At 42.1% G+C, this 144,179-nt stretch overlaps 4 protein-coding genes and 1 long non-coding RNA gene across 6 annotated transcripts in view; 3 read left to right on the top strand and 2 right to left on the bottom strand.

Annotated features, from left to right (window-relative positions):
- Window positions 1–18,569: 18,569 nt before the first annotated feature.
- On the bottom strand, window positions 18,570–21,836 carry LOC141761839 (uncharacterized). The gene is made up of 2 exons (XM_074625478.1): window positions 20,923–21,836; window positions 18,570–20,826 (listed from the first exon to the last, which is right to left on the bottom strand). Exons 1-2 carry the CDS (start codon window positions 21,834–21,836, stop codon window positions 18,570–18,572), a joined length of 3,171 nt encoding a protein of 1,056 aa, XP_074481579.1.
- A 23,947-nt stretch (window positions 21,837–45,783) lies between these two features.
- Window positions 45,784–49,622, top strand: socs4 (suppressor of cytokine signaling 4). The gene is made up of 2 exons (XM_074626192.1): window positions 45,784–45,888; window positions 48,415–49,622. Exon 2 carries the CDS (start codon window positions 48,435–48,437, stop codon window positions 49,620–49,622), a length of 1,188 nt encoding a protein of 395 aa, XP_074482293.1. The 5' UTR covers window positions 45,784–45,888; window positions 48,415–48,434.
- Window positions 49,623–61,245: 11,623 nt separating this feature from the next.
- wdhd1 (WD repeat and HMG-box DNA binding protein 1) lies at window positions 61,246–98,474 on the top strand. Of its 2 annotated transcripts, none has more exons than XM_074624177.1 (26): window positions 61,246–61,382; window positions 61,675–61,756; window positions 63,940–64,051; window positions 64,163–64,314; window positions 65,988–66,099; window positions 67,294–67,344; window positions 67,466–67,561; window positions 67,677–67,769; window positions 69,481–69,587; window positions 69,765–69,903; window positions 70,966–71,182; window positions 71,710–71,894; window positions 72,004–72,188; window positions 72,264–72,505; window positions 74,948–75,085; window positions 75,248–75,404; window positions 82,664–82,778; window positions 83,664–83,795; window positions 83,882–84,105; window positions 84,255–84,400; window positions 85,947–86,003; window positions 91,164–91,195; window positions 91,345–91,509; window positions 93,071–93,192; window positions 93,284–93,419; window positions 98,055–98,474. In XM_074624177.1, exons 2-26 carry the CDS (start codon window positions 61,680–61,682, stop codon window positions 98,244–98,246), a joined length of 3,384 nt encoding a protein of 1,127 aa, XP_074480278.1. In that variant the 5' UTR covers window positions 61,246–61,382; window positions 61,675–61,679; the 3' UTR covers window positions 98,247–98,474. The 2 variants fall into 2 exon arrangements, with proteins under 2 accessions (XP_074480278.1, XP_074480269.1); XM_074624168.1 differs by having other exon boundaries at window positions 70,963–71,182.
- Window positions 98,475–103,626: 5,152 nt separating this feature from the next.
- gch1 (GTP cyclohydrolase 1) overlaps window positions 103,627–144,179 on the top strand; it is a 44,292-nt gene continuing 3,739 nt past the window's right edge. Inside the window, exons 1-5 of the mRNA XM_074624370.1 lie at window positions 103,627–104,268; window positions 122,021–122,130; window positions 132,085–132,140; window positions 142,896–142,927; window positions 143,032–143,116. Coding sequence (XP_074480471.1) covers window positions 103,905–104,268; window positions 122,021–122,130; window positions 132,085–132,140; window positions 142,896–142,927; window positions 143,032–143,116 — 647 coding nt within the window. The 5' untranslated portion in view covers window positions 103,627–103,904. The remainder of the gene's footprint in view (window positions 104,269–122,020; window positions 122,131–132,084; window positions 132,141–142,895; window positions 142,928–143,031; window positions 143,117–144,179) is intronic.
- On the bottom strand, window positions 129,217–131,580 carry LOC141761126 (uncharacterized). Its single transcript, XR_012592534.1, has 3 exons — window positions 131,521–131,580; window positions 129,787–129,863; window positions 129,217–129,607 (listed from the first exon to the last, which is right to left on the bottom strand). It is a non-coding gene; the product is annotated as an uncharacterized LOC141761126 (long non-coding RNA).

Below are 144,179 nucleotides of genomic sequence, written 5' to 3'. Positions count from 1 at the left end.
CGGAGTGAATGGTAAGGTCCGCTCTATAAACAACACGGCCTGCTAGCTCGATAGCAGCGTCCGGGGTGTGCGAGTCCAGCCAAGTCTCTGTTATTAACATCACACAGTACTCCAGGCAGCGCGATGTAATCCGCAGTCTTAACTCGTCCATCTTGTTGCTGAGTGACCGGGTATTGGCAAGGAAGAGGCTTGGTATCGCCAGTTTGTAGGGGTTAGCCTTGAGCCTAGCTCGTAGCCACCCTCTCTTACCCCGCCTGCGTCTTGTGTGACGCTGCCGTCTCCGCAGAGTCTCCGGGGCAACGCTGGTTCCTCCTTCCGGGGGAGGACGCCGTATCTCCAGTGGAATAAAGTTCCAATTGGTGTGCGGAGTGCAAAGTTTGTCCGCCACATTAAGCAGCTCTGCTCTGCTGTATTGCAGATATCCCTCTATCACTCCAGTGAGAAGGCATACACACACAAAAAACATACATACACTGCCAAAACAAGAGCGCTGGGCCGCTGCGTCTAACCGCGCCGCCATCTTCCAGTGGAAATAGAGCATCTGATGATGATGAGACAGGCAGTACTAACGATGAACATGATGATGTATGTCCTGAAAATAGTGCATCACAAGTTGGCTTTAACAAACCAGCACAAAGAAAGGGCTCAAATGTTGGACGCTCATCTGTCATGTCTGTCAGATCATCAGTTTGTGCAAATGAAGAAGCAAAGCTAGCTGGATTAGTTGAACGTGCTGCAGCCTTACAAGAGATACAGGAGCTTGAATTATGGAATAATGGAAAGACTGATTTTAGAGGCTACTATTGCTGAGAAAAGAGCCCAAGTAAAGGTGTTGAAAGAGTATGAGAGATCAGAAGATGGCATGAACAGCTATTTCCCATCACATGTGGCAGGTGGAGCTCAAGTGAAGGAAGAGGAACGGAGACAACATCCGTTCGCTAACTTACCTGTATCTGGAGGTAAGATGTCATCCAAGTCGTTGCAATTTACACAGCCACAGAATGTGAGGTCAAGACCCACAGACAACACTGACAGACAACAGCGTGACAGAAGCAGTGATGGCATTCTTCAAGTAATGCAGAAGCAAAATATGATTACAGAGATGATGGTTACTCAACAGAAACAGGCTCAGCTGCCAGTTAAAGACGTTTCAGCGTTCAAGGGCGATACACTTACCTATAGATCATTCATCAGAGCTTTCGACAAGCCATTGAACAGAGAACTGATAGTGATCATAATAATAATAATAATAACTTGGATTTATATAGCGCCTTTCAAGAAACCCAAGGACGCTTAACAAAGACATAAATAAACACAACAATGGAACATAGCAGTAGCTAGAGGCCATAGGCCTTGGTGAAGAGGTGGGTTTTGAGGAGTCTTTTGAAGGTGTCCAGAGATGGTGCGTTGCGGAGCTCTATGGGGAGAGAGTTCCAGAGTGTGGGGGCTGTCACACTGAAAGCCCTGTCCCCAAAAGTTCGCAGTCTTGTGTGAGGGATGGAGAGCTGACCCGTGCCTGAGGATCTCAGGTTCCGGGATTGTGTTTAGGGGTGGAGGAGGTCAGATAGGTACTGAGGAGCCAGGGCATTGAGGATTTGTAGGTGAGGAGGAGGATTTTGTAGGTGATGCGGGCCTTGACCGGGAGCCAATGGAGGTGGATGAGGGTGGGGGTGATGTGCTGCCAGGGCTTGGTGCGGGTGAGAACCCTGGCAGCTGAGTTTTGCCCATACTGGAGCCTGTCCAGGGCTTGCTAGGAACCCCGGACAGAACTCCATTGCAGTAGTCCAAACGGGAGGTGACGAAAGCATGGACGAGGGTTTCTGTCACAGAGTCAGAGAGTGATTGCCGGAGACGTGAGATGTTTTTTAGGTGGAAGAAGGCGGATTTGGTGATGAACCTGATGTGAGTCTCCAAAAGTAGAATGGGAGCGAGAGCCTTCAGCTATCAAGCTCCTCTTCTCTGGAACCAGCTCCCAGTTTCAGTCTGGGAGGCAGACACCGTCTCTACATTTAAGAGTAGGCTAAAGACTTTCCTCTTTGATAACGCTTATACTTAAGCTGCTATAGGCCTAGACTGCCGGGGGACTTCCTATGACACACTGAGCTCCCCTCTCCTTCTGTTTATACTCATGTCCCATGTCCATGTTGTTACTAACTTCATTCCTTCCCGGGAGTCCTTGTGCCTCCTTGTCTCACAGTTAACCGTGGAGTGGGGTCACACCTGGAGCGAGGTCATACCTGGAGCGACGTCACACCGGGAGCGAGGTTATACCTGGAGCAGGGGTACACTTGGAGCGGGGTTTAACCTGGATCTGGATGTCTCCGGTATCGTAGCTGCATCTGCTACCGCGTCCAGGGGCTGCTTGACACCAACTGCTACCATCATTAATTAACTACGTCTGTACGAGGGACTACCAATTCTAACGAGGGATTACCAACACTTAGTGACAAAGTGGCAGCCTGGAGAATGAGACTTCTCGGTCAGTTTTTACTGGCCACAGCGCGCCTGGTGTATACTGTTGGGTCTCTAAACTATGGTGTACGGTCATAGACCTGCTCTATATATAAAGCATCTTGAGATAACTTCTGTTGTGATTTGACGCTATACAAAAATAAATTGAATTGAATTGAATTGAATGTGAGACTGGAATGATAGAGTTGGGTCCAGGATGACACCCAGGTTGCGGACTTCCGAGGATGGGGAGAAGGAACAGCCGTCAACGTCCAGGTGGAGATCTCCAACCTTCCGGAGCAGGGCTTTGGGTGCCACAACCATGAGCTCGGTTTTGTTGCTGTTGAGTTTTAGGAAGTTAAATGACATCCAGATTTGTATTGCATGCAGTTTACAAGTGACTGTGGGGGTAGCTGGGTGGATGGTTTGGTGCTAAGATATAGTTGTGTGTCGTCAGCATATGAGTGAAAGCTGAGACCGTGGTGGCGGATGATCTGACCAAGGGGCAGCATGTACATGGTGAAGAGGAGGGGTCCCAGCACAGAGCCTTGAGGTACACCATGGTTGACTGGGGCCGGGGTGGAACTGGAGTCTCTGATGGTGACAAACTGTTTTCTGTTTGTGAGGTAGGACTGAAACCAGGAGAGAGCTGAACCGGTGAGGCCAAGGTAGTCAGATAGGCGGGTGAGGAGGATGGTGTAGGAGACTGTGTCCAAGGCGGCTGAGAGGTCCAGGAGGTAAGGATGCTGATGTGACCAGAATCAGCAGCGATGAGGAGGTCATTTCGTGATTTTGATGAGGGTGGTCTCTGTGCTGTGGTGTGGTCTGAAGCCAGATTGAAAGGTTTCATAGAGCTCATGGTTGGCCATATGTTGATGGAGTTGGGCGGCCACTGCTCTTTCCAGAATTTTGCTCAGGAAAGGAAGGTTGGAGATCAGTCGGTAGTTGTTGCAGTCATCCCGGTCCAGACCTGTTTTTTTGAGGATGGGAGTGACTGAGGCCGTCTTGAGGCTGTAGGGTACCAAACCAGATGCCAAGGAGGAGTTGATGATGTTCACCATAATGGGGCACAGGGCAGGTAAACAAGCCTTGACCAAGGCTGTGGGCATGGGGTCCAGAGAACAGGTGGAGGCTTTGGCCTTAGTGACCAACTTGGCAACCTGAGGAGCACATACAGGGGAGAAGGAGGAGAGGGAGCACTGAGGCAGGTGAACAGCCATGGGAGCCACGTCCAGTGGCTGAGTTGTGTGTGGATGGAGGTGGGCAGGCGCCAAGAGCTGCTGATGTATGGACTCAACTTTATCCTGGAAAAAGTCCAGGAACTTAGTGCAGAGGTCAGGGGCACCTGAGGGAAGGGGGGGATCGAGGGGGCAAAGTAGCCGGTTGATGGTGGTGAACAGCATTCTGGGGTGGTTTTGTTGGTTGGCAATGAGGTTGGAGTAGTAGTGTGTTTTGGCCTGGGAGAGAGCTACTTTGTAGGCCCTCACATGCTCTTTATATGCCTCAAGGTGGACAGTGAGGCCAGATCTTTTGTAGAGCCTCTTCAGTTGACGGCCGGTGGTCTTTTGGGTGCGGAGTTCAGTGGTGAACCAGGGGGCGGGACGGGTTCAGGAGACAGTCCGGGTTTTGAGGGGGGCAAGTGAGTCAAGGCTGCTGGATATAGTGGCGTTGTAGTGGGCAACCAGCCCATCAGCAGAGGTGTCGTGGGGATCTGAGGCCAGATGGGTTGCTATCAGGTCATTCAGAGCTGGTGTACTCACTGTCTTGATGTTCCTGTATGTGATGGTACGAGTGGTGCGCTGCCTGGGCAGGGTGACAGGAACAGTGCAAAGAACAGCGAGATGGTCTGAAACAGCGAGGTCCAGGCACTGCAGATGGGAGGGAGTTGTGCCAGTGGAGCACACCAGATCCAGCGTGTGGCCTTTAGTGTGGGTGGGACCTTTAACATGCTGTGTGATGTTGAAGCAGTCCAACAGTGACAAGAATTCAGTGGCAAACGAGCAGCTGGTGGAGTCCACATGAATATTGAAGTCACCGAGCAGGAGTGTAGATGGAGACATGGAGCAGACAGAGGTGAGAAGCTCAGACAGCTCAGACATGAAGGTAGTAGAGGCTTTAGGGGGGCGGTAGATGAGGACAACCTGGAGCTGTGTAGATCAGGATAAGTTGTACTATCTCCAACAGTACACTGCAGGAGAACCACAAGAAATTGTGCATAGCTGTGAGCACATGCCACCGCACAGAGGATTCATGGAAGCGAGACGACTGCTTAAAAAGCATTATGGAGATGCGCTAATGATAGCCAGTGCTTACATTGATGAAGCATTGAAATGGCCGCAAATCAAGTCTGAAGACGCAAAAGCATTGAAAACTTATACTGTATTTTTGACTAGCTGCCGTAACACTATGGAAGATGTGGAGTTCATGGAGGAAATGGATAACCCTACAAACGAGAGTAGTGGTATCCAAATTGCCATTCAAAATGAGGGAAAGGTGGCGCAATGCAGCATTTGAAATTAAGGAAAGGAGAGGACACAGAGCACGGTTTGCTGACCTTGTGATCTTCATTGATTGTCATGCAAATGTGGCTATGGATCCAATCTTTGGAGAACTCAATGACAGTTGCACATCTACAGCCGGCAAAACCAAAGAAAAAGAGAAACTTTTCAAAAGTGGAATGAAAGGAAGCAGCTTCGCAACCAGCGTGTCAGTGGAGAGGAAAAGACCAGATGCAACAGTGAAGCAGGCTACAGTGGAAGAAGGTAATGTGGGATAAGGAGTAGATTAAAGATCGTAGATTGACATACATTGACATTAAAACGGTCAATATCATGCATAAACTTACCTCTGCCTGTTTCCGTTTCCCAAGGTGTTCGGGCGAAAGAGATCCCCGGGGGCTCGCGCACCTATAAATAGTTCCGGGAGGGTAAAACCAGTGGGAAGTGGGTAGAGGGGAGTTCGGCGGGACTGTTTTAAATGTATTTATTCAGGGGAAATATTATTGATATTTAGTAAAGATATTTAGATGTGTCTATATTTATTAAGAGTATTTATATTTTGGGTATTTTAGTTTTATGTACATAGATTTGTATATTTTTGTATATTTGTGTGTTGTATGTGATATGAGGAATGTGCCAATTGAATGGGCTATATAAGTCTGGTGAATTTAAGTCCGGTGAGGGAATAATAAGGTGGAGGCCAACATGTGTGTCGGGTGTGGTGAAAGAAAAATAAAATGCTTTCATGCTGAAACGCCATCCGGTTGTGGACTTCTCCTCATTGCCTCCTTGACTGCTCTGGCATTCTAACAAACACCATGTCTTTTCTGTCAAAAGAATCACACGTTGGAGTCTTGCCTCAAGAGTAAAGAACTGGCACACAGTGAGCGTGTTGAATTTCTAAAGTTAAAGGGGCTATGCTTTGGGTGTTTAACACAAGGACATCTCACTAAGAACTGCAAGAGGTGAATGGTGTGCAAACAGTGCTCACAGAGACATCCAGACCTTTTTCATATAGAGAGAGAAACCAATAAAAATATATCTGCTCTAACAAATGATGTCTTCACTCTAAAAGAAGAGGTTTCAGGAGCTCAGAAGCCTTTCAAGCAGGAAATAGTTGGCTACTCTGGGGCCGGAGAGACTGAATGTATGTTATCGATTGTGCCAGTGAAAGTGAGATCCCGTAAGAATGGACGGTCTATAGAGACATATGCTTTCATGGACCCTGGAAGTACCGCCACGTTCTATACGGAGGAGCTCTGAAAGAAACTGAACGTGAAAGGAAAACCGACTCAGATCTTATTGAGCACAATGGGCCAAGATGAACCTGGTGGACAGAAGCTGATTACCAGTTACATGCTCTCTGACCTGGAAGTGTGTGACCTAGAGGACACAAAGTACATTCAGTTACCTAAGGTCTTCACACACAGCAACATCCCTGTTCAAAGAGAAAACATCCCCAGTCAACAACAACTACAAAAGTGGCCATATCTGAGTGAAGTAATCTTACCACGCATTGAAGCTGATGTGGGCCTTCTCATAGGAGCCAACAACCCAAAGGCAATGGAGCCTTGGCACATAATCAATAGTCAAGATGACGGGCCCTACACTGTGAAGACTGCCTTGGGCTGGATGGTGTGTGGACCTGTAAAGAACGAGAACATTATTTCAAAGGATAAGACAGCTCATTACAGTGTCAACCGAATCTCAGTGGTTGAAATAGAACAGCTACTGGTCCAACAGTACAACACAGATTTTCCAGAGCGTCATTATGATGACAAGGAGGAGATGTCTCAGGAAGACAAACAGTTTATGCTGTCAGTGGAAAAGACAACAAAGTTTGTGGATGGGCATTATTGCATAGGGCTTCCACTGAGGAACGAAGCAGCTATGTGGCCAAACAACCGCTGTGTGGCAGAACAGCGAGCTGTTAGTCCCAGGAGAAAACTGAGAAAGAATGATGTGTTTCTTGAAGACTACGAAAGCTTCATGGAGAGCATACTTGATAAAGGCTACGCTGTTGAAGTTCCTCAAGAACAGCTTAACCGCGATGACAACAGGATCTGGGACGTCCCACACCACTGGGTGTACCACCCGAAGAAAAAGAAAATTTGTGTGGTCTTTGACTGCACAGCTTCATTTCAGGATGTGTCGCTGAATGGTCAGTTAATGCAGGGACCTGACCTCAACAATACGCTCATTGGTGCCTTAATGAGGTTTCGTGAAGATTCAGTTGCGATGATGGCAGACATTGAATCGGTGTTCTACCAGGTGAGATTTCCAGAAGCAGATGCCAACCTATTGCGATTTTTGTGGTGGCCGGACGGCAACTTAAACGCACCGATGAAAGAGTATCGGATGGCAGTGCACCTTTTTGGAGCGACTTCATCTCTTAGTGTTGCTTCTTATGCTTTACGGAGAACAGCAGAGGAGAGAAGAGACACTGCAGCTCCAGAAGAAGTTCTGCGAAATTTCTACGTAGACGACTGTCTAAAATCTTCGCCTACGGAAGAAGAAGCAGTTGCCTTGGTAAATAACCTTCGAGACTTGTGTGCTGAGGGTTTTAACCTCACAAAATGGGTAAGCAATAGCAGAAAGGTCTTGTCATCCATACCCACAGAGCACCAAGCCAGTGAGTTGAAAGACCTTGATCTTACACATGATGTCTTACCCACTGAACGAGCCCTTGGTGTACAGTGGTGCACAGAAAATGATACATTCGCATACAGTATCAAGCTGCAGGACAAGCCACTGACCAGAAGAGGTATCCTTTCTGTTGTAAACGCCATCTACGACCCTCTTGGCTTCCTGGCACCACTTGTACTTCCTGTGAAGCTTCTTTTGAGGGACCTATGCAAAGGAAAGCAAGGATGGGATGAAGAAAACAGTGGACGGCAAGCCGAACAATGGTGTAAGTGGCTGGAACATCTCACCCACCTCTCAGACTTCAGCATTAACAGATGTGTTAAACCTATAGGATTTGGGCGCGCAGTCGAAGCACAATTGCATAATTTTTCTGATGCAAGTGAGAACGCCTACGGCACAGCATCATACCTTGTGTTGGTGAATGAGCAAGGCAGAACCCCATTGTTCCTTCGTGATGGGGAAGTCTAGAGTGGCTCCATTAAAACAAGTCACTATTCCAAGACTTGAGTTAACCACAGCAGTCGTCGCAGTGAAAGTGGACAAGATGTTGCAAGAAGAAATGCAAGTCCCTCTTCAACAGTCCATTTTCTGGACCGACAGTACGACAGTTCTCAGGTACATCGACAGCGAGACGGCTCGCTTCAAAACATTTGTGGCAAACAGGATTACGCTCATACGTGAGCCTACCAAACCATCACAGTGGAGGTATGTCAGAACATCACAGAATCCTGCTGATCAAGCCACCAGAGGGATGAAAGTTAAGAGTCTGATGCAAGGAGAAACAAAGAGAAACGGACCACAGTTTCTGTTACAGCCAGAAAGTGAATGGCCACAGAGACCAGATAATGTGACTCAAAATCTGAAAAATGACATCACAGTGAATACCATCACATCTGAAGAAAAGTCTGACCCTGTGATCCAGATGGAATGCCACTACAATAACGTTTCTCGCTGCGGAGCCCCGTCACTTCACAAGACACGGGAAACCTCTGTTGGTCTGGAGGAGCTGCAGCAGTTATTTCTGCACAAACGTCCACTGTACATTCACTAGATATTCTCAGAGCTAAACTAACTCTTCTGCAGTGTGGAGTGTGCGCGCATGCACGTGAGAGTGAAGCAAAAGAGTGAGAACGAGTGCGGTGTGTGAGTGAAGGCAAGCAGAGGAGCAGAGGAGTAGAGTACAGCAGAGACTCCGGCCTTGGAGACCAAAGCTACGGTCTCCCCCGCGTCCTCCGACTGCGGCCAACACTGTTTAACAGACGGGCTTCACTAGATACAACCAAGAGGTTTTGGTGCTTCACTGTAGTTTGTGTTGGAGTCTGAGTCTGAACAGCGAAGCCACATGTGAGCGCGCATGGGACACCGACCCGGGTTGATTTATACATGTAAGAAGTTACAAACAGTCCCTTTAAATCTTGTGTTTACCAGAGATGTGCCCGTTAATGTTTTGGAAATAAGTCATTCAGCATGAAAAAAGCATAAAAAACTACTAATCGACCAAAGAAATCTTAGTCGACTAAGACCAAAACGACTGATTAGTCAACTAATCATCTAGGAGGGGGCAGATGAAACTTCAAAAACAAGTAAAAGTGAAAGTGAGATCTAAAAACACACCTGCAATTACTGCTTATCGCCACAGATATCCCCAAAGAGAAAGACACAGAGATCTTCAAGATTGGAACTTTAAGAAGATAGCTTGTTTTTGAGACAAGAGTTTATGGAGAAAATAACTATATTCTGTCTCTGTTGACAGCATGTAAACAAGGTGACTAGATATTTTTGTAGCTTTTGAGGTTTACAGGGTTTAAATCTGTGTCCCCATGGAGACCCAAAGTGTTCAATATTAAATGAATAAATAAGGCATTATGAAATAGATAGTTTTATGACTAAATACAGACATAACAATATAATCATGATATTGACATATAATCAAATACAAATTTCAAACAGACAGGGCAGAGCCAATCACATAGCTGGCTGTGGTTAGTCTTGTTTCACAGACTTTGTTAGTTGCATTATGAAATAAAACAACCATTTTAAAAATAAAAAATTCTGGGATGAAATTAAAGTGTCATGTCATAAACTCTGTTCCTGTAAAAAGAAGCTGGATGAAATAAGATTTCATAATATTAAGCTGGGTTTTAAAAATGTTTTAAAAATATAAGACATATTTTGTCTGTATTTTTATTTTTATTTGTATAATTATTTCATTCTCAGTGTCTTATTTATTCATTTCATTTTGAACACTTGGATTAAAAACCTGTAGTTTGTTTTAGAAAGGCCCCAAATGATATACTTTCACAGTACTTGCAGTCATTAGATTCATTGTTAATATACAATGCTAATATTTGGAGCTTTAAATGTCCAGGCAAATAAGTGATCAGTTCCAGTATAGCAAAGACTTATTTGTGACTGACACTCATCTGAAGTAAGTGCTTAGCGCCCACTGTCTGCTGTTTAGTGGATGTGAACTGAAAGGGGGAACAACCGTAGCAATCTCTAAAAACAACTCAACTGCCCACATAATTATATGTTCAGAAATGTCTAATAGAGGAACAGCAATACCTGACTTACCAGACTGTAACCCTCGCTTCAATACAGCTGCTGCTGCTGCTGCTGCCTGCTGCTGCTGCTACTGTTACTGCTGCTGCTGCTACTGCTGCTGCTGCTGCTACTGTTACTGCTACTGCTACTGCTGCTGCTGCTGCTACTGTTACTACTGCTGCTACTGTTACTGCTGCTGCTGCTGCTACTGTTACTGCTGCTGCTGCTGCTACTGTTACTGCTGCTGCTGCTGCTACTGTTCCTGCTGCTGCTACTGCTGCTGCTGCTGCTGCTGCTGCTGCTTCTGTTACTGCTGCTGCTGCTACTGTTACTGCTGCTGCTGCTACTGCTACTGCTGCTGCTACTGCTGCTGCTGCTGCTGCTACTGTTACTGCTGCTACTGTTACTGTTACTGCTGCTGCTGCTGCTACTGCTGCTGCTGCTGCTGCTACTGTTACTGCTGCTGCTGCTACTGTTACTGCTGCTGCTGCTGCTACTACTGTTACTGCTGCTGCTGCTGCTGTTACTGTTACTGCTGCTGCTGCTAATGTTACTGCTGCTGCTGCTGCTACTGCTGCTGCTGCTACTGTTACTGCTGCTGTTGCTGCTGCTACTGTTACTGCTGCTGCTGCTGCTGCTGCTACTGTTACTGCTGCTGCTGCTGCTGCTGCTACTGCTGGTGCTGCTGCTGCTGCTGTGCTGAGTGTCGAGCTTCAGTCTCCACTCACACCTTTTTGAAGTATGCAGATGAAACAGCCTTGGTAGGGTTCTTAAAGTTTGACAACTCATCCTTAGTGGTTTTGAGGAAGAGGAAGGGAACTTCATTAAATGGTGTTCTGACAATTTCCTTGAGGTCAGTAGGACTAAAACAAAAGAAATTGTCATTGATCATAGACGTAGTAGAGGAGAAGTCCCACTCACCAAGATTAATAATGTACCCATTGAAAGAGATAACAGGCTACTTAGGGATAGAGATTGATGTCCAGCTGCAGTTCAATCAAATCAAATCAAATCAAATCAATTTATTTTTGTATAGCGTCAAATCACAACAGAAGTTATCTCAAGACGCTTTATATATAGAGCAGGTCTATGACCGTACACCATAGTTTAGAGACCCAACAGGATCCACCAAGCGCACTGTGGCCAGGAAAAACTCCCCGATTACTGGGAAGAAACCTGGAGCAGAACCGGGCGCAGGGCGGTCGGCCATCTGCCGAGACCGGCTGGGGGGATAGATAGATAGATAGAGAGAGAGTGAGAGAGAGAGAGAGAGAGATAGAGAGAGAGAGATAGAGAAGCAGCCACAATAGCAGTCTAGCAGCTGTAATAGCTAATACAAGTAGGACTGATAACACAAAACCAATAGTGGTGGATGGAAAGAGTGATAATACAACTATCGGAAAGCCAGCACTGTCCAGCATCTCTCCTCAGTACGTCCATGTGTATTGGTGTGTCAATGAATGTGCCACTGCAAATGTGTAAAAACTAAAACAGCGAATGTTTTTTCTCCAGAAATTGTGCAGTTTTAATGTGGATCGCTATGTCATGCAACTGTTTTACAAGGCTGTCCTACAGAGCATACTGTCCTTTTGCCTGATTTGCGTGTTGGTAACATGCGCAACCAAGACCAAGATATGTTGCAGCACATGATCAGGATGTCGAGTGGGGTCATTGGGTGTGACTAGATGGGCTGCTCAGTTGTGTAAGGACCTCGTTCTGTGTAAGGCTGAGCGCATCCTCAATGACCTTACTCACCCTCTACACAACAGGTTCCAACTAAGATATCAGGCCAAGGGAAGGATTCTGCAAAGGAAAATAAGAACAGCCGGGTTTAGCAAGTCTTTTGTTCATTCAGCAATTAGACTGTTAAATGAGACGGACAGTACAAAAGCAGAGGATTTGATGGTATTTTGGCCAGGGCTATGTGGAATGGCTATCGTAATGCAATACTTTTATGGTGCAATATATTTATTGGTTGATTACTGCTTGAATGATGCTGTTGAGTTTGTTTCTTAGGGATCTCTATATCAGTGTATGTACCGTATGCTGGAGTGAGTGTGCTTAGAAGTGCTCTCTGTTTGGGTGCGCATTTGTGCTTGTGTGTCTGAGTGAGCGTATGTCAGAGCAAGAGTGTTTGGAAACGCTCTCCCTGTGTGAGTGTGTGCATACATATGTGGGTGTGTGTTAGGGGGATGGATGGGGGGCTTCATATTGTAAATTTATATCCGTATTTATATCTGTTTTTAAGTTTGTCTGTTCTATGTTTTGTGTACTCTGCACCACCCAAATTTCCCTATTTGGGATAATAAAGTTTACCTTGACTTGACCTTTTACTTGTACACTGCAATAAAAGATCAGAGTACTTCTTCCACCTCTGCGCAGAGTGCAGGTGGACTGGAGACTGTACAGATGTCGGCGTTTAATGTGGTCACTCTGTGATGAGCCAGCCTTGCCCCAGTGCATGATGGGAATAAGTGTGAATTCAAACTAATGAATGAATACCAGCTGACAGATTCTCCTGGCAGCTCCACGTCCTGATCTGTACTTTCATTGATTGTTAGTGACACCTCACTGATAGGTTGTTTGCCAGCAGCTCATTTTTCAGGATGAATAAATCCACTCTCAACTCACTTTGTGTTGAAGGGGCAGAATATATGATGAAACTGGTTGAAACAGCTTTGCTGTGAGGAGGTGTGAGGTTTGTTCTGTGTCTAAATATTCCCACACTGACATGTGGACTCATAAATCCTTTACATGTACATTTATTTTCCCTTTTGTTCTCAGATGTTTAATTTGATGAGTAATCATACTACCTCATCTCTGGTGCTGTCGATACATACTCTAATTGTTTTTAAATATCTGCTAATTTTGTAATGTATTTATGGTATCGTATTGTGTTGTATTGTGTTGTACTGTTGTGCTTGCTGAAGTATTGTATTGATAATATTTCTAGTTTGTAATAACCTGCCCAGGGAATACAGACGAAAATGAGATCTTTACTTAACTCTGGCACATTTACATCGAGGTAGAAACTGAAATGTTGATTATTTTGCACTGTCCCTGGTAAATAAATAAATAGTAAATGCACCAAAACTGGCAAATAGCTCTCCTGATTTGTTTAAATGTACAAATTGCCCTTCTTTTGGTTGTAAGTTGTAAATACATGAATAAGAGTAGAGCAGTTCAAAACTGTCCAAAAAATGAATGTATGAAGATTAGTTGGAAGCTGTTTTTGGAGGCGTGTTGCCTCCACAACATCTGATGCCTCCTTCAGACTCTTTCTAGCTGAGCTACATATTTAAAGCTGTTTTGTTTTGCACAGACAGAACAAACTTAGTGACTTTAAAGTAGCAGCTGCATAATGATTATTTTAATATTACCAGACTGGCCTTTTTTATTACTTATTATTATTTAAGATAAGATAAGATAAGATAAGATATTCCTTTATTAGTCCCACAGTGGGGATATTTGCAGTGTACAGCACCAAAGGGGATAGTGCAGAAACAAGAAGCATCAGTAAAAACAAAAATCAAGATACAACACAGCACAGTGAGAATTTAAGAAACATTTGTATATTTTCTCTGTAACTTTCAAGACTCCAGTATGCCAAGAGTGCAAGCACATTACACATTTTACACAGTTACATAGCTTTACAGTACATAAGTAGGTGTTTCAGGCAGTTCAGGAGCAGTGTTTCTGTGGGGGGAGGAACTCCCTTTGGTGTGGACTTTGGGCTTTGTAACTTTGCAGACCTTTTACATGCACAAAAAAACTATAGCCTATAACACACTAAAGGAAAGGGAAAAAAAGCAAAAACACATAATATGTCCCCTTTAATGTTGTTTTATTGTTTTAGTCTTTGACAGTTTAACACTGTAATGTCACATCTTTCAGTTGCTGCTTATTATTCTGACCATTATGAATTATTCGTCACTCATAACATGTTGAAAATCTCTTTATATAATGCCTCAAATGTCCTTTGATTTACAAGATTGGGGACAGGTTCCTTTAATGAGTTTTAAATTAGAATATTTAAGACTTAAAGCTTCAGCAGGCAGTATATTTTTGGCATCATTGGGCAAAAATTCCATAATAAAATTCCCTTTCATCCAGCGATTATTTAAATGTCACAAAATATATGAAAGGATTTATAATGTGGTTATTATAATGTTAAATTTGATCAAGCACATTTAAGCATGTACTCATCTTTCTGTGGCTCTGCGTTTGAGTTTGTTCATTTGCATTCATACTCACAGTTAACAAATGAAGAGAAGCAGAATTTACATTAATCCCAAAAAATAGAAATCTAAACATGATTGTAAGTCATATATACCGTATATACATGTATTCATACACACATGCACCCATACATTCTCATACATATTTACAAATAAAACCATGCACTTACATATAACTATGCACGCATTTTAAAGGTCACCTATTATGCAAAATGCACTTTTCCATGTCTTTTAAACATCAATATCTGTCCCCAGTGTGTCTACAAGTCACCATAGTATCATAAAAGACCATTCTCTCTCTTTTTCTCCTGCTCCGTTTGTCCGGAAATGGGTGTCGAAACAACGCTGCGCAGCTTTTCTTTTCTTCTGACGTCATTTGAGAATTAGCCATATAAGGGTTTCCTGGTCGAACCAGAGCAGAACCTTCAGTAGCTGACCCCGCCCCACAGCGCGTCACTGTCTCTCCTCCTCAACCGAACTTGAGCAAAGTAGCTCCTACTGTTAGTCTGCAAGAACCAGCAGAACAGGCTTCATGTACTCCCATCATCTAAATATAACATGTTCTTTCACAAAGGCTTTATGTAATTACACTATTTAAACAGATGATATTTATATATTATATATATTTGATGTCATGCATGTAGAAGAGTACAGGTAGTAAATAGTGACTTGTAAGCAACACAACACATTTCTGTTTCACAGTCAAACTTTATTTGAGTTGACAGATGACAATATTAATTATTCACAGCATTTGTAATCATCTCACCTGCAGTTAAGTTAACATGGTACAGGAGAAAGTCTTCAGCTCTGGTAAACTATGGTAAGCTAAGCTCCGGTGGTCTGTAGTCATGGTAACACAGAGACAGCTACTACTGTAAATAATATACCATTACTCTGATCTTCCATACATTTATCTTTTAGCAGAAATAATGAACTGACTACTGTTTCACATCTTCTATTTTCCACCCTGATGGTCGCTGTGTTTACACACCGTGTCATAGCGGTAGCATGTAGCTAACCCGTTAGCATGTAGCTACATGCTAACGGGTTAGCTACATGCTACCGGGTTAGCTCTGTATCTCCATGTAAACAGAGCCATCTGCTCTCAGCTGTCTGCTCTCCTCTGGGATGATTCTGTCGGTCATTTCTCACAGATGGATCTGTAAAGACAGACGTAAAACAGAGTGTATGTTTACGGTTTACAGAGTTGATGCATGAGGTAAACACTGAGTTAACTAACAGAGATATAAATAGTATTATTTACCTGAGAGAAACCGTCAGGAAAACCTGGAATCTGGACCGCAGATGTTGATCATGTGTCGCCGATTTCTGATCAGATTCCTCCGGTAACGTGCGCTGGGTGAAGTTTCTGGTTTATAAACTTTAAAGTGGTTTATAAACTTTATTCTAGCTGCTATCTCTCCACTCGTCTCTCTCGAGAGCTTCTCCGGGAGGGAGGGGGAGGGTGACGCTGTTGTTGAGGACGTTTGATTGACAGAAAACGCTGACCAATCAGAGCAGAGTGGGAGGAGACAGGCTGTGAATCAGGGGTTTTCAGACAGAGGCTGAATTAGGCTCTGAGGCAGGCAGACTCAGGCTGCAGTATGAGAAGAATAAAGGGTTTTTTGAACATTGCAGCATGTAAACATGTTCTAGTGCAACATTAAAATACATCTATGAACCTGGAAATGAGCATAATATGAGACCTACAGAGCTACAGACACAGAAATCAGCACTTTTGGAAATGGGCTGAAACAGAGGTTATAGAGACATGCTGGAATGCATGATCTGATTGTTTTTTTGAAAAAAAAACTTCAGAGACATGGTTTGGAGGTGTCTGAGACCTATAATAACTAGTTTAAATGGAGTATAATATGTGACCTTTAAAACAGCACTTCCACACTAAAAAGAAAAACAAGCAGAACAAACCCCAAGAACTGCAACCATCCATCTGTTGTTCCCTTCAGGTGTGGACTGTACAACCTGACTGATGTAGCCTGGGGTAGGGCAGGGTTGCTGCTTTCATCCTGTTTGTTCATTTGCAGTGACACAACAATCTTCAAGGCCAATAAACTAATTAAACTACAAATAATAATCAAAAACACATATGGACAGAGCTAATAATCACATATCTGACTCTGTCAACTGGTAAAACATTTGACATCATTGTTTTTTAGCTGGTTTAAGTTCCTGAGTCATGTCTGACTGCTGCCATCTGCTGTAAACTGCAGCCAAACACAGATCATTCAAACCCAGCTTGCTGCATAAAATAAGATTTATTAATAGTTGTGCAGCAGTTGCAAGAGTGCAAAACAAAATGTACACAATGCCAGAAATGTTAACAGGTTAGCATGCAATGTGTTGTGTGGAATAACATTTGAAATCTATTCAGTAATGACTAGTGAATTATAAGGTAGGTGTAGATAAACACACCAGCAGTCCATTTCTGGTAACTTTTGTTAAGGGAATGATTCAGAAACTTTTCCTGCTTCCCAGAATGCATCAGTTGTTTTCTGAGCTGATGGCAACTATTTGATTCCCTGAGACATCATTGATCATTATGGATAATTACCTCCCTTATTAAACTAAACAGTATTTTTTAAGGTTGAAACCACGTGGGGATGGTAATCATCGTCTCTTCTCTCCTATAGTTTTATAACTTCAACCTGCTGGTGACAACAGGCCTTTAGATAACAGATGGCAGATAACCACCTGCTGCTACAATACAGCATTAATAGTTTCAGTGGCGATTAACAGCTTGTGATGACTGCAGTGGGTTTCACTGGCCCTGCAGAGCTACACCATAAAACGAGAGTTACGTATGTAACTACGGTTCTATGAGTTCTGGATGACTGCCAGAGGCAGTGTTTAACACTGGATGTTATCCATCTCGCGCACGCGCAGGTCGAGTATTTAATATCAACAAAGTCACATGTGACCTGGGATGACGTAGTTTATATAAGCCCACGTCATCATCAGAGATGTCCCTCCAGAATCTTCTCGCCAAGATTCCGAGTGACAGCCAACTCTGGCAGTCATCCAGAACTCATAGAACCGTAGTTACATACGTAACTCTCGTTCTATTTCGTTCTTCCTGACTGCCAGAGGCAGTGTTTAACACTGGATGACGACTACCAACGTAGTCTCGAGGAAAACCCACCTCACCGGGAACGGCCTGTGGATTCCTGAAAGACCACCGATGCTACTGCATGGGGAGCAGCAACATTGACCCTGTAAAAACGGGCAAAGGTGCATGGAGTAGCCCAGCTGGCCGCAGCGCAGATATCACTTAGGGGGATCCCCCGTAGCGCTGCCCAGGAAGTGGAGACACTCCTGTTGGAGTGGCCTCTGATATTAAGAGGTAAAGGCAGTCCTTTTGACCTGTATGCTTCCTCAATGGCCTGAACAATCCACCTGGAAAGCCTCTGCTTGGACAGGGTGTGCCCTTTCCTATGGCCCCCATAGCAGACAAACAGACTATCAGAGCGGCGAAAGCTCGCAGTCACCTGTATATAATGCCTTAAGGCCCTCACTGGGCAGAGCAGTTCTGCTGACTTAGCATCTTCACCCTGTAGGCATGAAGGGTCATAAGCTGCCAGCTCAATGACCTGATTAGAGTGGGCCGGAGCCAACCTCTTCGGGAAAAATTATGGGTTAGGCCAAAGTGCTACCCCTGTGCCATCCGAGTTCCAGCGAATACACGTTTCACTCACTGACAAGGCGTGAAGTTCACTCACACGTTTTGCTGATGCCATCGCCAAAAGGAAAGCAACCTTTACTGAAGACCACTCCAGCCCCGACTGCTCCAGAGGCTCGAAGGGGGGGAGACAAAGGGCTTCTAGCACCAGAGGCAGTTCCCACGAGGGAACCTTGACAGCCTGCGGGGGGTTCCGCCGCTGGGCTCCTTTAAGAAATCGGGTCATCAGAGTGTGAGACCCCACGGTCTGGTTATCCACTCTGACATGCCCGGCTGAAATAGCAGCTACATAGACCTTCAAGGTAGAAGGAGAGAGTTTCTTCTCCAGCAAAGACTGCAAAAATCTCAGTATTATTGGCACAGAGGCACTCTGAGGTACCTCCTCATGAACTTTACACCACTCTGAGAATATTTTCCACCTGTTGGCATACAGTGCCCTGGTGGAGGGTGCTCTTGAGTCAGAAATGGTTTGAATTACCACCTGGTCACATACCCTTAGGATTGGGTCCGGCTCCTCAGGGGCCATACCCAAAGCTGTAGGCGATCCGGGTTCGGATGCCAGATGCGGCCCCCCAGCTGTGAGAGCAAGTCTTGCCTATTGGGCAGGCACCATGGAACTCCGTCCAGAAGCCTGTGCATCCCCGGAAACCAGGGTCTCCCCGGCCAGTTTGGGGCGACCAACAGGAGTCTGTTGTTGCCGTGCTGTATTCTGTGTAGCGTTACTGCTATCAGTGGGAATGGTGGGAAGGCATAGAGGAGGCAATCTGGCCATGGGTGTGCCAGGGCATCCTGTCCCAACGGGCTTGCTGTCTCCGTCAGGGAGAACCAAAGAGGGCAGTGCGTTGAGGCTTCTGAGGCAAACAGGTCCACCTCTGCTGCGCCATATTTGCGCCATATCTCCTCTACCACCTCTGGGTGGAGCCTCCACTCGCCCGCGGGGGGTTTCTGGCGGGAGAGAAAGTCTGCCACCACATTCTGTGGCCCTGGCAGATACATGGCCCTGAGGCTGGAAAAACAAGGGAAAGCCCATACCAGAAGTCTCCGTGCCACCTGTAGCAACCGGGTTGATCTGGTGCCCCCTTGCCGGTTTACATGGTAGACAGCTGACTTGTTGTCGGACCGTACAACAACATGCCTGCCTCTCAAATGTGGTAGGAATTTGCGAAGTGCCAAATATATAGCACGGAGCTCGAGCACATTTATGTGCTCCGCCGCTTCCTGTGCTGTCCAGAGCCCCCTTATTGCTCTGTGCTGCCATACTGCCCCCCAGCCGGAGGGCGAAGCATCGGTCACCACCACCTCGCGACGTGAGGGAATCGAACCCAATGAGATGCCCCTGGCCAGATATGCCCCGGCTCTCCATGGCCGCAATGCAAGGAGGCATCGGCTGGACACCCTGACTCTCTTGGATCTGTGGGACTTTGGATCTAATTGGAGACCATTGATCCAAATTTGGAATGGCCGTAAGTACAGGAGGCCCAGTGGCACTACTGATGTTACTGACGTCAACATACCTAACAGCCTGAGAAACAGGCTGTACCTCAACCTCCTGTTCTTCTGGAACCGGAGGAGGAGCTGGAGTATGGCGTTTACTCGTCTTGGTGTTGGGAAGGCCAGCATATGGCGGGAGTCCAGAGTTAAACCAATGAACACTACCCTTTGGCTGGGTATGAGACAACTCTTGGCATGGTTGACGGTAAGGCCCAACCTCGTCACGTGATGCAGAAGGGACGCAGTGTCCCGCTCTGCCTGTTCCCTGGTCAGAGCACAAATTAGCCAATCGTCCAGGTATGGGAGGATAAGCATACCCCTGGCTTGCATCGGGGCGAGTGCCGCCCTCATGCACCTTGTGAAGACCCGTGGGGCAAGGGAAAGACCAAATGGGAGCACCTTGAATTGGAAGGCCTTGCCTTCAAATGCGAAGCGCAGGTACTGCCTGTGAGGTAGTGCTATTGGGACGTGAAAGTATGCGTCCTTCAAATCGATGGATGTGAACCAACTGTGCCGTGTCACGTTTTGGAGCACATCTGCTGTACTCAGCATGTGGAAGAGCAACACCTTCAGAAATGTGTTCAGCCCTCGTAAGTCCAGTATAGGGCGAAACCCACCCTCTCTCTTTGGAATCAGAAAATAAACTGAGTAAAACCCACCTTGCTGTGTCTCTAGCCCCAGCTCTTCGATGGCACCCTTCCCCAGGAGGGTGGATATTTCTTGTCTGAGTGCCTGGGACTTTGTGGGATCTCTGACCGTGGTCAGTCTGATCCCACTGAAAACTGGGGGCCGGCGTCGGAATTGGAGATTGTACCCTTGGGAAAGCGTAGCCACCACCCAAGGGTCTGAAGTGCTGCTTTCCCAGCAGCTGAGTTGCTGCTGGGAGAAGCGTCCAACTGCCCTCCCCGGGGCATCAGGATCTTCCCCTCTGGCCCTTTGGGTACCTGGGGGGGCGATACCCTGACCCCCGACCCCTTCTCGCTTGAGGCACCGGCCGTGCCGGAGCCTGCGAGGTCCTCGGGTACGTATCAGGACGAGCTGGAAGCCGAGGGCGACTGGTACCACCACCCTGTGGGGGCCGCTGTCGCAATAAAGGCGTAGGTTCCCGGAAGCTAGCAAACTGCTGCCGAGTCTGGTTCGCCTGGATTCCCCGCTCCAAGGCCTGCTGTGCTGCTGGGCCAAACAGCTCCCCCGGAACCACGGGGAGAGTGCGGAGGGCTCTCCGGCCCGGCTCCGAAAGCGGAGATTGGGCCAGCCATACCTGCCGGCGAGTCAGCGTAAGGGTCGACATTAGTCTGCCAAGCTCCCTTGTGATAAGACCGAACGCCTGCAGGGATGCATCACTGAGGCTCTGGACGGAAGCATCCACGCCAGCAGCTTGCAGGGACTGGGACAGCGAGCATCAGGCCTCAAGACCTCATTGGGAGACACAATAAGGGCGGCAATAGATGGCTCCACTGCTGGCATCTTACCCAGTCCGTAAGTGTCAGCGTTCTGCATTGAAGCTAAGGCCCTGCCGTCAGTGGTGTGGTGGGAAAGCGATTTCGGGTCTGGCCAGCATTTGTGGAGCTCCTCAATGTATGGCTGGGAGGGTGGAACGGAGAAACCCGCCAGGGGCGGGGCCCACCTAAAAAATGCACTGGATGAGGTGCCCGCAGTCGGGGCCTCATCCAAGCCTAAGCGTGCCAGAGCCATACGGACCACTGGCTTAACTGTCGCTGGAGCAGACTCTGAGCCTGCCCTGGACCCACTTCCTGACTGCTGGGAACAGGTGTCAGAAGCGTGGGAGGAGGCTACTAGCTCTCCCTGTCCAGGCCGGTCCTCACAGAACTGGCTACAGGAAGCCCTCGTAGACAGGGCATCCTCATCCCATCCCGGTGGGGTAGGTGTCATAGCCTGCGGGCTGTCATTCTGGGTTGCGTTCACCCTGCCTGGCTGAAGGTTAAGGAGCAGCGCTTTAATCTCAGCAAACTCTGATGTTAGCGTGTCGACCTTAGTTGCCAAACAGTCCACTTTCCGTGCCTTTTTTGTAGGTGGTGCCCCCTCAGGTGGGGCGCGTCTCCGCCCACTCCGTGTATTTGAAGGTACACCCGATAGGGGCAACTGGCACTCGAGCTGCTCTTCTAGCTCAGCTAATCGAGCTATCTTCAGCTCCCGTGGCATAAAACTACAATTCATGCACTGACTGTCGGACAGCCCCTCCCTCAGGTGTACAACACCGAGGCATGTGGGGCATTCATCATGGCCATCAGTAGCTAGCAGTGGAGCCATGCAGGCACGGCAAACATGCTCACCTAACATGGTGCTGCTGATATTTATAATAATTCTTAGTATTAATTTTATACTCTTATATTTAATTAAATAATGTATTTATCTTACTTATATAATGTGTTTACTTAGTTATGCAAATCATTGGTTACACTGGAGTGAAAGCACTCTCTAGTAACAGAGAGAAAAAAAATTACATCAATTTGCTTAACAGCAAATTGTCTCAGTAACTAGACACTAGCTTTGAACTAGGACTGTTATTATACAAAAGACAGGGAAGATAATAACTTCCCCTTTAACAGCAGCCACAAAATAAGTTAACCCACAAGCGAAATCACTTACTGGGGAGCGGTCGCTCTATCTATCAACAAAGGAGATGTCTGCTTTAACGAGCGAAATCACTCGCTGCTGAGCAATACACACTGTAAAAGGAAATGAATTAGCCGACAACAGACCAACGGGGCTCGTTGTCCGACGGAGGCTCGCCGATACTGTAGCGCAAACACTTAGCTCGGCGGCAATAAACAATAAAGGAGACCGAAAACAGACTCCTATCAACAAACGTAACTTAAACTCTAACGACGGGAGGATATACTCACCTTGTTATCCTAGCTCACCTGTCGTTAGCCTCGCTGAATTGAACCGGCGAAAACACCGGTGTTACAGCGTCTAAAGTGTTAGAGTGTAGCCGTGATTAACTAATCGCAGCCCTTGGAGGACGAAACCGTAGCTCCAACCATGCGGTTGCAGGGCTTCCAGCGAAAAGTCAACGGCTTATCTCTTTAATCAACCTGCATTCGCGGATTACCTGCCGCGAGAAGATTCAAGGGACATCTCTGATGATGACGTGGGCTTATATAAACTACGTCATCCCAGGTCACATGTGACTTTGTTGATATTAAATACTCGACCTGCGCGTGCGCGAGATGGATAACATCCAGTGTTAAACACTGCCTCTGGCAGTCAGGAAGAACGAAATAGAACTAGTTCTCTATCTCTTATTGTCTCTAAATGTACTTGAAGCAGTTCAGCATACTTGATGAAGTTGTTGTACTTGCATTATTCAATGCACTTATTTCAGGTTGCTTCAGATAAACACGTCAACTAAATAGATGTAATGTAATGTAATGTAGTGCCAAATTATTAAAGCTGCCTATGTTTGGCCACTAGTGGGCAGAAAAACTCCAAAACAAGATGACAGACTCACAGCCCTGATATATTACTACTACCAAAATGATTAAGGCTCACATATTAGCAAACATACTAATCTACTAATAAACTTGCTCTTCCTTTAGGTCTATTTGGTCTTGACCATTTCCTGAGAAAATATCTGTCTCTTTAACTAGCTGCTAACTTTGTCTGTTGTTTGGTGATGGGCAGGTCAGTGTATGAGCTTGAGATGAGTGTATCAGAGCTTGTTTGCTGTACTTATAGGAATAATTCATCCCCAAAATGACCATTTGTATATCAATTACTCACCCTGTGTTACCTTGAATTATTGAAGAAAACTTAGTTTTTCTCTCATGCCTCCACCGTAAACGAAGTATCAAAAGACGGAGAAAAGTCTTGATGAATTGAAGTAAATGGAGCCGATCCCAGCTGACATTGGGTGAAGGCGGGGTACACCCTGGACAGGTGAAGGCGGGGTACACCCTGGACAGGTGAAGGCGGGGTTCACCCTGGACAGGTCTACAGACCATCACAGGGCTGACACATAGAGACAGACAACATTTCACACTCACATTCACACCTACGGGCTCATGCAGAACTATATTACTAATATACCTAGTAGCATAAAACATTAAAAATAAATAAATATAAACATTAAAATGCTCTTGCATGTATTCATCAGTGATAAAAATGGAATAATATAATATTCTATAATAATATAACACTGTGAAAGGAGCCATTCTGCATGATGAGTACTTACTTACTTTTTTTACTTCAAGTACATTTTGATGTGTTTTTTGACCAGGATATTTCTATTTGAAGTACTTCTTAACTGGGTTTATTAGAGCACTGAGACCTGAACCAAACAACCCAAACAATGAGTTAAAAGAGGCTAATAGCTCTTGGTGATAATTCTCTGTTTATTAGTCGGTACAAGTGAATCTTCTCACATTACACATTATACAGTAGCCATTTGATTAATTAACAGGAAAGAAAATTGATTTGGGGACTTTATGAGTGCTAAATTAACCAGATTTTAAACAGAATTTGACTTTGTCCAACAGCTTAATTTAGGCCCAACAGGAGAAACTATTCTAACCCCAGAGTAGATCCAGACCATGATTCATGGCTCTGTATGCTGATGTGGTTGTGTCACCGGGGCCCACACTTCCGCTGTAAGAGAAGCTGCGTGCACAGACACAAAGTTACTGGAATTTCTCCTCTCTCATATTGATTTTCGGTGGGGTTTTGCAAATGTTTACATGACTAGCAAGAGACATACAATGCTTTTTCAAATGATCCCCTCCCATCGCTCTCTGCTCGGTGCATTAGAGGCCAGCAGACAGGCAGGATGTGAGGCGGCCGGTAAGCTGCAGAGAGACAGAAAGGCTGTCGGGGATTCTCTGGTGGTCGGTCCGTCACTGTCTAAACTGTTGCAGCTCCTCTTTCAGTGTGTTGGACCCTGTTTGAGCATTGGTCAAATTTGGTTCAACCGAAATCACTTTGTTTCCTATCATGAAGGAGTATAGTTGGATATGAGGTCATGCTTCAAGAAAGAGCTCCCAAAAGTACACGATTATATCCTCGGTTAATCAATACTCCGCCTGCGGTTCACAACACAGCGAACCACGCAGCTGCTCTTTGGTCTGTATCTTCTAATGGTAGTCAGCTCAAGTATAATTAAGAAAGACCTCAGACAACCACTCCTCCATGAAACACAGTGTTATTATATTGAGTACTTCTACTAGAAATGTGCTGGTCAGTGTGGTGGCTGCTGACACAGATGGCTGTACTTAAGTACAATTTTAAAAACCATTTTTTAGGGCTTTTATTAGTGTAGCTTGAGATTGACAGGAAAGGAGGGAGAGAGAGGCAAAAATGTCTGAGGTACTTGTACTTTACTCGAGTTATTCCATTTTATGCTAACTAACTCTTCTGCAGTGTAGAGTGTGCGCGCATGCACGTTTGTGGAGCGAAAGAGTGAGAACGAGCGCGGTGTGTGAGTGAAGGCAGGCAGGCAGTGGAGCAGAGTACAGCAGAGACTCCGGCCCTGGAGACCAAAGCTACGGTCTCCCCCGCGTCCTCCGACTGAGGCCAAAAGAAGAAAAACAGAAAATCTGTTTATCAGCCGGGCTTCACTAAATACAACCAAGAGGTTTTGGTGCTTCCATGTAGTTTGTGTTGGAGTCTGAGTCTGAACAGCGTAGCCACACGCGAGCGTGCATGGGACACCAACCCCCAATGATATATACGTGAAAGAAGTTACAAACGGTCCCTTTAAGTATATTTTGATGCTAATACTGTTGTACGATTACAATTGCCTTCAGCTCACCACAAACTGTGACTAAACTTTTCTTGCTAATTCTGGTCTGAGTACGGTCTAAAGGCCTGAAACCAGTGGGTAACTCTGGGGTTTGAGAAGTGAAGCCAACACTGAAGAGCCTTAAACCTGCATTCTTTCCAACAGCCAGCAGGGGGTGACTCCTCTGGTTGTATAGAAGTCAATGAGAAAATGAGCCTACTTCTCACTTGATTTATTACCTCAGTAAATTAGTTTATGGTCTCAATCTCTAGTTTCAAGTCTTCTTCAATACAGCATGATGTTCATTTAGTAAATAAAGCAGGGGATGCTTTACCGTAGCGTTGTCCGATCTTGGAGTTGTCCCTGTTTTCGTCTTAGAACTTTAACCATTTCACAGTGTGTTTTCAGTTTATCAAAGTTAATTAGAACATTTTGGTCGCCTTAAAATGTCTTATTGAGCATTTGGTTGTACTTAGCTCCACCCTCTCGTGTCACTTCTGGTTGCAAAAAAACAAGATGGCGACAGCCAAAAACGGCAGTCGACAAACAAATGGGTGACGTCACGGTGACTACGTCCACTTCTTATATACAGTCTAATACCTGAAACATACCTTTCATATACATATTTCATGACACTTTCATTTATTGCATTCAAAAATGGGTGACATGAAGTGCTTCACATGAGGCAAGCATGAGCTGTACTTGTTTTTGACTGTATTGCAGCAGGCAGCACAGGGATTGTGCTTTGATTTTTTGTTGTAGTTCAGTCTTTTACAGCGTTCATTGGCAGCTCAGTTTGGTGAGACTTTTGCTGAATCACTCTCTAGAGGACTCACCTGTCTTCCGTCCAAAGGAACGTCAGTCAAGTCAAGTCAATTTTATTTATATAGCCCAATATCACGAATCATAGATTTGCCTCAGGGGGCTTTACAATCTGTACAGGATACAACACCCTCTGTCCTTAGACCCTTGATCCGGATAAGGACAAAGTAACCATACTCTGATATGCCAGTGCACAAGCTTCAGCACTGCATCCTGACCAGCTACATTATGTTTCTTGACTGACCTTGGCCTCTGACCTCTAACCACCCATGGAGGGGTGACAGGAAAAAGAACTTCCTTTCTACAATCAATACAGTGTACATTATTACTCTGTTGAATAACACAGTAACCTTCTGCACAGACCAGAATAAAAGGATTTACATTGAAGAAGGTGGTAGACCTGCTACCCTATTCTAATACTGTACCTACACCTCAGTAGTGTGTTACTGAAGATATCTGCAGGTATTGAGATGAATGTCAGCGATTAAACACAGAAAGAGTCAATCAGATATTAGATTACATCATGAGTCACACACGCATCATGAAGAGTTAGATCAGTTGTCAGATCATGACTCAGCTGAATTATTTTGCTGAAGAAATGTTGAACCCAAGTAAGTTAGGAAGGTTTTTGTTTCTCTGCAGTTTCTGTTTCAGGACTTTCAGTTTTCACATGACTAACAGTGACTTCACAAGTACAAGTCCTGCATTCAAAATCATACTTACTGTATGTAAAAATACAAAAGTATTAGCATCAAATTATACTTAAAGTACCAAATGTTCATTAGGCAGAATGGCCCATTTCAGAATAATATATGTTATATTATTGGATTATAATTATTAATGCATTAACGCCCCTTCAGACACAAAGCGACAACGGCACCACTGCCCTCTGAAACACATTTTTTTACAACGGCTTTGCGGCGAGTGCAGCTCAAACCGTGTTCTGTCTGGGGCGGCTTTTTGTAGTTGTTATCAATGAGATTGAAGCGTTTTGCATGCTTGAATTGCTTTTTGCACACTCTGCGCTTTTACGTTGCTGAGTGCCGCGTCTTTTACCGCTCCTCACGTTTTACCGCTCCGCTCCTCGCTTTTTACCGCTCCTTGCGTTTTTTTGGAAAAAGAAACCACACCCATATTTATACATAAATGATGGCAGTTGTAGTTCATTCAAAACACCAGCGTGATAAAAACAAAACAACAATTCATTTGATAAAGTACATAAAAACAGTAATACAAAAGCCATACTTCTAAAGGACCTCAAGTGGGAGCTAAACATCAGCTCCCTCATCAGCAAGGCCCAGCAGAGGATGTACTTCCTGCGGCAGCTGAAGAAATTCAACCTGCTACAGACCATGATGGTGCACTTCTACTCGGCCATCATCGAGTCCATCCTCACTTCCTCCATCACCGTCTGGTTCGCCGCTGCCACCGCCAGGGACAAGGCCAGGCTGCAGCGGGTCATCCGTGCTGCAGAGAAGGCGATCGGCTGCAACCTTCCCTCCCTCCAGGAGCTGTACACTTCGAGGACCGTGAGGAGGGCAGGGAAGATGTGGCCGACCCCTCCCAACCCGGACACCATCTTTTCCAGACTCTGCCATCTGGCACCTCACGCCATAAAAACAGTTCCTTCCCCATGGCAGTGTTAGTGTTAGGGTTAAGTTAATGTCATGTTCTGGTTTAACAAAGCGTGGACTCAAAAGCAGACACACAACGATAGTCTTTAAAGGTGTAACAAAAGATAATTTATTATAAATATTAAAGGTACGGAGGACAGGGCTGGGGGGTCCTGGAAGTACAACATGGCAGTAGTAATGTTTTATAAGGGGATCAAGGAGTCGATGGGCAGGGGGAAGGGGCGTCTAGGGATCCTCCAGATGGTAAGTCGAATCCACTTGTGATCCGAGAGGTGGAATGGTGTCGGAGAGTGAGCAGGCAGGTAAGTAACTAAGGGAATGGATCTGGGGCGAGGAGGAACGGCGTGGAAGAATGAGCAGGCAGGTAAGTAGCAGGAAGCGGAGACAGATGGCAGGTGAACAGAGCAAAGCAATGTGAGTCAAAAATCCCAAAACGAGCATAGACAAAGTCAAAAATTCACAACTAGGTAAGTGAGCCTGAATACGTCTAGTACCACTGAAGGCGAAGGAACGATCTGGCAATGACTGGCAGGAAGACCGGAGTTGATATACTGCAGGTGAGTGTCATGGTAGGATAATTGATGTCAGCTGCTCCAGCAGCGCCTGCCCAGGAGGAGGAGGAGGAGGAGCAAGACCACACCTCCCAACACACCGACAGACTAGACAGACAGGGGAAAAACACACAGGAGACAAAAGGGCATGGAAACAGAGGAAACACTGGGAAAACTAGACTGCCAGGTGATATCATGACAGTTAGTTAGTGTTGGGTTAGTTAGTGTTAGGGTTAGTTAGCGTTAGTGTTAGTTAGTGTTAAAGTTAGTTAGTGTTAGGGTTAGTTAGTGTTGGAGTTAGTTAGTGTTAGTGTTACTTAGTGTTAAAGTTAGTTAGTGTTAGGGTTAGTTAGTGTTGGAGTTAGTTAGTGTTAGGGTTAGTTAGTGTTAGTGTTAGTTAGTGTTAAAGTTAGTTAGTGTTAGGATTAGTTAGTGTTAGTGTTAGTTAGTGTTAAAGTTAGTTAGTGTTAGGGTTAGTTAGTGTTAGTGTTAGTTAGTGTTAGTGTTAGTTAGTGTTAAAGTTAGTTAGTGTTAGGGTTAGTTAGTGTTAGTGTTAGTTAGTGTTGGGTTAGTTAGTGTTAAGGTTAGTTAGTGTTGGGTTAGTTAGTGTTAGGGTTAGTTAGTGTTAAGGTTAGTTAGTGCTAGGGTTAGTTAGTGTTAGGGTTAGTCAGTGTTAAGGCTAGTTAGTGCTGGGGTTAGTTAGTGTTGAGGTTAGTTAGTGTTAGTGTTAGTGTTAGTGTTAGTGTTAGTGTTAGTGTTAGTGTTAGTGTTAGTTAGTGTACGGGTTAGTTAGTGCTAGGGTTAGTTAGTGTAAGGGTTAGTTAGTGTACGGGTTAGTTAGTGCTAGGGTTAGTTAGTGTAAGGGTTAGTTAGTGTTAGGGTTAGTTAGTGTTAGGGTTAGTTAGTTAGTGTTAGGGCTAGTTAGGGTTAGGGTTAGTTAGGGTTAGGGTTAGTTAGTGTTAGTGTTAGGGTTAGTTAGGGTCAGGGTTAGTTAGTGTTAGGGTTAGTAAGTGTTAGGGATAGTTAGTGTTAGGGTTAGTTAGGGTTAATTAGGGTTAGGGTTAGTAAGTGTTAGGGTTAGTTAGTGTTAGTCAGTGTTAGGGTTAGTTAGTGTTAGTGTTAGTGTAAGGGTTAGTTAGTGTTAGGGTTAGTTAGTGTTAGGGCTAGTTAGGGTTAGGGTTAGTTAGGGTTAGGGTTAGTTAGTGTTAGTGTTAGTTAGTGTTAGGGTTAGTTAGGGTCAGGGTTAGTTAGTGTTAGGGTTAGTAAGTGTTAGGGATAGTTAGTGTTAGGGTTAGTTAGTGTTAGTGTTAGTTAGGGTTAATTAGGGTTAGGGTTAGTAAGTGTTAGGGTTAGTTAGTGTTAGTGTTAGGGTTAGTTAGGGTTAGTGTTAGTTAGTGTTAGGGTTAGTTAGGGTTAGTGTTAGTTAGTGTTAGGGTTAGGGTTAGGGTTAGTTAGTGTTAGGGTTAGTTAGGGTTAGGGTTAGTTAGTGGGGCTCTCCAACAGCCTCTGCCCCTGTGACTGTCTCTCCCTCACACACACACACACAACACACCACTGCCCCCCCGACACTGACTCTCCCCCTCTATCATACACACACAATACTAACCCCCACTGTCTCCCTCTCTCTCTCCCTCTCTCTCTCCCTCTCTCTCTCTCTCTCTGGTACCTGATTGTTTCACCAATGTACAAATCCATGACTCCTCAGGTTTAGCCTCAGCAGTCTATCTACACCTGAAGGACAAGGGACACTCTTTTGAGGACAATAATGTGCACATTTTGGACAGGGTCCAGGGTTCAGCCAGAACTGAAGAAGCTTCTTGGATGAGAAGTGAAACGTCTTCAAGAATCTAAACCAAGTCCAGTTGCTGCTGATTTAACCATTACTCTGATACCATGACCTGGAGGACTGAGAATCTTCACAAACACTATGACATGATGAGACATGATTTCTGATATCATAAATCTAAATATCAAACATGTTATTTATTAAGAGTATGTCATATTCATCATCACATTTATCAGAAATTCCATCACCTACATTCAAAAATATTACATTATATTGAGGTAAAGGACAAAGGGAAGAAGAAATACTGAATACATGTACAATAATTGGGTTTTAAAACACCCTTCTAAATAAGTTATCTATACTGGAAAAACAAAGTTCGGAAACTTGTGTTTGGTGGATTATTTCTCTGTTGTATCAATGCTAATGGTCATTGTATTTTACATCGTTGGAAAGCCTGTTTATTTACCTTCGCAATGATGTCCAACTTGTAAGGATCATGCATTTGTGGGATGAGCAGCACAGCTGATTATGTGGGTAGCGCCCAAGAAACATTTGCCAAAATGCTCTGCCAATGGTAAGCATTGTAACAACAGAGAAATAATCAACCAAACACAAGTTTCCAAACTTTGTTTTTCCAGTTTATATTAAATCCCAATATGGAAAAATGACACATCTGTTGTATAACATTTTTTCAAATATGTGTCTCAGAAAATTTTACTTTAACTGTATATATAGGAAGAGCCATCATACTACAACACCATTATATTTGTTTAAGAGATTGATTCAGACCTCTAGGTGAGTGAAAGTATAGTAGCTTTCTCTTTGGAGTAAGAGGGTATTTAAATCACCTCCTCTTCTTGGAAATCAGCGAAAACAAGCACATTTATTGGACGTACAGTACATTGACGGTGAGATATTATTACAATGTAGCTTGTTTAGTGGCTGCCATCTGCAGTGCTCTCACTCAATATTGGACCAATTTCAAAAATTGTTGTCTCCATTAGGCACAAAAACATCAGAAAATAGGGTCCAGGTTGAAAAATACCTAAGTTACCCTTTAAGAGGTCAAGTCAACATTAAAAAGCATGCTTCATAAGGTGTAAAATAAAGTGTGGGAGTTGTAAGGCGAGGCTGTGTATTGAATATGAAGGGAGTGTGATGCTGACGAGGTGAAACTAGATTTCTGCCTTCTTGTGGGCTTGTGATTCAGTGACATGCGGCAGCAATAAGAAGTAATTATGTTATCTTGTTGGAGTTCCATCCTCTTAATATTGATTCCTGCTGTGATGTCCTGTCAGGGCGTCTCTACGTGACGGGCTGATGGATTGTAAAACAGTGTCGACTTGTCCTGCCGTCTTGAAACAGCAGTGAAAGGAAAATCAAGATGCTGCTGTTTCAGTCTCAGTTTATCATATCACAGAGACAAACAGCACAACAAGGCCATGTGAGGTGTAATTACAGCACTGTGCATCCGTCTGTTGTTTCCATGAGGATTATCTCGCAGTATGAAACTAAATGTTTTCTTTTATCATCAGTTAATGTTCACAGAATTGTGTTTCCCCTATAATAATCTGCCACTGCAAGACAATGCATTCACATATAGGGGATGCACGTGGATAAGTATATCGATATATATACCACTGTGTATGTGTGTGTTTGTGTGTTGAGTCCAGAGTCCAGTGACCCGCCGGGCTTCGGTTACGCTCTGTCTAACATGACGGAGAGGAGAAACCTCTCTGGATGCACCTTGCTTGCGGGAAGCAGAGCGGCTGCAGGCATAAATAAATCTCCCCTGAGGAAAGTCGATACAGGAGCTCACATGTCCAGCAGATGAATATCCAACCCATCTGCATCTTAATGGCTACAAAACAACGTGTACACACGTAGGCAAAATTGTTGGTACCCTTCCGTTAAAGAAAGAAAAACCCACAATGGTCACTGAAATAACTTGAAACTGACAAAAGTAATAATAAATAAAAATGTACTGAAAATTAACTAATGAAAATCAGACATTGTTTTTGAATTTTGGTTCAACAGAATCATTTTAAAAAACAAACTAATGAAACTGGCCTGGACAAAAATGATGGTACCCCTAGAAAAGATGCAAAATAATTTGACCATAGGGACATGTTAAACTAAGGTGTGTCCTGTAAATAGCATCACAGGTATCTTCAAACTTGTAATCAGTCAGTCTGCCTATTTAAAGGGTGAAAAGTAGTCACTGTGCTGTTTGGTATCATGGTGTGTACCACACTGAACATGGACCACAGAAAGCTAAGGAGAGAGTTGTCTCAGGAGATTAGAAAGAACATTATAGACAAGCATGTTAAAGGTAAAGGCTATAAGACCATCTCCAAGCAGCTTGATGTTCCTGTGACTACAGTTGCACATATTATTCAGAAGTTTAAGGTCCACGGGACTGTAGCCAACCTCCCTGGACGTGGTCGCAAGAGGAAAATTGATGACAAATTGAAGAGACGGATAATACGAATGGTAACCAAAGAGCCCAGAACAACTTCCAAAGAGATTAGAGGTGAACTCCAAGGTCAAGGTACATCAGTGTCAGATCGCACCATCCATCACTGTTTGAGCCAAAGTGGACTTAATGGAAGACGACCCAGGAGGACACCAAATCATAAAAAAGCGAGACTGGAATTTGCCAAAATGCATATTGACAAGCCACAAAGCTTCTGGGAGAATGTCCTTTGGACAGATGAGACAAAACTGGAGCTTTTTGGCAAGTCACATCAGCTCTATGTCCACAGACGCAAAAATGAAGCATACAAAGAAAAGAACACTGTACCTAATGTGAAACATGGAGGAGGCTCGGTTATGTTATGGGGCTGCTTTGCTGCATCTGGCACAGGGGGTCTTGAATCTGTGCAGGGTACAATGAAATCTCAAGACTATCAAGGCATTCTGGAGCGAAATGTGCTGCCCAGTGTCAGAAAGCTTGGTCTCAGTTGCAGGTCATGGGTCCTCCAACAGGATAATGACCCAAAACACAGCTAAAAACACCCAAGAATGGCTAGGAACAAAACATTGGACTATTCTGAAGTGGCCTTCTATGAGCCCTGATCTAAATCCTATTGAACATCTGTGGAAGGAGCTGAAACATGCAGTCTGGAGAAGGCACCCTTCAAACCTGAGACAGCTGGAGCAGTTTGCTCAAGAGGAGTGGGCCAAAATACCTGTCGACAGGTGCAGAAGTCTCATTGAGAGTTACAGAAATCGCTTGATTGCAGTGATTGCCTCAAAAGGTTGTGCAACAAAATATTAAGTTACGGGTACCATCATTTTTGTCCAGGCCAGTTTCATTAGTTTGTTTTTTAAAATGATTCTGCTGAACCATAATTCAAAAACAATAGCTGATTTTCATTAGTTAATTTTCAGTAAAGTTTTATTTATTATTACTTTTGTCAGTTTCAAATTATTTCAGTGACCATTGTGGGTTTTTCTTTCTTTAACGGAAGGGTACCAACAATTGCCTACGTGTGTATATGATACACCCAAAAGAAGTACTCAAAGCCTTAAGTACCCTAAGTAAAAGTAGCAGTACCACAGAGAAAAGGTACTTCATTCCGCGGTCTTGCAAACAAACTTTACTGTTAAAGAGCATGTCCATTATTTTAGGTTTTTATATCATTCTGCAGCTTCCCAGTGGTGTTTTTTATGTATTCAAATCCAAACATTCAGCGCCAAACGCTATTTTCCGTTCAAGCCCTTCTAAAAACGTTTTCCCACGTGACCTGACGTAGGGTTCTGCATGATGACTCTGCAGTATACATACTGTACATCCTTATCCTCTTTAACGGAAAAGAATGCAGAGGGACTCGCCCTTTAAGTAAAGAGTAAGCATCTATAGTAAAAGTACTCATTGGAGAAAAAGAAAAGACATGATAAAGGGCAGAAAGAAGGAAGAAAAGTATAATAACATAAGAATGGAGCAGAACAAAGAAAAAGAAGAAAAGGTGAAAAGAAAGAAAGATAACAAAAACAAAGAGGTCTCACAAAATTGGAATGCTCAACTAAAGCGCCAGTACCTCAACAGAGTACATCTATTTTTGTTACACCCCCATCTCTGGTGTTGCCACTGCAATAAAGGAGGGATGATTGTCATAAGAGTATATAAGCATCCTTTTACTTTTACTGTTTACTGTAAATTATATTATTCAAATACTCACACATTATGTATCTAGGTTTGCAGATTGTCATTCATTTCATTTAAAGGAACAGTGTATAGCATTTAGGAGGATCTATAGGCAGAAATGGAGTATTATAGTAATAACATTGTTTTCATTAGTCTATAATCACCTGAAACTAAGAATGATTGCGTTTTTGTTAGCTTAGAATGAGCCGTTTGTATCTACATAGGGAGCGGGTCTTCTTCATTGAGAGGGTCGTACTGTAAAGCAGGGGTTCTCAACCTTTTGCAACTGAAGGCCCACTTGTGATTGTCAAAACATTTCCGAGGACCACCTTCCCAAATAAATGAGTAAAAAACCTAACATGTTTATACAACAAATAATAAACTGGGCTGTAGATATGTGTTATGCCACTGTCAGCTGTAATGACCAAAATACATATTCTGCTTACCCTCAGTGAGACACTTGGGCTTGCCTCTGGGAAATAATGAGATCAAGTCGTGGTGGGATGGGTGAGAGGCTGACACGCAGAGTAGCATTCAAAACTGCTTTCAGTTTGTTCCTTGCCTTTGATTTTGTGACAGTCACAATGGAAAACCCTGACTCACATAAATAGGTGGTGGTGAAAGGCAACAGAAATTTGATTGCCCGTTTTGACAGAGAGGGATAATGACTGGCAGCCAGTATCCAGAATGAAGCAAGGTCTACTTGTGTGAGCTGAAGCTTCAGGCTGCTGTCTGCTGATAGTTCCATCAGTTCATTTTCCAACACAGTGGAGAGAGCTATGTCTTCTGAAGCAGGATCCACAGAGAAAGGGTCCAAAATCCAAAGGTTTCCATCTCGTGCATCTTCTGGGAAGTAGTCTGCAAACTTTCCTGACAACTGAGTCAAATGCTGGGTTATAACACTGGATATGTTGACATGAGGAGTGGCTTCCAAAGTTTCACTGAGGAGTGAAAACACATAAAATCGTCCCTCCTTGACTCTTCTGTTCCACAGAATAAGTTTTTTCTTGAAGCCCTCAATTTTTGTCTGAAACCAAAAACACTGTGCTGTTTCTGCCTTGCATTGATATATTGAGCTGATTTAACTGGTCAAATATATCTGATAAGTAGGCTAGTTTTGCACAAAAGTTACCATCAGTGTAATGCTCAGCAAGAGGGGAGTGCTGCTCTTCCAGAAATGTGTGCACTTCTTCTCTCAGTTCAAAAAGGCGATAAGCACATGTCCCCTTGAAAGCCACCTTACTTCACGAATCCAAACTTAATGTATTCAGGGTCATATTTCCTCACCACACGCTTCAGAGCTTTTACTGGCGCAGGGTTGTCTCCCACATCACTTTTTCGCTTTAAAAAACGATCCATTTTGTCTCACTGCATCCGAGAACGTTAACTAGCTAACAGTGGCAAACACGTTTGTCTCTACCTGATGATGTTTGGTGTTTTTACACAAGGCCTATTGAAGGAGGTTGGGTCACACTTAATCAACGCGCCTTCGGGGTACCGCACATGCGCAGTAATATCTGCTCTGCACTCGCCGAAATTGAGCCGATCGCAACGCACGACCGCAGCTCCAGTTACACTGCGCATGTGTTATACCCAATACAAGACCCGTGTCCGGCCGTGTCTCAGCCTCCTTCAATAGGCTTTGGTTTTACGGCAGCTGGCATCTTACCTCCTTTAGGTTTTACCTGTTCACTTTGCTAAATAATAATAAAAAAATAATCTAGTACCACGCCTACCACTACCACTACCACTGCACACTAGATGGCGCTCTGCGGCCCACTGGTTGAGAATGGCTGCTGTAAAGGACAGAGGGTGTCGCATCCTGTACAGATTGTAAAGCCCCCCGAGGCAATGTGTGATTTGTGATTTTGGGCTATGCAAATAAAATTGACTTGACTTGACTGCACGGAGTCCGCCATGTTTCAGCAGTAGCCCAGAACGATAAAACCAAACACTGGCTCTAGAGAGGGACATTCTTAATGACATTAAAGGTACAGTGCGAGCGCACTGTACCTTTAAAGTCATTAAGGTAAGAGGCTTAGAAATAGAAAATATAATTGCAATTTTTGTATTCCTAAGACAGGTGCATCAGAAGAGAACAAGATATCAAGAGTAAGGACTGGCATTTAAAATAAACCATTAGGGAGGAGCAGGAAATAGAATAATCCAGTCATAAGGTGAGAGAAACATTCATACAAAAATAAGAGAGCAAATTAGAGCATCAACACACATTCTTTCTATTTTATTATCATATTCTACCAAAATGGCCTGTGTTGAACAATAAAATATTATAAATATAATAAGTGTTTTTAATCCAAAAATGGCGGCAGCGGCTGTTGTCAAAAAAACATTGGAGTTTGCAGCGCGGCGGCCGTGAGCTAGCCAGTGGGGCACGCTCACATGCACAAACATGCACTTAAAGCACGTGTGGCCAGCCTGCCGATGTCAACAAAACACAGAGAAGCTCAGATTACAACACACAGAGGGAGAGAGACTTCATTCTCTGCTCAGGTAGATAGTACTCCTCTTTATCTTTACATAGACAGTAGTTGTTTGCTGCTATATTAATGCTCTGGATATCATATAGAGAACCTTTAAGAATAAAAATGCACAAAGACCTCTAAAAAATTGGAGCAAACAAACTCAACAGAAGGACATTTTCAAGTCTTATTAACATCTACCTTGCTTTGAGGCAAATGTCCGACAGCTCAGGTTGCCTCACGTACAAACAAAAGGTGGAATATGTCTTTAAGTGAGATGTAATGAGACCCTGTGGTATCTAAAGTGAGAGGTGCAGCACTGCTGTTGGTCAGACGAGTCTTCTGATACAGATCAATGGAAACAACTGAGACCAGTGGAGCCAGAGACTCCCTGCTGATTCAATTTACCATCTCTGTAATTCACATGATCGTACAGCACTGCCTCTCAGCCAGCACACACACACACACACACACACACACACACACGCACACACACACACACACACACGCAATGGTGGGATGTCTCAATGACAAATGCACACACAAAAATGGTTAACAAAGGCAGCATTTTTGTCTTTTAGATCACTTAAACAGTTGTCAAATACAATTAAACCAGAATATAATCATTAATAAATATATAAATAAATATATTAAAAAAACTAAGGTGGACTTTGACTTGGACTGAGATTCAATCAGGATGCAGACAGGTGAGCCTGGAAACAAGGGGTGTGTCCCATTTCCCTATAAATCTCTTCTCCTTTCTTTTACTTCTTCCCTTCCTTTAACTCCAGCGCTGCCATCATGACAGATAAAACTATCACCAGACAAGAACGTTAATATTAGATGATTCTGCAAAACCCTGATTATGTTCAGCGACAATGTTTAAGAAAACATTGTGGTTTTGGCAAACAAGTTATGGTTAGTGTATAAGGTCAGGGTTAGGCAACTAAAAGGCTTGATTAGGATAGAGAGAGATCATTGTTAAAGTGGTCCACCACACTACACACAAACAACAGTACTTATAAATGCAGCCATTGGACTTCAATTGTGAGATGTGGAATCGTCCCATATGGATGTAATTCCTATGCTGTGTCTTATTTTGTGTTCTTCTGTACTTACGCTTGGTATTTTGAGTGCACAAGTGCATTCACATCATAGATGTAAATATGGACGACCCGCCTTCACTTCCTCCCACTGTAAGTAAGACTAAATATCCCGGATACGGGAGCTGACATCTTGAGATTTTGACGTCATCGGATAGTGATCGGGTGTTGGAGCCGTGGTATCGTGATCCCCGCCCAAACCAAACGTCTCACCCCCTTTTTATAGCATCAAATAACTAATTAAAACTAAACTTCTCAGAAAAATGAATACTTGAACAAACATCAGCGTGATAAGAACTACCTAAAATGACAGAAACCATCTTTGAGAAAAGATTTATTTGACGTGTACTTTAACTTTAAAGTAAAACGTTTGGCTCATCCGCTGCAGTACTGCAGCCAGACACCAGGGGGCGATCCAGATTCCACATCTCGCAATTCAAGTCCAATGGCTGCATTTATAAGTCCTGTTCTTTGTGTGTAGAAGAGCAGAAAGTGAGTGGTGGACCACTTTAACCATGATCTCCCTCTAACCTAATCTGGCTTCACTTTTGGGGAATTGTCATTTTGACCACCTTCTATGGTTCACACTGAGAATGATGGCAAAATGCAGTGCACTATGGGAGATGGTATAGGCTACTCATAACTGTCCAAAAATTGAGTGTGAAACGCTGGACACTTCTTACCCTCAAAGGTTGCCTACTTGGCTACGTAGCGGAAGAGGAGGGACCACCAAACTTGTGAAAATGGCGCCATATTTTCCACCTTGTGTGAAACGTATCACATTAACTTTTATTCAGTTTTAATACAATTGTCAAGTGAGCAAATAAGACAGCAGATATTTTCGCGGGCGACAATCATGGTCAAATGTCAGCAGTAATGACCATCTGGTTGCAATTTGCCAATAAAAAGAAGAAGAAGAAACGGTCAAATGTTGTGATCATCCTTTACTATAAGTGCACAACAGCCATGTCAAAATTCATGCACTACGCAAATAAGGACATGGTGTACAGAGGAGTGTACTATTTGAAGTATCCGAATTGAGACACAGCTGACGTGATACTGGGATGTGTCAGCTGTCCAATAATGTAAGAAAGTATTATGGTCTCCTTCTCCTCCTTCTAGGAGGCTCTAGGAGTCCAGCATCAACTCTCCTTTCAGCTCTGGTTCTCCATCACCCCCTGAGGTAAAATATCTGCCTCTTTAGCTGCTAAATGCTCCACTATGTTCACCTGCTAGTTGCCAACTGCGCCTGCTGTTCGGCACTGGGCAGGTAGTGTATGGTGGGCTTTTAGAGCTTTCATCACAGCTACTTGCCGTGGCAAAAAACGACGCTGATGAGAGCAGTGACAGTGGACCAAAATACTAATGTAGCAGGCTGAAGAACGAAAATAATGATCTGAAAGATGTTAAAATACTGTGAGGGGAACTATATTCACTAATCAAAGTCATTTAATCCATTGTTAATATAAAGAATATTGATTAGAGCAGCTTTAGGTGTGTGATATGGCCACTTCATCCATTAAAGATGCAGGTTTGTAATGGCATGTACTGTTCACTGTCAGTGAGCCAGCCCATTCGCACAAAAAGGCAATGAATGCCACGATAAAGCGCAAGGCATTTAGCATGTAATTAGAACACCTTTCTTGCGTTTGGCATGTCATGTGTACGCCATGTAGTCTGTACTGACTACAATGTAAACGCTCTCTACATAAATCTGCTATGCTCAGAGCTAGTGATGCAGAATAAAAAGTGAGAAAGACTGCTTATGGCAGGTGGGGGGGTGTGGATGGGTCACACAAACATTTTCTTTGTTTTTTAAGTTACTTTAGTTACAATTGTCACATGTTTTTTAGTGACGTGTGTGACATTGTTTCTGTACGTATTTTACTTAAATGATGTACTTATTTTAAGCCCAACCATGATGGTTTTCCTAAACCTGACTAAGGGGTTTTGTTGCCTAAACCTAACTGCCGACGTTACCGTAGTTTGTTGCGAGGTGCACAAATGACATGCAAAAAGCCTAAAATGCGTCCTCATGACACGCGGAATGTCCGTGTAATGTAGTGATATTTATACGCCTCCCTGTGAGACCAGGTTGAGCAAGCAGTTTAATACAAAATATAAACTAACCAAAAACAGAACATGTGCATCCAATGCTGAGTGCAAACAAACAGTAACACGTGCATTTTGTAGTTTCACTGACTGCTTAAATGTCAATAAAGAACTGTAATAGCCATCATATAAAAATACAAGCAGAGTAGAGTCTCTTCAATCAGAGCAGCATCAATTATTCATGGCTGCTGCTGTCGGCCGTGCTGCTCCTGGGATCGATGCCTCTGTAATGTGGACTGATACGAGCCCCTGGTCGAGTCCTGGCTGCAGCAGGTTAATGGGCCGACTGGATTTCACCCACTGCAGGACGCACTTCCTGGATAAAACTCTGCACCACACCCCACCATCTCACACACTTCATAAGATCACAGTGAGTTGGTGCATCAGGCTTCATGTGTTTATACTGTACACATAATATCTGTAAGGTCCAAGCTTGGAGCTGAGCTCTGTTTCTGTTAGCGGAGCCAGACGATACGATGTTCAGTAAGGACTTTGGGGTTCAACTGGCACCAGGAAGTGACAACCACTATGGCTGGTTGTGATAGGCTGAAGCTACTGTTAATCAAGTGAATCAAATGTCTCATTATGCATAAAGGGTTTCTTCCTAATGAAACAATATTTCAGAAATTTACCATCAAGATTAACTTAATATGAAATTAATTTAGTCAATTAGATCACAATGTCTTGTGAAAAAACATTACTGACTTTGTATGTCCAGCGAGAAATTTGGAAGTTTTCTCAGCCACTTCAATTCAGATCATAGACTGTATATAAGAAGTGGACGTAGTCACCGTGACGTCACCCATTGGTTTGTTGACTACGGCTTTAAAGCCACAAGTTTGGCATTTTGGCCGTCGCCATTTTGTTTTGTGGAACCAGAAGTAACATGAGAGGGTGGAGCTAAGAACAACTGAACACTGAATAAGACATTTTTAGGTGACTAAAATGTTATAATTAACTTTGATGAACTGAAAAAAACACTGTGAAAGGGTTAAAATTCTAAGATGAAAACTCAAACAACTCACAGATCTCCGTGGTAGCGACCTGTCAATCACAAGGTAGCCCCGCCCTAAAGCAACCCCTGCTTTATGGTCTATCTGACTCTAAATGGGACCATCATTTACTAAATGAACATCATGCTGAATTGAAGAAGACTTGAAAACTAGAGATTGAGACTATAAACTCTTGTTTACAATGTTTACTGAGGTAATAAATCAAGAGAGAAGTAGGCTCATTCTCTCATAGACTTCTATACAACCAGAGGAGTCGCCCCCTGCTGGCTGTTAGAAAGAATGCAGGTTTAAGGCACGTTAAAGACCTGGAGGTTTCCCACTGATTCAGACAGCGTTTGCAAATAGTGGCCGTAAGAGAAACTGCATCTCAAGGCACTTACTCTTCCTACCTGGACGCGATGCAAATAAAGGAGTGAACCTCAAATTGTTTCAGTTTTTTCCTAATGAAGATGTTCTAATCTGCTCCATGCGTCAGAGAACAGGCTGAGCGACGTCTCGCATGTTTGAAAAAACGCTCGCCCCGGCTTTATTTACATGAAGTTTCGCGCACCTCCAACCTATTTCCAATGGTCAAAATCTACGTTGACTTTAAAGCTGAAGTAGGCCAGATGGGAGCAAATATGATTCAAAAAAGTTATTTTTATAAAACGGTCGCTATACCATGACAGTAGTACATGAGACAGGTAACCTGAAAAAAATCATGTGCCTCTGTGTCCTCCGGTGCTCCTAACGGCATCTGCAAGATTTCACAGACTGGAGGAAAACAAGCAGTAAGACCTGATCTGAGGTCTGCTGTCCATCTGCTGTCTATGAGAACCGCGAACTTTGACCAAACGGTCAAACTAGGCAGCGCTGTTCAAATATGAATCAATATTCTGTTACTGTAATGCCTATTTCTCTCCTCAGATGTTCTCAGAATCATCTTGTAGTGCACGGGTTAGCTGGAAAATGAGAACGTTTGTGACGCAGCCGCCATTGTGAAATCTGTTGAAGGAACGCCAAGTTCTGGTCACATGACCAGAGCACAGCCAATAAGAACGCTCTCTCAATGAAATGACTTGTGATTGGTCAAAGTCTCCCGTCACGGGCTAGATGTTCTAAAGCCTGAAAACAGAGCCATGAGGAGGAGCAGAAGTCTAGTTTTCTCTCAGAACACTTGAATTACAATATGCTGAAAGGTTATTATGGGATTTTTTCCCAATGATGCCAAAAATATACTGCCTACTGAAGCTTTAACTGACAGTTAATCAATGTCGCTCTCTATGTAATAGACAGTGACATCAGTCGTAGTATATCTGGACAATTTTTAGCGCTCCATTTGCCCGAGTTTGCTCCGTTGCTGTCTGTTGGGAAGAGGTGTAACACTTAAATGTCCATATACAGATGTATGTATACATATATTGCTGTTGTACACTAATATTAAGTCCTCTCCATTCAAAATTATTTTTATTTTTACTTCACTTGGATGTTTGAGATTCATTGTGCAGAATGGTGTATTATGCACAGTTTGACACTAGAAGGCTGTTTTCACATTCATCTGCTGAAGGAGGAAAGTTTTCGATGCTCACTTTAAATCTGAGTTTAACATGTGGACAAACGAGCAGGATTTGGTCACATCACAAAGTCTGGAAGCCAATCATTGGTCAAATATTCAACTTTAATAAGTGAGAAACTTGACATCTCCAGACCCAAGAACAAATGGACTTTTCAGTGAAGTAGGAGGCATCTTGTGTCCAGTAGGAGAAAGTGAAATGAACAATATTTGCATATATAATTTGAGGAATCTTTCACTAGTTAATCAACCTTTTTATGGAAAGATCATATCAGACACAAATTTTTATTCCAAGTATTTTCTCATCTCTGCATGGAGGAAATACTTAATGATTTCTTTTCTTTCTTTTTACTTTTTCCAATTATTGTATTTCCTTCTTTTCCACAGCCTCTAGATTTGAAGACTGCATACTAAAGATCACCGAGGTTAAAAAATAGTTTGCATCAAAATAACACTGACACAATATCAAATTAAACACAACTCGAACACAAGACTGGGTCTCTAATTAAGAATAGAATAGAAAGATAGAATTTATTGCACTTTATTCATGAGTAAAGTGCAACAGATTCTAGTACTGATTAGAGACTCTTGCTTTGTAAACATGCTGATACTGTCAGCTATTTTCCTTTTTGGAAAAACAAATATTTAAATGAAATCAACTCAACTTAAAACTCAACTTTACTTAATGGGTGGTTTGTTGTATTGTTGCTTATTTGGATTGATGTAATTAAGGCATAACATACATAAAATGAAACCAGAACACAAGGTTGTGAAAACACAAAGATGGGTTCATATTTCTTTTTCTATTTTAAAAATCATTTCTTTAACTTTTTGTTTCATCTGGTAAATTAAGTCTTCCACTTCAGATCACATCTTTTCTCTCTGTGGTTCACCTAACGCTGTGTTTCTGTGTGTGTGTGTGTGTGTGTGTGTGTGTGTGTGTGTGTGTGTGTGTGTGTGTGTGTGTGTGTGTGTTTGTACTCTACATCCATTACTCCACCAAATCAATTTATGCTGTTGTTCAATGAAGAAGCTGAATGTTTCATGGAGAGTGCGGTAAATGGAGAGTTTCTGAGAATCTGTGAATGACATGAGAAAAGTGTTGCCTAGTAACAGTAATGCTCCTTTGATGAATCAGATTACATTAAATGAGTGCAGATGATGATGCAGCAGATGGCTTTCGCAAGATATGACAATAAAACCCCCTAAATTTTTCAGAGCTTTTGTTTTCGAATTCAGTTTTTTGTGGAATTTAAAAGAATTAAAAAGAAACCCCAACAGGGCGATGCTGTCTCTCAACACCCTGAAGGGGATTCTTTCACAACAGTGACCCGCTAGCTGAACATTATCTCGCTTATTACAAAGCTACTTACTTAAGAAATCAATAATTTGACACAAAAATGGTCCTCCAGAGACCGACATCAGAACTGTGCCAATAGCAACGGTCTGCTATACATAGCAGCGGTCTGCTATACATAGCAGCGGTCTGCTATACATAGCAACGGTCTGCTATAAAGAAATACCAGACAGACCGTACCAACAGACCGTAGAACACAGTGATTGACCAATCAGAATCGAGTATTCAACACAGCCGTTTAACAATTTGAGGTAATCCAATCTTCTTTTTTATTTTGTATTTACATCAATATTTCCTGTTTTATTGGTGTTGTATTTAATGTTTTATTGTTTTGTTAGCAAACATTTTACTTATTGTTATTCTTTATTTTCCTTTTTGTTTTTGGACTAACCTGTGTTTTATCCGTTTTGTAAAGCTTATTTGGGCTGCAACTTTGCATAAAAGTTGCTATACAAATTACATTTTTATCATTATCATTAATATTATTTATATCTGCTAAACATCAGCATGCAAGCATTGTCACTGTGAGCATGTTAGCATGCTGATGTTGTTAGCATTTAGCACAAACATTACATTTTAGACATTGGGGACCAATCATTTTAGTTTATTTATATAAAAAGACAGTAAAATACAATTCACTTGAAAGGAGTGTAAAGGATGTAGTAGAAACCTATAATGGCTTATATAAAAAACACACCCAAAGAAAATATATGACCATAAAAAAACAACCAGTACATTTTAAATATTAGTGTTCAAAAATTTCACATATAAAAATAAGTGTAGGAATAAATAAATTAAAAAACTGTCATTTTAATCAGGAGACATTAAAATGACAGAAAGAGGTCAGTTTTATAACTCCAACCACTAATAAAGGAGCCAAAGTATGGAGAGAGTGGTTCAGAAATGAGACAATGGCTTTAATTTGCATTTATCTGACCTAATTATTTTGTGTTTCCTTGGTCTGTCGAGTCCTTTCAGCCAAAGTTCAGTCAGTTTAGTTTCAGTTTCTTTACTACTTCTTCTGGAGTCTGATAAATTGATCTGGTTGTTTGCCAGAACAGAACACGGGGCGTTATCATCCTAGTGGCTGTGTGATAATGTGAAGAGCATTAAATATTCAGTTGAGAGGAAGTTGAGTGTCACTACATTATCTGAGATGTCAGGGATTTATTGATAAATATCCTTTATCTGTTAGAGCTGAGAGGTCACACACACACACACACACACACACACACACACACTGAACCACTGGGAGTAATATTATTTGTCTGATAGATGTAGTCTATTTGTTTCATGAATTATAGATCTCCCAAAATGTCATCCACGCAGTGTGTATGACATCACCTTGACAGATAGGTCCTCTCAGCAGCACTCGCTGGAAGTTTGAACTGGGAAATTCAAAGGTTGTTCAATCAATAAGTGAAGCTTTTTAAAACGCTTGGTTGTGTCCTACTAATTAGACGAGTCTATGCTGAAGAGGTATAGTGAGTACAGGCTGTTTGTATAGTTTGGCATCCTGCGCAGACAGACTTAAACTGATTTAAAGCGTCCCATGAAATGTGCTGTGATGCTTTAAGTTAAGCTACGGGCCTCTGATGAAATTAACTCAAGCAACAGAATTACAGGCAGAAATAACTCACTTTGTGAATGAAAAAGCACTCTGCTCTGCTTCTCTTTGCTCTCTCTTTTTTGGAGATTCGTCAATGAATGTGTAAAGGAGATGTAAGAGAGAAAGAGAGAGGAGGATGTCTCACTGCCATTAACCTGAAACAAACCTCCCCTTGCATCCCTCCCTCCCCAGCTCCACCTCCCTCCCTTCCTCCCTTCATTCATTCATTCATTCATTCAGACTCAGAGAAGAAGAGAGGAAGCTGCTGCCCCCTCGGGGATTTGGCATCATAATTATATAGGAAGCAGAACAGCCTGCCGTCAGTTCGAGCTGGAGCTGGCTGCAGGCTGGTCACACATGTGCAGTGAACAACTGGTCATAACATGAATGTGGATGTCTGACACTGTTTGGAAGGTAAGATAATCTCCTGCATTCATCTTCAAAGAGTGAGTAACAGCAGAGAGTGATGTTAAACCTCCTATTCAGTTTGATTAGATAGTTATTTTGTGTTGTCAGAGATCATCTCTACAAACTGCTGCCATGTAGAAATACAACTAGGACAGACTAAAGTGCTAAAACAAGAGCTTTGTAGTCGGTTTAACAACTTGTGAACCATCTCTGGATGAAGCATGAAATGTCTGTTGCCTGGTTTGATGTTAAATAGGGGTGTAAGATACACGTGAGTATCGTGATATTATGTTTTGCGATACTGTATCGATTCTCCAAAACACTGAATCGATTTTTAATTAACCTCTTAAAAATCCAACTATTCGATCTTTCAGAGGTTGTAGCGGGCTCAGTTTTAAAGCTGGAGTGAAGATACTGGCAACATATGAAACTAGAACACCTAAGGAATGTCATACTAGCTTGTCAAGAAGGAGGCTAAATAACGCTCCAAAGTTACGGAGCAGTTATGGTAAATATGTTAAGCCATAATTACGCTAAATTTTGATGAGGAAAAACTGGCATGGCCATTTTCAAAGGAGTCCCTTAGCCTCTGACCACCAGATCAGTGAATTTAAATGGGTTCTATGGGTACCCACGAGTCTTCCCTTTACAGACATGTCCACTTTATGATAATCACATGCAGTTGGGGGCAAAAACATGCAGTTCTTTGCATGCAGTATAAATGTGTTATTTTTGCCTATTCTAAAATGGTTTATTTCTGTTGTGTTCTTTGTACTATGACAGTTTTCCTAAAATTAAATTTGAAAAATTGCAATATATCGCCTTGCTTACAGTATCGCAATATATCGCAATATATTGAATCGTAACCCCTGTATCATGATATGTATCTTATCGCCAGATAGCAGGCTGTTTCTGAACTCGGCCGTCTTAATTTGATTTCTTGTTGCCACTGGAGATGATCAGAAAAAATCCCCACATCAGCCTATTAGTCTTGTACCAAATGACTAGATAGCAGTCCTGCACACACAGATTAAAGAAAGTTCTTGAAGGGTTCTTTTTTGGTCAGGGGTGTAACCAAAATGGATCCCATAAATACATTTAAAAATCTGTTAAACATAAGAGCAAAGAAGTCAAGTCAAACTTTATTTAAATTTTTTAAAAAACGCAGTAGACTAAAGTGCTGAGCATGAACATGTACATAATAAAAGTGAATTCAAAGCAAGCAACTATAAGAACAGAGAAAAAACAATAAACATAATGTGCATATAATAGCAGTAAAGGAGTTGCAGCACAACAGAAGATAATCTTAATCAAACACCAGTGAGAAGAGGTGAGTCCTCAGTATCCACTTCAATGATTCTGTGTTTTTAAAATGAAGAGGTAAGCTGTTACAAAGATTAGGGGCGGCCACCGCAAAGGTTCGGTCGCCTTTTTGTTTTTGAGTCTAGGAGCATCTGACTGGTCGACCTCAGTGCTCTAAGTATGAAGGTGCAATAGTTCTGTTAGACACTGTAAGGTGGTGCCAGCCCATTTAAAACCTTAAAAACAAGCAATAAAATCTTAAAATCAATCCGGAAACGAACAGGAAGCCAGTGGAGGGAGGCCAGAACTGGTGACATGTGATCATGTTTTCTTTTTCCGGTCAGAAGGCGAGCAGCTGCAATCTGTACTAACTGCAGCCGGCGAAGAGACAACTGTTCTAAACCCACATACAAAGAATTACAGTAGTCTAACTGAGAGGTAATAAAAGCATCAAGATCCCTGGGAGACGGATAGACCTTAATCTCAGCTAATAGTCTTAACTGGAAAATCTGGTTTTGACAAAAAGAGATATAGATATATAAAGATATATATAGAAATGTCAAATATGGAATATAATGCAGGAGAACTGCCATACTGGCTGAAAATCAACATAGCCTATTGAAACTCTGTGGTATTGAAACTTTAAACAGGGGACATGTGACATATCAAATTGCACCAATCGAAAATGAGACAGAACCATGAAAGTCATTATGCGCATGGTCTGTGATGATGCCTCCCAAAGGACAAACTGATATCTCAAAGTTTTTCTACTAAGAATTTTTTTTGAGGTAAGAAAGTAATTAATTGTTTAATGGATATTAAATTGTTTTAAATATATGTATATTCTTGGTAGTTTATTGTGGTCCATGGTGTTTATATGAAGGTATTACTTGTTTCAATTGCACCCGTATGCTGTTACAATCGCCCCTGCACGTTGGGCAGATGTAACATTTGACTTGTAGTGTTTCAATCAATATTGTGACTCTAACATTGCTGTTAAAAACATTTAATGACTGTTAACAAGTAGAACACAAATACAAGTTACGTATATAGAAATTGTATCCATATAGCTCAAGAGGTTTTTGAGTAATGACATCAAAACCAATTTTTTTTACAATTGCCCCGGTCTCCCCTACACAACTTTTTGATAATAGAATACATTTTAAATATGATATGAGTCATGGTTCTATAATCCTGTTATAACTCAGACTGTTTTTGAATGTGCCACAGAGTAAGAAGAGGGAGCAGCCATGTCAGAGAAGAAGCCACGAGGCTCGGACACGCGTCCCAAATGTGGCCTCCGCAGCTGGAGTGCAGACAGTTATGTCTGGCGGGGGAAGAAACGTTCCCGGAGCTCTCGCAATGGGTCGAGTCCCGGAGGGCTGGAGGCGGAGGGGACGGAGGAGCCATGCGTGCGATCAACATCCTGTCCGAGGCGGCGCAGAGAGAGAAAGTGTAGCTGCAGCATTCTCGGGGACGCACTGACGTCTGCAGACATCGATGTAGTGTGTCGGAAGGCCTTGTCCCGCCGCTCTCTGCGGCAGAAGTTTCAGGATGCGGTGGGCCAGTGTTTTCCTCTGCGCTCTCACCATCACCACCACCATCATCACCACCACCCATCGGGCTCCTCGCGACCCTTCTCTGTGCTCTTCTGGTCCAAACGCAAGATCCATGTCTCAGAGCTCATGCAGGACAAGTGTCCCTTCTCGCCCAAATCTGAACTGGCCCGATGTTGGCACCTTATAAAAAGTAACGCCACCCACCCAAGTGCCCTGAAGGATATGGAGGCTCCCCTAAAACCCAATGTCTCATCCTCCTCTACCTCCCCACCACAGACCCCTCTCTCCTGGGAGGACATCTGCTGCTCTCCTGGTCCTGGAGGCACCAGTCTGGAGGACTGGGACCCTTCTTATCCTCATGGGGGAGCAGAGGGCAGCTGTGGCCACACTGACTACATCCTTGTCCCGGATCTCCTCCAGATCAACAACAGCTCCTGTTACTGGGGTGTGTTGAATCGCTTCGAGGCGGAGGAGCTGCTGGAGGGCAAACCAGAGGGGACGTTTCTACTCCGAGACTCTGCCCAAGACGAGTTCCTCTTCTCGGTTAGCTTCCGACGCTACAGCCGCTCCCTGCATGCACGCATCGAGCAAAACGACAAGCGTTTCAGCTTTGATGTGCGCGACCCATGCATGTACCGGGATCCCAGTGTGACAGGACTGCTGAGGCACTACAGTGACCCGGCCACCTGCCTCTTCTTCGAGCCCCTCCTTTCCCGGCCGCTGCCGAGGACCTTCCCTTTCACCCTCCAGCACCTGTGCAGGGCTGTGATCTGTAGCCACACCACCTACCAGGGCATAGACAGCCTGCTGCTGCCTCCTCAGCTCAGGGACTACCTCCGACAGTACCACATTAAGTGTGACGGGGCCTGCGCTATGTGACAGTCCAAAGCAGACCTCAAACCATGAAAGGCAAAGATGAGACAAGCAAAGGCAGGTTCTCTTGACAAAGAAGCAAGAATACTGCCATTGAATTAGTAGCTTTGCTGTTGCAGATCTTTGTGGTCTAAAAGGTGCTGAACTGGAGAGTTCTTCAGGATGTTTGTTGATAACCAAACCTACAATGCCTTCTCTACAGATCTGAATCCATATACTGTAGGAACACATGGACGTAATCTGTCTTTCTTCAGTACTAAGGGACAGTTTGAAGCCTTGGATTTAGGCTTTCTGCTTCTGGCCATCTTGACAGCTACTGGAACTAATGTCAAGATACACTGAGACACTGTAATTAAGCAAATATGCCCCAAAACACTTGCCTTAATATCCTTAATGGATTCACACCAAGACATTCATCTTTAACCCTCACTTTTTGTGGAATATTGACTCTTGAAGTTGGAGCATTTTCCCTTTTGACTTCAATTCAATCAGAGTTGTCTTGTGGCAACCCTGTCTCCTACAAAATGACGTTCCCATACAACTAAACTACATTCTCAATTACATTCAGAAGGAAACCCTTATAAAAAAGAAGTATACTTCAAATTTATTTTATGAAGTAAACTTAAGTATAGTTCAAATATTTTCCCAAGTATACTTTATGTAATTAGTATACTAATAGCAATGTACTTGTAGTATACTTGTGCACTACTTCAATACTTCTTGTGACTAAATTGGCCAACTTTTTAGTTTATAAAAGCATTCTTTTAAGTAAATGTAAGAGTAGTAGTCTTTGAGTACACAACTAGTTTACATCCAAGTTGTATTTTGTACTGCAACTATAATATGAATTATACTACAAGTGACCTTATGGGTATACTGTTAGTTATATACTTGTTACCCCCTTTTTAGTTTACACTTTAAAGTATACTCTCAGTAAACTACTAGTCTAATACTTTTTACTACAAGTATACTTGAACATTTTCTTTAGGTTAACTTATAGTACTTAGCCAAATATACTTATACTTTTCTGTATACTTTTCAGTAAAAGCCAAGTATACTTGGACTTTTCTGTATACTTGCCAAGTACACATAGGCCCTGTTCAGACCTGGTATTAACATGCTTCCTCAGTGATCGGATCACAAGTGGACAGCTTTAAGTACAGGTGTGAACACACTCAAGACACATTGAGGACACATAGAGATCGGATCTTTCAGACCACATTCAGAGGTGGTCTGGGCCACATATGACCACATTCTTTTAGCAGTGTGTAGTGAATGAGTCCTGACCACAATAAGGACCGCCTACTCTACTGACATCCCGCTGGGATCCGCAGGTCTCTGCGCTCTTCATGTGAATAGACAGGCAGACTGTCTGCATCGCAGCATGGAAACAGCCTCTGTGCTCTACTGTAATCTGTCGGTACAACTGTATTTTATTAAAATATATCATATTTATAGGCTACATAATCTACAGACTATCAGACTAGGCACGCAAAGTGCATTATTATCGTACTATCGGAGATGTGTCGCTGTTTTTGTTCTGATGCTTTGCACGGAGCTGACACCCGACCGCCCGCTCGCTCTCTCTCCTCCCGGCTCTCTGGAGCTCTGTACCCCGCTGTTGTCTGGCAAAGGCAGCGGTGCCAGTGGCGTGGAGGTCCCCGGGGACCGCCGGTACAATAACCTTTTATTGTGATGTTAATAAAATGTACCCGAATTCACGAATATGTAGGATATTACTACTGACTTTCCTGTAATATTACGTCACAAAGGCTGCTGTAGTAGTGGACACTCAAGACGCATGTTGAGAAGCATTCTAAAGCCAGGTGTGAACAGACGTACTTAGAGCTGTCCACTTGTGATCCGATCACTGTGGACTCATGTTAATACCAGGTCTGAACAGGGCCTTAGACTTTTCTGTATACTTGATGGTATAAGCCAAGTATACTTAAGTATAATTTTAATAACTGTATGTAAGAAGCATAATAATTAATAAATTAATATTTTTTTGTTAAGTATATCTCTGATAAGTACATAACAAGTAATCTGAAAGCATACTGTCTTATTTGAAGTATTTTGTCGTGTATTACGGTCCCAGTTTTAAACAGTTTTAAAAATGTAGTCAACACTACACGAAACAAAAAAGCAACAAAACTACTTGGTTAGGTTTATTAGGCTACAAAAACATTATGGTATGGCTTAAGAAGACTATGTAAGGGAACGTTGACTTTTAGTTTAACACAGGACCGAAACAGCGATCTCCTGGGGGAAAGTCCATTGTTTGTTTGAACCATCTGCCCCCCCCTCCACCCTTAGTCCACTTTCTCTCTTGTTATACTCGTTATTATACCACGTAACTTTCAATAACATTATTATTCCACGTAACTTTCAATAACATTATTAATCCATGTTACTTTCATTAACAGTCGCTCGTTTTACTCCGTCACTTGCTGCGGCCATCTGTGGACTATTTGTGATACGTCAAAGACAAACCGCCTAAACATAATTGAGAATGCAGTTTAGTTGTATGGGAACATAAGTTTTAGGAGGCAGAGCTGCTTGTGTTGGCATCTAGTATACTGTATATATAGTGGCCACTAGAGGAACTGCACCTTTCATGGTTTCCTGGCTGAGACCAAACTTCCTTTAATGTTCCTTAATATCATAAATATGTGATGCTTTATTATGGCCTGATCCTGCACACAACTGGTGCTGTCAAAGGTTCGAGGTACAGAGACTCAAACTGCATCTAGTAATATCCAAACATTATTAATTCTTCATTACCTTTCAAACAAAACATTTTTAGACCTCTTCCCTTGTAAGGGTGAAATGGCGCAGAGCAATCTGCTCCAATATCGCCACATAAACACTGCTTAAGTCTAACTAATCACAAAATTCAAACCACATCTCCCTCCAAAGACTTTGTGAGGTTATGAACAACATTTACCTCCTTGTGGCAAACTGAAGACAAGTGGACTGATTTCATCTGCTACACAAAATGGATTCAAGCTCTGTTATGGGTGTCACCTCTATATGCCTTTCAACAGCTCTTCTTAACAAACAGAAACGTGAGCTTCAATAGGACTGTATTCTTCTCTGCAGCCACAAGATGGCGGTACAACTGCACTGATGGGAAGACATCATCTGCTTCACTTGTCTGTCTCCTCTCACCACTCAGTTGCCTCTTTATCATTCAGTCTCAGCTGAAAGCTCCTCTGTAAATGAATATTTAACATCAGTTGTGCCTCAACAACTTTCACAAGTATTGTTTTTGGTAAAACTGTTTACATGTTGGAGTTATGGTGTCCCTGAGAGCTCAACACACTGCAACTTAAAGGGGACAGATCATGCTCATTTTCTGGTTCATACTTGTATTTTGGATTTCTACTAGAACATGTTTACATTCTTTAATGTTCAAAAGACACATTATTTTTCTCATACTGTCTGTCTGAATATACCTGTATTTATGCCTGTCTCTTTAAGACCCCCTCCTGAAAAAAGCCCAGTCTGCTCTGATTGGCTTGTGAGGAAAATATGGTGCAAAGGTAGTTCTCAAGCTGTGGGTGATATATTCTAATGAGACATGATATCGTAAGGGGAGCCAAATCTGATTGGCTTGTTGAATCACATCTTTTCTGATAGGCAGCCCACAAAAAAACTGACTGGGTTGTCTTATTTCAGTTTGTGGGTTGATAGGCACCCCAGATACCCAAATATATGTGAACAAGCACTGAAAAGGTGAATTTTTCATGATATTTCCCCTTTAAGAAAACACATGCAAATGGAAAAACATCGTCACCAATTTGACAGCATATGTGCAGCATTTACAGCTTGGACACACTGGGAAAATGAGCAGCGTATGGCGGCTACCTCGCTGAATTGCTGCGTCTCTCACGTGTGTGGTGTCCACACCAGAATTTCTGCTGCTGCCACCCGTTTCTTTCTACATAAAGTTTGCCTTTCATGATGGCGATTTCATTTCATTAAAAATGTCATATTTATTTTAGACAGAAAAAAGTTAAGAAGCGTGTGTTTATTTGTAATAATCCACAATTAAATGCCGGTACTAGTAATTTATGGAGCCCTGCAAGTCACTGCATTTTCCACAACACTGTTCTGCAAATATTTCAGAATAAAAGCCTTGTGTAGCCATCACGCACTGCTCAAGCAGCTTTTGTGGCCCAGCTGTTAGAAAAAGAAAACACTGCAAGGTGAGGAAACACAAACCAAATGTTGCAAGTGGCACAGAACACAACAGAATATTTTTTCAGAATTTCAGATATTTGTTGTTCATCTACCATTGACATTTTGATGATTACTAGCTTTCCACTTCAAATCTGAATCATGCAAACTTTAAAAAAGTACAACATTAGTTTGCTTCCATTAAGGGAATACAACTGTTTTCTTCACTTGGTTCTGCTGTGTGTATTTGGTTGTTTTTTCTGTTTGGTGGAGTTTTTTTCCTAAATGCTGCACACACGTTGTCAAATTGATGAAGACATTTTCTTCATTTGCTCATGTTTTGTCTCTTTGCATGTGTTTTCTTAAAGGGACTGTTTGTAACTTCTTACACGTATAAATCTACCGGGTCGGTTTCCCATGTGCGCTCGCATATGCGCGCTCGAGTGTGGCTACGCTGTTCAGACAAGACTCCAACACAAACTACACGGAAGCACCGAAACTGCAAAGTAATATCTAGTGAAGACCGTCTTGCAAAACAGTGTCAACTCTTCCTGCTCCAGCCCCCCCGACCACGCCCAGAAGACACAGGGGAGACCGTAGCTTTGGTCTCCAGGGCCGGAGTCTCTGCTCCTCTGCTCCGCTGCCTGCTTTCACTCACACACCGCGCGTGTTCTCGCACTCCACTCTCACGTGCATGCGCACACACTCCACACTGCAGAAGAGTTAGTTTAGCTCTGAGAATATCTAGTGAATGTTCAGTGGACGTTTGTGCAGAAATAACTGCTGCAGCTCCTCCAGACCAACAGAGGTTTCCCGTGTCTTCTGAACCGACGGGTAACTAAGAATCGGCATGTTTTCGTTAGCTTAGAATGAGCAGTATATATCTACATAGGGAGCGGTCCTCTTCAGTTGGTTGCAAAATGCAACCTCACCACTAGAAGCCGCTAAATCCACCACACTGTCCCTTTAATCTGCAGTGCTCTGAGCTCTCAGGGCCACCGTAGAGTGGAGGACAGTCCACAATAGGACCAAGCAGTATTCTCAAATACTTAAATCCCTGTGTTTACCCCCTCGAGGCACATATTGTATTCACCACACTGATACACAAACCAATAAATGCCCTTTACACCGCCTCTGTGGTATGACTGTGTCTCAGGTTTTTTGTCATGTCTGGACTGATTTAATGGTGCAGCTCCAGTCATGCTTATTCATCCATACATGTTCATGCTGCAGCTGTGGACTTGTGTCACAGTCAGACAGGCTAATGGGACGGAAAAAGCTGCTTTTGAAGTATCGCTTTGAAAACAATTCATCCCACTCTCTGCAAAGGACACCTCTAAATGCCAGCGCTTCAGCAGAGCACATGGAGAGATAAGGACATGAAAAAGACTATTTCTTCCTCATAACTGGGGTGAAATTCAGATTTCTTTCAATTGATTCATGTCATTCATGTCATCTCCAACTAGCAGTGTGAGGAAATCTGCCCTGAGGGGACTTGTATGAATACAAAACAGTGATTGAAATATTCATCATACAGCCATTAGGATTTCAGGCATAAAAAGTTAGTTTTTTTGTCAGAACTTGTAATACAGATTTTACTTCTACATGCTCGAGTAAATTGGCTGTTCCATTTTGTGTTTTCCTATTCATCAAAGTTTTCTATTTCATTATTACTGTTTCAGTTTATTCATTCATTAATTCATTATCTGTAACCCCTTATCCTATTCAGGGTCAGGGGGGGGGGGCTGGAGCCGATCCAAGCTGACATTAGGTGAAGGCGGGGTACACCCTGGACAGGTCTCCAGACTATCACAGGGCTGACACACAGAGACAGACAACAATTAAAACTCACTTTCACACTTACGGGACATTTAGAGTCAACAATGAACCTGCATGTCTTTGGACTGTGGGAGGAAACCTGAGCACCCAGAGAGAACCCAGGCTAACACGGGGAGAACATGCAAACTCCACACAGAAGGACCTCAAGCCGGGTTTGAACCTGTGACCCCCTTGCTGTCGGGTGACAGTGCTAACCACTGCACCATCATGCAGCCCTGTTTCAGTTTAGATATACGGAATTAACTTCTGGTTCTTTAATGCGATATGCACAACTATTATAATTCTTAGTTGTCAGGCTTCCTCTAACTGCAGCTACTTATACCAATATGTGTAAAAGAAAGAAAATCACTAAATTAGAATATAAGACATAAAGATATACGATAGTGCAGAAGTTAAAGGGACTGTTTGTAACTTTTTACATGTATAAATCTACCGGGTCGGGATCCCATGCGCGCTCGCATATTTGCGCGAGTGCGCTCGCATATGCACGGTTACGCTGTTCAGACCGCTCCGCTGCTTGCCTTCACTCACACAGCGCGCGCGTTCTCGCTCCACCTCACGTTCTCGCTCCACCTCACGTTCTCGCTCCACCTCACGTTCATGTGCGCACACTCCACACTCCAGAAGAGTTAGTGTAGCTCTGAGAATATCTAGTGAATGTACAGTGGACGTTTGTGTAGAAATAACTGCTGCAGCTCCTCCAGACCAACAGAGGTTTCCCGTGTCTTCTGAACCGACGGGGCTCCGCAGCGAGAAACGTTATCGTCTACGACTGGGTGCCGGTGTCTCCCCTGTTCACTCCGGGCGCAGTCGGGAGACGATAACATTACTCGCTGCGGGGCTGAGGCAGGAAAAGCCAACACTAGGATCAGCATTGATTCATGGAGAGACCTTCGTCTGGTCAGCTAACATTACTGCCAAGCAGCTGAAATATAGAGTGATATTGTGCTTTTAGCTGACGTGTGTCGCCTCTATGTTTTAAGCGATGCTCGTTCATGTCTATTTAGAGCGAGCAAGCACGAGCCCGATGCTGACTTTCATCGACTTAACGGCCACAGGTGTCGCTGTTAACAAGCATTTCTGAAAATTACAAATAGTATCTTTAAAATATAGGAATAAAATATAATATAATTCTGTAGACAGGTGTACAGTTATAGTAAAATCTATACATGTAAACAGCCAAACAGGTTGTGCAGTGAGTATTAAATGTATATACGCAATGAGAACAGGTTGTAGGCAGGTTAGGTATGCATATAGCCTACTGTGGATAATGGTGCAGTGGTTACTACTGTCGCCTCCCAGTAGGAAGGTTCGTTACACATGTGGAGTATTTCTGTGTTATGTTCTCCCTCTGTTGCGTGGGTTTCCTACGGGGTCAAAGAAATAGAAATAGTACAGATAAATAGAGAAAGTAAAAGAAAGTAATACTAAAAAAAGTAAAATAAGAATAAAAATTAAAATAGAAAAACTATACAAGAGCATATTGAGACAAAAATGGCATGGTAAAGTGATAGACACCAGACTAATATATGATTAAGTAAGGGGAAAGGGGAGGGTCTTTACTTTACTTTATTTATGATCCCCATTAGTTATTACTGCTGTAACAATCCACAATATCAACAAAACCAAATTAAATAAAAATAAGAGACAGTAAGTAGATATTTCACATTCATAATGTGACCTCACACTGATTCAATCAAATAATAGATATAGTAAAATAGGTATTTAAAATGATATATAACTGCACAATAGTGTACAGTAAAGCATTACCTAAGTTAGCACAACAAATATAATCAACCTAAAGAAAAGATGCTGTTACTGCATTATGGCAAATTGAGGATTCTACACCTTTTGAACAGGTCTCATACTGTGGACTATAAGTCGGGGTATTTCAGCCTCTGATGCTTCAATTTTGACCAATTTTTAAAAAAAGGTCTTTCTTGAGTTCCTCAACTTTATTGAAGAGCAATATTAAATCACTGGAGGTAGACAACTTTGTACAATTGATGAACCTTTGTCAGATTGAAGCCACAGACAAAGTCTGTCTTTGTGTTTGATCCCTTTGACTGTATGTCTACATGTCAAAGCTCAGCAAATGGACAGAGTTCATGAGCCACATTTATTGATTTTCCTGAACCACATGCATGAAATATTAATGTTGTCTTGTATGATCCAGTTAGCCAGCATAATTTTTCAGCAGCTCCAAAGCCAACATCTAGTGTTACATTAGAGTCATCATACATTTGATATCCAAATCTGGGAAATGAAGCACTGTTTTTATGTTTCAGTTTCATCAGGACTGTTTCACACAGTCATGAGTAAACACACACATTTCAGGCCTGTTGCACATGTTCACTCTCTGCTTCTTACATACTGTTATATGTCAGTGACACCAGCTGTCCGCCAACAGAGCTTCCTGAGACTTCCTGTTGCACTAATCAAATTCTCCCCTGAGACGCCGCTCAAACAGGCAAGTGGAGAGTCAGTCAGGTTGTCTTTGGCAGCCAAGACATACATATACTGTATATGTGAACTAATAAAACATTAAAAGTATCAGTATGAGTGAGTGAATACTTGTTTCTGTCTCATTAAGGTGATTTTGCAGTGTGAAAAAGTGGTCTGAAATACACAATGTGATGCTGAATCTTTCCTACATTAGGAGTGATAATGAATAAATTCCCCACAGAAATTAAATCTTGAATAGCTGCTTTCAATACAAATAGATTAAGAGTCTAAGTTTTTATATAATTTTTTTATTACATATTTAAAATAAAGATAATCGTGGGAGCAATGTATTTGTTTTAAGTATTTAGTTGTTGTTTTCCTAATAATAATTAGTATTGTTTGAATGATTATTCTAGATGTTTGCTTTATATTACATTTTCATAGTTTTCTTTTACTAGTTATTTGTTTAGTTTAATCATGATTCTTGTTTAGTTTATTTAGTTTTTGCGTAATTAGTGTTTTGTTCTGTTTTGTTTGTGAATTGGGTAACACTGTGGGCACCTCAGGTTATGTATGTAGGTGGCAGTTATAGGACCAGCATGCACCTGGGTGAGCCTCTGTGCGCAAAAGAGGCAGCGACAGCCATGATTTTGTTGTTGTTTCATTTGCTTGCTTGTTTGTGGAGAAATAAATCATAAGAAACACAGAAACTTTGCATGGACAATAGACTCTTTTGCCTGTGTATATACCCATGTTGCGTCAGTGTCCCTTTGATTTAAGTTAGATTTTTCTGACTAATGGCCACTACAATGATTAAAACATGTATAAACACAATAACTATTTCTTCTTTGCCAGACAGAAATGTAAGATGATCCAGTTTTTGAATTAACTCTAAAATAGATCTTTACTTGGGATATTTTGAGTGGAAGCCTTTTCTGTGGCACATGTACAGTATGTGTATGTTGTAGCCTATTGTGTAAATATGAAGTTAAGTTAAAGGGACTGTTTGATTGATTTGATTCTTTCAGAATGTCTTGTTAACAGCGACACCTGTGGCCGTTAAGTCGATGAAAGTCAGCGTCGGGCTCGCGCTCTAAATAGACATGAACGAGCATCGCTTAAAACAGAGAGGCGACACACGTCAGCTAAAAGCACAATATAACTCTATATTTCAGCTGCTTGGCAGTAATGTTAGCTGACCAGACGAAGGTCTCTCCATGAATCAATGCTGATCCTAGTGTTGGCTTTTCCTGCTTCAGCCTCCGGGGCTGAAGCAGGAAGAGAACGTTATCGTCTCTGACCGCAGTGGGAGGGAGACACCACCACCCGGTCGGAGACGATAACGTTTCTTGCTGCGAAGCCCCGTCACTTCACAAGACACGGGAAACCTCTGTTGGTCTGGAGGAGCTGCAGCAGTTATTTCTGCACAAACGTCCACTGAACATTCACTAGATATTCTCAGAGCTACTAACTCTTCTGCAGTGTGGAGTGAGCGCGCATGAACGTGAGGTGGAGTGAGAATGCGCGCGTTGTGTGAGTGAAGGCAAGCAGGCAGAGGAGCAGAGGAGCAGAGGAGCAGAGGAGCAGAAGAGCGGTCTGAACAGCGTAGCCACACGCGAGCGCGCGTATGCGAGCACGCATGGGAAACCGACCCAGTAGATTTATACGTGTAAAAAATTACAAACAGTCCCTTTAAGGTTTTTTTTGTGGGTGTCTTAAATGCATGTCGGCTTATGGCACTTGTATGTGCATGACACAAATAAACAATAGCACCGACATAATCACAATTAAAAGCATACACAGCACTTAGTTCTGGTAAAGAGGCAAAATCATAAGAGGAGGCTTCAAACTTTGAGAGATGTAAAAATAATCTTGTTGAGAGATCAGAAGCTGAACTGTAGGCCCTATTTCGTTCAAACAACATTTAAACAACATTGAATCAAATTGTATTTAATAGTGCTGTGTGATGTGTGATGTGATGGAAATTGTGGATTTAAGGCTTACATGCATGTAATCGGAATAAAATGTCCTCTGTATGAAATGTAATCTTAATCTGTTTGAAATGTAATCTGTTTGAAATGTAATCGTATGGTTTTGTAATTTTAAGAAACACATGTTGTAAGCATTTATGATACTGCAGAGCATGGGAAAAGAGCTTCTGTTAGATTTCACTACTGTGTTAGTTTTTCCTTTTGTTTCGATCCCCTGCTGTGGAGGATGTTGACACCAGCACGGAGACATGTTCCATGGTTGTCTGTACTTCTTTATAAGGCTGTATGTAATTCATTACAGGGCGCTCACATTCACTAGGACTGATGCCATGTGGGCACACATTACTTTAGAATTGATAGACATATATTGTGTTTTGTGCATTTAGTTGTCTCTGTCTCATCACTCTCTAGACAGCAACACATTTTAGGTTGCCATGACAGTGCCTGGTTTAATCGTAACATATTTGTGCAGAAACATCACAGATCCCAGTTGTGAAATGTAATTTACTCAAGTATACACTGAAGCCTACTTAAATACAATTTTGCCATTCTTGTAGTTACGTATCTCTATTTTTATGCTAATTTCTACTTTGTGTCCATTTTGGAGGCAAATATTAGCCCATACTTTTTACTCCACTATGATTTATAGATTATTAATACAAAATATAAATTAACTAATACATCCAAATTTTAAGTCTTAATCATTGGTTTTCATACCGCTTTTTATCCCTTGTGTTTATTTATTCGAAGCACTTTGGGCTGCATGATTGTATGAAAAGTGCTATATAAATATAGTTGAGTTGAGTAGTAAATCATATTTATTAGGCTATATATATAATCAACTAATAAATTATGATGTAATATTCCAGCAGTATATAAAGTAGTTAAAATTAGCTCCACCTTTACCAGCTGCAACGTTAATCTAATTTACACATTAGTGCATCAATAATTAGCCTATAATTCAGTAATATAATATAAATTATTCTGAAATGGACCATTCTGCATAATGAGTCCTTATAGCCTACTTTTGGTACTTTAAGTATATTTAATACCTTTATACTTTTACTAACAACGTATTTTGACACTGCAGTATTTCTATCTTTACTTCATTAAAAGGTGGGCGTACTTCTAACCACTGACACAACTATTTCAAAACACTCCTGCTGCGTGGCTCCAACCTAGGAGGGGTTACGACTGTTGCGTCATGACGTAGGTGGCGGGAGTCGTGACGCTGCGGTTCGTTGTTTTTAACGCAGCGCGGGAGATTCAGGAGAAGAGGATCGAGTCTGTGGAGACAGTCAGGGAAGCTGTAAGTTGTAACACGAACTCTCCTCTCGAGTCAGAACTAGTAAGAGAACCTCGTTAAATGTGTCGTCCCGTAAACACCGATCCGACCGTTGACTTTGACGTGTGTAACGGAAGTTAGCTAACGGAACGTCCTTTGGCTGTTAGCGTTAGCTCAACCCTTCAGCTAGCTCAGAGAACCAGAGGCTAATCATGACAGGGCAGGATTGGGGTGTGTGACAGATGTGTAATGTTCCCGTGTTAAAGTCCTACCTTCACCTATTGGTTACTGTTGCTGTTTATGTCTGCTGGTTTAGTGAAGATGCCTTGTGAGAGGAAGCCGATGCGCTACGGCCACTCGGAGGGACACACCGAGGTGTGCTTCGATGAATCTGGGAGGTGAGTCCTTGTTAAAGGTACTTCTTCACTGTCTGGGACTGCTAATGTTGACATCAATGTGATCTGACTGCTCATTCATAACAGTCTTTTTTAGTTTGACACTATCATTGTACACAGTGCTTGAAGTGGATCCAAATCAGATCCACTACTCCCCTTATTCACGTGTATCCTCTATAGTAGGCTTATAATATTACAATTATATTCCAACTGAAACATTATAGGGTTATTGTGGTGTGTTTGTATATTTACCCATAGTGTTAATATACAAACAAAGTGCTTCCCTGTGTTTTTGTAGCCTATAGTATCTCTCTATAATATGTTATAGGATGCCTAGCCTATAGGCTTGAATCAACACCAGAGAGGCAGGTATACATGCAGAGCTGAGGTGTGTGAGCACTGAGCAGGGCTGAAAATTAGCACCAGCCAAAAACTGGTAAAATATGCAAGTGGCTGCCAGATTTGCTTCACTCAACAGCCAAACAAACAATGGTAATCTATTGAGTGGCTGGTAACATTTGAATATTCATTTGCCATTTGGAGGTGGACGAAAAAGTTCAAAAGAGGGAGAGAGTCAGTATTTACCTTAAGAGTTTAAATATGTACGTTATGAAATAAAACAGCCTATTGCTTGAATTTTGTAGATCTTGGTATTTTTCACATGTGGTTCACACTGTCACTGTAAGTGGCTAGTGAAAACAATTGAGTGGTTGATAGATTTTGGAATCACCAGCCACAGGTGAACAAAAGAGTTCATTTATAACCCTGTGAGCTTCATTCAGGTTTTAGGCGCAGAGTCCCAGTCAGGGTGCTCCATATTATATAGCAGGATAAAGAGACACATTCTGAATTACAACAGTGAATAAAAGATACTAGGAGATATCTGGTGTTGGAGTCCTTCCACAAGAATATTTGAAGGTTTTTGAATTAAAACTATGCAATTTTACATCATTTGGATCATTATTATTACTATAGATAACTCCTCAAAAGACGAAACTTGCTATAGTTAAATCATTATTTTATTATGAACACATATCACAGTCTTTGTCAGAACATTTACTTCTTCTGGAAATGTTTGCCCTGTAAAATCATATTCCGTAAATCAAAAGATCTCATTCAGAAAACTTTTAAATAATGTTTCATTAATTATATTTGTTCACAAAAAATAAAAGTAATGACAAACAGTTCACACATTTTTACAGAAAGGAAGTGAACATGTATCAATAAATTACAGCACCCTCATTCTCACCCCCTGTGCCATATACGATTATGAATCGTCCAGAGAACCTGATATGGAGAGGGCATAAAAGAATAATCGGTAGCTTGTGTGTGCCGGTGTACAAGAAAAAATTGTGATATGCCAAGGAGTAAAATGTAAGAGTGCCGGTAAAGCCACTTTGAGCACTGATTGTACACTTAAAGGGACTGTTTGTAAGAATCAGAAAATGCTTGTTAACAGCGACACCTGTGGTCGTTAAGTCAACGAAAGTCAGCGTCGGGCTCGAGCTTGTGCTCGCTCTACATAGACATGAACGAGCATCGCTCAAAACAGTGAGGCGACACACGTCAGCTAAAACCACAATAGCACTCAATCACAACTCGCCCCCGCGTGTCTGTATGCAGACCCGACAACGTCTGGGCATGCTCCTGATGAGTTGGTGGATGGTGTCCTGGGGGATCTCCTCCCAGACGTCCTGTAGGTGCTCGATTGGATTTAGGTCAGGGGAACCGTGTGCGTGTGCGTGTGTGTGTGGTTACAATGCTAATGGTCATTGTATTTTACATGGTTGGAAAGCCTGTTTATTTATCTTCGCAATGATGTCTAACTTGTAAGGATCATGCATTTGTGGGATGAGCAGCACAGCTGATTATGTGGGTAGCGCCCAAGAAAAATGTGCCAAAAGGCTCTGCCAATGGTAAACAGTGTATTCTCATAAGGCTACCAGGAAGCCTGCAATGACTGCCCTTCACCGTCAGGCCCGTTACAAGAAATCTTGCAGCAAAAACAGTATTTCTTTTGTGTGTAGCACACTGAATTGAAATAGCTCTCAATCATGTTGCACAGTAACAAACTGATTTAAAAACAACCTTTCTTTCTGAAAAGATGAATTAATCAGTTTGACACTTTGTTATTTTTCCTTCTGCTTCACAATATGCATATCTGACCATGATAAAATCCTCCTCAGGTTCATTGTAACCTGCGGGAATGATGGAGATGTTCGGATATGGGATGGTCTGGATGACGACGATCCAAAGTTCATCACCGTCGGGGAAAAGGCGTACTCTCTCGCCCTCAAGGTTGGTCATCGGTCGTCTGGTCTTTGATGATGTGTGATTGATTTTCCACTGAGACCTTCTGTAATGAATCAGCTGTCAGTGAAGCATTGATATGTGTTCCTCCCTCTACAGAACGGCAAGCTGGTGACAGCGAGCTCCAACAACACCGTGCAGATCCACACGTTTCCTGACGGCGATCCATATGGCATCCTGACCCGGTTCACTACCAATGCCACGCATGTCACCTTTAACAGCAGTGGCTCCAGAGTCGCTGCCGGATCCAGGTACTTATGATCACTTTTGAAAAACATAACTGTCCAAAGTGGTGAAATTTGCCTGTTGGCACCCCTAAAGCTCACCACAAAGTTCTGGTTTTGTTTGATCCATACAAAACCAGAAATTAGTGGTTTTATGCAGAGTTACAGGCTATAGCTATTTCCTGGTTTTATTATTTTATTTATTTATTATATTATTTCCAAAACATAGGTACAGTACATTCTACTTTTATTTCTGTTTTTGTACGGTGCTGGTAGGTTGCACACTTGTCACCTTTCAGCGAAAATCAACATTTTGAATCCAAAATAAGTAATTTGTGTGATTTGTGTAGATTCAATGAGTTTTTGATTAAGGTCTGTATTGTTCGGTGCCCCCGTTGGTCTCTGGCCCCTTGGACCTCGGCCGTGCTTCCTCCTGTCACTCTGTTCCTTGTGCTTCCTGTGGGGTTTCACCGAGGCACAGGTGCAGGCCTTGTCGCTTGCCCATGTCTGGACAGGTTGGGGCTGCCCCTGTGCTGCGGCCGCCGCGTTTCAATCAACCACCATTGTCTGGGCCTTGGACTGACCAGACATGAACTGATGTCCCCTTTACATGACCTTTTTAGCAGTAAGATTACATTCAACAATCAACTATAAATCCACCCTAGGGGGTTCACTTCTTTGTCACCTTTTCACCCCTGATGAGTTTGCATCCTTAATTAATAGATTATCTATTCTGAATATCTGTACCAACTGATGCTCTGGACACCTCATTTACTGGTTTCTATTTTGAAATCAGATGTATATCTGTCCAATATATTAAAAAAACAGTGCAGTCTGTCAAAAAGGTTAAACTATTGGAGCTTTTGCTGACGCTGCAGGTTAAAGTCGTCGCTGACAGACTTTATCAAACCGCTTCAAAACGTCTAATCACACAGCTTGGTTGGTTTAAACACAGACTCCACCCATGTTGACCATTATCCTTGAAAAATGATATTGCATTTTACAGATGTATTCAGCTATGAGGACGTCCGGCTGACTAAACGGTTCATCCTGAGGTTTCTCTCACCAGTGATCCCAGAGAGGAACCAGAGCTGAAAGATGAGCGAATGTCACTTTTACTTTGTCAAGCGATGCACAATCGCTCTGCTCCGGCTTCTCCTGTGGCGGCGGGTGAAGCTGTCGTGCGTAACTTGTCTGTTGTGTTCAGTACGCTATGACTAAACCAGATCTCATTAGGTTCAGTGTTGTTGTTTCAATACACAGACAGCAGTGTACCTGAATGATGTTTCCACCTCACAGACAGAGCAGCCTCATGATTAGTCCTGATTGGAGATAAACGTCTGTTTGCTACCAGCATTGATTTACCTTGAACGGGTTTATCACAGCAATGAAAGCACACAGCATGATGCCGTATTGATGCTGCTATTTTCACACTGGTAATTTCTATTGTGGTATTGATTGTAAAAATTCAGCCATCGGAGGCGGTTAGGGCGAATTTGGTGTCTGCATTCTGGCGGACGTCGGAGGAAATCAGGATTATTCTGCTTGTCTCGTTCATCGATTTGACAATTTGCACTCGTGCTGGTTCACAGCTGATGTCCCTACGGTCTGTCGCTGTCGGTCACGTGTGAACACAGATTACCTGCACATGCCAGTTTGCACATATTTAATCTTATTTATGTCTCTGTGTTTTTCTTCAGTGACTTCATGGTTAAGGTGGTGGAGGTATCGGACAGCAGCCAGCAGAAAACACTGCGGGGCCACGAAGCGCCTGTCCTCAGTGTTGCCTTTGACCCAAAAGATGACTTCCTGGTCGGTAAACCTTTTCCTCTGGATGTTAGAAATGCAGCGCTGAGGTTGTTGGCTGTTTGTCTGCTGATGATTCTGAAAACTTTTGTCTGAAATTAGCATCCACGGGAACCCCCAAATTAAGTTAAAACTCTGAAGAACAAACATGCAGATCCTGGAAGGGTTCCCTTTAGCAAAATACCTAAAAGGGGAAATTCTGTTCCCATCGATCAGCGATCATTTTGTCAATGAAAATTGAGGATAAGTGTTCGTTGATTTTATTTAATGACTAAATTGTAACGACAACACAAAAATTCCAGTGAAATCTCTGTTCATTATGCCCTGATGAGTGAAGACGAGTTGGCCCTAAGTTAGATCACAGCAGCCATCTCGAAGCATTGGTTGCCAGCTTACAGTAAACATCTACCCCTTCTAAAGGATGATTTATGATTTCTTACTACTCATAAACAGACACCAACTTATTTTGCGAACATTTAACATGATTTGGTATTCATTTTAGAAGATAAACGTGATGTTTCCCAGATAATGCTCATCTGCCTTAACGCAGTTTATACATTTTTATAGTCAAACTTCAAGTCAAGTCAACTTTATTTATATAGCACATTTAAAGAAAACAACATAGTTGACCAAAGTGCTGAACAGGCTCAAAATACAAATGAATACTAAGCAAACAACAATAAGAGCAGAGGAAAACATTAAACATAATTTGCACATAATAGTAGTAAAAGAATTGCAGCACAAAAGAGGACGAGAAGAGGAAACGCCAACGAAAAGTGGTGGGTCTTCAGCAGCGATTTAAATGTTTCTGTAGTCTGAGCAGTTTTTATATGAAAAGGTGGCTGTTCCAGAGATTAGGGACGGCCACCACAAAGGCTCGGTCGCCTCCGTTTTCATGCCTCCGTTTTCATGCCTCTGTGCCAGCAATAGCCGTGGCCGGAGGCATTGTGTTCCGTCTGTCCGTACGTATGCCCTCACAAAACGCGCTTTGGACCATACCTTTTGGGGTGATGCCTTGTTTAAGTTTTAAATTACAATACTGTTCAACGTCAAAACAAAACTGTTGTTGAAGAAATCTCTCATATCATCAGATTTGTTTCATGTTTGGGTAGATAATATTTGACTTGATTAACTTGGATGTCGAACTGTTTTGACTTAAAAACAACAAATACTAAACTTCCTGTGCTCTCTCTCTGTCAGGCGTCTGCCAGCTGTGACGGCTCCGTCGTGGTGTGGAATATCGAGAAGCAGGTACATCAGTGTTTCAGCACCTCACACCCAAAGATTCTAATAAGCATACAACCTTTTTTATTTTGATGTGCACTTCATGGGTCCAGTCTTTCAGATGCTGATCTGCTTTGTGTCCGTTCAGTCTCAGCTGATCAGTTGGCCTCTGCTGCAGAAGACCAATGACGTCAGTAATGCAAAGTCTCTGTGTCGGCTGGCCTGGCAGCCCGGGACGGCGAAGGTCAGTGACACACTTCTGAAGCCGGGTGTCTACCGTTAACATCTGCATCTCTCCAGCACTTCCTCAGCGCAAGCCTCATCAGTGATTAATAAATGATTATTGTGTGCTCGTCCAGTTTTTAGCGGTTCCTGTAGAGGCGACTGTGCACCTTTACGAGCGAGGGTCCTGGGATCATGTGAGCACCCTGTCGGATGAGCTGCTGACACAGGTAGGTGCGCTTCAAGCGCTCCTTTGTACCAACTGCCGTGATGACCTCAGTCTGAGCCAACTCAGTGGTCTCCGACAGCGTCTGTTTTTGCACTGTTTTTGTTTGTCTTGTTCATGTGGATATCTATGTTTGCACTACTGCTACTGTTCATTCTGTTGTGTAATATGCTGATGCATACCAGTGCACATAACTTATAATGCACATTTATTTTTTATAACATACAACTTTTACCAGTCTTCTTATCGTTTGGGTATTTTTTACTCATATTTATTGTATGCCCTGTCTTTTTTAAAGTTATTATTTTTTGGGGGCATTTTTTAAGCATTTATTGATAGGACAGTGGATAGAGTCTTGGAAAGGGGGGAGAGAGAGAGATGACATGCGGAAAGGTCCACAGGCCGGATTCGAACCCAGGTCCACCGCGGCTAGGACTGAGCCTTTGCCAGATATGGGTGCCCGCTCTACCAACCGAGCTAACCAGGCGCCCGCCCTGTCTTTTTTAATGCTCTTATTTATATTTCTGTTAGAATCTGTGCTGCTGTGCAACTGCGATTTCCCCACGGGGATGAATAAAGTCCTGTCCTGGCTCTACATTCAATTCAATTCAATTTATTTTTGTATAGTGTCAAATCACAACAGAAGTTATCTCAAGACGCTTTATATATAGAGCAGGTCTTAGACCGTACACCATAGTTTAGAGACCCAACAAGATCCACCAAGTGCGCTGTGGCCACGAAAAACTCCCCGATTACTGTGCTTTCAAGCGGAGCTTCCAGCTATCTCAGTCCTCCATACATCTGGCTAGCTCACCAGCACTGTCCAGCATCTCTCCTCAGTACGTCCATGAATGTTGGTGTGGGACGTCCCTGTGATCGATGCCCGTGCGTTGGTTCCCGCAGCATCAGCATGCGTGCTGGGAGCTCTTGATGACTTTGGCAGTGACCGAGAAGTCTCATTCTCCATTGTAGACACACATAGTTGAGAATCGTGGTGAAATCTTTGGTCGTCAGTCCAAGATCACACTGTGAGACGTACTATAATGTGATTGATGCTTTGACCCACGTATACAAACCAACCAATCACAATACAGCATAAAAAGGTGCAGATTACACTGGTGAGCTAGTATAATGCTACTGCTAAAAGCTAAAAACTCACTCAGGCAATCAGGTCCTCCATCTTGTCCTCTTTTGAGGTTTTTCGATGCACAGAAGTGCCATCTCTGTGACCAAAGAGCTTTTTTTTAGTTTAAGCTACATTTGCATGGTAGAGTCAAGGGTGTAGGTTTCATTTCAACATTGGGAGTGACATATATGAAACCAGGAAATTGTGAGCATCAAACACAATTTAATTAAACTTAATTACCTGCATTCTGGTAAATCTTCATGCACCAATTTGTGCTTTTCTGCATCAATTTATGGTGGAAAATGTCTTTATTTTTGTCAAAATAAATGTCCTCTGCTACTTTCATGTTTTTATGCACATGTTCTAAATATTGAAGGGGACATGCTCTGCAGCCCTTCGTCTGCTGAAGCGTACCATCAAGTTTTAGACCAAATATGGGATCTTTATACAACCTGAAGGCACCGAAATGACGACTTCTTCAAAGACTGTAGTTGAAATCATCAGTAGGACTGAAGGTCCAGTCTGCCTGTGCTCTGATTGTGTTTTCTCCTCATTTTTCAATTCTTTTTCCTCTCTGTTGTCTCTGCAGCTCGTCAATGTGGTGGCCTGGTCTCCATGTGGGCGGTTCCTAGCGGCGGGCAGCGTGGGGGGTTCACTGACGGTGTGGGACGTGAACAGCAAGCTGTGTCTGGAAAGGTATAACAGATTGGCAAACTTTGAAAGTTGATAACTGATGCATCTCTGGTGACATTTGAATGCAAATGAGCTGTACAACGCATCCTGTGACTAATTGTCTGCGTTGGTGAAGCCATCAGGAGAAACAGTAGACGTTCAGGATCACTAACAGCTGACATTTTCTCGTCTCGGCTGCAGGCAGAAGCATGAGAAGGGCTTCACAGTGTGTGGTCTGGCCTGGCATCCGTCAGGCAGCCAGATCACCTACACAGACACAGAGGGCAGCCTGGGCCTGCTGGACGGACTCAGCACCTCCACAGACAACAACACCACCAAGGTACGGCGCTGATAACACACTCAATGTTTACTCTAGCTCAATATGGTGATAGGCACTGGTGGAATGTAACTAAGTCATCTTACTCAAGGACTGTACTTCAGTATACATTTTAGGTTCTTGTACTTTACTTAAGTGTTTTCTTTTCATGACACTTTCTACTTGTATTTCACTACATCTGGGGAGAATATTGTACTTTTTACTCTTCTACAATTATTTGACAGCTTTAGTTACTTTACAAATTCTGATTTTTGCACACAAAACGTATGGAAAATGTAAAAGGAGCGCTGAAACGATTAATCAACAGAAAATTAATTGGCAACTATTTCGATAATCGTCATTTTTAATGCAAAGATGCAAAATATTTCATGGTTCCAGCTTTCTGCCACTTTTTCTTTTAATAATTTGCTAAGTTCCCGCCCCTTGAACGCAGACTGGCCAATCATCGTAGCATCGGCCAGTTCTGATAAGGATCCTCTCTGCTACGCCAGCTACTGAAGGTATCCTGAATGTATACACATGCTGCTTTTGCTTTTTAATGATGGTGAATTGTTAATGGTGAACGGTGAATAAAGACCTACCTGGCTTCATAGGAACAGTGTTGTTCCTTAATTTCATTATCGGTCTCAATCACCAGGTGATGGTGGTTCACTTTCAGGTTGGCTTTACGCAGTGAAACTTTCACGCAACTAAAGGCGGAATCAGTTTGTTTTATATTAGATAATGAAAAGCTATAGGGAGTCATAACTAAACATTAACTTAGCTTAAAATAAAGCAATATATTGACTTACAATACTGTGTGCAAGAACATTGTTGTTCTTGTAAATGTTTGTCCTTCATGTGAGTTGTCAAGACATTGATACTTGAATTGGGACAGGTGAGCTTTTCCCTCTTCATTCACAAATGATATTGTGAATTTAGCTCTCAAATGCATATTGTAATCCTAAAACTGTAATTATCACTCTTCTCACAACTCACAACATCATCTGTTTATTTTTATGGCAAACACACAAATTCAAATTTTCAATGTTTGTTTTCATGTTGATGCTAAATAACTTTCAGCAGGCACCAGCAAAAAAGCCAGCTAAAGAGTACAACGACCTGTTTGATGATGATGATGATGATGACAGACTCATGGATGAAGGGCTGAGTGACATCAACTCGCCAGTTAAGAAACCCATCGCCGGGGACGACGACGACGATGATGATGATGATTTCCTCATGCCTGCAACCGGTCGGGTGAGGAACAGAGGGGCGATCCTGGATGATGAGAACTCACTGGGTGAGTGAAAGACAGAGTCAGAGAGAGGGAGGATGCAGATTAGATTAGAGACAGATTAAAGTAAAACCATTCGGTACCAAATTGACCCCTCACCATGAACTATGCATTTATAAGGGTTGACAAAAGTTGTCTGTTTCCACTTTAAGTCAGAAAATAGTGAAATGTGCCTATCACAACCTAAAACCTGAAGATCCAATTTACAATAACATAGAATAGAGAAAAGCAGCAGTACTTCACATTTGAGAACTGAAACCTATAATAGAATATTATCTATTTTTGCCTGATAAATTTGTAAATAAACAGATAATCAAAGTTGAAAATTAATTTTCTGTTGATTGATTCATCGTTTCAGCTCTACTTTAGTTGATATAGGTAATGTCAATAGAAGGAAATCTGTCTGCTGGTTACTTCTGTCCTGTTTATCTTCTGCTCACTTGTTAAGTGTGTTCCAGTCGGAGTGCGTGGCTCAGGTGAATGGAGAATAAGTGGATTTAACATCTATCTCTGCATGTATGTCTTTTCTTCAGACACCGGCTCGCTGAAGCTCGGTCAGGACAAATTTGGGGACGATGACGACACGGGCAGCGCCGTAGTTCCTGCAGCGGCCCCGCTGGTGCCCCTGCGTCCCATCTATGAGGGACCCCTGCCAACACCTCCCCAGAAGGCCTTTCAGCCAAGCTCCACCCCGGCACACCTCACACACCGCTTCATGGTAGACTCGAACACATGCCTCCCTAGACTCCCTAAAATAAAACTTCATCTTGCGGTAATATGAAATGGTTTCCAGTCTCACGTGTATTAAAAGCCAATTTGTGCCTCAGATGTGGAACTCGGTGGGAATAGTCCGAGGCTACAACGATGAGCAGGACAACGCCATCGACGTGGAGTTTCACGACACGGCCGTGCACCACGCCATGCACCTCACCAACTCGCTGGGTCACACCATGGCTGATCTTTCCCAGGAGGCCGTGCTGCTAGCCTGCCCCAGCACGGACGAGCTCGCCAGGTAAACCTCCTTCTGTCTTGTTTTGTTTCAATTATTTACAGTAAACCCTTCAACCCGCTCCTCCTCTCTTCCCAGTAAGCTTCAGTGCCTCCACTTCTCGTCGTGGGACACCAATAAGGAGTGGATGGTGGACCTGCCGCAGGGCGAGGATGTGAGGGCGCTGTGTCTGGGTCAGGGCTGGGCGGCGGTCGCCACCAGCGCGCTGTTGCTCAGACTCTTCTCCATCGGCGGAGTCCAGAGAGAGATCTTCAGCCTGCCGGGGAACGTGGTCTGCATGGTCGCACACGGAGAGCAGATGCTCATAGTCTACCACCGGGGTTAGACACACACACACACACACACACACACACACACACACACACACACACACACACACACACACACCACTGTGATATATTCTCTGTACAATTGCTGTTGAGGTGTTTTTTGTTGTCTCTGTGTGGAAAGTACAAAATAAACTTTCCCTATTTGAGAAAAAAGTCCCTGAATGAACAGCAGAGGAGACACATCTGTGAAGGCACTCCTTCCGATCCGCACCAACTCCAGCCTCCGTTCCGTCAAATTCAAACACTGACTGGACGAGATGTAAATGCTTTTTTGGAACAATAGGCAATTTATCAATTAGTCGTTGGACAGAAAAATATACAGAGCAGATTTTGATCGATGAAGACATACTTGCTTCTTTTCTTTGTCTTATTTGATAGTAAACTGAATAGTTTTAGGTTTTGTTTGTGGAAAATCTGCATGTTTCACAATCACTTTGGGCACTAGGAAATTGATCTATACTTAAATTGATCTCTAATATTTTCTGATATTTTATAGACTAAAGAATTTTATAGACTAGATAAGGGGTGGGTGATATATCGAATATAGTCGATGTATCGCGGCTTGTCCCACGCGTGGTATATAAAATGACTATCGCGAACATCGACTACAAATTGTCATGTAATGTTTTTAAGCCACCCCGCCGGCATGAGACTCGCTTTGGCATTTCCTTCTCTCCTCCGGCTCCCTCTAACAGACACAGATACACACGTCACAGACTCCGCCCTCATCCAGACTCTCTCCTGGGCGAGGGTGATGTATTCGACCGGCGTGTTTTTGTTTATGGAGGGACGCAGCGGAGAGAGAATGAGTCTGGAGAAAGTGAAAGAACCGAAGCGGCAAAGCGAGTACGGTAGCGAGAACATGACCAAAGCAACCAGAACCAGACCAGAGGCAAATTACTCTGGCTTCCTCGCTTTCCAAAGCAATCCCATATGACAAAAAAAGTGCAAAATGCAAAGAAATCACGGCCGCTGTAAACACCTACATCACAACATTAGCGTAGTTGAAAAGCCCAGATTCAAAAGACTCATTAAGACACTTGATCCAAAATATGAACGTCCAGCTAACACAACCAAAGCTGTCAGCCTGAATTAGTGGACAAGCATGCAGTTTTGGCCATACAGTAGGCTACACCTCGCGGTTGGTGAGTCTTTCTACACTGCTGGGAAAATTATATTTTGTATTATCAGCAACATTATAACAGCTTACTGGTTAATATAACAATAAGTTACTATACACTAATTACACACCATTAATGTGTGTGTGTGTGTGTGTAAATATATAAAGCATGTATTGCCAGATAACTATTTGGTTAAAGTGAATACTGTTGGATAATGTTTTGTTGAATTTAACTTGTGATTTCCCCCTTTTTGCATGCCAGATTAAAATAGTTCCAACAGAAACCACTAATGAATATAAACAAGGTTTTAATGCAGACATACAGTGTGCTGCAGGGACTACAAGAATCATCATATTGGTGTGATTGTATGCATCAAAGGGTTAAATCGAGCATTTATGAAGTGCTTAGAGGATATTTGAAAATATCGTGATATATATCGTGATATATATCGTGTATCGCGATATTGCCTAAAAATATCGCGATATTATTTTTAGGCCATATCGCCCAGCCCTAGACTAGATCAGTCATTTAAGAAATAATCATTGACTGCAGCCCTGCTTCTGTTTTTTGAAAGTAGCATTTAAAGCCTAGTAGGGAATAATGGGAAGGTGTTCTTTATTCTTGCTACAGTACTTTTTAAACAAATATTTAAATTTGTATTCCGTTAAAATAGTTTATTCAACTGATTAACATTTGGTCTATGTTACGGAGACTCCCTTGAAAAAGAGATTTTAAATCTCAATGGGAATATCCTGTTAAAATACATTTCAAATCAGGAGGCTACATGGGGAGTTTATAGGAGGAAAGTGGGGGTTGGATATATTTTGTATATACAGTATTAATTTTTCCCAGTGGAGATTTACATGCTTGTAGTTTAACTAAACAATTACTGTAGATGAAGTTCACAACATACAAGTCTGAGATTTTTGTGTTTTGACTTGGACCATAAATACATGGTTGCATATTATTAGAGTTGGTGCGGAGCGACATTTGTGGAAGATGGAAGCTTCTCTGTTCTGAGAGGTGGACTACTAAAACACTCCAGAGAATGTTGTCATTGGGTGATTAAAGTTTTTGTTGTTTATTGTTTTTTCTAAAAAGCACTGAATGGGCTTTTCAAAGGGTAGAAAGAACCTTAAAAGAATAAATTCTATATACGCAACATTACAGCAGACCATTTTTCCAAGGCTTACCATAGTATTTTATATTTGTTTTTTAAATGTGGGTCCCAATCATGTAAGGACTCTCTAACTCTTCCGTTGTTATCTTCAAGCTTTGACAAGGCCTTATGTATGTTAATTTCCGTCATCAGCTCCAGGTTTTGATGGTGACCAGGCTCTGGGTGTTCAGCTGCTGCAGTTCGGTCGAAGGAAGAAGCAGCTCATCAACGGCGAACCCCTCCCACTATCTCACAAGTCCTACCTGTCCTGGCTCGGATTCACTGCAGAGGGTCAGTTTGTAGAAGAAATATATATGTTTTTATTCTCCTGGAAACATTTCTTTGACTCTGTTTATATGTATTAAATTAATAATTTTAAACAGAAGCAGCATTTTCCTCTGACTCATTTTAGGATTTGTAAGATGACAGCCTGGTTACGTTGTGGTTTTTCAGGTACCCCGTGCTATGTGGATTCGGATGGGGTTGTGCGGATGCTGAACCGCTCCCTGGGCAACACATGGACACCAGTGTGTAACACCAGAGAGACCTGCAAAAGCAAATCAGACCACTACTGGGTGGTTGGAGTACACGAGAACCCCCAACAGCTCAGGTGAACTCTCTCTCTCCTCCACCATCATGTTTCTGACTTCCTGTCAGCTGAGACGTTGGTCATGTGTTGTCCTCTCTTTGGTATATTTGGGTTTTGATGGAGGCACGAAGGAGACGCAGACAAATGTTTAGAGTCTGACTGAATCATCTCAGTGAAAGACTGCACATAAACTAAAACATTGCCATCACTGAAACAGCTTTTGGCTTGTTTAAAAATAATGTTCCTTATGATAATTATTACTAGGGCTGTCAATCGATTCAAATATTTAATCGCGATTAATCACATTTTATTTATCTGTTCAAAATGTACCTTAAAGGGAGATTTGTCAAGTATTTAATCCTCTTATCAACATGGGAGTGGACAAATATGCTGCTTTATGCAAAGGTATATATATATTTATTATTGGAAATCAATGAACAACACAAAACAATGACAGATATTGTCCAGAAACCCTCACAGGTACTGCATTTAGCATAAAACAATATGCTCCAATCATAACATGTCAAACTGCAGCCCAACAGGCAACAACAGCTGTCAGTGTGCTGACTTGACTATGACTTGCCCCAAACTGCATGTGATTATCATAAAGTGGGCATGTCTGTAAAGGGGAGACTCGTGGGTACCCATAGAACCCATTTACATTCACATATCTTTGAAAATGGTCATGACAGTTTTTCCTCACCAAAATTTTGCATAACTTCGTAGCATTATTTAGCCTCCTCGACAAGCTAGTATGACATGGTTGGCACCGATGGATTCCTTAGCTATCTTCACTCTAGCTTTAAAACTGAGCCCCCTATAACCTCCGGAAGATCGATTGCGTTAATGCTTTAAAGAAATTTGTGGTTAATGTGTTGATGATACACTTCCTAGCTTACAGGCAGTGGAACAAAAGTCTAACTAAGGCAAATAGGTATGGTTATATAAACACATAATAATACACTCTATTAATGATCCTTAAACAAAATCCAAACTATGTTTTAGTAGAGATCACAGTCCACAGTGAGATTAAAGTTTGTGCCAGCTAGTCTCTGTACTGGGGGTGACTTGCTCTTACATGTGATTTATGATGGCCAATAGTTTATTTAAATGATACGAGCAGCTCACACTGGAGAGTGAATTGGTTTGTCCATCTTGCTGCCTCTTGGAGATCTTGAAGGGTCAAAGGTGGTTTAGGTCAGTGGTATGATTTAGTAGCCACGTAAAAGAAAAAGGATCTTCTCATCTTGATCGTTGCTGTTTGCAGGTTGTAAATCCATGATGTCTTGTTGGCCAGCATTCCTGGGCTTTGAAGGAAGAGCTGGTCTTGTTTCTCGAAGGTTGTCCTGTCTGTATTCGAAACACGCAGGGACTTTTCCTATAAAACCAATGTCAGAAGACACAAAAAAGAAAAAACTTGTGGGAAAAAAATTAGAATTTGGTGTTTTTTGCATTTGTAAAGTTGCTGTTCAGCAGCTGACAGCACCAGCAAGGAAGCGGTCAATACAAAACTGTCTCTATTCTCAGATGGATTATCACATGATGGTAGCAGAACATTGATAAACACAAATAGCAGCTAAACTTTCACTGTGATGGACCAAATCTAAAAACTTACAGTATGCTTTGAAAAGTTGTCAGCAGGACAATAAATGCAATCTGTAGTTATCAGGATATGATCTACAAAATGACAGTGTGATGGTATAGATTTCCTGACCATAGGGCTGGCTGATATGGACCAAAAATCATATCTCAGTATTTTTAGGCTGAATGGTGATACACAATATATACTGGAAAAACAAAGTTTGGAAACTTGTGTTTGGTGGATTATTTCTCTGTTGTTACAATGCTAATGGTCATTGTATTTTACATGGTTGGAAAGCCTGTTTATTTACCTTCGCAATGATGTACCACTTGTAAGGATCATGCATTTGTGGGATGAGCAGCACAGCTGATTATGTGGGTAGCGCCCAAGAAAGATTTGCCAAAATGCTCCGTCAATGGTAAACAGTGTATTCTCCTGTTGGTATTGACTCTTGTTTTGAGTTGTTTGGTGGATTGGATGATTGAACTCTCTTTCAGTAACAAGGAACAAACAAGACATATTGTCTATTTTACACTTTATTCATTTAATACACCATCAGGAGCCTCAGTAGCGGGTGAAAGATCCATACGCAGCCAAAACAGCCTGGCACCTCCTCCTCATGCTGGTCACCAACCGGGTCACACGTTGCTGTGGGATGGCGTTCCATTCCTCAACCAGGATTCGTTGCAGGTCAGCCAACGAGGTTGTGTTGGTCACTCTAACATGTACAGCACGCCCAAGCTGATCCTACAAGTGTTGAATTGGGTTGAGGTCTGGACTCTTGGCAGGCTGTTACATTCTCTCTACTCCCACATTGTGGAGGTAGTCTGTGATAACCCTGGCTCTGTGGGGGCGAGCGTTGTCGTCTTGGAGGATGAAGTTAGGTGCCAGATTGTGGAGATATGGGATCGCCACTGGCTGCAGAATCTCGTCCCGATATCTCACTGCATTGAGATGGCCTTCAATGATGACAAGCCTTGTTTTGCCAGTGAGGAAGATGCCGCCCCACACCATGACACAGCCCCCACCAAAAGCTGTTACTCCATCGGTGCTACAATCAGCATAGCGTTCTCCACGTCGTCTCCATACTTTGACCCTGCCGTCCAACTTTCGCAGACAGAACCTGGACTCATAACTGAACATGACATTCCCCCACATGTTCAGGTTCCATTGTCTGTGTTGTCGACACCAGCGCAAACGGGCCTGACGGTGAAGGGTAGTCATTGCAGGCTTCCTGGTAGCCTTATGAGAATACACTGTTTAGAGCATTTTGGCAAATTTTTCTTGGGCGCTACCCACATAATCAGCTGTGCTGCTCATCCCACAAATGCATGATCCTTACAAGTTGGACATCATTGCGAAGGTAAAGAAACAGGCTTTCCAACGATGTAAAATACAATGACCATTAGCATTGTAACAACAGAGAAATAATCGACCAAACACAAGTTTCCAAACTTTGTTTTTCCAGTTTATATCTCTATTTTCTACAAAGTGGGCTAAATGTTAATTTTTAAGTCAACGCCACATGTAAGATGTCACAGCACTTTAATTGAAACAGATATCATATGACATGGTTAAGCTACGTCTGAGACAAACATTGAGGACTGCTTTATTTCAATAAAGTCATCAATATAATCATGCTACTTGTAACATCATTACACAATGACGCTTTGGATGAGTAATCCAGAACAACAAATTGTTGTTTTGTTAAACAGGTTACATCCCATGACCAAAGCTTCAGATGTTGGTCTTGAGGAGCTGTAGTGTTTATTCATTTACAAACTGGAACCTACACTGTACGTTTACGGTCACTTGACAACTTTACTGCTAATTTCTCTGCTCCGATCGCCAACACCTGTCTGCTCTGAGCGCATCCACCTCTCTCTGTCGCTCCACCACACAGCTACGCCCACGCTACACTTATAACACGCATCAAACTGTGTCAACACCTACATTTACAAGATTTGACCACGTTTGAAACACAAATACAGAAAAATATACATTTTATAAGCCTATGAGAAAAAACAACATCCGTCTATGATTTGAGGAAGTGGATCAGCTGATTGATTGCAGAGGCGACGTTACCGTTAGAAACACTGTCGGGCATGTTCATTTTGAGAGAGCAATGGTGTAACTTCATCACTCAACAACTTTATCACTGTCAGTCTCAGGGACATACTTTCATGTTTATAATGCTGGTCCCCACTTTGCTGCGGTCCAGCCAAAAAGAGCGAGAGACAAGGGTTGTGCGGATAGTGTGAGAGAGTTGACATTTTTACACTGGCACAGGTTTACGGATGAAATGGTTTATGTAACGCAACATTAAACTATAACCAGGGCTCCAAACTAACTTTTTACATTGGTTGCACTGCGGCGCCTAACTTTTTCATTTAGGTGCACCAGCACATAATTTAGGTGCACCCAAATTTTTTCACCGTGCCTTTTGGCGCCACATTAATACATTTTAAACGTTTTGTTACTTCCCTGTCACAATGTCACAATACCAGAAATTTTGTAGTCGATACCAATACCAGTGAAATTCCATGATTCTCAATACCAATTCGATACCACGGTAAAAAAAAACAAGATTAAAACAATAAATCCCATGTACTTAAACATACACTCCTTTTATTAATGTTTGCATACTGGTTTTTGTTAGGAAGTTAAACAGGTCATAACTCCCTCTCTATTATCTATTTTATATTGTTGTGAAAACATCTTCTTCAAACAACTGGATTTATTCAAGTTTCTCCCCAAAAACTAAATTTTACAAAATTACATTTGAACACATCATAGATAACGTTAGAATTTACCTTCCAATACTCACCCTTACTGATTAGAGCTTAAAGTCATCAAAATGTCCACCTCCCTTTTAAAATCTCGTCCTGCCAATTTCAACACAAATTTGTTGTTCACAATGTAGGACTGTCCATAACGAACACCATGTTCGAACATAAGGATGCTCATTAGTGTACATGGTTACCAGAGTATCCTCGGCCGAAGGTCGATGATCGATTTTTTGATCGTATCGTCTGATCTGAGGCCCAATGTTTTGGACACTCGGGTGAAGAGGGGTGGAGTTGTCAACCGATCACAATCTGGTGGTGAGTTGGGTCAGAGGGTGGGGGAAGACTCTGGACAGACCTGGTTAGCCCAAACGGGTAGTGCGGGTGAACTGGGAACGTCTGGAGGAGCCCCTGTCTGAGAGATCTTCAACTCACACCTCCGGCGGAGCTTTTCTGGCATCCCTGTGGAGGTTTGGGGCATTGAACCCGAGTTGGCGATGTTCAAAGCTTCCATTGCTGAAGCTGTGGCGGTGAGCTGTGGTCTAAAGGTCTTGGGTGCCTCAAGTGGCGGCAACCCTCGAACACCGTGGTAGACACCGGTGGTCAGGGAAGCCGTCGGACTGAAGAAGGAGGCCTTCCGGGATATGTTATCTCGGAGGACTCTGGAGGAAGTTGTAAGGTACCGACAGGCCCGAAGGGCAGCAGCCACTGCCGTGAAGGAGGCAAAGCAGCGGGTGTTGGAGGAGTTCGGAGCAGCCATGGAGAAGGACTTTCGGTCGGTGCTTCTGGAAAACCGTCCGGCACCTCAGGAGGAGGAAACAGGGAACCATCCAAGCTGTGTACAGTAAGGATGGGACACTGTTGACCTCAACTGAGGAGGTAATCGTGCGGTGGAAGAAGCACTTTGAGGAACTCCTGAATCCAACTAATACGCCCTATATTGTAGAGGCAGTGCTGGAAGCTGATGGGGATCATCATCAATTTCCCTGGTGGAAGTCACTGAGGTAGTCAAACAACTCCACAGTGGCAAAGTCCCGGGGAATGATGAGATCCGTCCAATTACAGGGGTATCACACTACTCAGCCTCCCTGGTAAAGTCTACTCCAAGGTGCTGGAAATGAGGGTTCGGCCGATAGTCGAACCTCGGGTCGAAGAGGAACAATGCGGATTCCGTCCTGGCTGTGGAACAACGGACCAGCTCTTCACTCTCGCAAGGATCCTATAGGAAGCCTGGGAGTATGCCTATCCAGTCTACATGTGTTTTGTGGACTGGAGAAGGCATACTGTATGACCGGGTCCCCCGGGAGATACTGTGGGGGGTGCTGCGGGAGTATGGGGTGAGGGGGTCACTTCTCGGGGCCATCCAATCTCTGTACGCCCAAAGCAAGAGCTGTGTTCGGGTTCTCTGCGGTAAAACGGACTCGTTTCCGGTGGTGGTTGGCCTCCGCCATGTCTGCGCTTTGTCACCAATTCTGTTCGTGATATTCATGGACAGGATATCGAGGCGTAGTCGGGGGGAGGTGGGTTTGCAGTTCGGTGTGCTGAGGATCTCATCGCTGCTTTTTGCAGATGATGCGGTCCAGTTGGCATCATCGGTCTGTGACTTTGCAGCACTCGCTGGATCGGTTCGCAGCCGAGTTTATAGTGGCTGGCATGAGGATCAGCACCTCTAAATCGGAGGCCATGTTTCGGTACCGGTCAGTCTTTGTTCCTACTCTCACCTATGGTCATGAGGGCTGGGTCATGACCGAAAGAACTGGATCACGGGCACAAGCGGCTGAAATGGGTTTCCTCAGGAGGGTGGCTGGTGTCTCCCTTAGAGATAGGGTGAGAAGCTCAGTCATCCTTGAGGGACTCAGGGTAGAGCCGCTACTCCTTTGTGTTGAAAGGAGCCAGCTGAGGTGGTTCGGGCATCTAGTAAGGATGCCCGAACCACAGGTGTTCCAGGCACGACCAGCTGGGAGGAGGCCACGGGGAAGACCCAGGACTAGGTGGAGAGATTATATCTCCACACTGGCCTGGGAACGCCTCGGGATCCCCCAGTCAGAGCTGGTTAATGTGGCCCGCGAAAGGGAAGTTTGGGGTCCCCTACTGGAGCTGTGGCCCCCGCGACCCGACCCCGGATAAGATGTTGAAGATGAGTGAGAGTGATAATGTAGCATTATCAATATTAAGTTAACTGCGTCCCAAATCAGTCTACCTACGGTACCGTCAGGTATCCGCATGTTTACATATTACGTTGGTATAAGAGTAGCTTAATGTGTGCGTAGCAGGTGAGGGGTAGAGTGACAGACAGAGAGAGAGAGAGATGCGCTATGAAGAGGTCAGTTTGGCGATTATCAGAGCAGCAAAGAAATTGGAGGTACGGTTGCCTCGTGTTATTAAATGTACAGTGTCCGACGCCGTGTTCAGGATTAGGCATTTTACCGGGGACCAGGGAGACAGGTGGGTTCGCAGTTACCTCTGCCGATGATTATGGTCTTGAAACAGGTGTAACGGGAACGGCAGCATTTTTCTTGATGTAAAAACAATAAGTAGTTCTCTTCATTTCGTATTACTGGTATGTTGTATGGTAGTGATGTCGAAGACGAGTACAGGGTGCGGTTTCACACATAAACACGCAGAGACAGATCTGTTAAATGTGAGGTACACCAGTGTGACCAATGAAAAATGTTGATTCACACTTGCCAGATTATTTGGCCAAAAATAGTTGCGCTCCGGAGCCCTGATATCGATACACTATAAACAATATTGTCTCATCCTATATCTTGTTTGAAAATATATCGATATACCTTAAAAAGCCGTTACACCGCCCAGCCCTACCTGACCCTGATCTCTGATGTAATCCTGTTCTCGCTGGTTAATCATTATGTTTCTCTAAATCCCCTCTGTTTCCCTCTTGTTCCTGTCAGGTGTATTCCATGTAAAGGCTCCAGGTATCCTCCCACCCTGCCCAGACCTGCTGTTGCCATCCTGCCTTTCAAGCTGCCTCTGTGTCAGACCTCCACAGAGAAAGGACAGCTGGAGGTAAACACACCGAACACACCTGATACTAACACGCAGCAACAGGGTTTCCCTGTTTGCCCTATTGCTGCTGTAAAATGAGAGGTTTTCTAAAGGGACTCTGGTGCTCTGAAACACTACTGCTTTTGTCCACAGGCATAACACAAAATGAAAGTTTTGAAAGAATAACATTTCTCGTAGTAACTTTTAGTAGTTTTAATGTTGCAACCTGATTTAGTAAATCATAGAACTTAGGAAGGACTTAATGTTCAAATTTATAGTTACTAATTATTAGGGCTGTAACGTGAAACGCGATAACGTGTTAACACAAATTTGTTTAATGACACTAATTTCTTTAACACATTAACGTGTCGCAAAGGAGGTTAAATAACACTCCAAACTTACACTAAATGTTAGCGAGGAAAAACTGGCATAGCCATTTTTAAAGGGGCCCCTTGACCTCTGACCTCCAGATCAGTGAATGAAAATGGGTTCTATGGGTACCCACGAGTCTCCCCTTTACTGACATGCCCACTTTATGATAATCACATGCAGTTTGATAAGAGTATTAAATACTTGACAATCTCCCTTTAAGTTACATTTTGAACAGATAAAAATGTGTGATTAATTTATGATTAATCGCGATTAAATATTTGAATCGATTGACAGCCCTAGTTCAAACTTGTAGTTAATTCAATTAGTAATGGGTTTATGAATAGCAGGTGCGACCTAATTCAGATGTGCCACAACATCTTCAGGCTTTCTAATATAGTTATTGTTAATATTGAGTCTTTTAGATGACATAAAGTAATCCAATCCTCTGTCAGACCAACATGATAAATGGGTGAATTCTTCTCTGTAATGTAAATTGGAAGTACACAGCCTGTGTCCTCTTCTGTTGTCCTCCAGGAGCAGTTCTGGCGTTCAGTCCTCTTCCACAACCACTTCAGTTTCCTGTCGTCCAGCGGCTACGAGATAGACGAGGACGGGCAGAGTCAGTCTCAGAAGGAGCAGCAGGAGCTGCTCATGAAGATGTTTGCAGTGAGTCTGAAAACTTAGTTTATATTACGATCACTGATTTGTTTTCTGTAGCTGCTGTTGTGTTCAGAGTCAACGTTTTCTTCCAGCTGTCCTGTAAGCTGGAGAGAGAGTTTCGCTGTGTGGAGCTGGCAGAGCTCATGACCCAGAACGTGGTGACTCTGGCCATTCGGTATGCGTCCCGATCCAGACTCATGGCCCTCGCCCAGCGGCTCAGTGAGATCGCCCTGGAGAAAGCCAATCAGATCCAGGAAGAAGAGCCAGAGGAACAGGAAGAAGAGCCAGAATACTCCAGCGTCAGACGGCCCTCTGGGTAATGCCAAAATGCATTTAATCCTTTTGACAACCATTCATGTTTTACACAAGACTCACCAGTAGTTACAGGACTGGACCCCCTTTGTATTTTTGTTGAAGCTACTGTGCACCAGTAGTGTGAAATTCACAAGTTTATTTTTTGGACAGGTACGGCCAGAGTGAGGTCACGGGAGAGCATTGCAGTAACAGACGTAATCAGGAGGAAGAAGAGGAGCAAGAAGAAGAGCTCAGGGAGGAAGAGGAGAAGGATGGAGAAGAGATGGAGACGGAGGAGGTAGCAGAAAGCAGAAAACGTCAGTTCCACCTCTTTCTTTAACTCTCTTTATACATGTGTAGGGGTTCTACTTAAGTAGGTTTTGGTTATTAGCAAATTAATTAATAAGTAATAATAGAATTATTAATATTAATAAAGATAAAGATTAATAAAGATAAACATCAATAATAAACGGGGCACCACCCTGGAATCAGGGACCAATGACCAAAACGTTAATATAGTCTCATTATATATGCTAAACTATCAATTTGGAACGTTGATTAATAATTAAATTAATAACTATAACCAAAATAGATAGTAAAGGTTGAAGGATATCGGAGTTCTTGACATAGCAGAGGTTGGCATTATTCACTCTTGTGCAACATTAAAGAGACCAGCATGTATATTCCACAAACATTTATTTACAAGATAATAAAGGTTCAAAACACAATATTAATCTAACTAAATAACTAAACTAAACAAACCAAACACTGTGTGGGTGTGTGTGTGTGTGAGAGAGAGAAAGGGGGGGGAAACAAGATGGGTTCTTGTCTCAAAATGTCTGTATGGCCTACAAACAAAATGGCGGGCACTGTAAAACTACAAAGATGGCGGAATCAAAGATGGCCATCAGCATGTCACCACATGACCTCTTTGTTCTTCTGAGAAGAAGGACAGAGAGGGGGGGGGGTGATGTGGGGTTAAGATTATCTGAAGCTGTATGTTTATGTTTAACTAATTCACAGTTTCTGTATGTGATCTTTATGTGTGTTAGATATGCAGTGGGTTAGAAAAGATGGTTAGTTGCATGCAAGACCTTGTCTATGTGAAGCATAAACTAAACACATCAGATGTGGCGAAGCCAGTTACCCAAAAATCAAATACAGATAAATCACCACAGTCAAACTCAATGAATAACATTAAACCAAATCAATACAAGTACTTTCTAGAAATCTTGCTCAGCCCTGTGCGATTGCTAATGCTAAGGCCCAGTACGTTACCAATCCATGGAAGAACCGGTTTTGTGATTCCATGTGTTGAAGTTGTGGTTCCAAGTCAAAGAGGTCGTCTTTGCTGTTAGTTTGGTGCTAACTTCTTTGCTTGATAGCTTGAAGTTAGCTGGTGAAAAGGGCAGAGCACTCGCGTCGTCTGCCGTTTGGTTCCTTGGTTGCAATGGCTGTTTCCTAACAGGCCATTGATCAGAACCAGAACTGTTTTGCAAGTTCTGGACTTGAGAGCCGTTCACCTCAACCAGGTCAGCCTGGGTTGAGGAGATGAAGAGCAGAGAGAGCGCAGCAGCTCACCTCTCACACGTCAGGAGAGATGAGCAGATGAGAAGAAAGAGAAGGAACAAAGGACATTCCTCTGGTTTTGTTCTGTGTGATTTTCACACCTCTGGGTGAAATGTTACTGTAGCCAATGAGGACTGAGCTGAGTCCTGTGGTCAAGGAGAGCATACCTCCAGGATTCTGGGAGACAGTTCACTGTGTCTGCCACCCGAAATGGCAGGTCCCTACACATGTATGTTCTCAGCACAAGATGTCAATAATGTCAGTGTCTAATGCACGACGTGTCTCCTACTGCAGGTGTGAATCCGTTTGCTAAAGAAGCTGGTTCACCCATGAAGCTGTCTCTGACACCAAGTGAGTGAACACTTCCACCAATACATATATTTAAATTAGGGCTGTCAATCGATTCAAATATTTAATCACAATTAATTGCATGATTGTCCAAAGTTAATCTTGATTAATCGCAAAAAAATCGCACATTTTTTATGTTTAAAATGTACTTTAAAGGGAGATTTGTCATGTATTTAATACTCTTATCAACATGGGAGTGGACAAATATGTTTGCTTTGTGCGAACATATGTATATATTCATTATTGGAAATCAATTAACAACACAAAACAATGACAAATATTTTCCAGAAACCCTCACAGGTACTGCATTTAGCATAAAACAATATGCTCAAATCATAACATGGCAAACTGCAGCCCAACAGACAACAGCTGTCAGTGTGTCAGTGTGCTGACTTGACTATGACTTGCCCCAAACTGCATGTGATTATCATAAAGTGGGCATGTCTGTAAAGGGGAGACTCGTGGGTACCCATAGAACCCATTTACATTCACATATCTGGAGGTCAGAGGTCAAGGGACCCCTTTGAAAATGGACATGACAGTTTTTCCTCACCAAAGTTTTGCGTAACTTCGTAGCATTATGTAACCTCTTTCACGACAAGCTAGTATGACATGGTTGGTACCGGTGGATTCCTTAGATTTTCTATCTATCTTCACTCTAGCTTTAAAACTGAGCCCGCTACAACCTCCGGAAGATCGATTGTGTTGGCGTTAGCGTTGACAGCCCTATTTCTAATTTATGGAAAGACATTTCTTTTACTCTTGTTTTTTTCTAACATTTTTAACTATTCTATTATTATTTTTACTGCTTATGTGCACCAACAAACCAACGCAAATTCCCAGTGTATATCTGCTATACCTGGCAATAAACAAGATTCTGATTCATTCTGATTTGGATAATGCATATGGCATACATAGTTTTCTTTTGGATTTTGGAAGTTCAACCTCAGCTCTTATAATAAGTCTATCATAAACTGTAGGCAGAATACAGTCAGACCCTAAAGGACAGAAATGTTACCATTGAAACTAGGGATGTGACAGTGAGGAAAATTTCCCACTGATTAATAAAGTTGTGACATCACCGGTGTTACCTATTACACCGGAGATTTTACAAGAAAAGATGACGCTCAATATCTGTAGCGCACTTACGTTGATCTTTACCGTTGGATGGCTGCTCTCCGGTCGAGCTGTCGCTGCGGGGCCGCAGATTTCCACCCACCGCTGCTACGCCGCGCACAACGGCTTTTATCGCTCCGTCCTCCTCACGGTGATTACATCATTAACATTATGGTTCCCTTATAGCATTGGGTTTAAATCTGAAATATTGTCAAATAGGCACTTTTGCTTTAAGCTTTGACACCAAATCCTTCGCCATCATCTTGTACGTCAACTCTCTCTCGTCCCGTTTGTGTGAAATCTGACTCCTGCTACTCTGAGCTGAGACTCTGAGCAGACACTTTCACTTTCAGATTGTAGCATCCGTCATCTGACTATGTATTGATAACACAGCGCTGATGCGCAAAATGAACTAAATGGGTTTTATTTATATATAAAAAAGTAAAGTGACGGTTGGTACATAATGTAATTGGTGTGTGCCCGAACACCGGTAACACCAACTATCGCGACAAGCCTAATTGAAACCCATTAAAACCACAATGTTTGATCCCACAGCCATTAAATCATGTATTCTATTATATCAGGCTTTCGTTCTAGAGCCCTGGCTTCAAAACTGTAGTTTTTACTATTTTTCCATGTTTACTCTGTGGAGCAACTACATGCTACTTTCCTGGTTTCCTGCACAAAAAAATTAAAATGCACTAAAATCAATGTTGTTGTTAATTATTATATATAAATATCTCAGACTGTGAACAAAAAAAAAATTCACCTAGGATTTAGTATACAGAATTGTACTGTATATATACTGGGGGAAAAAAGTTGTTAAACTTGTGTTTGGTGGATTATTTCTCTGTTGTTCCAATGCTAATTGTCATTGTATTTTACATGGTTGGAAGGCCTGTTTATTTACCTTCACAATGATGTCCAACTTGTAAGGATCATGCATTTGTGCGATGAGCAGCACAGCTGATTATGTGGTTAGTGCCCAAGAAAAATGTTCCAAAATGCTCTGCCAATGGTAAACAGTGTATTCTCATAAGGCTACCAGGAAGCCTGCAATGACTGCCCTTCACCGTCAGGCCCGTTGGCGCTGGTGTCGACAACACAGACAATGGAACCTGAACATGTGGGGGAATGTCATGTTCAGTGATGAGTCCAGGTTCTGTCTGCCAAAGTTGGATGGCAGGGTCAAAGTATGGAGACGACGTGGAGAACGCTATGCTGATTGTTGCACCGATGGAGTAACAGCTTTTGGTGGGGGCAGTGTCATGGTGTGTGGGGGCATCTCCCTCACTGGCAAAACAAGGTTTGTCATCATTGAAGGCCATCTCAATGCAGGGAGATATCGGGATGAGATTCTGCAGCCAGTGTTGATCCCATATCTCCACAATCTGGGACCTAACTTCATCCTCCCAGATGACAACGCTCGCCCCCACAGAGCCAGGGTTATCACAGACTACCTCCACAATGTGGGAGTAGAGAGAATGGAAGGGCCTGCCAAGAGTCCAGACCTCAACCCAATTCAACACTTGTGGGATCATCTTGGGCGTGCTGTACGTGTTAGAGTGACCAACACAACCACGCTGGCTGACCTGCAACCAATCCTGGTTGAGGAATGGAACGCCATCCCACAGCAACGTGCGACCAGGTTGGTGACCAGCATGAGGAGGAGGTGCCAGGCTGTTGTGGCTGCGTATGGATCTTCCACCGCTACTGAGGCTCCTGACGGTGTATTAAATTAATAAAGGGTAAAATAGACAATATGTCTTGTTTGTTCCTTGTTACTGATAGAGAGTTCAATCATCCAATCCACCAAACAACTCAAAACAAGAGTCAACACCAACAGGAGAATACACTGTTTACCATTGACGGCGCATTTTGGCAAATCTTTCTTGGGCACAACCAACATGATCAGCTGTGCTGCTCATCCCACAAATGCATGATCCTTACAAGTTGGACATCATTGTGAAGGTAAATAAACAGGCTTTCCAACCATGTAAAATACAATGACCATTAGCATTGTAACAACAGAGAAATAATCCACCAAACACAAGTTTCCGAACTTTGTTTTTCCAGTATGTGTATATATATATATATATATACAGACAGACAGACAGACAGACAGACGTGGACAAAATTGTTGGTACCCTTCCGTTAAAGAAAGAAAAACCCACAATGGTCACTGAAATAACTTGAAACTGACAAAAGTAATAATAAATAAAAATTTACTGAAAATTAACTAATGAAAATCAGACATTGCTTTTGAATTGTGGTTCAACAGAATCATTTTAAAAAACAAACTAATGGAACTGGCCTAGACAAAAATTATGGTACCCTTAACCTAATATTCAGTTGCACAACCTTTTGAGGCAATCACTGCAATCGAGCGATTTCTGTAACTCTCAATGAGACTTCTGCACTTGTCGACAGGTATTTTGGCCCACTCCTCTTGAGCAAACTGCTCCAGCTGTCTCAGGTTTGAAGGGTGCCTTCTCCAGACTGCATGTTTCAGCTCCTTCCACAGATGTTCAATAGGATTTAGATCAGTGCTCATAGAAGACCACTTCAGAATAGTCCAATGTTTTGTTCTTAGTCATTCTTGGGTGTTTTTAGCTGTGTGTTTCTGGTCATTATCCTGTTTGAGGACCCCATGACCTGCAACTGAGACCAAGCTTTCTGACACTGGGCAGCACATTTCGCTCCAGAATGCCTTGATAGTCTTGAGATTTCATTGTACCCTGCACAGATTCAAGACACCCTGTGCCAGATGCAGCAAAGCAGCCCCATAACATAACCGAGCCTCCTCCATGTTTCACATTAGGTACAGTGTTCTTTTCTTTGTATGCTTCATTTTTGCGTCTGTGAACATAGAGCTGATGTGACTTGCCGAAAAGCTCCAGTTTTGTGTCATCTGTCCAAAGGACATTCTCCCAGAAGCTTTGTGGCTTGTCAATATGCATTTTGGCAAATTCCAGTCTCGCTTTTTTATGATTTGCGTCCTCCTCGGTTGTCTTCCATTAAGTCCACTTTGGCTCAAACAGCGACCGATGGTGCAATCTGACACTGATGTACCTTGACCTTGGAGTTCACCTCTAATCTCTTTGGAAGTTGTTCTGGGCTCTTTGGTTACCATTCGTATTATCCGTCTCTTCGATTTGTCATCAATTTTCCTCTTGCGGCCACGTCCAGGGAGGTTGGCTACAGTCCCATGGACCTTAAACTTCTGAATAATATGAGCAGCTGTAGTCACAGGAACATCAAGCTGCTTGGAGATGGTCTTATAGCCTTTACCTTTAACATGCTTGTCTATAATGTTCTTTCTAATCTCCTGAGACAACTCTCCTCAGTTTTCTGTGGTCCATGTTCAGTGTGGTACACACCATGATACCAAACAGCACAGTGACTACTTTTCACCCTTTAAATAGGCAGACTGACTGATTACAAGTTTGAAGATACCTGTGATGCTAATTACAGGACACACCTTAGTTTAACATGTCCCTATGGTCAAATTATTTTACATCTTTTCTAGGGGTACCATAATTTTTGTCCAGGCCAGTTTCACTAGTTTGTTTTTTAAAATGATTCTGTTGAACCATAATTCAAAAGCAATATCTGATTTTCATTAGTTAATTTTCAGTAAATATTTATTTATTATTACTTTTGTCAGTTTCAAGTTATTTCAGTGACCATTGTGGGTTATTCTTTCTTTAACGGAAGGGTACCAACAATTTTGTCCGTGTGTGTGTGTGTATATATATATATATATATATATATATATATATTTTCATAAACTACAGTGACAAAACAGACAAACTGGCATTTAAAGGGTTATAATGAAAATAATATTAATATATAATATTTTTATGGCAGATTTTTGACGCAGACATTTTTGCCCTCTGAGGATATCAGAGCAACTTTTTTAAAATGAGGCACGAGGGTTAAAGTAATTCATGTTGACGCCACCCATCCCATCAGATCCACCATATGGGCGAAATTTAAATATGTTTTATCTTGAACTGGCATCTGATGACTTTTTTTATTTTGCAGTTGGTAAAGTAGGACGTGCAAATCCCTTTAAGGTAAGAACTAAAAATATTTTGACGGCAGCATGTTTTATCTCTCTAATTATTTAGAAGTGAATTTGCAGAAAGAGTTGAAGATTGTGAGTTGAAGAGAGAGGAACGTGTTTAGTGGAAGAATGATGAAGGTTTTGTTGGGATACATGCAGGTGCTCGCCTCAGGGAAGCCCTCGTCTTCGTCGGGCCAGCCTCGAGTTACAAACATCCTGGACAACATGACGTCCAGCAGGAAGTTGTCTCCACTCACCGGATCTGCAGGGAAACCAAACAAAGGCCCCATCCTCAAACCGCTGGCCCCCCGGCCCAAAACAAAGGTATCCGCATTACCAAACTTTCCTACATGTCTCATCTTTCTTTTGCTTTCTAGTTTTGGGTATTTTATTTACATTTTAATTTTATATTGCTGTAATTGTCTGATTTTATTTGATCGCAATCCTGAAATGTTATTTTTTCCCATTTCATCCATGTAAAGCACTTTGTAAGTTTGTTTTGAAAAGTGCTGTATAAATAATGTCTAGTATTTATTTTTTATAACTGCTCTTAAATCAAACAAACTTACAACATAGCAATAAATGTTTCTTCTTAAGGGTTTTCACAATCTTATTACCTCCATTTAGATATTATAAATATTATTTATTAGTGACTTGACATCAGCAGTAAGGTATACATCAGACCGGCAACACGTCATCCAGAGTAGCCTCTCATGACCACGCCCCTTTTGGGGGAAACCAATCCAGTGTCCCTCATAGACGGTAACAGAGTAAACAGAAGAAGTTGAAACATGTCTCCAAACTTCTACTTTAAACAAACCAATAATAGTAATAACGCTATGCTGAAGAGTTGCTGTGTAGCTGGTTGCACCAACAATTAATTAAAAACGCTGATGTCTGATTTGTTCCCCTGCCATGTCCTAAAAAAGATCTAATGGAGGGTCTTTATGGCTCCAAGCTATAGACCAGACCAGCATGTCTTTATGGCTCCAAGCTATAGACCAGACCAGCATGGCTTTATGGCTCCAAGCTATAGACCAGATCAGCATGGCTTTATGGCTCCAATCTATAGACCAGACCAGCATGGCTTTATGGCTCCAATCTATAGACCAGATCAGCATGTCTTTATGGCTCCAAGCTATAGACCAGACCAGCATGGCTTTATGGCTCCAATCTATAGACCAAACCAGCATGTCTTTATGGCTCCAAGTTATAGACCAGACCAGCATGGCATCCTCTCTGAGTCTGCGCTCCCTTTTGGGGGATAGAAACTGGCTGTCACAGGAGAGAAAATGATGAAAAGCTGTTGTGTAGCGAGTTAACGAGGCTTTCACACTGACATTGTATAGGCTCATACGATACGTGAAGTCTCACTGTCAGTGTGGCAAATGGCTAAATGGTGCTGGTGACAGTGACTAGCATGGCTAGCTAACGTTAGCTAACGTCGTCTCCAACTAAATCTCAGCGTATAGATCAAACAGTTGGCTGTTTACAGGTTGGGTATTTACAGACAACACATAGCCTTACGGGATTCAGTCAGATATGTAGAGACGTCTGGATCAGTAATATCCGCCCACTGTGTTGGACGGGGGAAGACTGAAGGGGACACAGCGGCGATCAACCTTCATTTATTAATGTATCGCAAACACTCAGGTTAAGTCTATGGGATCTTCGGCTTTCTTTCCCCCAAAAGGGGGCACGGCCTTGACCTTTTGCAAACTACCCGTCTGTGCCGGGCTGATGTATAGCAATGTGGTGACCTCAAGATGATAACAGATATGAAAATGCATCTGTATTTAAATGAATCAAATGGTAGATGCTTATCATGCATCCTTGTTGCCAGACTCAAGTATAAAACTGGAGATATTTCCTCTCTCCTCTCCAGACTCAGTCCACTCTGCTGCAGATGACGGGCACAAAGAAGAAGACACAGCCGACTGCAGATCAGCAGAAACAACCAGACGTCCCGCCTCCAGCTTCACCTGCAGATAACACCGAAAATAAGAGGTAAAAGATGGAACCATATAACCCTGTGAAATGACTTAATTGGAAGCTACAAGGTAGATTGACTTGGTTGTGTTGTTGATCGTCTGTTCAGGCCGAAGACGGGTTTCCAGTTCTGGCTGGAGGAGAACAGGAAGAGTATCACTGCTGACCACCCAGACCTGGAGGAGACCGAGATCATCAAAGAGGCCATGGGACGCTTCAGGACGCTGTCAGCAGAGGAGCGACTGGTAAGAAACACAGAGGGGTTCAAAGAGGACGGTTTGGGTCACATTGCACATTGCAAAATTGCAAATTTGAGCAAAATAATCTGTAATCTACGGAGTAATGTTGGGAAAGTTTGATGATACTGGCATTTATTGGCTGGTGACAAATGGAGATAGTGAACCTTGTGTCAGCCTTCTGCTTCAGTATTTCCTATAAGCTATAATTAAGCGTTTTGGATGTTTTATATTGAATCCAGGGACGCTGGTGGTCGGTCAGAGTTGGGGTTAATTTATATTTAACATGTATTAACAATAATAGCATAGTAACAATAAGCAGCTACACAGGCAAGAGCAAACTTTAGAGCGATCTCTAACCTAATCACTAATAAAATGCAGCCTTTTGTACAAAATGGCCTGTTAGTGATCAGTGCATCGCAGCAGTGATATAAAAAACAGTACCATGTTACGTTACCTTACGTGGATAGCAGTACTCCAAAGCTGCTACAGGGTTTCTGCAGGGTTCACCAAGTTCAATTTAAGACCTTTTTAACATCACAAAGAATGCACTTTAACAGCTGTTTCACAATCATACCAAATTAAGAAAGTAAAATGGATAACCTAGAATTATTTATTATGATATCACATTTTTCAGTACTGCACATCAATAAATTACATTAACTTCTATTGATATGAAACATCACTGAATTAAATTAACCTGGACGGCATAAAATGTCTGGCTGGATTAACTAATTAAAGATTATGAATTAATTTAAGTTAATTCAACTTTTTGCCCATAAACCAGACCAGCACATGAGGGTACTTTGCAACAACAAAAAACCGTACAGGAACAGAAAACCAAAGATCCTATAGATGTCAATGCAATTTGACATGTGTTTGGATTATAATTTTTTGCATTTAAAGGGACTATTTGTAACTTTCAGAAATGTCTTGTTAACAGCGACACCTGTGGCCGTTAAGTCAACTAAAGTCAGCGTCGGGCTCGCGCTTCCTCGCTCTACATAGACATGAACGAGCATTGCTCAAAACAGTGAGGAGACACACGTCAACTAAAACCACAATATCACTCTATATTTCAGCTGCTTGGCAGTAATGTTAGCTGACCAGACGAAGGTCTCTCCATGAATCAATGCTGATCCTAGTGTTGGCTTTTCCTGCTTCAGCCCTGCTGCTTCAGCCTCCGTGGCTGAGGCAGCGGGGGTCCGCAGCAAGTAACGTTATCGTCTCCCGACTGCGCCCGCAGTGAACAGGGGAGACACCGGCACCCGGTCGGAGAAGATAACGTTTCTCTCTGCGGAGCTCCGTCATTTCACAAGACACGGGAAACCTCTGTTGGTCTGGAGGAGCTGCAGCAGTTATTTCTGCACAAACGTCCACTGAACATTCACTAGATATTCTCAGAGCTAAACTAACTCTTCTGCAGTGTGGAGTGAGCGCGCATGCACGTGAGGTGGAGCGAGAACGCGCGCGTTGTGTGAGTGAAGGCAAGCAGTGGAGCATTCTGAGCAGCGTAGCCACAAGCGAGCGTGCATATGCGAGCGCACATGGGATCCCGACCTGCTAGATTTAAACGTGTAAAAAGTTACAAACAGTCCCTTTAATTCTTGTTAAACAAATGTCAGTTTTTTAAACATAACTAATAATTATTTTGCAACCTTGTCTGAATCTGAGTGTTGGTGATACCTTAATACAGTAAATGGTTGATAGCTGACATGTCCCTTCAGTCCTCCTCTGTCCAAGTGGATCAGGGACCCAACACAGTGTATCAGCCTCCCACTCAAGCTAACGTTAGCTAGCCATGCTAGTCACCGTCACTAGCATCATTTAGCCATTTAGCACACTGACAGTGAATATTCATATATCGTATGTGCCTCAAATCTCAGTGTGAAAGCCTGATTATGTTCTGTATTTGGCATAATTTAAATCATACGCAATGGCCTTGGCTAGCAGTAGTGACTGGTTACTACAGGTCTGATGGAGCTGACTGAAACTCAAAAAACAAAGATTGAGCAGCCTTCTGTTGTGCCTTTAAAATATCTTTTCTGCCACAAACACTGATGCTCTACACTTAAACAGGCCTGTAAAATAGGGGAAAAATCACCATCCAAATTCAAACATGTGTACAATAGACTGTTTTGACTCTGCCTGATTGGTAAGAGGTGCTGCAGCAGTGTCCTGTAGTGTCACATCAGTTTTGGTTTTCACTGAAAGATATCCAGATTTAAAAAACAATTTTCACTTTCAGCTGTGGTCAGTCGATGGGTGAATAAATATGGGCGGGTGTGTCACCTCATCCTTTCATCCACAGGAGTGCTAATAGACGTCAATCTGTGCGTTGGTATAGTAGCCTGTTCCTGACCCTGCATACATCAAGACTCTCAGCACAGAGCTGGATGACACTCGACAGAAAGAAGGAAAAGAGGAAGTGGATGTGAATGGGGGGGGGGGGGGGGCGCGGGGGGCGCCTGTTGCCTGGGAACCCTGTCGAGGGCACAAAGCATTGATCTTATGATAATACCGTGTGAGAGACAGTGAGCCGTCAATCTGCAGGAAAAACACGTGTGATGATGCAGGTTTCAGGTTATTTTACTGGATGTGTGTTCTTTATAAAAGTCTCTGCAAAAGTCGCAATCAGACAATAAATTGAACTCCTAAAACAAAAATAATTGATGAATATTAAGACATTTCCTGAACATGGTTTTCCACACACCCTAGAAATCTTTAAATCAGAGTCACAAGGTTTTTAATGTTCAACAAAATGACATTCAGGTTGGATGTGTATTTTGTTCCAGTGGCCAGGCAACATCTGGTAGCTATAATAATAATAATATAATAATAATAGCTATAATAAGTGTTCTGCTCAGTGACGAGGAGAAGATCAAATCTGACAGCAGAGTTTTCTTGTAGACAAACCTAAGGTAAGTTTATATTAGGGCTGTAAAAGTTAATGCGATTTTAAATTGTGGCGGAAACACAGCTGACAACCTGCTAAACTAAACTAAATGCGTGGTGGAGACTTTTACTGGGAAAGTGGCTGCATGTCAGCGACACTACATGCAGCATCGTAGCTGCTAAATTAACGCTCCCGGGCGGTGAACTGGAGATTCCCGTTAACCAATACCTGTTGTGTTCCTGCTGCTGGTACACCGCTGTATGCGAGGCACAAATCTTGTCGGTTAACGAGGGTCGGTTATCGGTTAAGAACATTTTTCAAAATTGCCATCCCTAATTGGTGCCAACCATGTCATACTAACTTGTCATGAAGGAGGTTAAATAACACTCCAAACCTGGCTTACATTTTGGTGAGGAAAATCTGGCACGTCCATTTTCAAAGGGGTCCCTTGACCTCTGACCTCCAGATCAGTGAATGTAAATGGGTTCTATGGGTACCCACGAGTCTCCCCTTTACAGACATGCCCACTTTATGATAATCATATGCAGTTTGGGGCAAGTCATAGTCAAGTCAGCACACTGACACACTGACAGCTGTTGTTGCCTGTTGGGCTGCAGTTTGCCATGTTATGATCTGAGCATATTGTTTTATGCTAAATGCAGTACCTGTGAGGGTTTCTAGACAATATCTGTCATTGTTTTGTGTTGTTAATTGATTTACAATAATAAATATATACATACATTTGCATAAAGCAGCATATTTGTCCACTCCCAAAATCTCCCTTTAAGGTACATTTAGAACAGATAAAAAAAGTGACAGCGATTCATTTTATTTGATTAATCGCGATTTATTATGGACAATCATGCGATTAACCGCGATTAAATATTTGAATCGATTGACAGTCCTACTTTTAATGAATTTCAATTCTTTTGTTTTAGTTTTTTTCCTTTTTTCCGTCATTTAAAAAAAATAATATTTGATTTATATATGTTGCTTCCGTTATGGTATGTTCTTGTCTTGTTCTATTTATATTGTATAACAAAATTAGTTTGTATCATGGAGAACAAAGTGCATAAAAACAGAATAGTAAATAGAAAGTCATTTTAAAAATGAAATTCAGTAGCAGCTGAGGCTTTGACTTTTCAGTTTGGGTTTTAAAGAAACTGGAAAATGATCGTGCGGGGGGCTGAAACCTTGTTAATGTCCGACCCTGGGGTTGTGTGGGCGTCCTAATTACATTATTCTGTCCAAATACATTAAAATGGCAATTGAATAGCGGGACGTCACAGCTTGTAGCATCTACCAGCTCTGTAATGGAGGTGTTTGTGTGTTTGAATATGCATGGGGTTAATGGGCAGTGCTTCATCGGGCGCTGGAGGTGAAGAGTGTGTGTTTGTTTGTGTGTTTGTGTGTGAGTGTGGCCTGTAATGCTGCCAGTCCACTCACCAGAGGCCTGATGACTCATCCGGGCTCCATTACGTCCAGGAAAGCGCTTCCTTTTGTCTCAGCTCGGGGAGAAAGAGGGAGAGAAAAAATAAAAGCAGGAGGAGGGAAAAGAGGCAGCAGCCTGTCAGTAGTGATTATACATGACAGGATGCAATTTCAAACTGCACGCCTGAGTGTGTGTTTAGTCATCGTCATGTAGGTGTTCACAGCCTGGATTGAAACAGAAGAACAATACCATTTAGTTTTGTCCTGTTCAGTAATTAATGTGTTCATTTCATGTCCTCTTTTCTCATCTCGTTCAGTCGTGGACAGAAAGAGCAAAAGGCCAAACTGGAGACGCAGCAGATCTGAAGAAGAGGAAGAGAGCCGAAGGAGGAGGAGGAGGGGCGGAGAATGAAAATGGACAGGCTGAAGCAGATGAAAATAGTGCGAAGAAGAAGAAATCGTTAGATCCCTCCTCCAAGCTTTCAGCGTTTGCTTTTAACAAAAACTAAACACTTGAATCTTCTGTTTTGTTCAGATTTCTGTGTGAAAACTGTTAAACCTGTTGAGGAATACGTTCTCTGTTCTTTGAGGCACTTAATCTGAACATTAAAGCCTTTCAGAGTTCGTGATGGATCAGATGGACATTAATCAATAATGGAGCCTCCTTTGTTTTGTTTTTAAATTTAGAACATTTCTGTATTTTAACAATTGAATAAATGTAAATGTTTGTTAGTTCACATTTTTTGTCTTTGGTTTCCTCTTTTCTGCCATCGACTATTCACAAAAAGCAGTGAAAATGTCAACAAATCCAAAGACCAAAACCAACAGTGTGTTAGTCCGACTTCCTGTCTGTGGCTCTCAGCTCTAAGCTCATTGATTCCTCCTGAACACATCAAATACACAAATGTATAGTTTCATGTTCAAACATGGCTCAGTCATTTCCTAAAATATCTGGTCACTCTAGTTTTTATCAAACAAACAGGAGGAAATAATGCATTTGTCACTGACTATTTTCACCGGCGGATTAATCCACATTTGGTACTGGTTCCCAACCTCCTATAGGGGTCGTCAAAGCTTCACGGGGGGTCGCGAGGCCTTCTTGATTTTAAGGGGTGTAACACAACGTTTTATATTTTGACAGTTGGCCTATATCTCAACATTTCATTCATTTCTGTGAAGAAAACTAAATGAAATAGTTATTTTTAAAGTTTGAATTCTTATTTAAGATATAAACAGGATAGGAGCTTGATGAAGTTCTATTCACAGAGGCTTCCCTCTGCTAAACAGCCTGGTCCTGCATTAGAAAGGTTTAAACAACCAGAGAGCTGATGGAACAATGGCCTAGCGTCTGGGAGAAGAAAACTATTAACTTGGTATGATTGCTAAAAATGAAAAAATCATACAGTGAATTGTATTAAAAGTTCCTAAAAATAACAGGAAAACTCATCTCTGATGCAATATTCACAGGAAATCATATAATCTGCTTAAATTCATCCAAATCACTCATTTTACAACCTTGTAGTTATAGCGTTCACTATTCGGGTTAATTGTACAGTTCATCAGTTCTTATGGTGTACGGTCTAAGACCTGCTCTATATATAAAGCGTCTTGAGATAACTTCTGTCGTGATTTGACGCTATATAAAAATGAATTGAATTGAATTGTTCTGTTCTGTTATTGTTATCCACTGAAAACAAATATCCATAAAATATGTCACTTAGGGGTCAAGGGTCGTCCATTTTACTCAATGATAGAAAAGGGGTCCCTTAAAGAAGTATGTGTGGCAGCAGGATTGTGCCACTCCAGTGTGAACATGTCACCCAGTGACACAGTGAGGCTCACTGATGTGTTTTAATGGAGCTCACAGGAAGAACAGATATCAGACTGATACACACACAATACTTGTTAGAAGATACATTCACTGTTGGTTTTCATGGGGTTAACTGACAAGAATCAATCATCTTTTAATATTAGCCACTAAAGATGTTCTTGTGATATAAAAAATATCATCTCAGTAGAATTTGTGACAGAGATTTAATTTCTTTTTTTAAATCAAGTTGCAGCCGAGGCTGAAATATTTGAACTTTTAGTTTCTAGTATGGGTCAAGCTCCAGAAATCCTGGATCCTACACTTCCCATAATGCAACTTTCAATCTCCACACCCTCATTTTGTCCTTAAAGTATCGTGTTCCTAAAAGAAGTGAAAAATGCCATTGCTGTGAGAATATTTCTATTTTATTCTGTGTAAATCCATTTGTCAAAAGTATTTTCAAAAATCAGGTTTAATTTGTCTTTATTCGGCGACCTGCCCTCTATTGAGGTACTTGTACTTTACTCAAGTACATGTATTTTCATTTTGAAACCTTCACTGCACTTAAGAGGTAAATATTGTACTTTTTTACTCCACTACATTTATCTGATGTTACATCACAGACAAGATGTTACACACTAAACATAATGTCATTTAATATGATGCATTGCTGTAGATTAAACCACCCAAAAACCTATAAAGTGGTTCAAATTTACTCCACCAGCTACAAGATTAACACGGATCACTCTTCAAGTTCTTTTACTTTGCTTGCTTAAGTACATTTTGCCGCCAATACTTCCATACTGAAGTAACATTTTGAATTACTTTTCTTGTAACTTTATCATTTTACGTTGTGTTTCACGTCTTGATGCTAAGTTGTTTCCCAAAATAGGAAAAATACCCAAAGTGTTTCTTTAAGGTGACTTTATTTTGTGGTATTTCATTACTTTTGTGCCAGTGTAGTATTTCTAGAGGACATGTACGTTTTATTTACAAGTTGTGTTGTTATCTTAATCTTAATTGTTTCCTTTTTTCTTTCTACAGCTACAGAACTACTCTGCCGGCATTAAAAACAGGACTGGAGTGAAAACTATGACTCTTCATCCTCAGCTCCTCATCCTCTGGGTCTTTGTGTGAGTGAAAGAGTGTGCATACTTTACTTGAGTATTTCCATTTTACGTGACTTAGTGCTTCTACTCTGCTACATTTCAGAGGGAAATATTGTACTTTTTACTCCACTACATTTATTGGACACATGGACAAAATTGTTGGTACCCTTCCGTTAAAGAAAGAAAAACCCACAATGGTCACTGAAATAACTTGAAACTGACAAAAGTAATAATAAATAAAAATGTACTGAAAATTAACTAATGAAAATCAGACATTGCTTTTGAATTATGGTTCAACAGAATCATTTTAAAAAACAAACTAATGAAACTGGCCTGGACAAAAATGATGGTACCCCTAGAAAAGATGGAAAATAATTTGACCATAGGGACATATTAAACTAAGGTGTGTCCTGTAAATAGCATCACAGGTGTCTTCAAACTTGTAATCAGTCAGTCTGCCTATTTAAAGGGTGAAAAGTAGTCACTGTGCTGTTTGGTATCATGGTGTGTACCACACTGAACATGGACCACAGAAAGCTGAGGAGAGAGTTGTCTCAGGAGATCAGAAAGAACATTATAGACCTTCATGTTAAAGGTAAAGGCTATAAGACCATCTCCAAGCAGCCTGATGTTCCTGTGACTATAGTTGCACATATTATTCAGAAGTTTAAGGTCCATGGGACTGTAGCCAACCTCCCTGGACGTGGTCGCAAGAGGAACATTGATGACAAATTGAAGAGACGGATAATACGAATGGTAACCAAAGAGCCCAGAACAACTTCCAAAGAGATTAGAGGTGAACTCCAAGGTCAAGGTACATCAGTGTCAGATCGCACCATCGGTTGCTGTTTGAGCCAAAGTAGACGTAATGGAAGACGACCCAGGAGGACACCAAAACATAAAAAAGCGAGACTGGAATTTGCCAAAATGCATATTGACAAGCCACAAAGCTTCTGGGAGAATGTCCTTTGGACAGATGAGACAAAACTGGAGCTTTTTGGCAAGTCACATCAGCTCTATGTTCACAGACGCAAAAATGAAGCATACAAAGAAAAGAACACTGTACCTAATGTGAAACATGGAGGAGGCTCGGTTATGTTCTGGGGCTGCTTTGCTGCATCTGGCACAGGGTGTCTTGAATCTGTGCAGGGTGCAATGAAATCTCAAGACTATCAAGGCATTCTGGAGCGAAATGTGCTGCCCAGTGTCAGAAAGCTTGGTCTCAGTTGCAGGTCATGGGGTCCTCAAACAGGATAATGACCAGAAACACAGCTAAAAACACCCAAGAATGGCTAAGAACAAAACATTGGACTATTCTGAAGTGGCCTTCTATGAGCCCTGATCTAAATCCTATTGAACATCTGTGGAAGGAGCTGAAACATGCAGTCTGGAGAAGGCACCCTTCAAACCTAAGACAGCTGGAGCAGTTTGCTCAAGAGGAGTGGGCCAAAATACCTGTCGACAGGTGCAGAAGTCTCATTGAGAGTTACAGAAATCGCTCGATTGCAGTGATTGCCTCAAAAGGTTGTGCAACTAAATATTAGGTTAAGGGTACCATCATTTTTGTCCAGGCCAGTTTCATTAGTTTGTTTTTTAAATTATTCTGTTGAACCACAATTCAAAAGCAATGTCTGATTTTCATTAGTTAATTTTCAGTACATTTTTATTTATTATTACTTTTGTCAGTTTCAAGTTATTTCAGTGACCATTGGGGGTTTTTCTTCCTTTAACGGAAGGGTACCAACAATTTTGTCCACATCTGTAGTTACTAGTAGTAGTTTATAAAATACAATTTGTTAAAAATTAAACCAGTGGCGGCTCTAGTTTGGCCCCCCAAATTTGTTCTAATGGTTTCATTTATATAACTGTTTGAATCCCAAAGAGATCAAATTCTCCAACATTTCACTAAAAAACAAAGATTAGTGAGAAGTCCAAAATACTAATAGAAATTTGTGTAACAGAACTGTTTTTTCTTTTCTACCCAATCAATCATCTCATGACCCCTCTGATCTATTTTGTGACCCTGTGTAGTTGGCTGTTGCCATAGAATAAGAGGTGCTACAAGCTCCGAACATGTTTCTGATTGACTACATCTGTTAAAGAATGTATATGTAAAAAGTATTTGGTATATTGTGATTGTGATTATTTTGTGATTATTTTTTGTGAAATGTATTTATTCATGAATATGTAAATTTAGCCTTTGGCCATAATGTAACCTGAACATTCATGCCAATAAAGCTTATTTGAATTTGAATTTGAATTTAGTCTGACCCCAGAGTTGGGAACCACTGAACTAAACTACTGATATATAATATAATATAATATAATATAATATAATGTAATATAATGTAATATAACTGCTATAATATAATAAGTAATTTTACTTTTGATACTTTAAGTACATTTTGATTAGTACATTGTGGTATTGGTACTTTTACTTAAGTAAAAGATCCGAGTACTTCTTCCACCACTGATCAATAATTATAATCCAATAATATATTGTTCTGAAATGGGTCATTCTGCATAATGAGTACTTTTTTGGTACTTTATGTATATTTTGATGCTAATATTTTTGTACTTTTACTTAAGTAACATTTTAAATGAATTACTTTTACTTGTAATGGAGTACTTATACATCGTGGTATTGGTACTTTTATTTAAGTAAAAGATCTGAGTACTTTTTCAACCACTGATCAATAATTATAATAAGTTATATAATAAAAGTAATGAAAACTTTTTCTTTACTACAAGTATATTTTGCTGCTAATACTTTTGTACTTTTACCTAATACTTTTGTATTACTTGTAACAGAGTATTTCTATACTGCAGTATTCGGTAGTATTGCTACTTTCACTTATCTGTGAGTACTTCTTCCACCACTAGTGGATGAGATGTTGGCCCCGCCCATTGGAGCCGTCCAGCCAATAGGAGCGCTCCCTGGATTATCCCTCTCTTATAAAGTCTGGGATGCGCAAATAACAACACAAGAGAGCTGCCAAAGAGGAGCAGAAAGAGACTCAACTACAACAGAAGAGAGCTGCCAAAGAGAAGCAGAAAGAGACTCAACTACAACACAAGAGAGCTGCCAAAGAGAAGCAGAAAGAGACTCAACTACAACACAAGAGAGCTGCCAAAGAGAAGCAGAAAGAGACTCAACTACAACACAAGAGAGCTGCCGAAGAGAAGCACAAAGTGACTCAACTAGTGCTCAGCAGAGAGGAAGCGGACGGTAGAGACAAGAAGAAGTGATGGAGCACTCCGAACAGACTCAGTATAGCTCCAACGAGAAGAAAGACGGCGGCTCCGTGCTGAACGGACACTTTGACGGGATGGTGAAGCGGCCAGCCGGCGGCACCGGACGCCCCGCCGCCGCTGCCCAACCTCCGGGCGCAGAGTCCGCCTCTCACCGGCCCGTGATGGAAAGCTGGCGGGAGGAGCGGACCAGGAGCGTGGAGGACAACGAGATGAGCCTTCCGTCCCTGGCCGCGGCTTACTCCACCATCCTGCGGGGGCTCGGGGAGGACCCGCAGCGGCAGGGGCTCCTCAAAACCCCCTGGAGGGCAGCCACCGCCATGCAGTTCTTCACCAAGGGCTACCAGGAGAAAATCATCGGTGAGTTCCTAAATCCACAAAGCCGCTCAGAGGCGGCTGGGATTTATTATCCTGCGGTCAACAGGTGGCAGGGAAAGGAGAGTCCACACCTCCAAAACGCACTTTCTAGTCTATAGGCTACCCTTTCTAGTCTATAGGCTGCCCTTTTTAGTCTATAGGCTACCTTTTCTAGTCTATAGGCTACCCTTTCTAGTCTATAGGCTACCCTTTCTAGTCTATAGGCTACCCTTTCTAGTCTATAGGCTGCCCTTTTTAGTCTATAGGCTACCTTTTCTAGTCTATAGGCTGCCCTTTTTAGTCTATAGGCTCTATAGGCTACCCTTTCTAGTCTATAGGCTGCCCTTTCTAGTCTATAGGCTCTATAGGCTACCCTTTCTAGTCTATAGGCTACCCTTTCTAGTCTATAGGCTACCCTTTCTAGTCTATAGGCTACCCTTTCTAGTCTATAGGCTACCCTTTCTAGTCTATAGGCTGCCCTTTTTAGTCTATAGGCTCTATAGGCTACCCTTTCTAGTCTATAGGCTACCCTTTTTAGTCTATAGGCTGCCCTTTCCAGTCTATAGGCTGCCCTTTCTAGTCTATAGGCTGCCCTTTTTAATCTATAGGCTCTAGAGGCTACCCATTCTAGTCTATAGGCTCTATAGGCTACCCTTTTTAGTCTATAGGCTGCCCTTTTTAGTCTATAGGCTGCCCTTTCTAGTCTATAGGCTACCCTTTCTAGTCTATAGGCTGCCCTTTTTAGTCTATAGGCTGCCCTTTCTAGTCTATAGGCTGCCCTTTCTAGTCTATAGGCTACCCTTTCTAGTCTATAGGCTGCCCTTTTTAGTCTAGGCTGCCCTTTCTAGTCTATAGGCTGCCCTTTTTAGTCTATAGGCTGCCCTTTCTAGTCTATAGGCTGCCCTTTCTAGTCTATAGGCTACCCTTTCTAGTCTATAGGCTGCCCTTTTTAGTCTATAGGCTGCCCTTTCTAGTCTATAGGCTGCCCTTTCTAGTCTATAGGCTGCCCTTTTTAGTCTATAGGCTCTATAGGCTACCCTTTCTAGTCTATAGGCTACTCTTTCTAGTCTATAGGCTGCCCTTTCTAGTCTATAGGCTACCCTTTCTAGTCTATAGGCTGCCCTTTTTAGTCTATAGGCTGCCCTTTCTAGTCTATAGGCTGCCCTTTCTAGTCTATAGGCTACCCTTTCTAGTCTATAGGCTGCCCTTTTTAGTCTATAGGCTCTATAGGCTACCCTTTCTAGTCTATAGGCTACTCTTTCTAGTCTATAGGCTGCCCTTTCTAGTCTATAGGCTGCCCCCCATCATCATGGGAGTGGACAAATATGCTGCTTTATATAAATGTATGTATATATTTATTATTGGAAATCAATTAACAACACAAAACAATGAGAGATATTGTCCAGAAACCCTCACATTTAGCATAACATTTTTTTTGTGGCCAGGGACCCCTTACAGGGGAGTAAATGATTGAGGATATGATACTACATGCCATTGGAAATATTTGTATTCTAAAACATTTCAACCTAAATATTTCAGACCTGTTTCAGAGTGATAAACAATTAAAGTTTTCAATGTTATTGAATGTTAATATCACTTACAGGGTGACTTTATTCAAATTGCATTTGGACTCAACATGACAGCATGTATAGTCTACATTTCAAGTCATTTATTTTATAACCTTGTTGAACGAACAGTAGCACGACTGGCACAGTCCTAATAAATCAAGATATTTAAAGTTACCAGTCTAAAGCTGACTTTCAGTGCTTCAACTTAAAAATACTGATCTTATTGCTGTGTGTCACAATCATATCAGAGTTTCAATTGGCCCAAAGCTAACGTGGGTGGGAGTACTGGACACAATATGCTTGTTTTAGTGGTCCAAATGGTTCCTATCTGTAGATTTGCACTTTTTAACGATACAGCACAATTTTATAATTCATAGCAAATGATTCCGCGGGGGGCCCTGGTCCCCACTTTGAGAATCACTGGATTCTATTACCCAACAACATATAAAGCAGGTCAAATTATTTGACATCTATCTTTGTCTTTACTTGTTACATTTAGTTTAACAAAGTTGAGAAAGCAATTTTTAAGTCAAGCCTGGTGTTTCCACACAGCTTACTGCGTGGAAACACCAGGCTTGACTTAAACATTGCTTTCTCAACTTTGTTAAACTAAATGTAAATTTGTAAATGCAGGATTTAGTATTTTTATTTAAGTTTCATATTTTAGTATTGTTACTTTTATTTAATTTACAAAAAATCTTTCATCACTGTCAGAGGAGTTCCAGGTCGACCTGCTGCTCATCGGTAATCATGACACATCTGATGAAACAGTGAATTAAAACCAGGCTGAGATGGTTCCTCCTGATGCAGCCTGAGATTGTTATGCTGTGTTTCAGAGGTTGTAGCGGCTCAGTTTTAAAGCTAGAGTGAAGATACTGGTCTCATATCAAACTAAAAAAACTAAGAAATCCATTGTTACCAACCATGTAACATAAATAACGCTACAAAGTTACGCTAAATTTTGGCGAGGAAAAACTGTCTTGGCCATTTTCAAAGGGGTCCGTTGACCTCTGACCTCCAGATGTGTGAATGTAAATGGATTCTATGGGTACCCACGAGTCTCCCCTTTACAGACATGCCCACTTTATGATAATCACATGCACTTCTTTTCATGCAGTATAAATGTGTTATTGTCTCCTATTCTAAAATGGTGTATCCTAATATTTCTGCATACTGGGGTCCCTAAACAGTGTTAAATTCCATAAATTGTATTCATGTGTGATGATGTTAGTCCCCATAATAGTAATTTCATATTTCATTCTTTTTTTTTTATTTGACCTCACTGTATAAAATGACCTGTGGTGACCTCTAAGATAATGACAGCCTCATGAAACTTTTGGCTTTTTCAGCCTGTCTTTTTCTCTGGTGTTCCTTCAAGGTCTTGGTGTCTTAATGTGGTATTTTGGAGGGATTCTTGATCATTTTTAATAACTCTCGAATGGTTAAAAATGGTTAAATTTAGCAACAAATCTGTGTAACGAATGGTATCAACCCAAAAATTGCTGCAACAACTTCTGAGACTTAATAGAGCATGGGGATGACCATCATAGATCATATATCATATATATCATCATGTTCTGAGCCCTTATACACTTTCACAATTTATTGTAATAAATGATTAAATTAATTTTTATTTCTTATTTATGACTAGAACAACATGTCACACAGTGCTGAGCTGTACCTCAAACTTTCAGATGATGTACACCACTTCTATGTGACATCTACTGCTGACTTTTTACCTACAGCTGAATCTCCCGTCCCCCACCCCTTCCCCTCTAATGTAATGTATCCGGGCTGGTTGTTGCTGTCAAAATGAGTTGCAAACAAGCTTTTTTTATGGTGAATGTCACTGAAATGAAGATTGATGTGTACAACAAAAACCTGACAAAACCTGCCCTTCAACTCCTCAAAACTATCTGTAAGATTGACCTGCCTCGCCGTCGTTCCTCGGGCTCATGTTCTAGCCAGAAAGAGTTTTTGCTGAGTCACGTGCAGGTGTGGAGGGGGCTCATACGCGGCGTCATAAAGTCCACATGGGCCGGCTTCTCTCCGCTACGGCTCTTTGGAGTGTCTGAAGTCGGGGATCTGCCCCTCTCTTCTCCGTCGCAGCCTCCTTCAGATCTCCATCTGGAGGTAGTTTGTTCTGCTCGGGGGTTGTTTTCTGTGTGTTGTATTGTTAAAGGAAGGAATGCAGTGAAAGGAGACAGAAATGTGAAGAGCACCCAGTGAAAAGAGGTGATGGTTATTTATGACATGACGACCCGCATCTTGTTCTTACCTCTGTTGAGATAGATAGATAGATAGATGTTGATGATATACATGTGTGTTGTTCTGCAGGCCGTGGCGTTGCTTTGTCTGTCTGCTGATTGGCTACTGTAGGAGACTCCCCTTTGACTTGTTGGAAAGCCGAGAACACAAAAAAACACATTTCAGAGCTGGATGTTCTGTAGAGAGTTATAGCATTTCCTAGTGAGCGTCACACTGTTTTGTGTGTGTGCGTGTGTGTGTGTGTGTGTGTGTGTATGTGTGTGTGTGTGTGCAGGTCATGAGTTCAACATGAGCCTAAAATCCTGTTGTTGTCGAGCACATGACCAACACAACTGTAATGAGGAAAAGTTATACAAAGATTAAACAGGAATTCTGAGCCTTATTACAGATTACAATGTTTGGTTTAGTGCACACCTTTTGCTTTGAAATAGAATGATCTGAAATAGGGCTTCAGCTAATCTAAGCAATGTACTTCTGTGGACGCCACGTTAGTTTGGATCTGGAAGTCACACAATAACACAAACAAGGTCAAATGACTGTTTGTGAATGGAGTCTGGTCTGGTGCCTATGCCTATTCCTGACTGAAGACAAGCTAAGTGCTCACGCACATTCATATGGAGCATGTGGGGCTGATACCGGCACGTTTCTTTGTCATCATGTTCAGTGGTCGTAAAATGTACACGCATAGCGAATCGCAACTTGTTAATCAAAACTATTTTATTAGAATGAATGAATCTAATTAATATAATAAAGTAACTCGGCTGTTTGGCTGGCAGCCGCCCAGAGATTTAAAGGATAATTGCCATAAAAGTTCATGCAGACATTTGTGTCTCCCTCAGGATGAATTGTAATGACTTTTTTTGGTGATTGGTTTATGACAAAATACAGTGGAGGAAATAAGTATTTGATCCCTTGCCAATTTTGTAAGTTTGCGCACTTACAAAGAAAAGAACGGTCTATAATTTTAATGGTAGGTATATTTTAACAGTGAGAGACAGAATATTAAAAAAAAAATCCAGAAAATCAATTCATATAAAAGTTATAAATTGATTTGTATTTTATTGTGGGAAATAAGTATTTGATCCCCTAGCAACCAGCAAGAATTCTGGCCCCCACAGACCGGTTAGATTAGTCCTCTCGCTTTAAGAATGTACTCAGAATCTCAACTCGTGACCTGTATAAAAGACAACTGTCTCAACCCATTACCTGTATAAAAGACACCTGTCCACAATCAGATTCCAACCTCTCCACCATGGGCAAGACCAAAGGGCTGTCTAAGGATGTCAGGGACAAGATTGTAGACCTGCACAAGACTGGAATGGGCTACAAGACCATTGGCAAGCAGCTTTGTGAGAAGGAGACAACTGTTGGTGCCATTATTCGGAAATGGAAGAAACACAAAATGACCATCAATCGCCCTCGGTCTGGGGCTCCACGCAAGATCTCGTCTCGTGGGGTATCGATGATCATGAGAAAGGTGAGGGATCAGCCCAGAAATACACGGGATGAGCTTCTTAATGATCGCAAGACAGCTAGGACCACAATCACCGAGAAAACCATTGGTAACACACTACGCCGTAATGGTTTAAAATCCTGCAGCGCCCGCAAGGTCCCCCTGCTCAAGAAGGAACATGTACAGGCCCGTCTGTTTGCCAATGAACACCTGAATGATTCAGAAAAGGCTCGGGAGAAGGTGATGTGGTCAGATGACACCAAAATCAAGCTCTTTGGCATCAACTTGACTCGCCGTGTTTGGAGGAAGAGAAATGCTGACTATAACCCCAAGAACACCATCCCCACCGTAAAGCATGGAGGTGGAAACATTATGTTTTGGGGGTGTTTCTCTGCTAAGAGGACAGGACGACTTCACCACATCGAAGGGAGGATGGACGGGGCCATGTACCGTGAAATGTTGGGCGACAACCTCCTTCCCTCAGCCAGGACACTGAAAATGGGACGTGGATGGGTCTTCCAGCACGACAATGACCCAAAACATACGGCCAAGGCAACAAAGGAGTGGCTCAAGAAGAAGCACATTAAGGTCATGGGGTGACCTAGCCAGTCTCCGGACCTTAATTTCATAGAAAATCTGTGGAGGGAGCTGAAGCTTCGAGTTGCCAAGCGACAGCCTCGAAACCTTAAGGATTTGGAGATGATCTGCAAAGAGGAGTGGACCAAAATCTCTCCTGAGATGTGCGCAAACCTGGTGACCATCTACAAGAAACGTCTGACCTCTGTGCTTGCCAACAACGTTTCTCCACCAAGTCATGTTTTGCTAGGGGATCAAATACTTATTTCCCACAATCAAATGCAATTCAATTTATAACTTTTATATGATGTGATTTTCTGGAATTTTTTTTTTATATTCTGTCTCTCACTGTTAAAATAAACCTACCATTAAAATTATAGACCGTTCTTTTCTTTGTAAGTGGGCAAACTTACAAAATTGGCAAGGGATCAAATACTTATTTCCTCCACTGTACCTACAAAACTAATTACATTCCCATCAGCCTCAGCAGCACATTGTGTTTAATGCTAATAAGCAAATGTTAACATGCAAACTAGGGCTGTGTATTGGCAAGAATCTGGCGATACCATAAGTATCATGATACAGGGGTTACCATTCAGTATATTATGATATATTGTGATACTGTAAGTAAGGCGATATATTGCAAATTTTTAATCTAATTTTAGGAAAACTCTCATAGTATAAAGAACACACCACCACATGCATCAAATCTGACTAAAAAGTTCACTTTTGAATGCAGTCAGAACAGTGGGATCTGCATCTGCATTTATCAAAGTCCCTGTAACAATCAATATTAGAACTCTACCTTGAGAGGGCTCATACTCTGAGAGGGAGCATCTCTTTGCAAATGAAGTATTGACTGAGTTAATCTTTGAATGTAAACTACTAATTCAAAATCAATATTGTTTTTGAGAATCAATACAGTATCACAAAACATAATATCGCGATATACGATTTTTTTGATATTTTCTTACACCCCTAGTGCAAACATAAGCTGGTGAACCTGCTAAACATTTACATGATAGCATTGTCATTGTTAGCAGTTAGCATGCTCACATTAGCCTCAGTTCGTCTGAAACCTGTTTGATCGCCTGACGGCACGTTTTTATCGACCCGTCTGTCTTCATTTCAGCGAAGTCACGTGTTCCCAGAACTCAGCAATTAATTAACGCACAAACCAGTTTCCACAAATCACGCTAACTTGGCATTAGCTGCTGCACCTGTTTTCAAACAGCTGATCATCAACTGATTATGTGGTTGCCTAGCAACAAACAACCACAAAGCCTCCAACCAAAAGGGCAGCTCAGAGCACCTTCAGATTCAGTCAATAAATGTCTTTTTAAATAGACAGAAAAAAGACAATTTCCTGAAACTCAACAGATCTGAAAACAGTGTGAATATTATGGGATGTTAAACTGGGAAATAAACAAATAGTTATAAATGTTGATCAAACACAAACTGTATGTTTAGTATTTAAAGGCAGGGATGTACTGGGGTGACTCATGAATACAGCCCAGGGATAAGACTATGTAAAGGAAATATGCGTGTGGGTGTATGATACCGCGGTGAGTGTGTACTGTCTCACACACACACACACGCACACACACTTCTGAACAATAAATGAATAACATTGTTTATTTAGTCATTCACTCCACCGTTTCCTGCTTCATTCAGAACATGTCAACATGTGGCCTCTTCACTCTGTGTCTGTGTTTGTGTGTGTGTGTGTGTGTGTGTGGTATTCATTCACGTGTGCACACACACACACACACACACACACACACACACAGGAGGCAGCACTATTGAATGTAGAGCTGATGATGAGTGACACTGTCATTACCTGATAACCGCCTCGTCGTTCTGTCACCCAGGGCGTCTGAACCGGCAGTCCTCACCAGCTGCCCTTTATTTAGTTACGGTTGACTTAATGTTACTAATGTTACCTCAGGGTGTGTGTGTGTGTGTGTGTGTGTGTGTGTGTGTGTGTGAGTGAGTGTGTGAGAGATGCAACTTTAACTGGTGTATGAAGCTGTAATGAGAGGGGGTATAATTCCTCTTTATTACAACAACTTGTTTGTGTAGTTCTGGACATCATTTCAGTAGTAATGACGCAGGGTCATTGAACTGTTTACTGTGGTAATTGGACTAGTACAAAAGAAAATGGTGATTGTTGTTAGTTCTTGTGTTGACAACTGAACCACGTCAGTGGGTCCGTAATGTAAGTAATGTAGCCCTATGATTTCCGTGATGACGAACACACAGATGAATTTGTTGATAAAAATGGAATAAGCTGTAAAACGCGGAATAGCGTGGAATTTGTCAAAATATGGATGCAATTTATGAAAATCAGGGTTTTCCTCCGCCGTTAGAAGCGTTTTTTTCACAGCACCTAGGCCGACTGAACAGAAAAAAAATGTAATGTAAATGTGTGACCTGTCGGGGAGCTTTATAGTGACTTTCAGCTCATTGTTTTGGTTTCCCGGCACTCAACTTTACTCTTCTGATTCATTCTCACCGCTCTCATAGTGTTGTTTTCAGAGAAAAAGCTGTAAAAACCTGCTGAAGACTACCTGCTGCAGCAGTAAACAGCAGACAGACACAGCTGCAGAGACTAATCTCTACATAATGGAGCATTTGGATAGATAGATGGATAGATGGATAGATGGATAGATGGATAGATGGATGGATAGATGGATAGTAACTTAATTGATCCCGAGGGAAATTCAAGATAATTTAGCAGCTAAAGAGACATATTTCCCTCGGGAGTTGGTGAAGACCAAAATCAGAGCTAAGAGAAAAGGAATATTTGACTTCTAATGAATAATACTGTTGCTCCATAACTGCTGGATGTGTAAGTAAGCAACTTTTTGCTAACAAATTCACTGTATCAACTTAAAAGGTAATGATATGTAAATGTTGTGTTGACAATATTAGTTACCAACACTCAAAGATATTCACTTTATTATCCCATACGATGAAGAAAAGCAGCAAATCTTCAGTCGAGAAGCTGGAATTCAAAAACGTTTGGGATTTTTATTTGGAAAATAACTTTACAGATTTTCTGTTGGTCATCTAATCAATTAATAACTAAGCAGCTAAAAAAGACAGATATTTCAGGAGTTGGTGGAGACCAAAAACAGAGTTAAAAGAGAGAGACTATTAGACGTACATTCATCAGGTGGTTATGTTGCTCCATAACTGTTGGATGTGTATAAAAGCAGCTGTTTGCTAACAAATTAAATTTACACAATCTAAATGTTGTTACCAACAGTCCAAAACCCAAAGATATTCAGTTTATTATCCCATAAGGTGAGGAAAAGCAGCAAATCTTAACTGAGAAGCTGGAATTGGAGAAGGTTTGGCATTTTTACTTGGAAAATAACTTTACAGATTTTCTGTTGGTCATCTAATCAATTAATAACTAATGATAACTAATCGTTTCAGCTGTGGTAGAGATCTGGGAACACAATGACAACTTTACAACAAAGTCCTGCATGACAAAAACAAGAGCAGTCAGAAGATCAGGTTTTAAACAAACCTCCATGTTACTGAGAAGCCAAAGGGGTCAAAATGACAGATAATATTAACATTTCAGGTGTCTGATTTTCTGACTGCTTGTGTTTTGTTGCTCTGTCTGAGTTTGTCCCAGCGTGTGTTTTTTCTTTCACTTTAACTTTGTTCATGATTACAAAACTTTCCAAACAGGATTAGCACTTTATTATGGTGTCGACCCAAAGGCAAACAGCATCCACAATCAGTTCTTCTTGTTTGTGGGTCAGTAAGGTTTAAAGAGTGTCCAGGAGTTAGACTCTAACAATTCCAACAATTCCAACAATTACAGTTGATTGAAATTCAGATAAATGCAGTTCTGCCTTCCAATAGCAGTATAAAAAAAAGACACTGTGGCAAACAGTAAAACCCTCCTTTAGCTCTAAGGCTGCATTCACACCAAATCAGGCGATGCGGCAGAAACGCCAGTCCTCCCATTCATTTGAATGTGGGTAGTGAGTTTAGGGGATGCCTGCAGTGAAAAGGTGAAACAGAATCAGTTTTTGGAGGTTAGGTGATTAGCGGTGGCTAATCACATTACCGGCAATCAGACGCCCATAAGAAGAAGAGCAGCATGAATGACCAAAATACAACGTTATGTATATACAATGTAACGTTATGTTTCATTTGTAGTTACTCAATTTGGCCGTGTGCATCAGTTTAAACCCCACCATGTTGATAGGCGTCGCATCCTGGTTAGTTATTGAGAGTAAATGTGTTTTTTTATTCTGTCGATGCGGACAGTCCATCACTCGTAAGACCCATCATACTCGCAGCATGGCGGCACACAAATGGGCCGTTTAAGTGACACTCCCACACTGCTGCACATAGTTTCATAACAACACATAACACATAGCTTCATAACAACATGTAACAACAGTTTCATAACAACACATAACAGCACATAGTTTCATAACACATAGCTTCATAACAACATGTAACAACAGTTTCATAACACATAACAGCACATAGTTTCAAAACAACACATAGCTTCATAACAACACATAACAGCACATAGTTTCATAACAACACAAAACAACACAGCTTCATAACACATAACAGCACATAGCTTCATAACAACAGTTTCATAACAACACATAACAGCGCATAGTTCCATAACACATAGCTTCATAACACGTAACAGTTTCATAACACATAACAGCACATAGTTTCATAACAACACATGACAGTACATAGCTTCATAACAACACATAACAGCACATAGTTTCATAACACACAGCTTCATAACAACACAGTTTCATAACAACACATAACAACACACAGCTTCATAACAACCACTAACAACACAGTTTCATAACAACACATAACGGTACATAGCTTCATAACAACAAATAAGACAGTTTCATAACATCATATAGCTTCATAACAATGCATAACAGTACATAGCTTCATAACAACATACAACATCATGTAGCTTCATTTTTTTATTTATTTATTTGACCTTTATTTAACCAGGTAAAATCAATTGAGAATCAATTCTCATTTACAATGATGACCTGGCCAAGAGGCAGTAGCACAGTCCACACAAGTGACACAAACAGCACAGATACAATACAGTATGACAAACACATGAGAAAATGGCTAAAAACAGCATAGGTAAATTAATAAACACTATGTACAAAAAAAGGCGGATTACTGGATGTTCTTTGTAAAAATGGAAGAGAGAGAGAGAAGTGAGGGCTGGTCAGCAAGTACAGCAGTCAACTATGACTTGTTGCAGCTTTTGTTTGAACATGTTGAGAGAGGTGAGAGCTGTTAGTTTGAGCGTGTTTTGTAGTGAGTTCCAGTCATTTGCAGCGGCAAAATGAAAGGAGTTATGACCAAACACAGTACGGACTTTTGGAATGATGAGCCTAATGAAGTCACTGGATCTTAAACGGCGATTGCTGTCGGAAATGTGCAGAAGATTGGAGAGGTAGCGAGGGGTCATTCCCAAAATGGATTTGTAGACCAAGAGCAGCCAGTGTTGTAGCCGCCTGGTGTGAAGGGAGGGCCAATCCACCAATCTGTAAAGATCACAGTGGTGGGTGGTGAAGGGTGCACATGTGGCAAAACGGATTGCTGAGTGGTGGAGTGTGTCCAGTTTTCTGAGGGTGGTCTTTGATGCCATTTTATAAATTATATCGCCGTAGTCAAATAGAGGAAGGATGGTCATTTGGTGAATTTGGCAGAGTGTGTGAAGGAGGCCTTGTTTCGATACAGGAAACCCAGTCTAGCTTTGACTTTAGCCAGAAGGTTATTGATGTGTGTGTTAAATGAGAGATGAGTCCAACCAGAAGCCAAGGTATTTGTAGGAGCTGACAAACTCCAGCTCCGAGCCATCAGCACTGTAGATCTTGGGAGGGCTGGGGATGATGAGGTTTTTCCAGTCAAACAGCATACATTTGGTCTTTTTGGAGTTGAGGAGCAGGTGGAGGTTGTGGAAAGACTGTGAGGTGAGGCTTTGTTGAAGAGTGGACACAGCAGAGTGGAGTGAGGGACCAGCTGAATATATGATGGTGTCATCAGCATACAGATGAATCCAGGAATTTCCAGCAGCTTTGGCTACATCATTAATATAAATGGAGAACAAAATAGGGCCTAAGATGGAGCCTTGAGGCACACCTTTAGAGATGGTAAGAGGTTCAGACATGATGTTTTCGGTCTTCACCCGCTGGACACGATCAGCCAGGTAGCTAGCAAACCAGTTGCAACATCTACTGGACAAGCCAATGCTGGTAAGTCTTTGCAGGAGAATGTTATGGTTGACCGAGTCAAAAGCCTTGGCTAGGTCTATAAAGGTAGCTACACAAGTCTGTTTGTTGTCCATGGCGGTGATGACGTCATCAAGGACCTTCAGTGTAGCGGTGGTACATCCGTGGCCTTTCCTAAACCCAGACTGCAGGTCAGACAAAATATGATTTAAGTCAATGAAGTGAATTAGTTGTTTATGTACCAGTTTCTCTATGACTTTGGCCAGACAGGGCAAAATGGAAATCGGCCTGTAGCAGTTCGGGTCAGAGCCAGAGCCTCCTTTTAAGAGGGGGAGAATCGTAGCCGATTTCCAGTCAAGGGGGAAAACAGACAGATGAAATGACAGGTTAAACAGGCTTGTAATAGGGGAAGCAATAATATGAGCGGCTGATTTTAAAAACACAGGGTCAAGCCCATCAGATCCAGCTGACTTGTTTGAATCTAACTTAATGAGTTCATCCAGGACTTCCGAAACCTTAACAGGTTGAAGGGAGAAGCTGTTAACGCTGGGTGATGAAGTAGGAGTGTTAGATGAATCCGTTTCAGTGGCAGCTGCACCAAAGAAATTAGATGATTTCACGAAATGTTGGTTGAAGTGTGTGGCCATGCGTTGTTTATCAGTAACAACAATGTCATCAAAAATCAAAGAAGTGGGTAGATGCGGAGAAGCAAGTTTGTTTTCCATGGATTTGACTGTTTTCCAAAAATTCTTGGCGTCAGAGCCACTGGCTGAGAATTCTTCTTTGAAATAACTGATTTTAGCTTTCCTGATCGCCTGTGTTGTTTTGTTCCTGCATTGTCTGAAGGCCAGCCAGTCGGCAGCAGACTGAGAAGACCTCGCTCTCCGCCATGAGGTGTTTTTTAGGCGGATCAGAGCCGCCAAATCGTGACTGAACCAGGGGCTGTAGCGATTCTTCGTCCGGAATCGTTTCAATGGGGCGTGTTTCTCAATGATTAGGCTAAAGGTGTATTTGAAATAAGACCAGACATCTTCCACTGAGGGGATAAGATTGATTCTTTCCCAGTTCACAGCTGCAACATCTTGCAGGAAGGCCTGATTGTTAAAGTTTTTCAGTGAGCACTTGGTCACAATCACCGGTGGACGTTTGACAGAGAGGCCGGAACGAACGCATGCAATGGCACAGTGGTCACTCAAGTCTTGACTGAAGACTCCAGATCGGTAGTTTGATGGAGTGTTGGTGAGAATAATATTGATCAGTGTGGCAGATGAGGGTGATTTCAAATTATGTCTGGTTGGCTCAGATACAATTTGAAAGAGGTTTAAAGCATCAAATTGCTGTGTAACTAAATCAGGGGGGTTGATCATATTCCAGTTTAGGTCACCCAGAAGGACAAACTCAGAGGAAATGTGAGGGGCCAACAGTTCACCGAGAGCTCTTAATGTGCATGCTGGAGCAGAGGGTGGTCTATAGCAAACAGCAACAGACAGAGTGAAATTTGTTGACAGTTTAAGTTTTAACAGTAACAGTTCAAATTGCTTGGGGACTGATTTAGACAGCGTAACAGAACATTGCAAATGATCTTTTACAAATATAGCCACGCCGCCACCCTTGGTGGATCTATCCTGACGAAAGACATTGTAACCCGGTATTCGAATTTCTAGATCCGAGACACCTTTCTTAAGCCATGATTCAGAGACAGCCAGAACATCAGGGTTTGCAGTGTGCACCCAGGCTTTTAAATAGTCATGTTTTGGCAACAAACTACAGATATTGACATGTAGAAAGCCCAATGATTTACGATCACAAAAATCATTAAACAACAGATTAGAGACAGTGGGACCATGAATAGCGGGCCCTGGGTTTGGGTGAACATTTCCAGAGATGAACAACATGAGAATGATTAACACACGTCTGAGGACAGTGCTAAAACGTTCATATGTTTATCTTTCATTGACGGTTTGTTCAAAATTAAAGAGGAGGAGTCGTGGAACTGCTGCAATAACATGTAAGAGTACAAAGGAATAAGATTTGTTACACACCAAGTAGAAAGTCCAAAAGTCTTTGTAATCCAGAAGGATGAAATGTCCCTGGTTGATAAACTGAAGTCCAATGTACCAACACCGTTAGAAATGATGGCAGTCTCCTGTGTGTACCTGCTAGAAAGGCAGGTTGTATGAGCTGATGTGATCCAGAAAATAGAAATGATTGTGAGACAAAAAGGCCAGGAAGGTTTTAGTGGATGAAACATGTCCAAACCAATAACCAATAGGTCAGGCTGTAGCAGGTTGAAGAGGGCCAGGCTATAGCTAGCAGAGGAAGCCAGGCTGTAGCAGGTTGAAGAGGCCCAGGCTTCAGCTAGCAGAGGAGGCTAGGCTGTAGCAGGTTGAAGAGGCCCAGGCTATAGCTAGCAGAGGAAGCCAGGCTGTAGCAGGTTGAAGAGGCCCAAGCTGTAGCAGGTTGAAGCAAGTTGAAGAGGCCCGGGCTACAGCTAGCAGAGGAAGCTAGGTTGTAGCCAGCAAAGGGGGTCAGGCTGTAGCCGGTTGAAGAGGCCCAGGCTGTAGCAGGTTAAAGAGGCCCAGGCTGTAGCAGGTTGAAGAGGCCCAGGCTACAGCCAGCAGAGGAGGCTAGGCTGCAGCAGGTTGAATTGGCCCAGGCTGTAGCAGGTTGAATTGGCCCAGGCTGTAGCAGGTTGAAGAGGGCCAGGCTACAGCTAGCAGAGGAGGACAGGATGTAGCAGGTTGAATTGGCCCAGGCTGTAGCAGGTTGAAGAGGGCCAGGCTACAGCTAGCAGAGGAGGACAGGCTGTACCAGGTTGAAGAAGCCCAGGCTACAGCTAGCAGAGGAGTCCAGGCTGTAGCAGGTTGAAGAGGGCCAGGCTGTAGCAGGTTGAAGAGACCCAGGCTGTAGCAGGTTGAAGAGACCCAGGCTGTAGCAGGTTGAATTGGCCCAGGCTGTAGCAGGTTGAAGAGGGCCAGGCTACAGCTAGCAGAGGAGGACAGGCTGTACCAGGTTGAAGAAGCCCAGGCTACAGCTAGCAGAGGAGGACAGGCCGTAGCAGGTTGAAGAGGCCCAGGCTACATCTAGCAGAGGAGACTAGACTGTAGCAGGTTGAACAGGCCCAGGCTACATCTAGCAGAGGAGGCTAGACTGTAGCAGGTTGAACAGGCCCAGGCTACATCTAGCAGAGGAGACTAGGCTGTAGCAGGTTGAAAAGGCCCAGGCTACAGCTAGCAGAGGAGACTAGGCTGTAGCAGGTTGAAGAGGCCCAGGCTGTAGCAGGTTGAAGAGGCCCAGGCTACAGCTAGCAGAGGAGACTAGGCTGTAGCAGGTTGAAAAGGCCCAGGCTACAGCTAGCAGAGGAGACTAGGCTGTAGCAGGTTGAAGAGGCCCAGGCTGTAGCAGGTTGAAGAGGCCCAGGCTACAGCTAGCAGAGGAGACTAGGCTGTAGCAGGTTGAAAAGGCCCAGGCTACAGCTAGCAGAGGAGACTAGGCTGTAGCAGGTTGAAGAGGTCCAGGCTGCAGCTAGCAGAGGAGACTAGGCTGTAGCAGGTTGAAAAGGCCCAGGCTATAGCTAGCAGAGGAAGCTAGGCTGTAATTTATGGATTTTGTAAGAAACCAATAAATAGGCACTATGCTCTCAGTCCAGTACAAGCTGAAGACACTTTACACGTTACAACAGCCAGATCAACAGATAAAATAAAACATAAATAAAACATAAATTCAGAGCTCACATGCAGACACACAAACACAGGACTGGTCTGGCGGCCATCTTGGAATTCGCATCTAGTGGTGTGGTTGCAGATTGCAATTCATAACAACACATAGCCTCAAACAGCACACAATTTATACAACACAAAGGATACACACCCTCTGACAGTAAGAGCTGATCTGAGGTCTGCTGTCTATCAGAGCCGGCTGTCAATCACCCGCGAACTCCGACCAAACGGTCAAACTAGGCAGCGCTGTTCAAATATGAATCAATATTCTGTTACTGACTGTATTTAACATATAATTACATTTAAAGAACCAGGTTGAATGTGCACTAATTACAGGTTTATATCATAATTCAAAGCATGTCAAATGTGCTGCAGTTAGGATGTGCAAGATAACAGCTAACGTCATAACACAGTGTGAGTGTTGAGCTGCACGGCGGCCAGGAGCAGCTACTATCAGAACAATCAGTTGAAAGATTTATCACATTAAATGGACCAAGAAAGAATACAAAATACTTTTGGTTTATTGTGCCAGAAGAGAAGCTAGTTGTCCCAAAGCAGAACGCCTCATCTTCAGAGAAAAAGCTGTCAAAAGTCCCAAATAAGATCAATAGACACCATAAGACAAAAAAACTGTGGTGGTGAGAGAGATCTTCATGATAAAGGGTGCCATGGCATCGTGACTCATACTGCGTCATAATCAGACAAACAAAAATGGTAAAACAAAAGAGACTTAAAAGAGCGTCTGAGTGTGTTAAACAACCTGCTGCACTGTTTACACAGCCAGCTTCATACAATAAGCAGCAGAGACTGAAGCAACAAGTCCGCTCTCTGTTGTTTCTGTGACCTCGCCCCCCTCCATCATTCCCTCCAACAGATAGCCAGTCAGGAAATTAAAAAATGCTGCGGTGAGAGCGAGAGGCGTCTGCGTCGTCACAAACAGATAAAGCGGTTTATTGAACCCCCGGCAACTGAAAAATGCAATAAAGCAACAACAGGAAGGAGTGTATGGAAGCACAGCTATAATTAGAAGGCGTTGTTTGCCAGAGAGAAACACCAAAGTCTGCAATGAAAAGTAGTGGAGGTGAACCGGGCGTCCCTGGTGGTCTCCATCTGTCCGTTCTCGAGGGGACGGACAGTGAAGCAGGACGATTTTTGTACACATTTAAAAACTCCAGAGATAAATATTTGCAAAAGACATAAAATAAGGCACAAATATAGCACATAAACTAATAGTAAAATAGCTTTATAGTAAATAAACAACCTCCTAATTAATATGTAAAAAAAATCTAAATGGATTTAAAATTGATAATCATTAAATTAAATACAGTAATTGGTCAATATATTGATGAAAATAAATGCAAAATTCATTAAAAAAAAACAAATTCTTAAAGAAATAGATTTATCAAATTAGAGCTGCAACAATTAATTGATCAGTTGTCAACTATTAAATTAATTGCCAACTATTTTGATAATTGATTTGAGAAAAGTCGAAATTCTCTGATTCCAGCTTCTTAAATGTAAATATTTTCTGGTTTCTTTACTCCTCTATGACAGTAACCTGAATATCTTTGACTTGTGGACAAAACAAGACATTTGAGGACGTCAACTTGGGCTTTGGGAAACACTGATCAACATTTTTCACAATTTTCTGACATTTTATAGACCAAACAACTAATCGATTAATCGAGAACATTATCAAAAGATTAATGGCCAATGAAAATAATTGTTAGATGCAGCCCTAGATCAATGAATGAATAAATAAACTAATAGTGAAGTTAATGACTGAAAGAGAGGTAGCCAAGTATGTACATTTAAAAAAAAAAAAATATGTTAAGAAAGCGAACTTGTTTGGTCGTTACGGGAGATTCTTCTTTCGTTTCATCTCTCCTTCATTTTTTTTCTCCGCAGACGTGCTAAACGACGCCATCTTCGACGAGGACCATGACGAGATGGTGATCGTCAAAGACATCGACATGTTCTCCATGTGTGAACATCACCTGGTGCCCATCTTCGGCAGGGTGAGCACAGACAGGTCTTCCTCCTCTGGTTGAAGAAGCTGCTAGTTCTTCATTAGAATTCATAATTTAATCTATTCATTCATAGATAATATCACATTAGTCTGAGGACGCTCACACTGTATCAGTCCGTCTGTCCAGCACATTTGTCTGACAACTACACGTCCGATTGTTCTGACATTTGATGTGAATATTCGTGGCCCCCAGAGGATGAATCCTGATAAGTTTAGTGACCCTCTGACCTTTACTCTACCGTCACCATCGTTCCGAAAGTTTGACTTTGACACAAAATGTAAAGGTAATGCGCCTGGGTTAGCTCAGTTGGTAGAGCGGGCGTCCATGTATTAAGGCTTGGTCCTGACCGCGGCGGCCCGGGTTCGAATCCGGCCTGTGGCCCTTTCCGCATCCACTCTCTCTCTCTCCCCCCTTTCAAGACTCTATCCACTGTCCTGTCATAAAAATGGAAAATGCCCCCAAAAAAATAACTTTAAAAAAAAAAAATGTAAAGGTAACGAAATCCACCTGTAAAGCTCACTAATGAACATGTTCTCCATGGAGGGGAGAACTATATCTCCCTTTTTTATCTAAAATCAAGATTAAAAGTTAGAAAGAAGTGCTTTCGATCAACAGTATTCTGTTTAAAGTTTCTGGTGTGTGTTAGCTAGTAGCTAGGCCCCGTCTTCCCTGAATAAATAGAAGATAATGGCTGGAAAAAGGTATGAGAATGGCCTCCGCGCAAGCAATAGCCTTGGCCAGAGGCATCATGATTTCGGGTTGTGAACGAATTTCTTTAAAATTAAATTAAATAAATAAATAAATCTATTAGAACAAGTTTAAACCAAAACTCAAACGCATTAACACAACTTGCGATTTCTAGGTTGTGGCGGGGTCAGTTTTAAAGCAAAAGTGAAGATAAATCATACATCATATGAAACTAGAAAACCTAAGGAATCCATCGGTACCGACATGTCATACTAGCTGGTCATGAAGGAGGTTAAATAACGCTCCAAACTTATGCTAAATCTTGGCGAGGAAAAACTGTCATGGCCATTTTCAAAGGGGTCCCTTGATCTCTGACCTCCAGATCAGTGAATGTAAATGGGTTCTATGGGTACCCACGAGTCTCCCCTTTACAGACATGCCCACTTTATGATAATAACATGCAGTTTGGGGCAAGTCATAGTCAAGTCAGTACACTGACACACTGACAGCTGTTGTTACCTGTTGGGCTGCAGTTTGCCATGTTATGATTGGAGCATATTGTTTTATGCTAAATGCAGTACCTGTGAGGGTTTCTGGACAATATCTGCCATTGTTTTTTGTTGTTAATTTATTTCCAATAAAAATATATACATACATTTGCATAAAGCAGCATATTTGCCCACTGATATGATAAGAGAATACTTGGCAAATCTCTTTAAGGTATATTTTACACAGAGAAAATGTGCAATTAATTTGCGATTAATTGCGATTAACTATGGACTATCATGTGATTAATCATGATTAAATATTTTAAATGATTGACAGCCCTAATTATTATACATATATTGTAATTAAAAATAAGCAAAAACACAAACTGCATACAGGCCCGCACACCGATACATCTACTAACATATGATAAAAAAAAGGTTGACAGATATATAATTGTTAATGCATGTCTACATATGCTGTATCTGTATCTCCAGTGTTCACAGCCACCGTGGCAGAAATGTCCAACTGAACACCAAGCGCATAAATTACTACTAAAAACGACTTTGCTGCAGCCAAGTTTCTTTGCTTTCTGATAGAATCAATAAAGTGGACTTTTTTTGTTTCTTAGAGGAAGCTGCAACTATTCCTAATCTAATACAAAAAGATTGTCACAAACATGGTAAGAGATGTGTGTCTTAAAAACCATCTTATCTGGAGGCTGCTGGTCTGAACAACAGAGAACATGAGAAACAATCAGATTAGCTCAGATCTGTTTATCCTGCGTTTGTTTTAGCCTCCTCATCCTCCTCCTCCTCCTCCTCTCCTCCTCCTCCTCCTCCTCCTCCTCCTCCTCCTCCTCCCTGCTGCAGCTTTCACATCAGTCTCCACTGAGAAACCTGATTGGCCTCTTCCCTCTTTCTGATTCTGCGTCCTTCATCCCTCCACCTTCGCCCGCAGGTGCATGTCGTTTAAGACAATAGGGGCTGGCAGCTCGTTCTTTTCCACCGGTGTAAATGGGCTCTGATGACAGCAGTGAATCACACAAACACTTACAACACCTACTGTGTTAGGGTGTGTGTGTAGTGGCCATCAGGTGGCTGTTCATGTCCCTAAACCTGCTCCCTCCCCTCGTCATTGTCAGCAGCGTCGCCTCTTATCCAGCCTCTCTCATCTGTCCGTCTGTTTGTCTGTTGTGTCTCAGTGACTCACCACACAGAGAGATCGTCTCCTCCACCTCCTCCTCCTCCTCCTTCATCCTCCTCTATTGTTGGTCAGACGGCCTACAGGTAGCAACTGGCTGCTGATAAACTGTTTCAATGTCTGCAGCACAAGAGCAGTTTATTACAGACTGTTATTAACTTTACGATCAGCAGAGCCGCTGTCTGTCTCAACCTCTGAGGAATAAATATATACAAATAAGTAAAAAAACTCATTTGGTCTCATATTCAGCCTTTAAAAGTCCCATAAAATGTTATCAGTACTTCTTAATGTGATGTATTTTTCAGGCTATTGAGGGGTCATTTTTAAGTGTAAACCGAAGAGCTACTAGTTATGGAGAGAAAGGCAGTTTTAGAGGTTTGGCACACTTTACGGTGTCTAGTTTGGGTCCATCCGCGGATCTTTGTTTCGTGTTGTCCTCTATCTCTTTTCGGTAATTTCCTGCTTCAAATGATATACAAAAAAACATATATGTATAAAAAAGAAAGGTGGAAAAGAAATACACTTTTCTAGGAAGTTAAAATGCCCGTTCTTTCTTTGTAGACATTTTGTGAGACGAAACTTAAAGGTCCAGTGTGTAGTATCTGGCAGTATCTAGCGTTGAGGTGAGAAGATTGCAACCAACTGAAGCCTCTCCTGTGTGCCAAGCGTGTTGAAGAGCTCCGGTGGCCGACATGAAAATGCAAATGTCCCTCTCTAGAGCCATCTGGAGCAGAGCCAGTGCTCAGAGTATGTGTATGAGGGAAGTGAGTGGTGAAGCAAGAGAGAGAGAGCGACGGCGACGGGAGCGAGTAACGTTATCGACTTCAGTCCAAGCAGGAAAAGTTAACAGAGTTTGGTTTGTCCGTTCTGGGCTACTGTAGAAACATGGACGACTCAGTGGAGAGGACCCTCTCCCTATGGAGATATAAACGGCTTATTCTAAGGTAACGAAAACACAATGATTCTTATTATCAGGTGATTATACACTAAAGGAAACATACTTATTAATATTATATTCCATTTCTGCCAATAGATCCCCCTAATTGTTACACACTGGTCCTTTAAACCCACAAAACTGTTGAAAGCTGCAGTTGGTAACTTAAATAAAAATTAATTTTAGTCATATTTGCTCAAACTGTTACTATACCCTGACAGTAGTACATGAGCCAGATAATCTGTGTCAAAATCAAGTTCCTCTGCCTCCTTTTAGCACTCCTGATGGCATTTGAAAGATTCCACTGCACCCAACCAATCAGAGCCGAGGTTTCTCTGACGCAGCTGTCAGTCAGTCAGTCAAAATCCGATCAAATGGTCTAACTAGGCAGCGCTGATCAAATCAAATCAAATCAATTTATTTTTGTATAGCGTCAAATCACAACAGAAGTTATCTCAAGACGCTTTATATATAGAGCAGGTCTATGACCGTACACCATAGTTTAGAGACCCAACAGGATCCACCAAGCGCACTGTGGCCAGGAAAAACTCCCCGATTACTGGGAAGAAACCTGGAGCAGAACCGGGCGCAGGGCGGGCGGCCATCTGATCAAATATGAATCAATATTCTGTTACTGTAATGCCTATTTCTCTCCTCAAATGTTTTCAGAAACATCTTGTAGTGCACGGTTTAGCTGTAAAATGAGAAAGTTTATGACCCGGCAGCCTTGTTGAAAACAGTCGAGCCAAAACCAAGTAGCGCCCACCGAGAGGGTCACAAACTTTCTCATTTTACAGCTAAATAGTAACTAATGCAGTCTAATACAACAGCTATGCAATAAATCTTACTTTCTTCTACCTTTTTGTTGTAGAGAGGCAAAATAATAGAACCTTCGTGATTTATTACATTACTTTTAAATAGGTGTACCTAATAAACTGGCAACTGTAAGTGTGTTGAAACAAGCATTATTATTATATACATATACATATTTAACATTGTCATAAATATTTTCCCCCTAAACACATAGCCCAGACTTATTATCACTTTATAAAGTTATTATGATTAACATGTTAGCAAACAGTTGTCCAAAAGACACGGAGCAATATTAGCATTCATTTGGAGCATATTCACTCTCCTTTTAGCTCCGTTTTGGCCTCCACCAACTCTTATCTGTCTACCGTTTGGTACTGGACAGGTAGTGTTGTGGGTTCATCTGAGCTTAGTTTGCTGGAAACGAACTGTAAATGTGACGTAAACCAAAACTATCAACTAAAAGTGACTAAACTTAAATAAACATGTTTTTTTTACCTCGCCCCATCGTCACACCCAGCATGTGCCAGTAAATATGAATATTGTGTGCAGATAAGGGAAAAAGCGTCCGTCACAGTCGCTCTGCTTCATGTCAATATGTCAGGCTGCTCCAGCAGAGAGGGAGGAAACTGGAAGAAAAAGAGATCTTTGCACGCTTGTTGCCGCTGCCCTTTCTCTCATCTTGTCAACAAATTGCGTCTGACATTTGAGTGGAGCGTGTGTGTGTGTGTGTGTGTGTGTGCGTGTGTGTGTGCGTGCGTGCGTGCATGCGTGTGTGTGTGTGTGTGTGTGTGTAAAGAGAATTAGAGCCTCCAGACATCCACAACAGTGATTCTCCAGCTGATGACTCCGTCTCTTCCTCCTCTCGTCTGTTGTTCATCCACCTGCTCTGCTCTCGTCTTCGTCTTGTGTTTCCGTCTTTTTCTGTCTGTTTCTGTCATATTGGTCATATTGAAACTAATGTGTGTGGTAAACTCTCATTTACTCGACCTCAGCGATTCTTTTACACCACAGGAGCTACTAACTTAAAGTACGCTTGAGGGAAAACCATTAATTGACTATTTCAGTGGAATTGCCCTTAAAGTAAAAAGCAGGTGGAGGTGCTAGTGTACTGTGTTACAGTTAAAGCATTTTAACTCACCAGACTAACTCAAAATTTGGGTTTGAAGAGGAAAACCTGATGGAGCTATCATGTTGATGTTAAGATGTGAATTGGACATAAATTAAAGCTAAGGCATTTTGCATTCTGCAGCTCTCTTCGACTTTACAGAGCTTCATAGTGAGTTTCAGCTCATCGTTTATCTGTTCGGCCCAGAACTTCCGACACTAAAGGAACAGTGTGTAGCATTTCGGGGGATCTATTGGCAGAAATATAATATAATATCAATAAGTATGTTTTCTTTAGTGTATAATCACCTGAAACTAAGGGTGCTTTCACATTAGGGACCCGGGCCTGGATCCGAGTACCCTTGTCCCCAAAGTCCAGTTCGATTGATTGGTGTGAACGCTCTGTACCGTACACGGGCACGGTTCGTCGATCGGTACTCCAGTCCACTTGAAAAGGTGGTCTGGAGTACGGTTCATGTGTACCCGGGTACGGTTCGCATCAGGTGTGAAAGCCAACCGTACCAAAACACGGAAGTGGACCGCTATTTAACGTGAGTAACTTTAGCAGTCAGCAAATAGTATATATCTGTAAATGCTCACAGCATGCGCCGATCTCATTCTCTGAACTGCACGGCCATGGATGATAAAGCAGGAAAGGAGACGAGAGGTTCATTAAAATATAAACAATAGTAGGCGATGGGTTTGGGCGATGTTTGTTATTTTATTTAGCTAGTTTAATGGTCTACCGCTGAAGAACGAGAGACACTCAGCTGCTCAGTGGGCAGAGAGAGCGACAGCGGAGGGAGAGAACGTGTAGAGCGGCATATTTTCACATCAAACTCTGTGAAATAAGAGTTTATTTCGACCAAACCAGAGTTGGTGATTGTTGGAGACTAACGACGACAGTTTTGGTGAGTTTTATTTTGTTTCTGTTGAGTTGAAGTGTTTTACGATGCTTTACGACGGAACAACTTTACTAATGTGAAAGCTGATCAGAGAGGGGGGGCAATCGTACTCGGGCACGGTACGGATCAATCGTACCTAATGTGAAAACGCCCTGAGAATTGTTGTGTGTTCGTTAGCTTAGAATGATCCGTTTATATCTACATATGGAGCGGGTCCTCTTCACAGAGCCGGCCGCCATGTTTCTACAGTAGCGCAGAACGGACAAATCAAATACTGGCTCTAGAGACGGACATTCGCGTTTTCATTTCGGCCACCGTAGTTCTACTACACACTTAGCACATGGGAAAAGTTTTAATAATTAGTTCAGTCACAATTGTTTTGACTTGGGACTTGCCTGTCTTGACTTTGGTCTTGACTGTCTTGACTTTGGTCTTGACTTTGGACTTGCCTGTCTTGACTTGGGACTTGACTTGGGACTTGCCTGTCTTGACTTAGGACTTAACTTGGGACTTGCCTGTCTTGACTTAGGACTTGACTTAGGACTTGCCTGTGTTGACTTGGGACTTGCCTGTCTTGTCTTTGGACTTGCCTATCTTGACTTGGGACTTGCCTGTCTTGACTTGGGACTTGACTTAGGACTTGCCTATCTTGACTTGGGACTTGCCTTTCTTGACTTGGCCCTTGACTTGGCCCTTGACTTGGGACTTGCCTGTCTTGACTTGGGTGTTTGGACTTGACTGTCTTGACTTGGGACTTGCCCGTCTTGACTTTGGACTTGCCTGTCTTGACTTGGGTCTTGACTTGGCATTTGACTTGGGACTTGCCTGTCTTGACTTGGGACTTGCCCGTCTTGTCTTTGGACTTGCCTGTCTTGACTTGGGTCTTGACTTGGCATTTGACTTCGGTCTTAACTTAAGACTTGCCTGTCTTGACTTGGGACTTGACCTGGGATTTGCCTGTCTTGACTCAGGACTTGCCTGTTTTGACTTGAGGTGTGACTTAGCACTTGCCTGTCTTGACTCAGGATTTGCCAGTCTTCACTTGGGACTTGAGCGCAAATACTTGAGACTTACTTGTGACTTGCAAAACAATGTTAAAATGGCATTACATTTTGTGAAGAGCACATTATGAATTGTTTAGGACTCGAAACTCAAAGTTTAAGACTTGGGACTTGCCTGTCTTGACTTGGGACTTGCCTTTCTTGACTTGGCCCTTGACTTGGGACTTGCCTGTCTTGACTTGGGTGTTTGGACTTGACTGTCTTGACTTGGGTCTTGACTTGGGACTTGCCCGTCTTGACTTTGGACTTGCCTGTCTTGACTTGGGTCTTGACTTAGGACTTGCCCGTATTTACTTGGGACTTGCCTGTCTTGACTTGGGTCTTAACTTGAGACTTGCCTGTCTTGACTGGGGACTTGCCTTTCTTGACTTGGCCCTTGACTTGGGACTTGCCTGTCTTGACTTGGGAGTTTGGACTTGACTGTCTTGACTTGGGACTTGCCCGTCTTGACTTTGGACTTGCCTGTCTTGACTTGGGTCTTGACTTGGCATTTGACTTGGGATTTGACTTGGGACTTGCCTGTCTTGACTTGGGACTTGCCCATCTTGACTTTGGACTTGCCTGTCTTGACTTGGGTCTTAACTTAAGACTTGCCTGTCATGACTTGGGACTTGACCTGGGATTTGCCTGTCTTGACTCAGAACTTGCCTGTCTTGATTCGGGACTTGGGACTTGCCTGTCTTGACTTGGGGTGTGACTTAGCACTTGCCTGTCTTGACTCAGGATTTGCCAGTCTTCACTTGGGACTTGAGTGCAAATACTTGAGACTTACTTGAGACTTACTTGTGAAGAGCACATTATGAATTGTTTAGGACTCGAAACTCAAAGTTTAAGACTTGGAACTTGCCTGTCTTGACTTGGGACTTGTCTTTGCATTTGCCTGTCTCGACTTGGGACTTTACTTCGAACTTGCCTGTCTTGACTTGGGTCTTGCCTGTCTTGACTTTGGACTTGCCTGTCTTGACTTGGGTCTTGACTTGAAACTTGCCTGTCTTGACTTGGGACTTAACTTTGGACTTGAGTGCAAAGACTTACTTATGACTTACAAGCCAATGAATTGTTACCACCTCATGTTAGATGATGGATTTTTCCCCCCCTTGTCACAAGCCATTTTTCCCATGCAGGAAAGAATGAACATTATGAGTACCACAGAGCTCAATCTAAAATGCTGTGTAATGCTGCCACTTCTTCTATCCTTTAGTGAAAACAGGATTAACTAGTATCTATCTGGTAGAACAAATCTGATCTTGAATTTTCTCAGTGTGCAGGTTTGTCTTTAACGCCAATGACTCGTGGCTTCTCTTAGACTTGAGTCTTTTGACTTGAAAATATATTTTTTATAATTAAGTTCAGTCACACTTGTTTTAACAAATAAATACAAATTTTAAAACGCATTCATGATGTTTGTAAATGTAATATATTATTACTCTGTTGTTAAAATGGCATCACATTTGGTGAAGAGCACATTTATGACTTGAAACTCAAAGTTTAGGACTTGGGACTTGACTCTGGACATGCCTGTCTCTACTCAGGACTTGCCTGTTTTGACCTAGGATTTGACTTGAGACTTGCCTGTCTTGACTTGAGACTTGCCTGTTACGATTTGGGACTTACCTGTCTTGACTCTGGACTTGCCTGTCTTGACTTGGGGTGTGACTTAAGACTTGCCTGTCTTGACCTGTCTTGACTTAAGAGCGTATTATCAATTGTTTAGGACTCAAAACTCAAAGTTTAGGACTTGGGACTTGCCTGTCTTGACTTGGGACTTGACTTTGCATTTGGCTGTCTTGACTTGGGACTTGATGTGGAACTTGCCTGTCTTGATTTGGGACTTTACCCAGGACTTGCCTGTTTTGACCTAGGACTTGACTTGAGCCTTGCCTGTCTTGACTCGGGACTTGCCTCTCTTGTCTTGGGACTTGCTTGTCTTGACTTGGGGTGTGACTTGGGACTTGACTCAGGACCTCCCTGTCTTGACTCAGGTTTTGCATGTCTTGACTTGTGATTTGACTTTGGACTTGAGTGCAAAGACTTGTGAGTTACTTGTGACTTGCAAAACAATGTTAAAATGGCATTACATTTTGTGAAGATTGCATTTGAATTGTTTAGGACTTGGGACTTGCCTGTCTCTACTTGGGACTTGACTTTGCATTTGCCTGTCTTGACTTGGGACTTGACGTGGAACTTGCCTGTCTTGACTTGGGACTTGACTCGGGACTTGCCTGTCTTGACTTGGGACTTGCTTGTCTTGAGACTTGCCTGTCTTGACTTGGGATTTGACTCTGGACTTGCCTGTCTTGACTTTGGACTTGACTTGGAACTTGAATCTGGACTTGCCTGTCTTGAGGTCACCAAATCAGTGGGAGTCATCCCCTGAGACCATGACTGTCACAGATCATTTGATGGAAATCTACCCAGCAGTTATTGACACTAAAGTGTTAGTCAAGAGGAAAACTTTCACCTGAATAAATGTCTGAGTAGCCAAAAGCATTAGGAATCATCCTCTGGGGACCACGAATGTCAGGATATTTTACTGCAGATTGAGTTTCCCCTAAAATGATGTTACTTTAGCTACAAAAATCACTTTCATTTACATGAACTACTGTGCAACCTGTCTCGCCTCCACATACATTTCATCTGAGCTTTGAACACAATAAGTCCTCGATCATTTAGTGAAAACAGGATTAACTAGTATCTATCTGCTAGTAATATATGATTTGATGATGATGAATTTTCTCACTGTGTGCAGGTTCACATTGGTTACCTCCCCAACAAGAGAGTCCTGGGCCTCAGCAAGCTGGCCAGGTGAGTGAATTTACTCTAATTATGTGTGTGTGAGAGCGAGAGCGAGAGTGAGAGCTAGTGTGTATTTAAGCTGATTATTAAAAGTGTGTGTGTGTGTGTGTGCGTGCCTGTGTGCGCGTTTGTGTGTGTGTGTACTAGCGTAGAATCTGATCCCACTGACCCTAATACCTTCAGGCTTATCGCACTAACACCCTTTACTAACCAAGTACTGGACACATACATTTATCATTCATTATAAACATGATAATGATCATTAAATTAAAGGAACAGTGTGTAGCATATGGGATCTATTGCCAGAAATACAATATAATATAATATTAACAAGTATGTTTTCTTTAGTATATAATCAATGGGCACCTCCGGGGTCTGTAAAGTGAAGCCAAAGCGGAAGTGCCTTAAACCTACATTCTTTCTAACAGCCAGCAGGGGGCGACTCCTCTGGTTGTATAGAAGTCTATGAGAAAATGAGCCTACTTCTCTCTTGATTTATTACCTCATTAAACATTGTAAACATGAATTTATGGTCTCAATCACTAGTTTCAAGTCTTCTTCAATACAGCATGATGTTCATTTAGTAAATGATGGTCCCATTTAGAGTCACATAGACCATAAAGCAGGGGATGCTTTAGGGCGGGGCTACGTTGTGATTGACAGGTCGCTAACACAGTGTTGTCCGGTCTGGAAGTTGTCTGTGTTTTCATCTTACAACTTTAACCCTTTCACAGTGTGTTTTCAGCTCATGAAAGTTAATTGTAACATTTTGGTCGCCTAAAAATGTTCGGTTGCACTTAGCAACACCCTCTTGTGTCACTTCTGGTTGCAAAAAAACAAGATGGTGGCGGCCAAAATGCCGAACCCAAGGCTTCAAAACTGCAGTCCACAAACTTTGGTTGACTTCACGGTGACTACGTCCACTTCTTATATACAGCATATGTGTATAATCACCTTAAACTAAGAATCATTATGTTTCGTAGGGAGCGGGTCCTCTTCATGGAGCCGGCCACCATGTTTCTACAGTAGCCCAGAACACTGGCTCTAAATAAGACATTTCCCCCACAATTTAGTGGTATTTTCTTTTAATTTATAAGGGACATGTGATTTTTTATACTTCTGGTGAATATAATCCAATCAATCTTATTTCCATAGATGTATTTTGTATATACAGTTCCCTTTGTTAACACCTTATTTTGAAAACCAGTTGTAGACACACGTGTCTACTTCCTCTAACTTGTCCAAGGTGGTCTCTAGCTCTCCCGTCAGCTCCGTTCTCTTTATCCATCCATGGTCAGCTCCATCAGGGCCGTTTGAATGCATTTAAAGGGACTGTTTGTAACTTCTTACACGTATAAATCGATCCGGGTCAGTGTCCCATGCGCGCTCGCGAATGGCTACGCTGTTCAGACTCAGACTCCAACACAAACTACACAGAAGCACCATAACCTCTTGGTTGTATCTAGTGAAGCCCGTCTGTTAAACAGTATTGGCCGCGGTCGGAGGACGCGGGGGAGACCGTAGCTTTGGTCTCCAGGACCGGAGTCTCTGCTGTACTCTGCTCCTCTGCATGCCTTCACTCACACACCACGCTCGTTCTCGCTCTTTCGCTCCACTCACGTGCATGTGCGCACACTCCACACTGCAGAAGAGTCAGTTAAGCTCTGAGAATATCTAGTGAATGTACAGTGGACGTTTGTGCAAAATAAATGCTGCAGCTCCTCCAGACTAACAAAGGTTTCCCGTGTTTCACAAGACACAGGAAACCTTCGTCTGGTCAGCTAAAATTACTGCCAAGCAGCTGAAATATAGAGTGATATTGTGCTTTTAGCTGACGTGTGTCGCCTCATTGTTTTAGATCGTTCATGTCTATGTAGAGCGAGCACAAGCGCCAGCAACAGGACGCTGACTTTCGTTGACTAAACGGCCACAGGTGAAGCTGTTAACAAGACATTTCTGATTCTTACAAACAGTTCCTTTAACAGAAATTTTACAATGGCGGTGGCGTCACAAACTTTCTCATTTTACAGCTAAACCGTGCACTACAAGATGATTCTGAAAACATCTGAGGAGAGAAATAGACATTAATATAACAGAATATTGATTCATATTTGATCAGAGCTGCCATATTTGGCCGTTTGGTCGGATTTGGGCGAGTGATTGAAAGCCTGCTCTCATAGACAGCAGATGGACAGCAGACCTCAGATCAGCTCTTACTGCTTGTTTTCCTCCGGTCTGTGAAATCTTGCAGATGCACCGGAGGACACAGAGGAACATGATTTTTTTCAGGTTACGTGAATAGTGACCGTTTTATAAAAATAACTTTTTTTAATCATATTTGCTCATATCTCGCCTACTGCTGCTTTAATGTATACCTAACGGTGAAAGAAAACCCAAATTCTCATCATGTTGCATTATAACCTCATATGTATCTACCGTCAGCAACTGCTCTGGTCTTTTTCCCCAGCTGGTGTCACTTCCCACTGATATTATTTTAGTTTCAACGTTGCAAGCTAATAAAAGTTACATCGTCAACATACTGTACCATAGATCGTTGGTATAGTTCAGTTGTTCTTAAACTTTTTTCACCAAGTACCACCTCAGAAAATATTTGTCTCTCCAATTACCCTTATGACCGATGTTAAAATAGAGTAGCGTAGGCCTACCCTATTCAGCAATGCACAATTCACGCAGGATGCAGATTTATTCCCAATAAGAATATTACTTATTGTTGATTTTTGTCAAAGGGGAACACTAGAACTGACACCTAAACTCTTTCTCATAACTCTCATACTACGCATGGGCAGCCTCTCACACTAGGCCTGCACCATATGAGGAACATCTGCCATGTGTGATAACACTGTTCAATATTGCGATGACGATATGACTTGCGATAAATAGCAAATATTGAAGTGTGCATATTAGCTATACATATAGTGTATTTAAAATATAACTAGGCTAAATGTTGTTTCTAGAGCAGCAACAGTAATGTTTACAACAGCAAAGTCACCATATCAACTCCTTAATATCTCACTGGAAACAATCTAACATGTTAATAAAATAAATCATATTCCTGACATGAAAATACTAAGTGAAGTTTATAAAGACTGAAGAACACAGACATCATTCAGTATCAGTCTTTCCTCCTGTCCTCTGTCCTCCTGTCCTCCTGTCCTCTGTCCTCCTCCCTCTGTTCTCCAGTCCTCTGTCCTCTGTCTCCTCCCTCTGCTACAGTAACATTAGGGCTGATAGGGGGAAGAGGGGCTGATAAACTAACCTAAACAGTCCGACTACACAGCCTACTGCCAGCTTTAGTTTTAACTGGTGTAGCCGAGGGTTAGCCTACGTTGCTCCGATACTTTATGAAGGTAATAAATGAATAACACAGAGGCTCAGTCTGCAGCGCATCACTGCTTCACGTCTTCTGTTCCTTCAAAATACACTCTACGGACACTGAACACTAGATCACTGCTGACTAGAGGGAACTAAAGTCAGATCACTGCTGACTAGAGGAAACTAAAGTCAGATCACTGCTGACTAGAGGGAACTAAAGTCAGATCACTGCTGACTAGAGGGAACTAAAGTCAGATCACTGCTGACTAGAGGGAACTAAAGTCAGATCACTGCTGACCAGGAAACTAAAGTCAGATCACTGCTGACTAGAGGGAACTAAAGTCAGATCACTGCTGACTAGAGGGAACTAAAGTCAGATCACTGCTGACTAGAGGGAACTAAAGTCAGATCACTGCTGACTAGAGGGAACTAAAGTCAGATCACTGCTGACTAGAGGGAATTAAAGTCAGTCACAACTCAACTAAATAATTTACACGTGTTTACAGTTAGCTGTTAGCCGCCAAGCTAACCGTGCCTGTCTAAAACGGTAGAGGATGACAGACTGCAGACAGAGCAGATTGAAACGTTGCTTTTCTCCATGTTTAACAGTTTCATCATGTTCATGCTTGTTGAACAGGTGTAATGATAACGTGTCTTGGCTTTACACTTGCAAAGTTTGATTGAACTTACGAGTAGTTGTAGCCGTCTCCACCGCGGCCTCTCTGATCAGCTGTTCACAGACTGACTGACTGTGTGTTGATGTGAGTGGAGAGCTCCAACAGCAGCAGAGGAGGAGATGCAGCTTTAGCCCCACGGCCAGTTTAATACCTAGTTACGTTAACCATCCCTAAATATAATGATTGTTCTGATTCATCGCATTCCAGACAGCCTTTTGCGATGTGTTCATCGCGCATGTTCATATGATGACAATGAAAATACGATTTATGGGTCAGCCCTATTTCTTATGAATTTTTTTCACCAGCATCTTTGTTTTTTTTAGTGCATTCATTGAATGACAGCTTAGCGTACCGGCTGATGATCAGGTCTGAAAACAGCGAAGGGATCCCACATAGTCTGTTAAATGGTCCTGGCTTTGTTTCTTTTTTTTGTAACTCAACTTTTCATTGTTTTATCTTTGTTGTATGACAGTACAGTGTTAAATATTGTGAGGCATTTTTTGTATTGCTTACAGTACATGTAATATCAGTGGTATCAGAAGCCACAACATACTGTATAAAGTACAAAGTAACAAGACTCGGTCAAAACCAAGTATATGTCTGGACCGTGTACGGTCTGTCCGTGAATGTCTATAATGTTAAATCCAGCGGTACATGTCCAACAGGTCCGATAAGGACACTACGGGACTCAACTGGCCGTTCATGTACGAAATTTGTCCCTGGTTTTCTGCTAGCCATTTCAAACAGGAAACAACATGGCGGCCACCAAAATCTACTTCTGAAAACGAGAAATAGTCCATGCCACTGCTGAATCTGGTTTCATTTTAGAACTAGATCGCCTAGTTTGACAGCTTGGTCCAAGTTTTGGACTTGTCGGCTGGACGGGCTCATTTGCATAAAGGACTGTTCCCGCCTTTTCATTTTGAAAGAGCAACAGCCAATAAGGAAACTCCAACACTCGGCCGACTAAGCTTGTAACTTCATCACTCAGTCACTCAGTCACTCAGTCAGTGACAGACTTTTGCGTTTGTAGGGCTGGTCCTCTGCTGTCCAGCCAAAAATGAATAGTGTAAGCGACATACTGATAATAGCATGACTAGGAAGAATATCCACCATATGATAATATTAATTACTATCAGGAACAACAATCATATTATACAGGCTTTTCAGTCAGTGTGATAGAAGTCCAAAAAGGATCTTAAACTGGTGTCTTCTGTTCTTCATCCTGTTAAGCATAAACTCAAATGAAGCTGTTTTTTATTATGGTGTTTGCCCATTCTTTTAATTCTGGATGTTTGGGTGTTTTCCAGTATCTAAGCTTTGTCCTAGCAGCCACTGGGATGCCTACCATATACCTGAAACTTGTCCACTTGGTATGTGGGCCCCTAATAAACATAATCTTGGAGACAATGGTAATTTCCTTCCCCACCAGCTGCTCAAATATTCCAAAGTATTAATATAAGTAGGTAATATTCCAGAAGGGTTGGATGACTGGGCATTCCCAAATGCGGTGTATAAAAGTGCCCTCTGACATTTCCAACACAAATTGCTATTTATTAAACCCACCCTGAGTGGTGTCCAATGATATATGTGTTTTATTTTGTATTGGGTGAATTTCCCTTTAGCTTCACTTACATGTATGTATTTCCCATTGTTGGATATCATTTTCATTCCTCTTCCTCCATTATACATCACAAATCTTTCTCCCATAGTGTTTTAAGGCCTTCTAGCTTTATTTCTTGACTTTCCCAGCTCTTCAATCTCTCTCTCAGTAATTTCAGCAGGTCTCCTTCCTTTTTTTTATCTTCTTCCTCTATTCTCCATATCTTCCAACCACTTACCCACACTTAGCAAACCCAGTAAATCAAAATTCACAACAAACCCTGACAATTTGTAACAATATATTTTGCGCAGTGATACTATTGTAATGCGGTCACAGCTGTGTGTTTATAGAGTATTTTACAACGGCTCAGCTCAGCCAATCATAATCAAGAACCGGAGCTATCCGTTTTATAAAAATAAATACACGCACACACACATAAATACATATAAAAAATAATAATAATTAAAAATGATTTTAAATAAATAGAATGAAAATGTAATAATAGAAAAAAACTACACTTAAAGGAGCAGTGTGTAGCATTTCAGGAGATCTATGAGCAGAAATGGAATATAATATTCATAATTGTGTTTTCTAGTCTGTACGAGTTTTTACGTCTGTACGAGGGACTACCAATGCTAACGAGGGATTACCAACACTTAGTGGCAAAGTGGCAGCCTGGAGAATGAGACTTCTCGGTCACTGCCAAAGACATCAAGAACTCACAGCAAGCATGCTGATGCTGTGGGAACCAACGCACGGGCATCGATCACAGGGACGTCTCACACCAACATACATGGACGTACTTAGGACAGATGCTGGACAGTGCTGGCGAGCTAGCCAGATGTATGGATACTGAGACAGCTGGAAGCTCCACTGGAAAGCCCGTCTGAGGACGACCCAATGATATCAATTCTGATAGTTGTACTATCACTCTTTCCATCCACCACTATTGGTTTTGTGTTATCAGTCCTACTTGTATTAGTTATTACAGCTGCTAGGCTACTATTGTGGCTGCTTCCCTCTCTCTCTCTCTCAATTCAATTCAATTTGCTTTATTGGCTTGACTGTCAGGTGAACAATATTGCCAAAGCGTCAATTCAATAATAATAATAATAAAAAATAACAAAATAAAAACAAAAACATATATATACACATAAATACAATACAATTCATTAAGCAAATTTCAATATATATAGATATTTAAAAAGAACATCTCTCTCTCTCTCTCTCTCTCTCTCTCTCTCTATATATATATATATCTATCTATCTATCTATCTCTCTATCTATCTATCTATCCCCCCAGCCGGTTCTGCTCCAGGTTTCTTCCCAGTAATCGGGGAGTTTTTCCTGGCCACAGTGCGCTTGGTGGATCCTGTTGGGTCTCTAAACTATGGTGTACGGTCATAGACCTGCTCTATATATAAAGCGTCTTGAGATAACTTCGGTTGTGATTTGACGCTATACAAAAATAAATTGAATTGAATTGAATAGTGTATAATCACCTGAAACTAAGAATCATTGTGTTTCTGTTAGCTTAGAATGAGTCCTTCATATCTACATAGGGAACGGGTCCTCTTCACGGAGTCCTCCATGCTGCTCCTCCATGTTTCTACAGTAGGCCAGAACGGACAAACCAAACTCTGGCTCTATAGAGAGACTTTTAAGTTTTTCCGTTACCTGAAGGCCACCGTAGTTCTCTGACACACTTGTGAAAAGTGTAAAACCGTGGTACCGCCAGCCGCCGTCTGACTTATGTTGCTCCTAAAGTTGTGTTATTCTGGTATGGATGACCTCTGAGAGAGGTGTTACCACGGTTTTGCATTCGGCGGCTCACATTACCGCAGTCTTGAAAAGGGAGGAGTGAGCGGAGGTGTATTCAGCTGGTTGCAATCTGCAACCACACCACTAGATGCCACCAAATCCTACACACTGTCCTTGTAAGGTACATGGAAGCAGTGGAAATACAGCATCAAATTCCTGTTCAAGACATTTCTGAGAACAAAATTCACCTGCAACCTCCTGTCACACCTTCACATCAAAGTCCACATGACTGAATGACTTGATGAAGGACATTTTCTTGTCGTCTCTGAAGCAGCATTTCTTCTTGCTGCAGCATCTCGTCTTTATTTATGTACGTACAGTACGTGCTGCCTCTCCTCGTGCTGCCCATTTGGTCTTGTGACATTTTCTTGGAGGTGGATGAGGTCAAATTTGTCCAAAGTGTTTTTTCTCAAAGAGAAGAGCAACAGGTTGAAGGTGAAGACCAGGTCATTTCTGTGGATCTGTTTATTTTACTTCCTCGTCAGACCAGGAAATAGCTTTAAAATGACTGGGTTTTTTGTTTTGGTGCCTCTAAATAGGGTTGGGTTTACCTTGTTCATGAGAAATGTCCATGTGAATGACCTCAGTTTATGAGGTGTGACGTAAGCTGACATTTAAAAAGATGGTAGAGCTCAGGGAAGTTAAGTTATCTTTGTCATTACCTTCTTTATGGTTCCTCAGTACGGTGTTGAAATGCAGAAAACACAAAAGTATTCACCTATTTGAAAAGAGAAGGACTCATGTTCCTCTTAATTAAACTTGTCAATGTATCAAGTTCACAAGCTACCATTTAAATTGAACCTCTTGGAAGGTAGCAGATTGTGCACTCGACGCAGATGCAAAAGGGTTTTATCTTGAGGATAACCGGTCAAATATGGATGATGTGGTCTCAAGTTGAGATTATTGTTTCCATTTATGACTTGTATATAGATTTAAATGCTGTTATTCGTTGTTGCTTTATGTGCTTTTAAGATATATTTACTGTATATCTTTAATAGTTAGATGTTTATCTTTGTTCAAGTTTGTTGTCCTTGTTTTTAGCTGTATGTTTATTTCTGATGAGAGCAACGAAAATACAGAGTCAAATTCCTTGCATGTGCACACACAATAAAGCTGATTAGGATTATTATTTTTCATGTTTTAATTGTAGTCTCAAATTCTGCTTTTTGCACTCCTGGTTAGATGATAAACTACATTTTTTGTCTCAGTACTCGTACTCTGAATGACAATACAGTTGAAACTAATCTAAAATGGTTGTGAATTGACAAAGCAGTAACACCAGCGTTATTATCATAGTTTCTAAGATGTCAGTATCGAAAATTCCTCCGATGCAGCCTAAAATGCTGGATCGTGTAGTGGCAAGTACGCGTGTACAGTATATGCCCGATCCAATATCACGTTATCATATCATTTATCAGCTCATTTACACTACACAGGAAAAACAACAACACGTGTCACTCGCTACCTGATCCGTACATCCTGCCTGATCGGTACTGCGCATGTGCAACTCTCAACAGAGATGAAAAAGAAGCGAAATGACTCTCGTTAGCTACTTCCATCATCAGCTCTGGAAAAAAAATGATCCCTGTTTCTGAAATGGATGATGAAGGTATCTAACGAGGGAGCCCTCTTGCTTCTTTTTCAATGTCAGTGTTTTGGTTCATTTTGTAAAAAAAAAAAAAAAAAGTTTAATGAAATCTTAAGAATCAGAAATGTCTTGTTAACAGCGACACCTGTGGCCGTTAAGTCAATGAAAATCAGCGTCCTATTGCTCGCGCTTGTGCTCGCTCTACATAGACATGAACGAGCATCGCTCAAAACACGTCAGCTAAAACCACAACATCACTCTATATTTCAGCTGCTTGGCAATAATGTTAGCTGACCAGACGAAGGTCTCTCCATGAATCACTGCTGATCCTAGTGTTGGCTATTCCTGCCTCAGCCTCCCGACCGCGGCCGGAGGGAACACGGGAGACACCGGAGTTTTGGTCGGAGATGATAACGTTTCTCTCTGCGGAGCCCCGTCACTTCACAAGACACGGGAAACCTCTGTTGGTCTGGAGGAGCTGCAGCAGTTATTTCTGCACAAACGTCCACTGAACATTCACTAGATATTCTCAGAGCTAAACTAACTCTTCTGCAGTGTGGAGTGTGCACGCATGCACGTGAGAGTGGAGCGAAATAGCGAGAACGAGCACGGTGTGTGAGTGAAGGCAAGCAGGCAGAGGAGCAGAGGAGCAGAGTACAGCAGAGACTCCGGTCCTGGAGACCAAAGCTACGGTCTCCCCCGCGTCCTCCGACCGCGGCCAACACTGTTTAACAGACGGGCTTCACTAGATACAACCAAGAGGTTTTGGTGCTTCTGTGTAGTTTGTGTTGGAGTCTGAGTCTGAACAGCGGAGACACGAGCGAGCGCGCATGGGACACTGACCCGGATTGATTTATACATGGAAGAAGTTACAAACAGTCCCTTTAAGGAAAGAGGTAAAAATGAAACACCAAAGTATGGTTTACATTTTTTTCTACCTTGTCATTTGTAAGTGCCTTCATCATTTCAAGTGTTAATTGTAAAAAGAAAGCCGATGATGGAAGTAGTGAATGAGTGAGCCATCTCGCTTCTTTCTCATCTCTGTTGAGAGTTGCACATGTGAAGTACCAATCAGGCAGGTGCTAACGGAGAGCTAGCATATTTTACACTGGAGAATCTGTCAAACTAGATAATAAAAAGTTCTATTGCATTCATTCTCTCTATATATTTGTTCATGTTTTACAAAGGGTTAACCTGAGCCAGGCCATACAACAATGAAAGCAATCATATCACATCGGGAAGGAAAAACTGGTATTGGAACATTTCTAGTTATTCTAAATTTCTCTCTTTGTCAACAAAGACCACGAAAAGATTAAAACCAACAATGCGTTAGTCCGTCCCTCTCTTTCCAACTTCCCCTCCCTGTCTGGAGCTCTCAGCCCCAAGATTACTGGTAAAATATATATAGTTTCATATTTAAAAAAAGGGTAAATCATTTCCTGAAACAGCTGGTCAATGTACTTTTGTATCAAACAAACAGGAGGAAATAGAGCATTTGTTTTGTTGGGGACTATTTTCAGTGGCGGATTAATCCACATGTGGTGCTCTAGTGAGTATAAGGCAGCAGGACGGTGGATGTGGGATTGAGTCAAAATAAACTCCAGTGTGTGTGTTCATGGTGATGAAGGAACAGTCACCCAGTGACACAGTGAGGCTCATTGATGTGTTTTAATGAAGCTCACTGAGGATGAAGATATCGACGAATTACTGAAGTCATGTTTTCTCTCTTTTCTCCTCCTCAGGATTGTTGAAATCTACAGCCGTCGACTACAAGGTACCAAGTTAAAGTCAAACACAGATTCCTTTTACTGTCAGCCTGAATGTTGTTTGTTCTGTCCAGCCAGGTTCATGTTTGTCCGTCTGTCTGTATGTCCACAGTTCAGGAGAGGTTGACCAAACAAATTGCCGTGGCGATCACCGAGGCGCTGCAGCCCACCGGGGTCGGGGTGGTCATCGAGGCAACGTACGTATGTCAGCTGAAGACATGACAATACCTGTTTCACTCCTTTCATCTTTCCTTTTCTTTGGTTTACTTTCCTTCTCCTCTTTTCTCTTTTCTCCTACCCTCTCCCCACCTCGTTTCCTTTACTTTCACTTAATCCACCACTTTGTTTCATTTGATTTACTCATTATTTTCTATTACTTCTTCTCCTTTCTGTCACCTCCTCTTTGTTTCTTTCGACTCTTCTTTTGATACTTTAATTTCTTGTTCTTCTGTTTAATTAGTTTCATCACAACCACTTAATTTCCTTTCATTTACTCACTCTTTTCGGTCACATCTGCTCTTTTCCTTCACCTCCTCTTTCTTTATTTTTTATTTTCTCATTTAATTTATTTTAACTCTATTCCATTACTTTCATTTTCTTCTCTTATTTTTCCTAACACCTCTTCTCTTCTTTCACCTCTTCTATCTTTTTTATACTTACAACTTTTTGACCTTGATTCCATTCCTTTCAATTCTATCACTTCATTTATTTTCCTTCACTCCCTTTTTCTTAGTCCATCTTTCTCTGTGCTCCTTTTTATTCTTATTCATTCATTTTTTTTACCTCTGTTCCATCAGTTAATTTCCTTTCATTTCCTGCTTTTTTTCGTTGCATCTCTTCTTTCTTTTACCTCTTTTTTTTCTTTTTTATACTTAATCTTCTTCGACCTCGGTTTCATTACTTTCATTTCTATCACTTCAGTTTTTTTCATTGACTTCCTCTTTTCTATTACATCTCTTCCTTTCCTTTACCTCTTCTTTCTATTTCTTATACCTCTTTTCCATTCATTTTATTTCCTTTCACTTCTTTTCTGTCACATATGCTCCTTTTCTTCACCTCTTCTATCTTTTGTATATGTTCATTTCATTTCTTTGACCTCTTTTCCATTACTTTCATTTCCATCACTTCATTTGATTTCATTTACTTTTTCTTTCCTTCACTTTTTGTTGCTCTTTTATACTTAAATATAATTTCTTTGACTTTGTTTCCATTGCTTTCATTTGCATCACTTCATTTGCTTTTATTTACTTCTTCTCTTCC

Source organism: Sebastes fasciatus, chromosome 2 (assembly GCF_043250625.1).
Source record: "Sebastes fasciatus isolate fSebFas1 chromosome 2, fSebFas1.pri, whole genome shotgun sequence".
Classification (NCBI taxonomy): Eukaryota; Metazoa; Chordata; class Actinopteri; order Perciformes; family Sebastidae; genus Sebastes; species Sebastes fasciatus.
This window is presented reverse-complemented; position numbering and strand designations above follow the sequence as displayed.

What these genes read in the sequence shown, in the direction of transcription:
- LOC141761839 (XM_074625478.1), bottom strand. Translation starts at nt 21,836, where the DNA reads ATGGCTCCACTGCTAGCTACTGATGGCCATGATGAATGCCCCACATGC. An exon ending in CTGCTGGCGTGGATGCTTCC is followed by an intron (nt 20,827 to 20,922) that starts GTCCAGAGCCTC and finishes ACTCGCCGGCAG; the next exon opens with GTATGGCTGGCCCAATCTCC.
- socs4 (XM_074626192.1), top strand. Translation starts at nt 48,435, where the DNA reads ATGTCAGAGAAGAAGCCACGAGGCTCGGACACGCGTCCCAAATGTGGC.
- wdhd1 (XM_074624168.1), top strand. Translation starts at nt 61,680, where the DNA reads ATGCCTTGTGAGAGGAAGCCGATGCGCTACGGCCACTCGGAGGGACAC. An exon ending in GCTCGGATTCACTGCAGAGG is followed by an intron (nt 75,086 to 75,247) that starts GTCAGTTTGTAG and finishes GTGGTTTTTCAG; the next exon opens with GTACCCCGTGCTATGTGGAT. An exon ending in AGCGTCAGACGGCCCTCTGG is followed by an intron (nt 84,106 to 84,254) that starts GTAATGCCAAAA and finishes TTTTTTGGACAG; the next exon opens with GTACGGCCAGAGTGAGGTCA.